At 37.6% G+C, this 128,187-nt stretch overlaps 1 protein-coding gene across 1 annotated transcript; it reads right to left on the bottom strand.

Moving 5' to 3' along the window:
• Positions 1-18,336: 18,336 nt before the first annotated feature.
• Positions 18,337-126,374, bottom strand: LOC125224951. The gene is made up of 3 exons (XM_048128470.1): positions 126,056-126,374; positions 57,780-58,225; positions 18,337-18,579 (listed from the first exon to the last, which is right to left on the bottom strand). The coding sequence occupies exons 2-3, from the start codon at positions 58,155-58,157 to the stop codon at positions 18,337-18,339; spliced, it is 621 nt and encodes a 206-aa protein (XP_047984427.1). The 5' UTR covers positions 58,158-58,225; positions 126,056-126,374.
• Positions 126,375-128,187: the final 1,813 nt, after the last annotated feature.

Below are 128,187 nucleotides of genomic sequence, written 5' to 3'. Positions count from 1 at the left end.
AATCGATTACATGCTCCGTTTTTCGTCAATACCTCGTAAACGGTGGCCCACAGCAAAAAATTATGTTAAACAGAAAATATCTACATAAAATTTCCTATAAGAAAGGTTATAGAACTTTTTTCGCTAGGATCAATTTTTTAGTTGGAAAGTATTTTTAAATAGATATTTGGGCCGTTTTTTGTTGATAACTCAAAAACGGTGGCTCACAGCCAAAAATAATGTTAGACAGAATTAATCTACATAATATTTCCTACAAGAAAGGTTCTATACGTTTTTTCGCTAGAATCAATATTTTAGTTGAAAAGTATTTTTAAATACATTTCATGGGCAGTTTTTTGTTAATAACTCGAAATCGGTTGCCCACAGCCAAAAATAATGTTATACAGAATTAATCTACATAATATTTCCCACAAGAAACGTTCTATAACATTTTTCGCTAGAATCAATATTTTAGTTGGAAAGTATTTTTAAATAGATTACATAGGCCGTTTTTTGTTAATAACTCGAAATCGGTGGCTCACAGCCAAAACTAATGTTACACAAAATTAATCTACATAATATTTCATACAAGAAGGGTTCTATAACATTTTTCGCTAGAATCAATATTTTAGTTAGAAATTATTTTTAAATAAATTTCATGGGCCGTTTTTTGTTAATAACTCGAAATCGGTGGCTCACAGCCAAAACTAATGTTACACAGAATTAATCTTCATAATATTTCCTACAAGAAAGGTTCTATAATATTTTTCGCTAGGATCAATATTTTAGTAGGGAAGTATTTTTAAATAGATTTCATGGGCCGTTTTTTGTAAATACCTCGTAAAAGGTGGCCTACAGCTAAATAAAATGTTCACGAGAAAAAAATCTACATAAGATTTCCTACAAGAAAAGTTCTAAGTATACGTTTTTTCGCTAGAATCAATATTTTAGTTGGAAAGTATTTTAAAATGGGCCGCTTTTTGTTGATACTTAACTCAAAAACGGTGGCTCACAGCAAAAAATAACGATATACAGAATTAATCGTCATAATATTTCCTACAAGAAAGGTTCTATAAGATTTTTCGCTAGGATCAATATTTAGTTGGAAAATATTTTTAAATAGATTTCGTTAGCCGTTTTTTGTAAATACCTCGTAAACGGTGGCCCACAGCTAAATAAAATGTTCACGAGAATAAAATCTACATAAAATTTCCTTTAAGAAAGGTTCTATACGTTTTTTCGCTAGGATCAATATTTTAGTTGGAAAGTACATATTTTGAAATAGATTACATGGGCCGCTTTTTGTTAATAACATCAAAAACGGTGCCCCATTACCAGAAATAATATTAAACAGAAATAATCTATATAATATTTGCTACAAGAAACGTTATGTAAGATTTTTCGTTAGGATCAATATTTTAGTAGGACAGTATTTTAAATAGATTACACGAGCCGTTTTTTGCAAATAACTCGAAAACGGTGGTCCACAGCTAAATCAATCTTCAACGGGAATAACAAACATAAAATTTGCTACAATAAAAGTTTTGTACGTTTTTTCGCTAGGATCAATAATATTTAAATAGATTTATTTATTTATTTACACAAAGAAAATTACACAGTATGACAGTATACAAAACTAAAGCACCGTGAATTTTAAATAAACATTACAACAAGTAACACAAAATTAAATATTAAATAAACAGCAAAATCAAAACATGACGCTCGTATAGCCCGGTCTACTGCCACGAACCATATCTGTTTTTTTGATTACATGTTGGAAAAGATGGACTCGCACCACCAAGTAGATGCGATATACTTCGATTTCAAAAAGGCATTCGACTTGGTCGACAATGACGTACTACTGCAGAAATGTGCAGCACTCGGTTTCACCCCAAAGCTCTTGTCGTTTTTTGCTAATTACTTGAAAGATCGTAGCCAATACGTGCAAATGTCGAACTTCCGGTCTAGAGAATATTATACGCGTTCGGGAGTTAGCCAGGGGAGCAACTTGGGTCCGACACAGTTTCTTATTATGGTAAACGACCTTTGCAGTAGTATTGTTGGGGCGCATTTTCTCCTCTTTGCTGACGATCTCAAGTTAATGTTGCCAATAGATAGTTCCTTGGACTGCGACTTTCTCCAGCAGATGGTGGATACAGTGTCACGGTGGAGCGCTAAGAACAAGCTGGAGCTTAACGCTAAGAAATGTAAAGCCATCACATTTACTAGGTCAAAAAACCCGATCACAGCGAGCTACCATCTTTCTGGCGTTCCGCTGGAGCACGTTTCCGCCATCCAAGATCTTGGTATTGGGTTGGATACTAAGCTCAACATGCACGATCACATCATAAGCATTTGCAAGAAGGCTAACAAGACGTTAGATTTTATCATGAGAACAGCCGCACAATTCAGTGACGTGAAAATTGCCCTACTATTGTATAATGCGTATGTCAGAAGCAAATTAGAGTATAATGCGATATAAACGCGTATAAACGCCCATCTGCTCGCAAGAATATCAACATTAGGTGCCACGTCTAAAAACTCATTCACTATTTGCAGTGCACGAACTAGCGGTTACTTGCGGCAAAACACGGTTCGAGCGGCCGCACCGCCAGTAGGGGGTGCCTACATTCACGAAAAGCATATTTCGTCACAGAGAGAACAAATAGACGGACCAGCTGGGATACTAAAACCGGGCAATCTGACTCCCCCTTCAAATTACCATATGCAACAGACATGCACGACATTACGCCTAACTTCTAACGAAAAGAAACCCAACGTCCCCAAAAGGAATTTTGTTGGGTACAAGAATCGGTAATACCCGTACATTTTTTTATAAAAGAAACGCAAAAATGTTTTTTGGACCTTTTCGAGCAGCAGGATGTAGGGCGCTTCATGGGGATTCCAAACGGCTGAGGCTGTCTCAAGCTTACTTCTCACCAGGGTAGTATAAAGAAGCTTTATGTCCCTGGGATTGTCAAATTCTTTGGCGTTGCGGACAACAAACCCAAGCCTGCGGTAACAGTCTGCAGCAAGCATTGTCATGTGCTCATGAAAGTTAAGGTGGGAATCTAAAACATAACCGCACAGTTGTCAATATTGAACTGAAGTTTCAGAAGTTTGTTTACAAGACTCAATTCATAAACCCGATCAATATCACTTTGTAAAGATTGTAAGTCAGAATCTTCCTGGACCCTGTAAATTAGTTTCAGGTCGTCAGCATAGAGTAGGCATTGCGCATGCTTAGGCACCAAGGCAAGATCATTGACCATAACACCAAAGAGCAGAGGACCCAGAATAGAGCCCTGACTGACCCCGGAACGGGTGGGGTAGGCACTCGACACAAAGCATCTGTGCTGCACATATTGCCGTCTATCACGTAGATAACTAGCAAAAAGGCAAAGCAGTTTAGGCGAGAAACCAATGCTGCATAATTTGCTTAAGAGTACGTCGTTATCTACGCGATCAAAGGCTTTTTTTAAATCAAAGTACAGCACGTCCACCTGCATCCTTCTATCTAAGTAGCGCGAAACGGAATCAACCAAGGTTAAGAGGCCTTATTCCTAAAGAAGAGCGTTTTTTGCAAAATGTAACATTTTTCATTCAAAACTATAATGAAACTATACTTAAGTGATTATTAAAAAACTGATAATGTTTCTAAAAGAACATATCTTAAGCTAGTTAATCATAATATAATATTTTAAAATATGTTTTTTTATACTTAAAACAAATCAGTTTTTTCGGTAGACGTTTTCAAATTTCGTAGTGGGATCACTCGTTTAGAATCGTGATTGTGCTGTTAAATATGTTATTTGGGGTAACTCTAAAAATGTGTTAATGGTTAATTATATTTATATATTACTAAAAGTTGTAACAAATAACATGAGGATAATGAAGTGAGTACATGGTCGATTTATTGAATTACATAATCTTAACAAACATATATAATTACAAAAATACACCAATTACACACTTACAAACTAACACAAAACTACATAAACCAAAAAAAAAAAGAAAAAAAAAACCCTACAGTCTACTCATATAGGCCTAGTAACTTTGCGCGAGGCATTGTTCCCAGGACACTGGCCGCATTGCCCCTTTGCAGGGCTAAACTTAACCTTTGGGCAAAGAACGCTCCTGCCCGGAGGTCGCCAGACGAACAAATAAGTTTTACGGACAGCTCTTTTACTATTTTTTTGGTGTCTGACGACCAAGGCCCAAAGGTTTCAACCGCCAATGCCACAAATTCATAGTTGCTTTTCAAAAACGCGTATTTGCGACATTTGGCGGTTTGAGCATCTTCTGCAGCCGCACCTGGCTTTTTGGACGAACGCTGTACGTAGGACGGTGCCAGCGTGTCTACACACGTGACGTCCCATGCCAACGGCCGCCCCAGAAACCATGGCACTAGCGTGCACCCATCAGGTCGCTTACCGTCTGCCGCTGACAGTCCCACTGGCTCTAGAGTTGCCGGTATAGCGGCGGTACCGAGGGCCCTATTTATAAGGTCGTTTAACGCTGCATGTCTAAATCCGCGGCCAGCACTTGCTTGGCAACAGAGCCCATGGCGTCCTAAGGGATTCACTAGCGCCTCACAACGGCTGCAGCGGTGCGGTTCACAGACCCTCAACCCCAGTCTGAGACTTACAGCTATACGCAATGTGGGTGAATCCAAAAGGGTCCCGAGGTTCCGCGATGGCAAAGCGTGAAGCCAATGACTCGACTCTGGTTCAGAAATAGCCAACCACCGCGCTCTTTCACTGGGATCAGTACAACTCTCCAAAAGCGATTTATGAATAGCTTGAACCTTTATAGAGTCCCAAGCCGCTTGGCTGGTCTTTTCCGTTGGCGGGTTCTCGCCCGGGTTTCCGGCTCTCCATGCAGACTCCGCATCCGCCAAGCCTGACACTGCTACATCAGCGGGATTAGTAACGTTAAGGATACCGCCAACGAGGAGCGCAGTGCTGTGCTCTGTATTTGGGGTAATAAATGATCACAAATCACAATCCTATTTGTTATATCCAGCACGGGAAGCATGGTCGCGCGATAGACGAAAAAATATCAGGCCGTCCGGATATCGCACTTACAAATAGTGCGATGGACGGCCTGCTATTTTATCGTCTATCGCGCGACCATGCTCCCCGTGCTGTACGAGGTAATCATAGTTTGACATTTTAATATTTATTTGAAATGGTGGATAAATAACCTTCCGTATCTTCCCAATTTTTTCGATAAAAAGAGGTTTACATTATGTATTTTTCCTGCGATTCCTGCATTTATTGTAACTCTTAAATAATATTATCCTAAACTAGAACTTCTTGTTGACATATAAGAAAAAAATTATACATATAGGACATACCTTTCTGCCGACAGACATTTTTTTAAAGCACCTAAAATTCGAATAAAATACACTGTTGATACGGGCCCGCTCAGTCTGCGCCGAGCGCTCGTAGACAACGGACTTGCGTTCGATCGTCCGGCGCTCCTTGCTTTCGTAAGTAGCTAGATAGTTCCGAGAAATGCTGTATACTGCGACTTAACAAATCTTGATCCCGTGGGTGGCAAACAGGCATACGGTCTTATATATAGCTGCAACCCCACTGATTTCTAACCTCTCCCTATATCTGGAGAACGGCTAAACCGATTTCGACGGTCGAAGTGTCTTTGTATAGAGGGAGCGGGGAGACGTGTGGGAAAAATATGGAATTTGGTCTGCGACTCTTGGTTCAAAAAATGTTGGACGGCCTGGCTAAACGGGGGGAGATATTGGGGGGGTGCTCGACCAAATGTCATAGAAGACCCTGGGTAGTTTTTGAAACCGCCATTTTTTTTTCAAAATGGCCGACTTTTTTTTGTCGATTTTTCAAGTTTATCCTAGAGTACTCAGATTTTGGCCATAGAATCTCTCTAGGGTCTAGAATAAAATGATATAAAAATTTTTTGAAAAATGCTACAAATGTGAAAAAAAATTCCACTTTTTTTGTATGGCAACTTTTAAACCGTAAGAGATAGCCGGGGGGTGCTCGATCAAATGTCATACAGGAGCCCGAGTAGAAAAAAGTTGCATCAAAAAAATTCAAAATGGCCGACTTTTTTTTTCAAGTTGGTCCGAGCGCGCTGAAATTTTGCATGCGGAGAGGTATGGGCCCCTAGAATACAAATGTCAAAATTTTTTTATCGAAAATCCAAGATGGCCGCCGTTATGGCAAAATAAATTTTTCTAGTATTTTCGCGAGCCCGAAGCGCGAGCTCCAGGGTGGGAGGCCGAAGGCCGACCCCACGGAGGGCCGCAGGAACGGAGCTCACCTTTAGGCTCCCACCCGGGCCAAATCCAAGTAATTTCACTGCGGGCATAAAGTGCTCCCATACAATTTCCTTACAAAAGTGTCTTAAACAAGCGTAACCGGCGGGCCGAAGGCCCGACGGTGGAGCTTCGGAGCCGAGCGAAGGCCGAAGGCCGAGCTCCGCGTAGGGCCTAAGGCCCGGAGCGTCCCTGATCGACTCGCCGGCGGTCCGGGAAGTTGGAAAAATACTTTCCAACTAAAATATTGATCCTAGCGAAAAATATTATAGAATCTTTCTTGTAGGAAATATTATGAAGATTAATTCTGTGAAACATTAGTTTTGGCTGTAAGCCACCGATTTCGAGTTATTAACAAAAAACGGCCCATGAAATCTATTCAAAAATACTTTCCAACTAAAATATTGATCCTAGTGAAAAATCTTATAGAACCTTTCTTGTAGAAAATATTATGTAGATTAATTCTGTCTAACATTATTTTTGCCTGTGAGCCACCGTTTTTGAGTTATCAACAAAAAACGGCTCAAATATTTATTTAAAAATACTTTCCAACTAAAAAATTGATCCTAGCGAAAAAAGTTATATAACCTTTCTTATAGGAAATTTTATGTAGATATTTTCTGTTTAACATAATTTTTTGCTGTGGGCCACCGTTTACGAGGTATTGACGAAAAACGGAGCATGTAATCGATTAAAAAAAACTTTCTTACTAAATTATCCGTTTATATATTGATCCTATCGAAAAAACGTACATAACCTTTCTTGTAGGAAATTTTATGTAGATATTTTCTGTTTAACATATTTTTTTGCTGTGGGCCACCGTTTACGAGTTATTTACGAAAAACTAAAAAAATGACTTTCAAGATCGAATGGCAGGGTACGGACCCCACCTCATGTCATGGCATTATTTTTCCATGGCTATTTAGACCCTCATCTTTCACTGGTAAAAATGACAGACTGCCTCAAGAACCTTTTTTGGAATTTTTTTTTTTACCACTTTGTACCGTTCTGGCACGGTGAAGGACCCGGCCAAATGATCTGGCATAAATACTATGCGACTTCTGAGGAACTCTATTTTCACTTTTTAATAATTCCAGGTTGCCTCAAACACCTTTTTTGGGCCTCAAAAAATTAAATCTTTAAAAATTCATAGCTCGATAAAGCCCCACTCCCCAGCTGCCAGACTTGCAGACCTGATGTTGGCTATGATCAGAGAAGCATCTGAGCACCTCTCCAGGTTGCCTCAAGGACCTACTCCAAAATCCTGCCAGCTCTCCGTCTATACGGAAGCCAGGCTGGCTGGCACTGCCAATCACTATTAAATAGTGATTAGGCGTGTGTTACTGTGCCTACGCCTATTTTTAACTGTATAAATAATATAAACAGGAATAAATAAATTTTGTAGCAAAAAATCACTAAAAAGTATTTCCTTTTTTTTTCAAATTGATTTACCGGTGTTCTTTGCTAGGCCAAAAATATAAATACCGAAAGTACCGGTATTTCCCGGGATCAAACCCTACTGTGGTGGCTGTCGTATCACGTTCTCAAAGTCAATTGGTAGCCCTGTTAGCAACCAATAACCCAAAAAACACAAACCGTTTGACAACTCCTCGCTTAAAACATTCATGTTTCGCAACGTTACAACTGTCACATCAGAATGTTAAGTTATGCTAAGTTGAATTTTAATCCAAGGCGTGAGGGTTTAAAGAGTTTTATGCGAATGCAGAGGTGATTTTGTCGGCCATTGGATTAAATGTGAAGGACCGACCCTTCTCTTAGGCTGTTTATTGTTCGATTATTTGCTTGTTTACTCTAGTTCTGTGAGACTCTGTTTATTGGACTATGATGACAAAACGAAAATAGTAACTATTTGAAAGGTTTCTTTATGTGTCTACTTTCTTTCGTGTGTATAGTTCACAAAAAAAAACGCATAAATTTCTTCGCCTACAATTTCTCTGTTTTGCCCGAAGGTTGACTGGTAGATAATGCCTTATAGCATTAAGTCCGCCTTGTGTACAATTGTATTTTCTTTGTGCAATAAAGATTAAATAAATAAATAAATAAACATAAACTGAAATAGATAGGTAAATATGTTTTTGGACGCCATCATAACTAGGTACCATAGTAGTAATATAATAATATAATAGTAGTGTTACTACATAAATAACCTAACAACTAAATTAAAATTTAAAAAAAAAACCCCCGACCGTGACATAGTAGACCGATTTTCATGAAACATGGCTAAGAACACTCCCGAACAAAAAAAAACTAAATCTAAATCGGTTCATCCGCTCGAGAGCTACGATGCCACAGACAGACACACACACAGACAGACAGACAAACAGACAGACAAACACACAGACAAACAACAGTTTTTGCGTCGGGGGTTAAATACAAATTAAAAAAAAATTGATTTGTTCCCTACATGGAATAAACATAATTACCTTATTATAATTTACTACGCACTACACCTCTAGTTTGAATTAGTAACACCAATGAGTAAATTTCTAAATAAATACAAATTCCCCAAAATCTCTCATTATTACGAATATGCAATGATCATTGTGTACCTATTTACTTTTAGTAAATTAAACAATCAGTTTGAAAACCATACAGTAAATTGTAAATTAAAAAAAATTGACACTTATTTGAACAATTACACATCCGAGAAGGTTTTTCTATTTTCACCTATAACATGTCTTTATAATTTTTGTTTTACTACCCCCAACTTTTTCCCCCTTTTTAGGGTTCCGTAGTCAACTAGGAACCCTTATAGTTTCGCCATGTCTGTCTGTCCGTCCGTCCGTCCGTCCGTCCGTCCGCGGATAATCTCAGTAACCGTTAGCACTAGAAAGTTGAAATTTGGTACCAATATGTATATCGATCACGCCGACAAAGTGCAAAAATAAAAAATGGAAAAAAATGTTTTATTAGGGTACCCCCCCCTACATGTAAAGTGGGGGCTGATATTTTTTTTCATTCCAACCCCAATGTGTGATATATTGTTGGATAGGTATTTAAAAATGAATAAGGGTTTACTAACATCGTTTTTTGATAATATTTTCATTTTCGGAAATAATCGCTCCTAAAGGAAAAAAAAGTGCGTCCCCCCCCTCTAACTTTTGAACCATTTGTTTAAAAAATATGAAAAAAAATCACAAAAGTAGAACTTTATAAAGACTTTCTAGGAAAATTGTTTTGAACTTGATAGGTTTAGTAGTTTTTGAGAAAAATAAGGAAAACTACGGAACCCTACACTGAGCGTGGCCCGACCCGCTCTTGGCCGGTTTTATATATTTTTTCCTGACCAGAAACAGGACTATTGAGGGTAAAGGAGGCATAACTCGCTCTCGAAAGCTGTCAACCTGAATTACGTTTATTTTCATTCAAGTTACTTTGTAAATATCTTCATCCTATATTATTACTGGAATTTCAGACTGAAAATAAATTAGTGAAATTCGTTGTATTCTTAGTCAAATTGAAATTGGTCAAATTGGTTTTCCAAAGCACCACAATCCACACGTAATCCTTTCGCGCAAATTATTTATTGATTTTGTGTCGCCATTTCAATAAATTGACACAATAAACCGTAGACATAGAAAAATATATAGATCAGGCAGGCAAGTAAATATGGTCGCGCGATAAACGATAAAACATCGGGCCGTCCCTATCGCACTCATAAATAGTGGGATAGAGAAGAGGCGGCCTGATGTTTTATCATTTATCGCGCGACCATTCTTGCCTGCCAGGCCTATTGCTAAACGACGCAGAAATTCAGTCTGGATCTGTCGCGCCGATACGCAAGAGCGGTAGAGATAGATTGCATTTATGCGGCGTTTGACGTCACAAAAATGCTATTCGGCTACGGTGTCTGGGTGTTAAGCAGGAACAAACTTTTCATCCTTTACACTCTTATAAATCACAAATCATATAGTGACAGAAACTGATATAGCAGCTATTCTACTCGATCACACAACAGCGCTAACGCTTTTTGTCTCCAACTTTAAGAAAATTGTATAAATTTTTGGTTAGCAACTGGCTATCACTTTCTCATACAATAGTAAATGTTGCCATGATGACGTCACACCGAAAGCAAAGGTTTTTACGAAGTTGACACTTAAGTACTAAGCTGACAATATTTAGTGACAATAATAATCATGACGGTATTAAATATCAAACCTGTAGAAACCAGCAATAAAACATACTTTTAGACATAAACATACTTTTAAGACGCTACAGGAGCAAAACTGCTAAAACGGAAAGGGAGTTTTAGTTTTACTTTCAATTTGGGAATTTTAGTTAAATATACTAGTGGTATTAACTAGATTTATCGAAAAAAATTGTGGATTCAGACCAGCCAAGATATTGCGAAAAAAACTTTAAAATCGACGTTCTGCTCTCAACTGTTTCCTCCTTCAAAGCATAATCAATCGTAACGAAATTTGAGAATCTGAATAACAGTGAAATAATCTGTGTCGGACCGTTTAGTTTTTTTTTGGTAACTGTTACCAATTTTAAATACCACACCTTTTTTTGCGCCATAATCAATAAAGTCGTTTTTGGTTGATGAGCTCTAGCATCTTTCAAAATAAGACCGTGTCCGACACAGATGAAAAAAAAAAATCTGTGTTGAAAAAATCATTGCTCTCTCTTCAAAAACCAGGGAAGAAATAGTCGAGAGTGTTTGTATGGACAATCGACCCTTCCTGTATCGTCTTAAACAACATACTTACTCATATAGCTTAAATTATTCATCTGTCAAAAAAAATGTAAATTAATCTGAGCCCGTGCGGAGTTGGGCTAGTTTGTTAGGACGTCGACATGACACTAAATATATATAATTGTTGTATGTATATAAAATGCGTTGTATCTATAGTGATCTAAGCATGACTTCATCACGTTTTTAATTGCAATATATTCTTAAGACAAGTGACATTTGTTCAAACATTTAGATAGATTTAATAAACCTCCTTAGAGTATTATGTAAATATATCCGTGAGACCTACTACAATGTAGATACGAATGTACTCTTATGAACATGATACGTACATACATAAACTCACGCCTGTATTCTTAAATGGGGTAGATAGAGCACATGAAACTGTAAGGTCAGTGCGACTCTTGGCAGATGAGGGGTTAACCCGTTTCTTTCTTTCTGTTTCTGTCAAAAATTGACATAAAATAATTAACATTGACATATTTTTTAAAAGTCCAACGCAATGTAAGGATCCTTATCAAACACAGACGAAGGGTTAAAACTGTGACAGTTGCCTTCTACGCCACCCACGGAAGGAAATGAGGTGGTGAAATTCTTAACCCGTCATTAAAATGGGCGGTAATAAACCAAGAGAAAATGGCAAGCAAGCTCGATTAACTGAGGAATAGATTATATTTAATTACATTGTATGTATATAAGGTCTTAATTTATTAGTTGCAGATATTTTAACACATGATACTTTACATTAAAATAATTAACTTTAAATATAAATTAAGAAATTTTCATGTAACTTTTTTGATTTCATTTTCCTAACAAAAAAATTAATTATAATTTCGTCTAAAAAAAATCATCATGTGCATTATCACATGTCACAATAACACTGTCTGTCATGTCAACAATTGTTTGTTGTAAATGTCGTAAAGGTTCGGCGGGAAAACTGCACATGTCATTGAAGTGGCCAGTTACAGTTAAGTGGTACGTAAAAGAGGTACTAGAATCTGTTCAATGAGTTTTCATTTAATAATCACATAAACAGGGTGTTTTTACGCAGCAAATTTGTTTTTCCGTTTTCTCCAAAAAAACATCGTAAAAGCTATAATGTTTCACGGTTTAATATACTCCAGAGACCGAGTACTATCAGCTGTAAAAATATCTGCATCTAATAAATTAGGACCTTATATATTATGCTTATACTAGGACGAGTAGGTACCTAAGTTTAAAGTAATCTAAAATCTTACTGTACCGTATTGTATTCTGACAAATGCACCTTTACAGCCGGTATGGCTCGCGGAGGTCTCTTTGATTAGTTTTTATATTCATATTAAATTTTTCATTTCATAAATGATACATTACATTTAATTTTTTTGTGATGGTACATACCGGTACCTGTTTTTGTATAAAATTGGTTTATTTTTCTGACAAATAACAAATTAATGAATGAGACGGTATAATAATTTTAGCTGTGCTGGGCAGGAAGTTTCTAGAAAAACGCGCAGAACATAAGGTACGTTCAATAATTTTGATCCGCGTCTGTACAATACCGTACGGTTACGTAATATTAATCACCATTACAAATACGTCGTGATACCCAAGTTAGTTCTCAAATTTCTTAGACAGGCTTAAATATAACTTAGACAAGTTATAATATAACTAAGTTAGGAACTCGATACGAACCCAACTGGCGTTCGCTTTAAATAATTAAGCTAAAATTTTACGTGGCGTGAGTCTTTTAAAGCTAAAACGCTTACATGTATGTAAATTCCATAAAATTTCTAAGTAGCTCCGTAGCCAAAGATATAGAATGAAAGAAGAAAGAAAAGACATTTATTCAGAACAGCACACATACACAGGACAAAATGGTGAAATAAAAAAAAAAACCGGCCAAGTGCGAGTCGGACTCGCGCACCGAGGGTTCCGTACAAACCTGCAAGGTTTACAAAGTTCGTTCATTACGACAATCGAGTCATAACTATGGTATTTTTATTGCAAAATGAAATTCATAATTGCTGTTTCTTTTGATTGCGTTGATGAGATATGATGAAGTTGGAGGGTTGAATGGAGGTTAAGTAAAACTGGTCATTGTGGATGATGTGTGTTGTATTGTCAATAATCAATACAGAAGAGAGAGACAAGTAAAACTAAACATACCTTATATAGTAAATTATTGCTTACATGCTATTTTATGCACATACGTGTGTCACATGTATGTTGCAGGCAGTAACGTTAAGTAACTGTTAAAGTGTTAATTAGGGATATACTACATCTCCCCGTAAAGTTACTCTTCACCCCCACAAAGGAAGAAAAAAAAAATGTGACATACGTGTATGAATTTACATTTTTTTTTAACATATTTATTTTAAAATAACATAAACTTATTTTTATTTCAAATACATCTTAGTGTTATTCTTATGAGTTATATATATCTGATCATTTTTTGAAATCTTAACATTAGGTGACATATCTTCTATAACCTCATAAGGTCCATTATAAATAGAATCTAATTTATTGCCTACTTGATTTTTCAAAAGTACTAAGTCTCCTGGTTTATATTGAACAGAATTCATTTTCTTATCATACATTAATTTTCTACTAAATTTACTAGACATTAAATTATTTCTAGCTTCTGATTGAGCTCTTTGTAACCTATACTTAAATTCTTTAGGATAACTATCATAATTATAGAGTGGGTCGACAGAAGAAATTAAATTATTGGGCAAACGGCAGTGTTTGCCGAAAACTAATTCGAATGGCGTATATTGTGTCTCGGTATGCACGGTGGTGTTATATGAGAAACACCAATAACTTAACCAAGTGCTCCAATCGGTGCGGTTGTTACTACATTGAATCCTGAGATATGCACCTAGATTTTTGTGTGTGTTTTCAAGCGCTCCTATGGTTTCATGGTGATAAGCAGTTGAGTGTAGCTTATTAACACCTAATAATTTACAAATATCGCTAAATACACTAGACATAAATTCGGTACCTTGATCCGTTATAATGTCGCATGGAATGCCATATCTTAAAACGAAATTATTTACAAAAGCTTTACTTACAGATTCAGTGTCTTTTCTTTCTAACGGGTATGCTTCTACGAACTTAGTCAGTTCACACTGAATTGTTAATACGTACTTATAGTTATAATTATCTATTTCTAAAGGTCCAAGTATATCTAAAGAAATTCTTTCGAAAGATGAGCTTGGTGTCGAAGTGATCACCATTGGTTCCTTAATGTACTTATTAGTGTGCTTGTTGTATTGACAATGTGCACATTTCTTAACGTACTCGTATACATCGTGGCTCATTCTTGGCCAGAAGTAGTGTTGCTTTATATTATTAAGCATTCTATTAACCCCCGCGTGTCCACTGGTGGGTAATAGATGAAAATCGTTTAAAATAACTCTTATTTCGTCTTTATCGTATACTTTTGTAACACCTCTTGTTACTAAGATCCTAGGAATATCACATTTATAGCTAGCTAAAAATTCATTTACTTTATGTGCATTTCGATAATTCTTTATAATTATAACTTCACTTATGTTTTGCTCCTTGCAAAATTGTTCTAATTCCCTCGCTAACACGCCTACGGTAGATAACGATCGGGATGTTAGATACATGCACGATTTGCTTGGTACGTACCAAAAATTTCCTTTACTACTCATTATTCCATTTCGACATGTCTTGTAGTTAGAGTTTAGTATTAATTCAATATAATTTTTTGGTGCTTTGATGATTTCCACCACTCTAGGTTGATCAAGCCTATCGTGTGCGGGATCATCTGTCACTAAGCTACCTTGATCACACGTTTGTTGTTGTTCTTGCTGCGCGCGTAACTTCCGTGATTGAGCTCTCGTTATGACTGATACAACGTTTGTCCTAATATTTTTTAAATCATCACTATTCATCGGTAAACGACTCAATGCGTCTGCAGCTGCATTGTTTCGTCCCGGAATGTATTCAATGTCAAAATTAAATTCCTCCAAATATAATCTATATTTGGTTAATCTGCTCGAAGGATCAGTCATTCCGAAAAGATAAATTAAAGGTTTATGGTCTGTGACAATTTTAAACTTTTTCCCATAGAGATATGGTCTAAAATGTCTTGTCGCCCAAACTATAGCTAGCAATTCCAAATCTATTATTGGGTATCGCGTTTCAGCTGGCTTAAGGTTTCGACTTGCATACGCGACTACTTTGCCATTAGAATTAGACAAAACTGCTCCTAAGCCTATCTTTGAAGCATCTGTATGTAAGGTGAACACATTACTTTCAGAAAAATCAGGGTAATCTAGAACTTGTGGACCTGTAAGTATTTCTTTCAATTTTATAAAGGCTGTTTCACACTCTGGGGTCCAATTGAAAACTGCACTTTTCTTAGAAAGTTGATTTAATGGATAAGCGATATTCGCGAAATTTTGAATAAACCGTCTGTAATAACTGGCAAATGCTACGAATCTTTTTACCTCATCTGTATTCGTTGGTCTTGGATATTTATTTAATGCTTCTACTTTTGCTGGATCGGGTGCTACTCCATTTGAAGTAATTTTATGGCCTAAATACATTATGTCTTTTCGCAAAAATTCACATTTTAATGGATTTAACTTAAGATTTGTGCTTCTCAATCGTTCTAACACTCGAATAAGATTATGGTTGTGTGACGTTATGGAGTTTCCTATGACAATGCAATCGTCTAAATATATGAAACATTGTTTGTAATTTAATCCGGACATGGCTATAGTCATAAGTCTAGAGAAAACACTAGGGCTTGTTCGCAGTCCCATGGGACATCGCTTCATTTGATACATCTTATCGGTCGTAAACGCTGTATACTTTCTAGATTCTTTGTCTAAAGCTAGTTGGTAATAACCTTGAGAAAGATCAAGTTTTGAAAAATATATACTACCTGCAAGGGAATCTAAAATTTCTGTTATATTGGGTAGTGGGAACTTATCATCCTGTATCTTATTGTTTAGCTGCCTATAATCAACAACTAACCTCCACTTCTTTTCTCCTAACTTATCACATTTTTTGGGAACTAGCAAAACTGGGCTGGACCACTCAGAGGTGGTCTCCTCTATTATATCGTTATCTAGCATATTTTTAATCTGAGTTTGAAGTTCATTACGTAAAGCATGTGGTATTCTGTATGGCTTTACGTATACCGGACTTGCATTATCTTTTAACTTAATTTTGTGCTGTAGCAAGTTAGTTGTAGTTAGCTTGTCACCGGGCAGATGAAAAACATCTGCGTATTTTGCGCAAATTTGTTCTATGCTTAATTGTTCCTCTTTATTTAAATAAGTCTCTAAATTTAAAAGATCTAATAATGTTTTTACTCTATCAACACTAATTTTCCTTGAATCAAAATTGCAAATATCAAAATGACATAATCTGTGTACATTCAAACTTGATAAATCTAAACTGACTGGCTTATCTGTCGTATTTAATATTCGTACTGGTATTTTACCTTTCTCTGGTCTTGAAATGACACCTGCTACAAAAACGCCTTCTTGCATTTCTTCCGATAGTACTACACAATCATCGGTCAGCTGTGACGCGATGTGAGTCATAATTTCGCAGCGAGGTGGTATGTTTTGAATAAAACTACTTTTAGAATACACGTTCATAGGTATTGAGACAGTTTGACCTTTGTCCTCTAAAAATAATGCATTATGTTTATAACTTATGTCTGCATTGTAACGTAAGAAAAATTTTTCACCTAAAATAGCTTCAGCTGAGCATTGCAAATTCTTAAAAACATGAAACTTTCCTTTGCAAATAAAACCATTAAAGTCTAAATCTAAATAAATGTATCCGTCTGAAATTAAATCTCCACAAACTCCCGTAATAGTAATGCTATCTCCTTGCACTCGTTTAAGGAGATCGGGTTTGTCTTGCAAATATTCATACCTAATAGCACATAGGCCTGCTCCACTGTCGGCCAAAAGTTTTAATTTATGTCCATTACCTACAATACAATTTACCGTACTATAATTATTTTTGTTATAGTTAAATATCGCACTATTCATGTTAGTCACGAAAAAACTGCTTATTTGGTTTTACGTCCTCATTTGCCGATCGTATGTGTTGAGCACGTGAGTGCGCGGGCGCGGGCCGCGGCGGGGTCGCGCGCGCAGGTCGGCGAACGCTGGATGCGCGGTCAGCAAAAGGCTGTGGCCGCGTAGCTCTATTTGCCGGGAAGTGTTGCGAAATACTTGCATTACGGCTATTATTAGAATAATACCGTGTTCTAAATGTATTTCTGTCTGTATTATAACTTTTACTCCTATCGTAACGATTAGAATAATTATTCCGGTTCCCGTTGTTATGATAATTATTACGAGAACGTCCGCGTCGGTAATGTAGGATCTGATCGTCGCGTGGTGACGAGCTATACTCATCAATGGCTGTCCTAATAGCTTCAGGCAAAGATGTAAATTGCCTAGAGGATATTATTGTGCTTAATTTCGGGTCTGAAAGACCATCTGCAAAGCGCTTAATAGCTGACTTTTCGTTCAGTGGCCGCAGTACGTCGTACCTACTGTCGTTACCGTCGGCCTGAGAAATAGTCAAATTGACAAAAAGATCCTCAATTTCAGCTCCGAAAGCTTCTATTGTTCTCCTATCTTGTCTAGCTCTGTACAGCTGAGCCTGAATTGATTCGGACGATTTTTTAGGAAGCAAAAATGTACGCATATCCGAAACGAGAGATTCTACGCTAACGTATGACGTATTTAACCTGAGCTTAGCGCTAGACGAAAGTCTTGTTTTTAAAACAAATTCTATCAATGTCCGCTGAGATTCGGTATTAATAATGGTACTGTACATAAGAATACCATCTATTAACTGTTTAGTTGCATCCTCTTGCCCTGTCATGACGGGCAACAAGGCGATGGCCGTTTTAACATCAAAACTAGGTTTAGCCATTTTTCCGTCTGTTTGGGAATCCGTATCAAAGAATTGTAACGATAACTTAATCCTCTCGTAAGTGTCTTTGACTTCGCCTATAAGTCTATTACCTAATTCTATTTCTGAAGAACTAAATTCATCCTGCCTTTTCTTTAACTGAGACACAATATCCGCAAAATGGTTATATAATTCATTTGATTCCTCTAATTTCCTTCTACCTATTTCTTTCCGTCGCCTCTCTGGACCTAACTTCGAAATATCCTCTTTTAACTTATTTAGTTTATCGCGTAAAGACTGTAATTCTAATAACATAATAAATTTGTCACCTCTATTAATTAATAAAAAAAATACTGCAAAAAGGATCCCTATAAATTGCTAAATAACATGACAAAATAATATAACTAACTTACATAGATAGCGCAATGTACTTCGCTTAGTAGGTCATGTTGAATTGTTGACGCTGCATTCCGCGCTGGCACGGGCGGGCGGTCGGGCTGTCGCGTGACGCTGGCTGGCAACGTGAGTCTTCCATGTGCACGTGACCGATGCTCTGAAGATGATGCGGGCCGGGATAACCCTGGACTCCCTCGAGCTGGGCCGGGATAACCCCCTGGACACCTCTTGATGATGGGCCGGGATAACCCTGGACACCTCTTGATTCGCGAGCCGGGAAACCCTGGACAACGCTCTTCTTTCTTCGTAGACTTATATATAGGACATATTTTCTTCCTTGTTTTCCTTCTTTAGTGCGGTTTTCAACATTGGACGTGTTCTTTCTTCTTATAAATTTTCTTCGACGCCGATCTTCATAAGAGTAATCTTGGATGTGCAGTGCCGGTCTTCATAGTGGTGATATCTTCGTTAGGGTAATCTTGAATCTTCAATCTTGAATTGTTTTTCTGTCTTCATTATTGCGCTCCGTGGTGAAATCCGTTTCCTTGGTTCTACTGGTATGGGTCGCCATGAGATATGATGAAGTTGGAGGGTTGAATGGAGGTTAAGTAAAACTGGTCATTGTGGATGATGTGTGTTGTATTGTCAATAATCAATACAGAAGATCTCTCTCAGAAGATCTCGACAAGTAAAACTAAACATACCTTATATAGTAAATTATTGCTTACATGCTATTTTATGCACATACGTGTGTCACATGTATGTTGCAGGCAGTAACGTTAAGTAACTGTTAAAGTGTTAATTAGGGATATACTACATTGACATAGAAGTTTGATTTTGTTACAGCTTAAAGGTATTATAGACCTGAGTATTTGGTATGAATATCAATTTAATACCTCTACGCGTTTATGAGGAAATGGGTAGTAAGGTTAAAATTATTAAAAAAAAATATATTATGTGATGTAACTAAAAATTTATGGTTTTCGTAATTTTTCCTTTATCTATGCTATAAGACGTTGCTTCGTACCAAATTTCAAGATTCTGAGTTCACGGGAAGCACCCTGTAGGTTTTGATTCCCTTGCAAGTGTCGAAAATTTGCGGCATAAACGGCTGTATCTTTTGATTGCGTTGGCTTAGAAGTTTGATTTTTTCACAGCTTCAAGAGACAGTAGACCTGAGTAATTGATATAACTTTCAGCTTCATACCTCCACGCGTTCCTGAGAAAAAGGGTCTTGACAGACGGACGGACGGACGGACAGACGGACAACAAAGTGATCCTATAAGGGTTCCGTTTTTTCCTTTTGAGGTACGGAACCCTAAAAAGAAACAAATACACAAAAATATCCTAAGAAAATTATATACACACAAACAGAAAATTACACTTGTGTGTCCAGCAATGTGTGCAGTAGGGAAAAGGCTTTGACTCAGCATGTTGTTGCAAGACGCAGGAGACGCGAAATGCAACGCTGTTAGGCCGTTTTCACATTATCCGATCCGATATCGGATGTAGGAAGGATGTAAAATGTAAGATTTATGCGCTTCCAGGTCTTCATTTATGTATTTAATAGATCATTAACGCAAAAATTGCGGATTTAATACAGATGGCACTCTCCTACAACAGCTTTTGTCCGAGGCACCATCGAACTGCCGATATCGGCAGGACGCTTCCGTCATTTTTGGCATGCCGGACCCCCCGCCAGCTGTCGGCCGATAATATTTGTGTGTGTGCGTATACAATGTAGGTATACGTTTGTAGTAGTGTGCGTGATAAAAATGGCGTCTATTAAAGAGCTGTTAATGATTAATTTCTATTGAAAAAAAAAGATTGTAATTCATTGGTCCAAATTGCGGATACAAATTTTTCATCTTTTAGTAGATATAGTTAAATGTAAAATTATTTATTGTACCTGCCACTCTTGAGTATTTTTATGCTCGTTATTTTAATTTTATAATAAAATATTTGAAATAAAGTGCTTATAATTATTAAATACAAAACTTTTTATAAAAAAATTGATACAAAATCATACTCCATTGATTTGGAACAATGCGTTTTATCGGACCGACATCCGACACTATCGGAAGCATTTATCGGATGTAGGATGTCGGTCCTACATCCGATATCGGATCGGATAATGTGAAAACGGCCTTATTCTGCCAAGGCCTGAGGGAGTGACTATTTTTGTTTAAATAAAGTAAACCAAGAAATAATAAATAGTAAAAGTGTAAAAAAGAAGTTAAACATAAATATTGGATATTATTAAGTGATACATGCAAACAAAAGAATAAAATAAATAATACATTATAAGTGGGCAATGATATATAATATATATAAAAGATATTTGACGACCGGTCTGGCGCAGTCAGTAGTGACCCTGCCTGCTGCGCCGCGGTCCCGGGTTCGAATCCCGGTAAGGGCATTTATTTGTGTGATGAGCACAGATATTTGTTCCTGAGTCATGGATGTTTTCTATGTATATAAGTATTTATATATTATATATATCGTTGTCTGAGTACCCACAACACAAGCCTTCTTGAGCTTACCGTGGGCCTCAGTCAATCTGTGTAAGAATGTCCTATAATATTTATTATTATTTATTATTATTATTATATAATATATATAAGATATATAATATTATACGGAGTTATATAGAACTCCGACGGACAAAATCTAAGAAACAAACGTAGTTCAGATCCTGAGGTACGTTTGTTTTTTAGACTTTATCTACTATGCGAAACGCATTTCCCCTTTAAAAAACCGGCCAAGAGCGTGTCGGGCCACGCTCAGTGTAGGGTTCCGTAGTTTTCCGTATTTTTCTCAAAAACTACTGAACCTATTAAGTTCAAAACAATTTTCCTAGAAAGTCTTTATAAAGTTCTACTTTTGTGATTTTTTTCATATTTTTTAAACATATGGTTCAAAAGTTAGAGGGGGGACGCACTTTTTTTCCTTTAGGAGCAATTATTTCCGAAAATATTAATATTATCAAAAAACGATCTTAGTAAACCCTTATTCATTTTTAAATACCTATCCAACAATATATCACACGTTGGGGTTGGAATGAAAAAAAAATATCAGCCCCCACTTCACATGTAGGGGGGGGTACCCTAATAAAACATTTTTTTCCATTTTTTATTTTTGCACTTTGTTGGCGTGATTGATATACATATTGGTACCAAATTTCAGCTTTCTAGTGCTAACGGTTACTGAGATTATCCGCGGACGGACGGACGGACGGACGGACGGACGGACGGACGGACGGACGGACAGACAGACATGGCGAAACTATAAGGGTTCCTAGTTGACTACGGAACCCTAAAAAAAAAGGGTGGGTAAAAACGCTAATGCGGTATCGTAGCGGTAACGGTATGCAAACGGATACCCAGTACGGTAATTACAGATGTAGTAAACTTTTCCTTCGTATTTTTCCGGAAACGTTCGCATTTGCCAGTTCAAACAGTGTCAAATATCAATTGATACGTCTTGTACAGAGACTGACTGAAATAGCGTGACACGTTCGTACGTTTCCGTAACATTACGAAGGAAAAGCTTTTCGCACTACATCTGTATGGTCGTGGCACACGCAACCGAATTAATTGATGATTTTTTTCTGTTAAAAACTGTGACATTTCATTTATCCCTTGTCTTCATCCGTTATGTGTAACAGGATAAAATATTATTTTTAGGGTTCCCTAAATCTTTCTGTCCATCCGCTAATCCTTCTGTCCGGTCCGTCCATTCGTCTGTCAAGAACCTGTATCTCGGGAACGCGTCTAGGTGCTAAGTTATTATATACTATATTTGTTTCTACAGTCTCTTGAAGATGCGACCAAACCTAACTATGTATTAATTGCCAAGTTAACGTAGGGAAATAACTTATGCTCTCCCATGATGCTTTTTAAGACGGAACACGCATCAGCTACCAATTGTACTTAAAATCAAAGTTTGCACAGCAAAGAAGTAATGACTTCACAAACATGCTCGAAGATTTAGAAAAAAGTTTGTTCTGTAGTCTGTTTTGATGTATGTCTTGTGTGATGAGCCGTAAAGGTGGTTTTCCACCGGCAGGGCGTGAATGGGCAGAGCAGAGAGGGAATTTAAATTTGTATGGCGAATTTTCGATTCTCGCCCAGCGCATCTTCAGTGGAAATAGTAAAGATTGACTTGGATGTGCGGGACTTTATTTGAGATATTTGTTAGTGTGAAACTGAACTGTAATTGCTTCCGATTTAAAGTATAAATTAACTCTGATGGTAGTTTTCCACCGGCCGGCCAGACGAGAAGTTGCTTAGCGTGGAGAGGAGTGGATTGACGTGGATGTGCGGGACGTGAATTGAGATATTTGTTAGTGTAAAAATTAATATTTACGGTTAATTTTTACACTAATTCCTATTTTAAGTATAAATTAACTAGAAGGTGGTATTCTACCGGCAGAGCGCGGCGAGACATGGCGAGGCGCGGATTGAGGAGGATGTGACTTGAGTTGAGATATTTGTTAGTGTAAAAATTTACCGTATTGCTTTCAACATAGAGTATCTCTTGAGTATCTTATGAAACCTACAAGCTACGGCAGGCACGCGCGACCTCGCGATTGACATTAATGTCCATCGCGAGCTCGCGCAGGCCCGCGATGGCTATTAATGGCAATTTTTAGTGAAAAAGGGTCCGGGCGATTTCAATTCCCTCCCCGCTCTACCCATTCGCGCCCTGCCGGTGCAGGAAAAGCACTCTGCTGACGCATCCGCTCGGTATACCAAATACATTTCAAAAGGAAACGTGTTAGTTTCATTTTTTTTCCAATATAAAAACAAGTGTAGTTAACGCCGTGAAAATTTATCACTATCGTTATTAAATCATCGCGCTTACTCTCGTTAAGTCGTAACAACCAATTAAAATGCATTGAAATATTTGAAATATGAACTCTTTACTATTAACATCAGGCACAATTACTTGAGTTTTCAAATGGAATTATAAACAATGATTGAGTAGTAGGCCGCATTCACACAGCACGCAAACTCGCTTGCAATTTACATACTTATAGTTACGATGCGGACTGTTGTTAAGGATACATACAATTCAGCATGTCAATAGCTAGATTCGTTGACCGAACAGCCTCGCAAAGCAATGCCTCGCGCGCAAAACGTCTGCTGCGCACACATTTGCCTAGCCCGAACCCTTTTACTCGGCAAGATGGCGGCCCTCAGTCAGCTGGCCCCGTAGCCGAATGGCATTTCTCCGACGCCAAACGAAAGCGATACGCCGCTGGCTCTGTCGCGCCAATACGCAAGCGCGATAGAGATAGATATCTACTAGCGCTTCGTTTCGTGAGCGTTTCGTGAGCGATTGTGCCATTCGGCTAGCCACCCAGCCACGAAACGAAGCGCTAGTAGATATCTATCTCTATCGCGCTTGCGTATTGGCGCGACAGAGCCAGCGGCGTATCGCTTTCGTTTGGCGTCGGAGAAATGCCATTCGGCTACGGGGCCTGTTCAGAAAACTAGATCCGGCTATTCAAATATCGCAATGTAATGAAACTTGCATGCTAGTTCTCGCACCGTGTAAATGAGCCCGCAGTAGGGAAGCGCACACGCATGTTATAGAAAAGTACAATAATCGCATCGTATCACGGCACGGAGCAAAAAAGTCAATTTTATGCATTTGTTATTCTCACCACGTGTCGGTGCATCGCCTCCGGCAATTGAGTGCAAATCATCTTTAATGGCTAAGTATCAATATTTGATTGAGATTACCGGAGTCATGAGTTCAGAATCAAGTAGTTCAAAACTCAGTCCATGATACGTTGGCAACTATTTTGACAGCCTCTCAGGTAAATCTTATTAGCAAAATCTTTTATTAATTTTAGTATCTTAAAAGTATTTAAAGAAGCTTATACTGAAGTCTGTTTGTCTGTGTGTGTGTGTCTGTCTGTGGCATCGTAGCTCCCAAACGGATGAACCGATTTAGGTTTAGTTTTTTTTGTCTGAAAGCTGAGTTAGTCGGGAGTGTTCTTAGCCATGTTTCATGAAAATCGGTCCACTATGTCGCGATCGGGGGTTTTTTCAAAATTTTATCCAGGCTTTATTGTACGTAGATCCAGGTGACGCTAAATTAATGGATTAAATTCCTTTGAAATGCCTGTGAAATTTTACCTTAGTATTAGTATTTAAGTACCCTTTCTGTACATACGAGTAAGTCCTATTATTTATTATACAGGGTGTCCCAGAATAATATTCTATGTAAATATATTCCATAAGACGCCTTTTTTTATTTTAAATTAAAAAAATAACGGGAGGTGGTCAAAGTTAAGATTAATGTTTTTGTGATAGTTAAAGTGAAATCTAATCATTTTTTACTTATCATGAATTAGGTGACAAAATAAGACATCTGGCTTTTAAATTAATTTCATGATTAGACACACACCAAAAAAATAACTTCTAGAGGATTTCAACTCAATGCTAGTACAAAAAAAGATTTAATAAATAAATCTTGTTTTGGAAATTACTCGAAAATGGTAAACAATTTACTGAGCTCATGTTAGGGTGTATGACCTAAAGATTCCGTGGTCCCACTTACACCAGTGGTCCCGAGGCGAGACTCTCGCGCGCATCGGGAATCCGGGGACAGATCCGTTGACCTTGTCACGTGTGTTCTTTAGAAAGTGAACAGACACGGTTGGAATATGCTCTGATTTGTGTAAAGGATTGATATCGAGATAAAACTGACCATCACACCATGGTGTAAAGTTTGGATATATTATATAATAAAATATTACCCCCCCTCCCCCCAATTAGCGTAAGTGGTTAATAAAAATTAACTCGATATCAGTTTTGTGACGACAATTAAGCATAAAATCGGTCTAAAAAATTACTTTTTTCACATTTATATAATTAACACCAAAACTATATTTTTATAGATATTTCTTGCTTAATTGGCGTCACAAAACTGACAGTGAGTTAATTTTTGTTAACAACTTGCGCTAATTGGGCGGGGGGGTCTCACCTTTTGAAAATGCTCACACACCATGCAACCTAAATGGTGGCGCACCGTGCGGTTTCAGAGGAATGAGCTGCAAAGTTATTTCCGAAAAACTACAGTATGGGGTTTTCAAAAAATGAGTGTACGTTTCTAATGGGTCGGCAACGCACATGTAACCCTTTGAGTTGCAGGCGGTATAGGTTACGGTGACCGCTTTCCATCAGGCGAACCGTACCTGTCTGCCACCGATGTGGTATTAAAGAAAAGGTTAATGTTATGATATCATTGCCGGTAACTGTACATAGATAAATAAGAAAAATCTAAGTAGGTCTGTCATCATCATTATCATCATTTTAACGATTAATTGCTCACTGCTGAGCATGGGCCTCCCTTCGTGTACGCCACTTAAGCTAGGAACATACTACGCGGACGTCCGTCGTAAAACGACCGCGACCGCGACCTATCAGTGAGCACGGAACAAAACATCCAGAGAGCCAGATTTCGATCGGACGTCCGTGCGCTCAAGGCCACGTCCGCGTCCGTCGACCGATAGTTTGCACGGTTATGTGTAATGTCATTGTCCAGATTCCCGTCCGCGGTCGATTCACGACGGACGTCCGCGTAGTGTGTTCCTAGCTTTATCCTGGTCCTGGGCTAATCTCATCCAGAAGTGCCCCGCAGTTTTTCGAATGTCGTTCACTCAACGAGCCAACGGATGCCAGGCGCTTCTTACATCCGATAGCGGCCACCATTCGGTCAACATTTTGGTCCACCTGACATCACTCTGCCTGGCAACAAACCAATAGGTATGTATAATACCTAAAATATTTTATTAGTCCATAATAAAATGAATTGATAAGATCATCACGCGCTCAGTGCGCTCACACACTGTTAATTGAATTCGATTTAGATATAATAGTAGATACAGTGAACTTCAAATAAACTAATCTTGTTAATTATTAGTTGTTAACTAAGTTATCCTATTACGTAACTACGTTAGTGTTGCCACTGATTCAATCGTATTAAGTTACAAATGACATTTATAAACGTAATGTGTTTGATTATTGTAATAATTAACGGAAATCTATTACTTAGTAGATACATTTAATATACTATAATATTATTAAGATCAACTGAGGTTATCGCCCTGGTAGAGTAAATGCGCCTTTTCTGTGTATACTACAGTATTTTTTTTTAAATGGGCTTACTCTTGGCCACAGACAAGCGAAAGGCAAACCTTAAAGGATGTATTCTATTCTCACTGGGCGTTAACATACAACTTTGAACCCTTGTATAACAAATAACTATTTCTGGCTCTCCGGAATAGTGTTTGTCCATTATGACACTTAAAATTTCCAGTGTGGAATGACGCTCCATCTAGTGTGAGAGTTATACACTTAGGTACACATGATACACATCTGCCAATAAGGCACAAACGACGTGCTAAATAGATTACCACGTCGTGAGGCGCTAACAAGCTCCTTGTATCACTTGTATTTTTATTATGGCTAATATTTGTTCAAATCACAAGTTTACATATGCGAATAAGACAACTAGGGAACAAATCATGAATATTTTTTGATTTGTTCTTTTTTCAAGTAGTCACACTACTATATATAATCCAGTCTAGTGGTGAAGACTGAAGACGCTAGCCGCGTAAGCTGAAGACCCGGGTTCGATTCCCGGCTCGGCCACCAGTGGGCCTTGTCGTTTTTTCTTTCATGTATAATATCTATTTCAATTTATATACGAATAAGAGTTAAACCAAACTAAGTTAGCAGAGATCAGTGCAGAAGGATCCTGACGCAAGTGGACTAGGCTAGAAGGAGCTATAATAATTATATACTTATAATTTGACGACCGGTCTGGCGTAGTTGGTAGTGACCCTGCCTGCTAAGCCGCGGTCCCGGGTTCGAATCCCGGTAAGGGCATTTATTTGTGTGATGAGCACAGATATTCGTTCCTGAGTCATGGATGTTTTCTATGTATATAAGTATATATTTATCTATATAAGTATGTATATCGTCGCCTAGCACCCATAGTAAAATCGCTGTCAATAGAAATTGTCAACAATGTAAACAAACCATTATATAAAATATCAATATTTAGCACAATTTTATTATTTTAAATGTTGAGAATCATAATGTGATATGAATTGATTAAATAACACATGGATTTAGCCAGTATCTGATGAGTTAGAATGGAAATTAAATACATTTTGACTACAAGGTTTGTTTACATTGTTCACAAGTTCTATTGACGGCGACTCTACAGGCTTTGCTTAGTTTAGGCTAGGTTAATCTGTGTAAGGTGTCCCCCAATATTTATATTTATTCTAAACATCAAACTTCTATGACATTAATATACGCATATTTAGTCCGCCTTATCGAAACCACTGCAAACATATATTTTGGTATGTCTCTTAAACATTCTAAAATAGTGAATACCCCTTAACCCGTCGTCTGTTTCTGTCAAAAAATTGTCATAAAATAATTTACGGCTTACGTTACGATCCTTATCAAACACAGACAAAGGGTTATATTATAAATGACATCAAACTTTCTGAAATGTAACAGTTTTGAATAATTTACGGTTAGTTTCATTAGAAAGAAAGAAAGAAAATAAATTTATTCAGGACGTTAACAAGATTCCTTATGTCTATGATACACATTTTATTTATTAATAGGTATTGATATTAACGTCACTGAAAAGGTCTCCCCTCAGCATTTTGTCAAGTTACATATCAGGTATCTTGACGCTGGTCTTCCGTGGAGACCTTACATTGACCGGGGCATAGACTGTGATTAACGTTTTTCCGTCATAATGATGCATGTAACTGTGTCAAAATATCTGGAGCTCAACAAAAGTATAATACATTATCACGGTCTACATCCCGGTTAATAAAAATTTTGTTTGATATATTATAAGCACATTCTGTAATGTGCTTTTTTTTAATACTTACCTAGTGCCAAATTACAGCATTTTAAAAGTAAAAACAAAGTCTTCTTTGAGCCAAATAGCCTATTGGGACACCCTGTATACGTGCTTGGTAGAACAAAAGCCCAACGTTGCCATGGCAACAGACAACATCCGATAAGACAACAGGGAAATAGTTTCCATGCAAACACTCAGAATGACGGGACATTAAAAAGAATCCCCTTCGACTCGGCATATTTATCTACATTACAACATAGGCCTTATTGCGTAGGCAATACGAGAACAAATATCTAGCCTTCCCTTCACTGCTTTTTAAACTTTGTTCCTAGTTCGATAAAGCTACTTTTCACTGAACTTCTGTCGGTAAGGTTAGTAAAACACCCACACAAGAATAAGCATAGACATAGACATAGAAAAGTAGACGGAAGGTTTCAAGCAGAACTTTATGTCATCCTGTACTCTCTGGAGCTCACCGTATGCTGAAAGCCTACTCTAATCCAGCGGTGGGCATAGTACCGGCCCGCGGGCTATATGCGGCCCGAAAATAGTTAGTTTTACAAGGGGGCAAAGTTGTTGTTTAACCGCACGTGCCAATAGTGGTTCAAAAAGTGGAATCTTGAGCGTTGCGAGGGTTTCAAGGCACGAAGGTTAAACAAACTTTGCCACCGAGTGAAACACAACATTTTCACCACACCAACACGATCAAAATACTGACTTTAAAACGTCAAACTAAATCACGTCCATCAATCTATTCAATATTTATGATTCAAAATCATAATTTATTGGTAAATTCTACCAGTCAGCTTATGACATCAAGTTAATTTTTTTATGAAATTACTTTGCACTCTTGTGGATAAAATGCAACTTTGCTATCTGTTTTCGAATAGCAAAGTAAGCCCTTACCAGTTGGTGTGGTGAAAAGGATTTTATCCGGCCCTCCACCGATCCTTCCAAATAGTGTGTGATGATGCCAGCCGAGCATTGTGATAAAAATGAGATTTTGGTATAAATCTGGCCCTCTTCTAAAACTCCTTCACATGTTGGCCCGCTTTGAATGAAGATTGCGTACCAGGCCCACCACTGCTCTTCCATCTTCAATCGTAAGTACTGTTTTTTCTCCTCAACAATTCATTTGTTTTTAATAGCTCGTGGTAGGCAAAGGCCCTCTGCGACGCCGTTTGGTGTACTATTTCTGGTCAATAAAATTACTCATGAAGGTGTCAAAGTCATCTCGCCATCTCCGTACCTATGGGCTTCATATTTTTTCTGAAAAATATATGAATGTTTGTTCACCAGCTGCACTTCAGCCGTATAAACGTCTTAATGGCAAAGTGGAGCCATGATGACATCCAAATCGTCATTTACAATCGTCATTTATTGGGTTGGTAAGAAAGTAATGAGCGAATCATAACCAATATTGTAATTTTTATTTAATTTATTATTTTAATCATTTATCAAAAATATAACGGCCTTCGTTATCTACTACTTGTCTCCATCGTTCTGGTAAAGAATGAATAGCATCGGCGAAGAAGTTCTTAGGTTTAGATTCAAAAAACTCAGCTATGTACTGTCGTAGATGGGCTTGATCATCGAACTTTTTTTCATTCAAGGCATTGCTTAGCGATCTGAACAATGCGTAATCCGTAGGTGCCAAGTCTGGAGAGTACGGTGGATGAGGTATCACTTTCCAACCTAGCTCATTTAGCTTTAGCCGAGTCACTTTTGCAATGTGTGGGCGAGCATTGTCGTGTAAGAAAAAAACTTTAGCATGCTGTGGACGATTCTGACAGATTTTTTGGTTTAAATTTTCAAGCTGATTACAGTATACTGATGCGGTAACAGTCATTCCACTTGGTAGGAGTTCCCAGTGAATAATACCATGAATATCCCACCAAACGGACAGCATAACTTTTTTCGGGTGAGGCTCTGTTTTTGGTGCCTCTATTCCTTTTTCGTTTGGAGCTAGCCACTGACGTTTGCGTGTGTGATTTATATATAAGACCCATTTTTCATCTACAGTGATAAGATGGTCCAACCAGTTGAATGTCCGGCGAAAAGACAGAAGTTGTATGCAGATATCGGCACGGCGGTTTAGTTGATCTCTATCAAGTTCGTGCGGTATCCAAACACTGTATTTGTAGTTTTTTCCCAACTCGTGTAAATGTGTTTCTATGGTGACATGAGAGCAGCCTAACTCGGTAGCAAGAGTATGACTCGTTAGCCTCGGATCTCCTTAAATTAAGGTTTTTAATTTGGCTACATCAATCTTCACCGGTCGAACAGACTTAGGTTGATCTGATAATGAAAAGTCGCCACTACGAAACCGCTGGAACCATCGTTTCGCCGTGGCCTCAGACACAACTTCAGGAGCAACACGCTGACATATATCGATACCTTTGGGTTCAATTGGCGTAAAGGACAAAATGCAGGTTTTCAGGAGAAGCAAAAAACAACTTTTTTTTTAGAAAAATGTTTATATCTTTTTTGTTTTTTGACCTATATTTGTGACGTATATAGAAAAATATGTAGATTTTTAGTATCCTTAACCTAGTGTAGCAACCGTAGTGATAATCTAAACGGTTTAGAAGTTAGATGGTTGTAAAGGACACGTCAAAATGCTATGAACGTCCTTTACACCCACGATTTTTTTGAACAATTAGAGTTGATAGGGTCGTAAATGACGGTCTTAGATGATTTTTATACAAATTCGGGGCGTAAATGTAACCGGAATGGTACAAATGGCAACTGTTTTTAGCTTAGTTTACAATTGAGAAACTTGAAAAATGTATCAAAACGTAGTTAATGTGGCATAGAATAGCCACAATAGTGTTACAGTGTATATTTATCTACATATTTAGCAAAGACAAAGAACAAGACTATCCAACTAGACTATTAACTAGACTATTTATTAACTAGACTAGACTATTTTATATCCAGTTTTGCAATAAAGAAACAACATTTGCTTAAAAACTATCTAATATTTTGGAAAGTTATTATTTTAGTACTCGCCGCTGTCTCAATAAGTTACGCATTCAGTATATAATTCTAGCAGGGAAACGCTTTCGTAGTTTAAGTAAACATAAAAACACTAATGGTAATCACGTAAACTTTAATCAGCAACTGTGAATAGTAGACTACATTAATACGACAGTAATTTTAAGTCTAAAGTAGAAAGAAGTTCTAAGAATAACTAAAGAGTTAAGTACCTATTTATAAACGCAAGTTAGGATGCGTATACAAACTGTGACCAACTAATAAATAATAGTAACGATAGTCAAGACTACCTACTATGTTGATTCATATTTTTGATGATTTTAAAACAGAAGATTGTTATTTAGTCTAAAACCTGTTAAATAAGAATAATCTTAATTATGAGTTCAATCCTAGAAATATTATAGTCAATGCTTTAAGTACCTGGGTACATAGCCAAGTCACCAAACGCTAACGCTCATTCGCTAGCGAAACGCACCTGTTATTGTCGCACTAAATGTTAGTATAGTCTACTGTTAAAGTTTACTGCCGGCGTAGCTGAATGGCAATCGTCGACGCCAGACGCCGACAAAAATGCAGTCTGGTGCAATACGCAAGAGCGATAAAGATATATAGCTACGAAATAGATATTATCGTGAGCGTTTGTGCATTTGGGTACGTACGCTGATTACCATAGTGTTTTTTTTTATTACCTACATCTCGCCGCAGTATAATGATACTACGAAAGCGTTTCCCTGCTAGAATTAAAGGCTGAATGCGTAACCCACTGACTATTCAGACAGCGGCGAATACTAAAAAAATAACTTTGAATTTGTTGCCAAAGTATTAGATAGTTTTTAAGCAAATATTGTTTCTTTATTACAAAACTGGATATAAAATAGTCTTGTTCTTTTTTGTTGCTAAGATAGCTTAGATAAATAATATACTGAATTAAACTAGTACTACGTACTAGTAAGTACGTTTTGATACATTTTTCCAGTTTTTAATTGTAAACTTAGCTCAACATTTGTAGTACCATTTCGGTTACAATTACGCCCCAACTTTGTATAAAAATCATCTAAGACTGTCATTTACGACCCTATCAAATCATGGGTGTAAAGGACGTTATAGCATTTTGACGTGTCCTTTACAACCATCTATCTTCTAAATCGTTTAGTTTATCACTACGGTTGCTACACTAGGTTAAAGATACTCGTAATCTGCATATTTTTCTTATACACGTCACAAATATAGGTCAAAAAAACAAAAAAAGTGGGTTTATCTTTCTCTTGGAAACCTGCATTATATGTCCTTTACGACAATTGAACCCAAAGATATCGATTACAGTTGCGGATAAAATATTTTTAGTGCTGGTCGTAAAGGACGAAGAACAAAAAAAACTTGTCCTTTACGCCCAACTTTACCACACTACTATAGAAAGTGATCCTTAAAAAGTAAGGGCTTAAAGGGCAACAATATATATCAAGGTGACTTACGATTATATTTTTATTTGTAGATTTCCTTTACGACACAAATAATAATTTATAATTAATGACTTGATATTTACGCCCCTTCAGAAAAGCTATTTTTGCAAGTCCATAGTAGAAAATCTTGGTCGTAAAGGCAACTTTTTAAGAGATATCGAAATTTTAACTACACAGATCGATAGCGCTTGAAATTCTGAACAAAACTGTATATATAACTCATTTTCGCCAAAATGTCCTTTACGCCAATTGAACCCAGAGGTATCGATATTACGCACTGCTTCGGCGGCTGAATGGCCAGACTGAAATTCATATAGTAAGCAATGCCTTACATGCACTTTTAATTCGTCCATTTTCTTCCTTATATTAGCTCGGCGACAGCTAGTGAATGACTGACGAGAAACTGTGCGACTCGCCCTTTATATACTTTCGACCATAGAAGATACTAGAACTCTCTCAAAAATTTTATGTGGAATTCAATCGATCGCTCATTACTTTCTTACCAACCCAATATAAGAACAAGGTGTACAGTGACACCATCTGAACTGAACTAAAGAAGTTTAATATTTGATATGTTGCTTAGTTCGTTTGCCGGGAGTGTGTTGAATAAAATATTGTCGCAGCTAACCTGCTTATGCTGAATGTAATGGCATTCTAGATTTATAAAATCTGTTTACTTACTTGCTTTCTTTTTATTATATTTACGGTGATAAAAATACTCGTTGCGTGACAAAAAGATTGGAATGAAAACCCGACTAATGAAATATAAAAGGGTTATGAGTTTATCCCTAAAATAACTATATCTTGGAGACTTTGCCGCGGCAAGAAATTGATAAATCATCGAGTATAAACTGTATAAAGGCGTAGAAGCGTTATAACGGAAACATTTCTGTACCAAACTTGGCCGTTTATACGCTATAAACGCCACGATTTTTCAATGGAACATACACCATTTTGCTTCTAGTAGAAAGAACACAAAATAACCGTTTAAAATATCATAAGCGCCAAAGTTTTGCAAATAACATACCTACATCGTTTTGCCAACAATACAACAATAATTCTGTAAGCGCCACAGTTTTCAATGCAACATACAAACATTTTAAAATGCGTTGAACAAACCAAATGTAATTCTGAAAAAGTCATGCGCGCCACAATCAATGTATCAAAAACGAGTATAACCAAACTATCCGTGGTGATAAAAAAAAACGTCATAAGCTCCGGTATTTTCAGTAACACATACGTCTTTTTGTGTCTACAGAGATTGTGCGCGGCCGCAAATGGGATTAATAAATAAAGAGCTCTCGATCCAATGCGCTTGTGAGTTTTCCGACGGCGTTTGTTTCAGTATTTCATAACAGGTGCAAGCGTTGATTTCCATTAATAAGGCTTTGTGTATTTTCACAATAAATAGAAAGCTATAGAAAAAAATAAAAAAATGAAAAACCCCCGACCGCGACATAGTAGACCGATTTACATGAAACATGGCTAAGAACACTCCCGACTAACTCGGCTTTCAGACAAAAAAACTAAATCGAAATCGGTTCATCCGTTCGGGAGCTACGATGCCACAGACAGACACACACACAGACAGACAGACAAACAGACAGGCAGACAGACAGACAAACAGACGGAGAGATACGTCAAACTTATAACACCCCGTCGTTTTTGCGTCGGGGGTTAAAAATACATTAAGTACGTTCTTAGTAAGAAGGCAAGAGTTGAGAGAGAGAAGAAAATTTGCGAATCAGATCCAACTTTCTCCCCCTCTGATTCAATGTGACATTTTTTAGCCCGTCACTTAACTTTTCTCACGGGTTCAAAGTTTTGGAACAGTTTGTGGCATTTCTTAGGCCGTCAGTCCGTCACTATTGACACGGATAGATCAGTATTGTTCGAATAAGACATTGATTAGAATCACACCAAGATTTCGCAGTAATTTTGACAGCTCTGTCGGGGATGTGGGATGTGTTATTTTAAACTTTCAAGTTAATGCTATGGAAATCACTGTTAACTAAGAGAAACTAAGCTAAGTGCATGACTAACTATTTTCATAGCCCTACAATGTTGAGTTAACGTTACCGTTTCATCCACAGAGAACCTCCTATAGAGTGGCAATCTTGTATATTTTGTTCGCGATACGAGTCACCAGTGTTTGGGGTGCGAGGAGCGGGCGGGGAATGTGTTAAGCGCGCTGTGATTGGCCGTTTCAAGGACGGCGGGCAGTCGCGCCAGATGAAAAGGGACAGAAGTATGACTGTCCCTCTACTGACGCGTAAGTGGCCAATGTAAGTTGACCTATGCCGGCTCTGAATAAATTATAAATATGACTTATTTGTGGAATGTAATGCCGTCTGTTTTTAAATTTGAGCTTCTTGTTACCTTTCCACACCATTTCACACTACAGGTGGACATCTTTAAGGCATCAAAATACCATTTTCCAATTTTTTAGTGCGAAAAACACGCGCTGCTTTCGGGTCTGTTACTTGGTCGATACTGATCGGGCACGGCGAGCGCCCGCGCTTATATCAGTGCAAATACTAGGAAGGCTGGCGACCGCGAGTCGTCTTGTAATGGAAGTTTGATGATAAAAATAACATTCGCAATAGCAAGGCTGTCAAATTCGCCGACAGCTTGACTTAGTATGATCCCAAACACACCTATTAATAAGAGTTTTTAATGATTCACGGTTAGTTTCATTAGACTTATAATCCCGTGATTTCAGAGGTCGTCGTTATCGAAATCGATGTGGAGGACTTTACACCGTGTTTTTATTGAATACCGTTAACTTTAAGGGAAGGTTCATTGGGTCAAATGCAATTAATTTCTCTTAGAAACTAGCTTCCTAACTCTTACGGTTATCGAATTATTAAAAAAATAAATTTAATTACTAAGCACGTGTGTGGTATTGACCGAGATATTATTACCTGTTTGATTTTTATCGAGCTCTCGATATTTCGACACAGTTACATGCAGCATCCGATCATCATGATCATCCCGGTCAATATAAATCACATCTATTAAAACTGGATCGGAGTCGTAACCTCCAGCCTACGTTTACCGTCAACGCCACATGCCCATTACCCACGATACTACCGTCGAATCGACATGTCCAGTTACAGACCGCGCATGCGCGACCTTGCCATTGTTCCGGTGCGCGCGCAGTAATAGCTGCCATTGTCAATTCGTCATTTATTGTTTTTTTTTTTTTTCAATGAAAGCCGGTTTTTTTCCGCGAGCCGTTTCTCTAGGAACGGGTTTCGAACTTTCGAGTTTTGCTTTTCCTGTTATTTCCGTAGTAGCGCTTCGTTTTATGGGACAGGTGGCAAACGAGCAGAAGAGTCACCTGATAGTAAGCGACTACCGCCGCCCATGGTCCCGGTGTTTTCGGTGAACACCAGAAGGGTTAGAGGTGCGTTACCAACCTTTAAAATTAGATTGTGAGTATGCTCTTCTTCAAGGGGCTCTTTTCCATCCATCAGATGTCTGAACCTCTCTCATGAATTTTTGACGTTTATGAAAATCACAGAAAATTAATGTAATTTTTGGTTCGTAAAAGTAGCCGTTTTGGGTTTGCAGTTCCTTTCTCCATACAATCAACGTAATATTTCGTGATTGAACGAAATTTTAAACATCAAAAACTCAAGAGAAGTTTCGTAGGGATACTGACGATGAGAGAGGATTCCTTTCCTAAGAGTATAACAAGTGACGTTCCTTGCCTAAAAGGAGCCCTACTCTATGTTCCATCCGGAGTATAGACAAGTTTCAATTTAAGATGAAACCGTCCTTATCTCTCTTGAAGACCCCTTTTGTTTTGGAAAGCCACATATGATTAGGAGCCACAGGACCGTGTCAGGCACGGATAGCCTGCAGGCGACACAGCCGGCATACATCGTTTCGGCAACATGGCGTATCATGCACGGAACGTACGACACCTGCATCTTAGCGAATAGCCGGGCTATGATTACGTAGTCAATCAATTGGAACTGTAGAACTACGTCATAGTGTCGTTATAAAATAGATTGTAAGGAATCTCTTACTGCTTCTCATTTTGACATGGTTGTAGAGTGGCCTAGGGTTCCAATTGGTTGACGTACAATATTTACAATATGTCGTGTCTTAGCTTGACACTAAAAGTTACACCCATAGTAAAAGAGCAAAAGAGAATCGTGTATCGCGGTGTGGATATGATGCTGAGGGATTAAAGTCATAAGACAAGAAATATATTACGAATGAATGTGGAAGGAATAAACGGGAAAGAGATACCTAAAAAAAGGTGGATGGACTGTGTGAGAGAGACGGCGATAGAGGCAAGGAAGAGGATGTCATAATGTACCCAACCTAAATTAATGGAATTTTGAACAAAGTTTTATAGACTTCGTAACTATACTGAGAATTTAGAGATGTTTAATATTATAAGGAATCCTAATAAGTATGGCGAGCTCCATTCATTGCTATCTTAAATTTCATATTTTTTAATTGAATCTAGAGGTTGCTGCTTTACCTTTAAAGGGAAACTATGTCATCAAAAGAAATATCAAACCATACATTATGCCTTAAAGGTCACTTATGAGTCTTATGACGCATTTATCAACCTTTTAGGGCTCTGGTAGGTATAATTACTGACATACTGATTTGAGATCTAGTGATAGTAAAAACTAGAGACATTTGACTCTCCAAGAACACGACTTGTTTATTTCAAGCTTCTCGTAGACATTCATACATACTACATATACATACTAATATTATAAATGGGAAAGTGTGTGTGTGTCTGTTTGTTTGTCCGTCTTTCACGGCACAACGGAGCGACAAATTGACGTGATTTTTTAAGTGGAGATAATTGAAGGGATGGAGAGTGACATAGGCTACTTTTTGTCTCTTTCTGACGCGAGCGAAGCCGCGGGCAATAGCCAGTACATACATATAATCACGCCTGTATCCCATAAAGGGGTAGGCAGAGCACATGAACTACTAAGTTTCAGTGCCACTCTTGCCAAAAAGGGGTTGGAAGAAATTCAAATTGTGACCTTGCAGTGACAGGTTGCCAGCCTCTCGCCTACGCCACAATTTAACCCATAGCCCACAGTCGACTTCTACGACACCCACGGGAAGAAAGGGTGGTGGGTGGTGAATTTCTCGTAAACAAAAAAGTACTATCTTTAGACATTCCTTTCTGATATGACCGATCGATATCGTACCTCAGCCCGAATATTTACTGTATTTTTAAGTTCAAATTGGGCCGCCAAATCGTCCAGAGGACACTCAGGGTCAAGTACACAGCAGCAAATATAAAATTTGCGCGGTTTCCGCGCGAGCCTGCGCATTTCAGCGGCCTTGTGACGTCACGTCCGGCGGGCCGCTCATCACCCATCATTACACAATTATGAACTTGCCGCGGGTTTTTTTTTTCATTTTCGCGGTTGGTATACGTACTTTGCAATGTATATTAGTTTAAAATTTATAGAAATGTTAAAACGAGGAAAAAATATATTACGCCACAATTTACAGGTAACTGTTTCTTATTTGATTTAAAAATGGCGAAGTGATCTGTCCTGTTACCATTGTGTTATACCTTAGCTCAGGAGCTAAGATATAACACAATATACTGTCACATAAGATTTATCAACTGAAGTTTTAGACCAAATTTTCTGCATTTATGTAAAATTCCTTTTTGGAAATATCCGTAAATTACATATACATCCGTACTCTTATCTTGTAACTTCTATAAGACTCACTTGCACCAACTACTTAACTCAACTCAGGTTTAGTGGGCTGCTATCTGTCAAATTCCATATAAAATGGTGGGTTAACCCTCCATTTTCGTTGGTACAAGTGGCCCTTAGTAAGTTATGCAACTTATTAATACGTATTCAATGAACAGCAGAGTTATAAAAAACTAAATATACCATAAAAACTCACTTTTCTAAACTAGCAACTATGCAAAGTCACGATACACAGTCCACGTCAAACTAATATTTATATTTTTTGCCCGAGATGAACTTTATGAATGAATGAATGAATGAATTACTTTATTGCGATAAACATGGTATACATTAGGTGGTACATTATTATTTTTGAGTAGCAATACATGTTTAGCCACAAATGGCATGCAAAATTATATCTTAACCTATAGTAAAATTAAAATTAAATAAATAAATATTAGGCCATTTTTATAAATAGAAAATGTCTATTGACAAAAGGCATGCAAAAATACTACTAGTCAGTCATTTAAATTTACATTTCATTACCATCAATAAATAAGTTGAAAATAATACATTAAAATAAAAGTTATAACCACAATATCCTAGGGTCCAGAGCACTAAAATTAATTATTTAAAAAATCTTTTATTGAATAGAATGTCTTTTCTAATAGCCACTGGAATAGTGTCGTTTTAAATTCATTTAATGTCAGAGTTTAGTTTGACTGACTTACTTTTGAGGTAACCTCTAATTCACCCGATCAAACCGCAATGACAGTTGCAAATACACCGTCTAAATGAGTTCTTATGTTAGAGGAGTTAAGTCCATACTTGTAAACATGTTTGATGTAGACTGCAGAATATGAAGTCGTGATCAGCTGAGCTCGATCGACACGTTTAGTTTAAACTATGTTAAGACTTTGTTCCAAACCGGACCTTTGTAATCGCGTGAAACATACATATATAAAGTTAAAGTACTGCATATACTATGTTCGAAATATGGTGGAATTAAAAGCGGTTCTCCCTTTAAATAATGGCTAAGCTAACGTCGCGACACGAACTAGGTATAATTATGATATTGATAATGAAAATACTGTATCTTTTGACAATGACATGATCGATCCATATATTTTGTTTGTCATAGACAGATTGGCGATTGACTCTAGTCACCCCAGACGCAAAGGTAATAGCTATCCATACATGTACGGATTTGTCCGCCGGGCAAGCTTCGAATCTGATCCGCGATTAGCCATACACGTACGGATTGGTCCACCGGGCAAGGCTCGGATTAGATACGCGGCTTGCCCAGCGGACAAATCCTTGCTATTAACTAAGGTGCGATCCGGCGGGCACGTCCGCGCTATACATACACATCACGCGCGGGCTGCAGACGGATCTGCCCAGCCCGTGCCCGAACTGCCCGATCCGTTTGTTTTGAGCTCGGGCAGCAGACGGGTACCCGGCGGGCAAATCCGTGTCTATTTCCAGCCACACACGGACAGATGTGCCCGCCGGGCAGATCCGTACGTGTATGGCTAGCTAATACAGAGTCTAAGATGGAGCTCACCGATTCGGTAATAGTCTAATAACTCTTGCTTTAAAAAGACCGAGGTCGTATTTTTCAGGGAACACCTAGTGGGAGCGCATTCCATTCCTTTGCAGTCCGCATCACAAAAGATGAGGCATATCGTTTTGTTGGGTCATATTTTCTTATAATTATCTGATGCTTTATTTCGTGCATGGTAACAATATTTTATTTTAGGTAAAGGCAAGTTCTCCATTAAGTAAATAATTATTTTGGTGTTTTTAAGTCATCTTCATACAGTAGTTAGTTTAACTTTAAACTAAAGTGTGCGCTGGACAAAGTATCAATAGATCAACGGAAGGGTAAGCTTGAGAGTGAAACTTTGAGTCTTACCCATTAAATATGAAAAGCTTTAGTGACGTTTCGTAACTTCGCCCCACTTACTGAACTGGGCTCGAACTTCGAATAGAGAATAGTTTAATAGTGAAGCAGGTTAGTTTTAGCTGTCCGTTAAATCTCAGATAAGTATAAAATACAAGCAATAATAGGCCAAACATTAAAAAAACCGGCCAAGAGCGTGTCGGGTCACGCTCAGTGTAGTTTTCCGTATTTTTCTCAAAAACTACTGAACCTATCAAGTTCAAAATAACTTTCCTAGAAAGTCTTTATAAAGTTCTACTTTTGTGATTTTTTTCATATTTTTTAAACATATGGTTCAAAAGTTAGAGGGGGGTGACGCACTTTTTTTTCCTTTAGGAGCGATTATTTCCGAAAATATTAATATTATCAAAAAATGATCTTAGTAAACCCTTATTCATTTTTAAAATACCTATCCAACAATGTATCACACGTTGGGGTTGGAATGAAAAAAAATATCAGCCCCCACTTTACATGTAGGGGGGGTACCCTAATTAAACATTTTTTTCCATTTTTTATTTTTGCACTTTGTTGGCGTGATTGATATACATATTGGTACCAATAAGGAAAAAGGTAGAAGGGAGAAGACCAGTTGAAGTAATAAATATTTTTTGTAGAAAAATAAAGCGGCATATGCAATTGAATTATCGTGCAATTTTTGGTTTGACAAAACAACAGATCTAAGATTTTAGTATCGCGAGGAATTTATCCGGCCCTACACCGGTCTTTCAAAATAGTGTGTGATATGGCCAGCAGCGCTGTAATAATAACCTAACTACAAAATTAACATTATGAAAAAATCCTCGACATAGTGGACCGATTTTCATGATACATGGCTGAGAACACTCCCGACTAACTCAGCTTTCAGACAAAAAAACTAAATCAAAATCAGTTCATCCGTTCGGGAGCTACAATGCCACAGACAGACACACACCCAGACAGACAGACAGACACGTCAAACTTATAATACCCCGTCGTTTTTGGTGTTTTAGCCGAATGGCATTTCTACGACGCGAAACGAAAACGAAACGCCGCGAAAGCTAGTCTGGCTCTGTCGCGCCGATACGCAAGAGCGATAGAGATAGATATCTACGAGCGTTTCGTTTCGTGAGCGTTTCGTGAGCGTTTGTGCCATTCGGCTACGCACCCTGGGCCGCCTTTAAAATTCCTTCAAATTTTGGCCCCGTACGAAAAGTTTACCGACCATTTTGCGGTTGTTTGTTTGTTTACCTAGTAGTTATAGAAGGATGAAGTAATTTCAGAGTTCAATTGAGTAGTTCATGTTCACGAAAATTTAAAAGGTAGCGTTCAACAAAATGATTATTATGTCGACTATAAAACTATTCACGTTATCCGGAAGCGATAGCTACAAAATGATAAAACACTCTACTGCGTAACAGTTCAAGGTCATCTTTTGTTTGTTTACTTAACAACAATGCCGACTTTGGCATTTAACATTCGACTAAAAGCGATATAAAAACGAAATCAATTTTAACGCTCCGTAGCTCTAATGGAAACCAAATTATTTATAACGATTTGATAATTTTATCAGATGCATCAAGCTGTCAAAAAAAAAAAGTTCTTATCGGTATTGAACAAAATGTTCTTTGACTTTGTTTACTATTTAATAGATGTAGATAAATAAAGAGTTATATTTTCTAAAATTATTTATGTTTCTATTGTAGCGTATTGCCTAATATGAGCGTGCACCAAGCGCGGATCCAGCTTCGTGCCCAGGGGGGGGTCACGTGGTAAAGGCCCGGGGCCCCAGGGGGAGGTCACGTGGTCTATTTGTATGGCCAACTTAGGCTCCAGCAGGCCTAGCACATGATGGCCGCGGGAGTATGTCGCCGCGAGATAGATGACACGTCTTTGTCTAATTGTATTAATGACATAAGGACAGGTAGTCTATCTCGCGGCGACATACTCCCGCGGCCATCATGTGCTAGGCCTACAGGGGGGGGGTCATGACCCCCATGACCCCCCACTCAGGCCTTACACTAAATAGCATATACTATCATGAAATAGTCTACCGTTGCTTGTCCCGTACACACGCGAATTTTCAGAAAATATGCTGGTATGCAAGGCTCAATATGGTATCTTTCTTCCCACAGGCATATTTGCAAAATCTGTTAGAAAACTGCGCAAAAACTCAGTTCCCCATGTTGACTACGAACAAACACCGTAATTGAATTACCGGCGACCTAGTGAAACGTGACCTTGCTGTAATCTCGGTGAATACACTGCACTTGCGGGCTTTCCCCAAATTGGCGAATATAAATACGTTTGATGTCACGTTACATCATGTATTATAAAGTTTTACATTATGTTATATTATGACCTACGTCATATAATAAAAAAAAATTAACAACCCTGAACGGTGGGCCAAAATGGTCACCGAGTGGGACCCACGGAACACTACCTCGTGCCGTAGCCGAATGGCATTTCTGCGACGCGAAACGAAAACGAAACGCCGCGAAAAGTAGTCTCTACGCAAGAGCGACAGAGATAGATATCTACGAGCGTTTCATTTCGTGAGCGTTTGTGCCATTCGGCTACGTACCGAAAACGTACGAAACGCCGCAGAAATGTAGTCTGGCTCTGTCGCGCTAATTTGCGTATTGCGATAGAGATTTGCGTATAGCGATATAGATATAGCTACGAAAGATATATTATCGTGAGCGTTTCGTGAGAGTTTGTGCATTCGGTTACGCCCAACGTTAGTAACTTATTAAGAATCTGTGACTAACGGCAGAGGGTGCGGCCGGGGTTCAGGCAGACCAAGAAAGAGATGGATGGATGACTTGGACTCATTCTACCCGGGAAGGCAGGGTAACAGAAATAACAAGGTTGAGTAGAAGCGAGGGGAAGCCTTTGCCAAGTTTGCCAACCAGGACACTAGACAAGGCTAGCAAAGAAAGATTTTTAAAATGCATAATACGAACGGCCAACAAGTAAAAAATAGTACAAGTGAGAAAAAGAGGGAGTTCTAAACGAGTGGCGATAAATTCAAACAAGACCAATTTAAATAGATAAGAGTTACGAATTTCCTCTTTGCACGTGTATCGTTCGATGTTGTTCAATACATATGGCCCTTAAGATTCCACCTTACAAGAAATGTATTTAAGAAAAGAATGAAGTATTTTGCAAACTAGCGCGGTAAAAAACACCATAATTCTGTATATCGTCACTACTTTAAAAAATCTCGTATCTCACGCTGTTCCTCAAAGTTAAAACGCAGTAAGTCTACATGCATTCCATACATACTTACTACAATTTTCTTTTCATTGACAGACGAAGATACAAGTTTTTTAGGGTTCCGTAGTCAACTAGGAACCCTTATAGTTTCGCCATGTCTGTCTGTCCGTCCGTCCGTCCGTCCGTCCGTCCGTCCGTCCGCGGATAATCTCAGTAACGGTTAGCACTAGAAAGCTGAAATTTGGTACCAATATGTACATCAATCACACCGACAAAGTGCAAAAATAAAAAATGGAAAAAAATGTTTTATTAGGGTACCCCCCCTACATGTAAAGTGGGGGCTGATATTTTTTTTCATTCCAACCCCAACGTATGATATATTCTTGGATAGGTATTTAAAAATGAATAAGGGTTTACTAAGATCATATTTTGATATTATTAATATTTTCGGAAATAATCGCTCCTAAAGGAAAAAAAAAGTGCGTCCCCCCTCTAACTTTTGAACCATATGTTTAAAAAATATGAAAAAAATCACAAAAGTAGAACTTTATAAATACTTTCTAGGAAAATTGTTTTGAACTTGATAGGTCCAGTAGTTTTTGAGAAAAATACGGAAAACTACGGAACCCTACACTGAGCGTGGCCCGACACGCTCTTGGCCGGTTTTTAAAAGTAGTGACGATATGCATATGCACTGACAAATGAGGGATACCCAAAACAAACACTTTTGTAAACTTAGTTTCAAAATGGCCGAACACAAGCACTGTTATGCCTACGGCCGCGTTGCAATACTCTGGAAAATTAGGCACAAACTCCAGGTACAGAATAACAAACCAGCGAGAGCATTGCAAACAACCCGTGTTTACATTGGCCAGTCGCAAATTAGATCAGCTTGGCCTTTTCGATTAAACTGAAGCACAATGTACTGAAGGGGGTTTTTCTATCCGTATGTACGACTACGTTTGAACCCTGATCAGAACAATATGACTAGGTACGTATGTTGCGAAATTTGCTTAGAACTATTTTCTTCAATACTATACTGAACGCTCTCTTGACAATGGCCACAATATATTTCTTGTTAGGCTTTACTAATCTCTTTTTAATGTGGAGTCGCAGAAAAGAAGGCGATTCATCGGATGCTAACTTTTTTGGCCTTTTAATTACTTTAAATAGAATTAGGTACCTAAAATAGAATAAGTTTACTTGTTTTGTTAGTGGATCTTGATAAATTAGAGTAAACTGATTTAAACCGGCTTTAGTAGATTATATTATGATTGTATTATTATACAAGATTTGCGCAAAAATTATAAATATAATGTATATAACAGGTAGTTATGTAACTAAGTTGAATATGTAAATTTTATCATGTGCTAAGTAATAAAATTAACAGTGCATTATTCAACCAAATAGTCATAAAACAGTGTTGCATTCCAGTTTTATAACTGAACTGTAAACTATAAAATCTAGTCTAGAATTAATCAGATTTGGAATTTTAGATTGCGAAAATTAAAAATAAATCGGTCATTTAAAAAAACACAAACTACAAAAGAAACGTTTGAAAGTTGTGTTCTAAAGGTCGCAGATTTGAGTCTTTCCGGAGGGATATTGGGATTTGAACATTTTCTGACTTTTAAATGTGAGGCATAAAGTTCATTATGTCAGTGATTGTTTTGACATGAAGTAAGTTCGAATTCGATGACTACATCGCTGACAGCGTTTTCAGTGGCCAAAGTAAAAAAAATATGCACACATTTTTCATCGAAAATACGAAGTCATCATACGCTTTTAATACCCAAAATCTATAAATAAACATTGTTTTTTTATGTCAAATACTACAGAAGACTATTGTTCCAAATTCGATATTAGTCTAGTAGCCTATTGTTTACACTTAATGGTATTTCTGTGGCCTCAGTAAGCTGTGTCCACGCAACGCGACGAACCTGGGACAAATTGCATTGTACGGCACCCAAATTTCGCTGATTACTACTAGTGTACACACAGCCTATACTTTGCTTTGTATTTGGACTTTATCACACTGGGATACGATCTAGAATTGAATAAATTTGCAGGTGGCTGTTATGACTGTTTGTGTAGCTCTGTTGCGTGTAGTGTAACTATGGTTTAGGGTGAAATTTGCTTGCGTTAGATGCAGTCCAATGCAGTGTGAAATGCGATCAACTGACACCGTGTTTAATTAAGTAATCCTGTGTACAACATGAAGGTGTATTTTGATTGTTAATTAAACTTTGAATGTTGATATAAGTATATGTATTTTGATAACGATATGATCTACTTTTGGATGAGATTAGCCCAGGACCGGGATAAGTGGCGTACACATAGGGAGGCCTATGCTCAGCAGTGGCCGAAATGATGATGAAGATCTACGTATCAGTGTCAAAAGTGATACGTCTACGTACAGAAACATTTTTTACATTACGCAACTATGTGAACAAATCAAATTATTTTAACAAATATTTTGATTTCAAAGACGCCTAGTCTTACAAAGATGACATATAGAAGAGAAATTTCGACGGCTTCCGCTGTGGCGAGGTGGCCTAGGGGTGATGGCGTTTGGCCCGGATTGCTAAAAGACGCCGGTTCGAATCCGGCCTTCACCACTGGTGGTGCTCGTCATTTTTTCTTTAATATATGACATCTTATTTCGATTTTTAATTTTTTACATTGTTAAGTTTTGGATATTTACATTAATAGATTTTCATTTAAGTATGTACATTAATGGAAGGGTTTCTTAAAGGTGTTCAGTGACCCCTTAAGGAATTTGTAGCATGGCTATCAGAGGTCCACGATGGGCCACTCTTCGAGAGGATACGCGTCTCGACTGAACTATCCAGGCCCCGTAGCCGAATGGCATTTCTACGCCGCAACGAAACGCCGCGAAAGGTAGTCTGGCTCTGTCGCGCCAATACGCAAGAGCGATAGAGATAGATATCTACGAGCGTTTCGTTTAGTGAGCGTTTCGTGAGCGTTTATGTGCCATTCGGCTACGCACCCTGATGCCGGATTATGATCTGTACCTATTTGAATTTTAAATTGTGCGTATAAAAGTTAAAATGCACCGCAATCACAAATGAAATTCCTACCATTTTAAAACTAGGCAAACAGACATTAGAGCCTATTGCGCCTCAACTTCAGCTATTGCGCATTATTACCGTCAAGTTACGCCTAATCAGCCATCGGAAATATGTGCAAACGAAGAAAACGAATCTTCGTCAAGGTTAAATAACCGAGTACTTATGCCTATACTTAATTACTGCCGCTTCGTCACTAGCTCGCAACTTCTCTTTATAGAACGCCGTAAGTCTTATACACAAACAAGGTATTACCTACTATAAAACTGTAATAACACAGTCGTCTTTTGTTTAAAGTGTTGTTGGTGGTTGTGGTGGTACTAATGTAGAAAAGAAGCCGTAGAGTAGTCGAATCTATGTGCGTTGAGAATCGATTGGATAGGATGTCGACCAAGGGCGCTGTCGTTTCTAGGCACAGGAATGCAGCGATATGCGAGAAAAGTTGGCATGAACAACGGAAAGAAATTGATTAGCGATTGTGAAAGTCTTTGTTTTTATCACTTTTGATACGTAGGTGCTATGTTTATTTAAAATTAAGGTGTTGCAGGGAAAATGGAAACTGCAATTTTATGTTACTGTTCTACAGATGTAGTGCGAAGATATTTTCCTTCGTATTCTTAATGCGTTTTCACATTATCCGATCCGATATCAGATGTCGGACCGATATCCCATACATTCCAGGCGCCATCTTGGATTTTTTCCATTGAAATCCTTCCGACATCCAATATCGGATCGGATAATGTGAAAACGGACTTACGGAAACGTAGGAACGTGTCATGCTATTTCAGTCAGTTACAGTGTTTAAAGTAGCATGACAAATATGAACGTTTCGAAGGAAAATCTTTACTACATCTGTTATAGGTACAGCACAAATCGCGCCAAAAGTATTTGACCTGACCTCGAACAATTGAATTACATATTGAGAAAACCACCAAATAAAATCAAAATCCACAATATTAAGAAAAAAGTATAATGACATTTTCGCCGGCTATTAACAAAGTATTTTTATTTTTATTTTGATTACCTCGGATTTCTGCATAGTAACGCCTGGTTCCATCGATAAAAAAATTGAATGGAAATTGATTTGCAATTTACTCTTTAATTCAGAGAGATTTTTTTTTAACGTTGGGGAAATGCATTTACGCATGCCATCCGGTCCAGGGGACCAGGGGCGATGACGGACTAACCAGAATAAGACTACCGTCTAAAACCACCAACGAATTCCGTCTCCGCCTTCTGTGGAGTGTCGCAGGGTCACTGTAAGCATTCCACCACGTACAGTAGCAATAAAAATACCTAGCAACAGGGCACCTATTTATAAATGACATGTAAAGGTTCACGCATGTGGTTCAGTTTTTCGTCACTCGTAGATATAGAGTTTTCACCATGTAGTTTTAGCTTAGAGCAATGGTGACTAAAGTACGGCCTGCGGGCTATGTCCGGCCCGCGAAAGGATTCTATGCTGCCCGCCTCCGGTCCTTCAAAATAGTGTGGTGTGATATGGCCAGCACTGTAATAAACATGCATTTTGGCGTATACGTGCTATACATGCCTGCGTATAATATACATGCCTGCCTCTAAATTACAATTTTGGACCCCAGTGAAAAAAGTTTTTCACCACTGGTTTAGAGTATTGTACCTATAATATAACCTGTTTTTATTAAATTCCGTTAACTTTAGGGGAAGATTCTTTAGTTCAAATCCAATCAATTTCTCTAAGAAACTAGCTTTTTAACTCTTACGGTTATCGAATTATTAAAAAAAAAATTAATTACTGAACACGTGTGTGGCATCCCTTACCACTTCCTAATGCTATTTGTTTTGACATGTGCCGTCAAACACTTGACACTAACTTGAATGTTATTCTTAAGGGTCTCTCACACTAATTAATCCATTTATTATGTGAAACGAAAAAAAAAAATTTTTTTAGATTTTAACAAAAAGCGATATACAGGGTTCCTGATGATGAACTTAACTGCGTGTCGAATTTAACGGAAAACAAAAAAAACACGGTGTAACCACAATTTCATTCGTAGTGTATCTTTAGACGTCCGTTACCTCATTAAGTAATCACTTTTACTGCACAAGGTGTACCATCAAATGTTCAATCTAATAAAGCACTTCCTCTCGGCGGCCAATTATTAAATTTGCAGGTGAGTGACGCAGCGGAGCCGAAACGAAGACAGTCCGGCCATTCGAGTTACACAAGCGATTTTACCAACATAGTCCAAGTCAAAAGCAAAAGCGAATTGCTGGAATAATATTGTCTTCGGTTACCGCGATAGTTACTCATGAAATACCTAAAACTAATGAAATAAAGCTAATAAATCTGTTTCCATAGTTTTATTTTACGAATTGTTGAAGTCTTTTTTTTCTATATTAGTAATTGTTGGGAGTCAAAGAGGATGTCTGAAGAATGAATAATATATCATATAGTCATATTTATCTCAATTCACTTCAATTACTTATGCTATGTGACAATAAATTATTAAATTAGCAGGTAAGTGACGCAGCGGTTCCCAAACGAAGGCAGTCGAGCATTCGAGTTGCACAAAGACAATATTACGTTACGAGACAAAAGTACATTTTATGGTGTGACGATTAATTATTTCATTAGCATCCGAAAAGAGTCGAATGATTTGATTTAAATGCATGTTAGTCGTATTCAAAATCACTTTACCTATGTGGCAATAATTTCTTTAAATTTTCAATTGGCCGCTTCAAAAATTTACTTGTGTACTTAGATATTAAACTCTTTGGTTTTAGGCAAATCACTCATCGTTTAGACCACATACGACTGTTTAAGCAATACCTAATTGATATTGCAGTTAAGATTTAAAAGCATGAGTGTATGCGGCAGTAGCTAAATCATTTAAAAATTGAGATTAATGACGAGAAAAGTAATGATTTACATAAGATAACCATTAGATATATTTCCTCAAGACATGACGATTGATGGTATTTGAAGTTGATTTTTTATTAGTGAATTGCGTAGCTGAAGTGACAATCGTTACGTGGCGATCAAATTGCAGTCTGACTCTGTCGCCCCACTACAGAATAGCAGCGGTAAGAAGAGCTAGAGAAACGCTTACGAAGAGTAAGCAATTGTGACGTTGGCGTACCCTGAGGAAAGAGAATGTAGATAAGATAATAAGAAAACCAACGCCTATGTTATTATATATAATTCGCCTATATATAATTCAGTAACTTTGATAAAATAATACTGCCGGTGAGTAAATATGGTTACCAGAGCTCAACGAGCGTCGAGCGTGGGGCGTATTACGCTGTGGCTTGCGTGGGCGACAGTCGCGCGATGGTCGCGCGACGGCGATGCGACGCATACGAAATCAAACCTTATCGATATGGAAGTATGAGACGCGACGGCGACGGTCGCCCACGCAAGACACGGCGTTAGTCTGCAAGGCGCATATAGCATTTCTGTATTAGTAATATTATTCCAAAGTTATAGTGAAAAAAGAACTCCGACAAAAAATAAGGATACCATTTATGTAGACAGAAAAATCTTCCATATATTTATTTAAGATATCTTAGTCTAAAGTGCAAAAACCACTAGAGTGCCACTGCAGCACTGAGATTCACTTCCGGAAGATATTAAATTCTACTTTCAGGATAGCTTCTTAGTATTCTATGGCTTTCATACCGAGAAAACTAACTAAGAACCTAGTACATTTCGTCGAAGCAAAGAGTCATTCGTTTTCATTTGTCAAATAGTGGCTATATTTTATACTGTACTTTTAGGTTTTTTAAAAAGCGTAAACAATTAATTTGTAAATTTTCGGGTAGTTACAAAACATTTGTTGGCTAACCAACCAAATTAAGTTAAGTTTTTAAAATTCAATGGCCTCAGTCCATTGGTGGGACTATTTTGCCAGTGTCAAGGTGATATAAGCTAATTGTTATTGATTTTGGTACGGTAAGTACTACAGTGTTCGGTAGTTGGCACTTGTAAATTGATAGCTAGATTTTACAAGGGCACGTGGACTATCGGCCGTTGACGACAAAAAAGTGGCTAAACGCGCGTTACGAGATTAATTCTTCATCAGCTTCTCACTAAAACATTAGTTTACTGCATAATAAGCCAACGATATTACACTTTAAACAACATTAATGAGCAAAAGAAGGCGAAATTATTCACGACACGACACCGCTAAGATGGCGTTCGAACCGGAAGTCCAACCAACAAAATTACAGAACCAAGCGGATCTGTCACAGAGAGACCTGTTTCTACCCTCTTTATTCGGTCGTGTCATCTTTTCATTCACTCTCAAATAGCTAGGTAGAATTTGTTCATTACATTTATTTAAATACCTAAATATACAAAAATCAAAATCAAAATCAAAATAATTTATTCAGCAAATAGGCCACAGGGGCACTTTTACACGTCACATGTACATAGGTATTTAAAAAAATATTTAAAATTGAGTTGAAATTACAATTGATACTATTATATACTAATTCTAAGTTCTAACTAAAGTTAACTCTGTACAATTAATTAGAGATGTAGAAGGTCTCTAAATGTCGAATTACAACCAAGAACTACACTAAATTTTAATATAAAAAGTACAAATACAAAAAAAAAGTCTAAAATTACTTTAGAGGTGCAAATGACTCTAAATGTCACAACTAAAAATAAAATGTATATCTACTTAATCTAATTCTCCTTAGAGATGTATATGGTCTCCATGAGTCAAAATCATATATTTAAAATATTCACTAAAAGAAAGGAAACAAACGACAACCGAACAAAGTGTCCTAATTTAATAAAAATTAGAATTAAAGTTACTAAGTTATAACAGCCCCAGTAAGCTTAAACAGACCGGTCTTCACAGACGGCACCCGTTCACGAGTATGACGCGTATCTCAGCCATCGCCTCCCTCAACCTTTATTCGGGAAGGTGGCGACCCGATCAACGACGCCACCGCAGCAAAGACTTTTAAGTGTGCATGACATGTTCAAGCTGCCAGGCTAAATTAAATATTCAAATAATAAAACATAGCTGTAAGACACTATATTCTGTGCTCGTATGTTACAAAGGAAGGAAATATAGATTTATACAATAAAATTAAAGTAAGATAAACATTAAACATTAAACACATAATCTTGGAGATGTATAAGGTCTCCAAGTGTCCACAACTAAACTTAAATAAAAACAATATAATCAGACGAGAATATGTTCTCATACGTCAATTGAACACTAGTATGCTTAATTACACAATGCAGAGAAAATGAAAAAATATATACGACTTCATTCATCTATTGACAAGCAACCACCTTAAAGGCATCCCTATCATCTATAAAATCCTTCACAGTACAGACTCATTAAGTCATCATTCTCCTTGCGTTGTCCCGGCATTCTGCATTCGTCACTGCTCATGGAAGATTGGGGTCCGCTTTGACAACTAATCACGAGATTTGGGGCTAAAATGCAGACTACAGTACAAATATCGAAATAAGTACAATTAGGGTTGTAAATAGAAAAAAAACCAAATGTTTTTTTTTCAGAATTATGAAAAAAAACATAAAAAAAAAACCGAGCACCCTGGTTTTTTTTCTAAATATGGTTTTTTTTCAGATGAACAAATAATACGATAATAACGGTTTTTCGTGAGTTATAACGTGTTTCAATAACAATAACGTACATTTTAATTCAATTAACATTCAGTATACAAACGTTTATTGGGGAATCCCCGATGCTGCGATTGCTGCGTGTAGCGTGGAGAGGCGGTGGTGTTGCCAACAATAAATAGTGATAACTACCAACTACAGATTTCGTAAATGTTACTTTTATAAGACCAGAAATTAAAGTTATTTGATTAAATTCGTTTAATAGTTAACATTAAGTCTAAAAAACCGTATAAAAGTATTAACTACTTTGCAAATATTGAGATTTCGTACTTTAGAAAAAAAACATACTCCAGAAAAAAAACTGGTTTTTTTCACGGTTTTTTTTCAGAAAATCGTTTTTTTTGCAACCCTAAGTACAATACATAATATAAAAATAAGCTCTAAAGTTTAGAAAGTCGAAGAAAAACAAAGTTTTACGATTTAAGTATAGTGCCCAGAACGGCATAATGTTGTATTGTTTAGAAAGTAATGACCCAAGAAATTTGCAAAAAGTCATCAGTAGAACGGTCGTTAAGTTTACATAACTGTTAAAAAGTTGCGGTCATGACTACGACTTTCAATTTAACAAATCTAGACTGGGGGGCAATTGTAACTAATCCATTTTATCCATTGTAACACTATGATGTTGAGTTCTCCATGTATCCACTGGGGGGTTACCATGACGTACTAAAGACGTTCAGTTTAGGTTGAGAGAAAGGGACACAGCTATAGCAGTTACATAGCTCCGTCCCTCTCTCTCAACCTAAACTGAACGGCTTTAGCACGTCATGGTAACCCCCCAGAACACTGAACTGAGTTGGTGCAAAGAAAATGCAGATATAAAACACATTTTTTCGAGTGCGAGTCTTTTTCGTAACAGAGGTTATTTCTTGTCAGTGTGATTAGTGACATTGCAGAAGAAAGTTCGTTAAGTGTTCCCCGCCGCGTTCAAGATTTATTATCTAATCCCGTATTTTTTATCCCGTTTATTTTAAACACTGTAGAAACAATTTAGTTTAAATGTATATTTGCCTATAGTTCTATTTTTCTGTTTATTGTATTTGTCACTTTTGTGATTGTTAACTTTAAGAATACGACTGAAGGACTTGTATCCATGGTCATGAAATAAATTTAAAAAAAACCGTTTAACGCTGTCAGGTAGAAGTCGTATTAAAAGTTCCACTTCAATAAATTCAATAATACAGTAAGTACATAAAGTCTCATAGTTTTATGTACAGTCAAAGTTACTGAGGTAGCGGTTTGCTTGGTACACTTTCGAGAGATGAGCCGAAGGCGTCAGAGTCTTGTTAGCATCAATTTAGAAAAGTTATTCAGGATGTCAGTTACTTTTGCTGCGTTTTCCACTATTGTTTTTTTAATACTGCGTCGGTGGCAAACAAGCATACGGTCCGCCTGATAGAAAGCGGTCATCGTAACCTGCAACTCAAGAAGAAACTTGTACACTCCCTTTTGCTATGGTTCGGGTGGCCGACGACTCGAAGGACAATAGACGGAACAAATTTAGTTCCGTAGGTCCTTCCGTCACCAGCACACCGCACCCTCGTTGAACTCTGGCAGCCTTACTCACCGGCAGGAACACAACACTATGAGTAGGGTCTAGTGCTATATGGCTGCGGTCTTATGTAAGGCGGAGGTACTTCCCCAGTTAGGCTCTACTCTAGATTCGAGCGAAATGCTGATTGTAGGTACCTATTTATTGGTTGAAGTTTAAGTAACAGGCTAGCAAATTCTTTCAGTTAGAACAAAGTTGTATGCGAAAAATATCGTATTATGCTTCCATTACCATACACCGAATTCTCGGGCTTGTCAGTTGCTCTATCAGTTAAAAAAACATTTCATAGGTATTTTATTACGAGCTCAAACTTTAATTTGCTCCCAAGTCGGGGCTTCCCTTGGTAATCAAATCTTATAAGTTAAAGGCAAACTTTTCAGTTCTTTGAGAACCTAAGTTTAAGTACGATGACATCGTTCCTATCCATTTATCGTATATGTACTTTGTTAAATTTACCTAAAGCGACTTACCCCCTTAAATTACTTAATTCATAAACGTTTAATAAATTTGACAAGCCGATAAAAATAGTTTGTTTCTTTCTAGCATATGAATACGTCGGAAAGGGACAAACGATTATTATGGCTTGTCAACTTTAGTGAACGTTTATAAGGGGGTTATGAAATGAATATTACCCCAGATTCAATATAAACACGAGGTTTAACAGAATTTTTATTTTGTCTTAAAACTTTAAGTGCTTGTTACCACTTAGTAATTTTTACCTTTACTGTTTTTTCTGTTTTTCTTTTTTAAGTAAGAAGTTATGATATTATTTTAATTGATACCTAAGACTGAACCATCTCCTCCACGGGACAGGCATCTGCCTAGTGTGGAGGTCAGCTTAATTGTATACATGACTGTATTTTCTTGGAAATAAACAAATTTTATTTTATTTTTATTATTTAATTGGGGAAAATGTCGTAAAAGTCCAGAAAAGTTGGCAAAACATTTAATCACGTCAAATGAAATCTTCCGTGAAAAGATGGAATTATTTTTGGACAACTGAAGAACTCTCAATTTTGTCGAGTTGGCATAAAATTGGAGTGCTGTTATTACGCGCTTGTTATAGCTGTTATTTTTTGTAGGTTACTTCGTCATATATCGATAATATTTGGTGATTAGATCCTCTATGTACAGTCACCGGCATAAAAAAGTGATGATTTCTGTACCTTGTCGTTTTTAATCATTTGACAACTTCGTATGACATTTTTGTTTTTTATCATGCAGAAACGTCTGCGAGCGATATTAAATATTTTTAAATTAAAGGAAAAATGGAAAAATTCACACCTCCGGCAGGACTCGAACCTGCGACCTTTGGTCTTGCCGAGGCCATCGCGCTTCCAACTGCGCCACAGAGGCCTGCTGGATGTGTGCGAATTTATCCATGCCTTCCCTCAATTCTCAACCGCTTTTTGACATTTTAAACAAGATGTTAATGTAACAAGGTACAGAAATCATCACTTATTTATGTCGGTGACTGTACAATTAGTATGTATAATTAAAAATAAGTACCCGGGCGACCGAGTTTCGCTCGGAGTTAGAAAACTCGGAAATTCGCATTTTCTGAGACCAAAGACTAAACTATTAGAACGATTTTTCACCTCTGGAAACCCCCACATAACAAATTTCAGCGATATACAAGAATTGCTCGTTTGAAGATATAGGATAGTTTGTTTCATTTTGTTGTTGACCATAAAAACACTTTGACAGGCTTTTTAATCCATACTAATATTATAGGTGGGAAAGTGTGTGTCTGTTTGTTTGTCTGTCTTTCACGGCAAAACGGAGCGACGAATTGACGTGATTTTTCAAGTGGAGATAGTTGGAGGGATGGAAAGTGACACAGGGTACTTTTTGTCTCTTTCTAACGTAAGCGAAGCCGCGGGCAATAGCTAGTTTCATATAAAGATACAAACCAATCCGTAATTCTGGTAAGCGACAAAGTGGAACGTTTTGCCAACTGCGGACACACATTATTTGCAATCGACAAAACGCCCCACATAATATGTGTCCGCCTATCCTAAATATTATTTAGGACAATTTGACCGAAGATGAAATTCTCTCTCTGTTACATTATAAATTCGAAGAGTATTGAATGTTATAATTCACGGTTATTTTGATTAGACATACCGACCGTGATTACCTTTTTAATTTTTTACAGTGCAGTGCAGTTACATGCATCATGATCACGGAAAACTGTCGGATGTCAAAGTCGCTCGACACAAATCAAAAAAGGTAATCCCAGCCACTATAAGTCTCACAAAATTCGAAATTCAAATAACTAAAGCTCCTTTTTGCAGCCAATATATCCGTTTGAGGTAACTTTTCCTCAATGTAGGTTCATTAGAGAAAGGCGGGCACTTACTGTTTTGTAACGAAGCTGCGTTGCGTAACATTTTGTTCTAATAAATACCTTTCTAACTTTATAAGAGGTGGATGTATGTTTTGTGATTAATTGAACGTCTGAAGATACCCTTATGACATTAGACCTATAGCCATGGATCACGTGTCATTGTCAACACTGACAAAATCGCTAAAATCTACGTAATACATACGAATAAATAGATAGGGACATAAATATAAAATTATAAGACTTCATCCAAGTGTTCAACCACTGCTCGGGATGCTGTGCAGTGGTTGCAAACGCCCAATGGGGCGTCAAGTCCAGTAGATCGTCTGGGCTACCCGAGTATGCGCGAAGTGGGCACCGCAGTATGATGTACTCCATGGTCTGGGCTTCAGTGCCGCAGTCGCATAGCGCGGAGTCTTTCCATCCCCACTTATGCCGGAAGAACTTGGAGGTTGTCTTATAATTTTTTTTCCTCTATTTATATACATCGCCATACGATAAAGAAATAAATAATATAAATACAAAATCAATTCGCAAAGACCAGTAAAAAATATTTTAAAGTGCATCTTCCGCATTATATAACAAGTAAGTTTATAATTCAAGCTAGCAATCTACTAAACAGAATATGAACGATTCCTACGGACTTGTGCAGACTTTTGTGAGAGGATACGTAGCCCAATGGAGCGGACTTGGCATTATGACATAATGTATCTCTAACGATCATGTGCTGTAATGTTACTAATGTTGTAATGCTATCATTTAATTACGTCACTTCATGTTCTTTAGTATGTTCATCTTTTACGACGATTGAAGATGGGTAAGACTAAATATGTTTTTGATTTTGCTGGCTATCTTACGAAAGTGTTTTAAATTGGTCAACCTATTAGGGGAAAATGTCCAATAAATGCATCTCCTATACAATACATGTATAAATAAGTAGGTACTTGTGAAAATTAGTCAAAAATATTTAATGACGATGAGTTTTGTACGTACCTACATATACCTAAAACCTAATTGAATGGCATATTAGGCATGTAAATTCGTGAATGACATGATCCATATCACTCATAGTAGGTAATTGATGATTTCTGCAGTGCTACAGATGTAGTGGAAAGGATTTTTCTTTAGTATACCTACGAACGTGTCATGCTATTTCAGACAATTCATGCAGTCAGTCTCAGTACAAGACGACTGACTCTGTCTGAACTAGAATGACAAATACGAACGTTTCGTAAAAATACGTAGAAAAACTAACAATTGCAACATAAAAATTTCTCATGAAATAAAACTATGGAAACGGATTAAATCGCGTATAATGAATTTATATGATAAAATTTTTTGAGTATTGTATAACTAGCTTTATTAATAGTGTGTGAACCTGCCTTAGAAATCTATATTATTTATGGTCATGGTTCGTTAATATTTCTTGTAAGTGGGTAGTTTTTGCACATTTTAATTTTTCCTCAGTCACCCGTTGACCACGAACGCTGTAAAGAGTTCGAAACGTCGGGATGTATTTTAAATTCATTATACGCGATTTAATCCGTTTCCATAGTTTTATTTCATGAGTAACTATCGCGGTAACCGAAGACAATATTATAAAAATTCCTGTAAATTGCTATCTCGTGTAAAACAAATGCACTCACCTGAGCAACAGCATCCATCGCCATCTTCTCAATATCCACGCTGTAGAAATTCAGCTGCGGCACATGTCGACGACGCGGCCGAATGTCGTCGTAATACGCGACGACGTCGTTCACCGACACGACGGGGCAGTCGTCCGCAGTCGAACAACCACTCGACACCCCGTCCACCCCGCTGTCGCTATCCCCTTCCCCTCCGAACCCCTCCTTCGAATCCCTCCGCTCCCCGTAACTCTTCTCTGACCCCTCCTGATACCCCGATTCGTTCATGTCATCCGGGGTTACAATTTCGGGGATCTTTAATGAGTCGAACTCGTACCCGTCCTCGTCGGTCATGTCGGGTATGTCGGTTAGGTCGTTGTCGGTCATTATGTCGGACATTTTCACTGCTGTGTCGTGCACTGTCCACTACATACTGTTTTGCAACACTGTTTTGCACTATGGGCGCCCTGTGAACAAAAATCTGTGTTAGTTCGATTTGTGAATGTGTCATAAGTTATTGTCAGTTGGCAATAAGGAGTTCCTGTCATAAGAATGCAATAAAAATAAGCCTTATCGGCAAATGACAATATGGTACAGTTTTGATTCAAATGTCGCAAATATAGGTCACATGTGCAGTAAACACGATTGTTGCCAACGGTGACTAGTCAGCTTTTCAACTTTGCTTTGCTTTGTTAATTTATTGTATAGCGACGTATAGAACCGTGGTTTGTTCTAAAAACTGTGTAATAGGTATCAGTCGGCTGGTGAAAATTTCTGCTAGGCAACACTGAGCAAAAGAAAAACAACCTTTACATTAGGTACTTTACTAAGTAATCAATTTTGGGCAAGCTGGTGGGAATCGGCTTATATGAATCAGCCGCTGATAGGTATAAAAACGTATATATTTAAAAGTGATCATTTCGGTAGAGGTAGGTACAGATGCAGTGTGAAAAGCTTTTCCTTCGCATTTTTCCGGAAATGTTCGAATTTTTCAGGCTAGTTCAGACAGTGACAATAAGTCTTCTACTGAGACTGGCTGAAATACGAGTAGCATGACAAGATCGTACGTTTCGTCAAAATTTTACGAAGGAAAATCTTTTCGCACTACATCTAAAGAGTTTACTCCTACGCACAACTTGATGCTCGTACAAAATAGGCTTAGGGTTGCAAAAAAACGGTTTTTTTCTGGCTTGAAAAAAAACAGTTTTTTTTCTGGAGTATGTTTTTTTTCTAAAGTACGAAATCTCAAAATTTGCAAAGTAGTTAATACTTTTATACGGTTTTTTTAGACTTAATGTTAACTATTAAACGAATTTAATCAAATAACTTTAATTTCTGGTCTTATATAAGTAACATTTACGAAATCTGTAGTTGGTAGTTATCACTATTTACTGTTGGCAAGACCACCGCCTCTCCACGCTACACGCAGCATCGGGGATTCCCCAATAAACGTTTGTATACTGAATGTTAATTGTTTTAAAATGTACGTTATTGTCATTGAAACACGTTACAACTCACGAAAAACCGTTATTGTCGTATTATTTGTTCATCTGAAAAAAAAACATATTTAGAAAAAAAACTATGGTGCTCGGTTTTTTTTCATGTTTTTTTTTCATAATTCTGAAAAAAAACATTTGGTTTTTTTTTCTATTTACAACCCTAAATAGGCTACTAGACTCATATCGAATTTGGCACAATAAATGATTGTGTTCTGTAGTATTTGACATAAAAAAACGATATTTGTAGATTTTGGGTATTAAAAATGTATGATGACTACGAATTTTTAATCGAAAATGTGTGTAATTTTTTATTTATTTTGGCCACCGAAAACGCTGTCAGCGATGTAGTGACGTCAGTCATCGAATTCGATCCTTACTGCATGTCAAAACAATCACTGACATATTGAACTTTATGCCTTCATACATAAAAAGTCAGAAAATGTTGTTTTCGAATAGAATGACCTGATGCACAGGTAATCAATGGATTAACATGACATTACGTGAAAGTATACTTTGAAAATATTTTTTGCTGGTTTTAAGTCATAATAAAAAATGGTAATATTTTATTTCGGTTAATTGGACAATACTTAACAATAGAAAGTGTGAACGTGCGTTCCGTGAGAATGCGCGCCACCCTGATTAGGCCGCGAATTCGCGGCCGCCAGCATGTACTTGTAGCGCGGCGATAGAATCGTAGAGTGAGCCGCCCCTGGTCAATCCTCAACATTTATACCAAGTGTATGATTCAATTAAATAATCATTCATTCGCCCGCCTACGTTTGAAACAAAAAATGTTACCCTTTCAAAAAAAAAACCTTTTACTAATAAAACAAACGACGAACAGCCAGCCTAATCCCGAGGCGCCATTTAAAAAATACTGGCTGTACGTAACGCGTTGGCCTAACATAAAATTGAGATTAAAAAAGTTGGAGCACACGGCAATGGACACCGGGACGGGAGGCCATGTTTTTTCATTTGTTTTTCAATTGAGTTGTCCACAGATACCTATTATTGCGAGTATGTGAAACCTAAACGCTAGTAAACTTTTGTAGTATCGTACAAGAAATATTTCATGAAAATTAGGGAAAAGAGTACAATAAATTAATTCTTTTGGCAAAATATTTTGATTTAAAAAAATACTTATGCATTACTAGATGATCGGGCCTAACCTAATTTACCTACATCACCTTTTAAAATGGATATTAAATAATTACTCCAAAATATAAGCAATTAAAGAATATACCACAAATAATACGATTATTTACAAAATACAGTCTGCAACTATAAATAATTTCATATACAAAACCCCTTAGATCTCATATTACATCATTACCACAAAGGAAAAACGCCCCAGTCTTGCCACAGATAAGAAACCATTCACTAACATGAGACGCGACACTCCTGGCGCAACAGGCGATGGCGCCGCCGCTCGAAATGGGTCAGGGTCATGCCAAGCAACAAGTGCCAGTTTTCATGCCGATGTATTACCGGCCTTGGGATGCGGGGGCTGGAATTAAATTGCCTTATTGGGGGGTTGCGGTGGAAAATTCGAGAGTACGGCCCGATAATGGGAAGTTCAGTATTTGTCGGGATACATTATAATTTAATTCTTAGAGTAATAAGAATTACTTAGTAATAATGAATGTTTATGTTTCTGACGTGTAATGTATAAATGTGCAATATCAATAAATATGAATATGAATATGAATATAGGCATGTTGTTGGAACGATGAAACTATCTAGTCATATTGTTATTATGTCATCATCGAATCTTTTGTATTTCTGCGTACTTTCTAAAACAACAGAGGTACTCAATGTGGTGTTATAAAAGCCATTATAACAAATCAAGCTTTCGTAATTACTATGTGCAGTACCTAATTCATTCGAATTATAAACGATGTATCAAGCTTAACCAGCTTGTAAGTATGTGTTAATTTTGTTTAATAAAATTAGAATACCGAAGGAATATTTTCTCTTGATAGCAAATTAAATAGATCCATATATCCATTTGTTAGGTTTAAAAAATAAACATAAATTGATTTCTAAATACGCTTTTAAATAAAAGCGACACTTAGCGAACAATTAAGACATTTTTCTCTGCGTTCCATTAACTGTATACATTCGCTGCAATGATGGCATATAACATCGTTAACCGCACGCATTAATATGTATGTATATGGAAAATTAAATAAACACTAGTACGTTTTATATGAATCAAGCAACATTGCGTTTCGCGTTCAACAAAACAAATAAATTAACACATTGACTCGGCGCGACAATGCGCCACCTTTCTCAATATCCCATTAACATCAAAGGGCCGTATGGCTCACATTTTACTCCCTTGGTACGTAGCCAAATGCACAAACGCTTACGATAATATCGTTATCGCAGCCAGCTATCTCTATCGCTCTTCCGTATTGGCGCGACAGAGCCAGACTGCGTTTCTATCGTCATCTAGCGTCAACGATTGTCACTTCGGCTAGGCCAGCTGGCGATATGCCAGCGAGTTCGTTGTCATTTCGACAACAATCGTCTAATTCTAGACCATACCCGTAACGGCTGATTGACGGAGCAGGCGATTATCGACTTTAGTGTAGGAAGGTACCCACCTAGTGTTAGAACTGAGGAGTCATGTGCGCCGCATACCAAAATTGTTTGGCAGCCTGCCACTTCTCGGTGCATTGCAGGTGACACAGCTCTTCAGATCAAAGTTTGATATATTAACTGTGTGATCGATAAACCCAAATCACAAAAAATATGACGCAAAACAAACATGAGTTTTTCAGCTTTGTTTCGGTAAGTATCGGTAAAACCTGACATGTTATACGATCAATAAAATTGTTTTATCATATGTACCTGTTACTATTTCCAGGAAAATAATAAAAGTACAATGATAGCCATAGGTTAACAAACTGGTCGCTATTCATTCGCGAGATCGTGTCGTGATTAGTTGAGATCACAAGTATGTAATTTAATTTTACGTGATAAATTACAGAAGAATGTGTGTGCCGTGTCCATCCTAAAGCGTACATAGGTTTCTGAAATTCCGAAATAAATTCGTCTTTATTGCATCCGGAGCTACATGACTATTTTCTTTTTAGGCATGGAATGACACAATACATTTAACATGTTCATTCGTTCACCTAATTTTATAGTTCATTTTCAATCAGTGTCTACAGAAGATACAATAAAATATGTAATAAAATAAAACTAATAAATACCGACTAACCACGGCAACCCTGGCATTGGCGTGTCTAAAACGCGATGTTCAAGGTTATTTGGAGTCACTTGTTGCATCCATTCATTCACTCCGTTCATTTCATTCATTTTGTTCAACTCCTTCGTTTTGTGTCCATGAATTCATCTGTCAATTGCAGGGGTGTTTTTAGGGTTGTAACTTCTTGGTGCTTTACATTGCATTTAATTTACCCTTGTAAATATTTCATGGCTATTTGTTTGGATAATTCACTGACGCAGTGCTCAAAATAATAATATTCTATATACTCTATTATTGTTTTAGATTATTTGAAATTATAGACATGAAAATATTGGGAATGGAAGACTTAAGTAAGTATTAACTTTTTTACTTACGTAATATGTTTGAAATATCTTTACGAGTACATAGGTTCACTTCGGTACAAACTATTTTGCAAGTATGCGTTAGCTTCGGGGTACTTTATTATGATTCGGCGAAGTTGTGTTCAAATGTATGGGAAATTAAAAAAAAATTAAATCCTTCTACCTTAGGGTATGGTGCTTTGCGCACACTAGCGTACCCTACCGTCCACATATCTTGGGTTTAGTACATAACTAATTGGAATAGGTATTACCTACATACGAAAACAGACGCCATTACAAAAAACTGAACTAAACGCCAGTCAACGAAAAATAGTACGATTAATGCTAATAACTAACATGTGTGCACGGATTTTAGCTGCCTATGTCTACATGCGTCAATTAATGGAAGAAAGGATTTTTTTTTTAATTTATTACATGACCATGGATACAAGTCCTTCAGCCGTATAAGAAAGGAATGACACGACAATGTTGCCACTTTTTGATTTTTACTCTTTTTGCCCAGCTGTAAGTAAGTAAGTATGTAAGTAAGTAAGTAAATATTCTTTATTGCACCATTTTACATGTTATAAATGAGAATACCTATCCATTTTATGTCGGAATCTATCCGTAATTACTCCAAATGGCTGAATAGTGTCTCGGTTGCTGATTGGCTGATTGTGGAAGCAGCTAATCGGTTCGGACATAGGTCAGAGGTCGCAGAGGTTAGCCAGGAATCGTTTAGTGTACCTACAGCAAAATCAATAGGCGTCTAATATGACGTAAATATACCGGTGATATTAGGAGGTAGGTAGCTGCTGATAGTATAATTAACATTTTATGTAAAGGACATTTTTTTTAATTTTCATGAAGAACGTTTTTTGGGCATTGTGATAGTGATTGCCCCCCAAAACGCCAAGATACCAAGACACACCCAATTAGTCAGTACAAAAAACCGTTGAATGCAAGTTTAGAATCGGAGATCACCTACATGTCTGTCTTATTCTGCTATGACAGATAATTATATTTTACTTAAACCGTTTTTACAATGCAGTTGATAAAGTAATTCGTAACTTACGAAAACAAAGAAAACAAATAATATGTAAAAATATTTATAACTAGCTTTTGCCCGCGGCTTCACTCGCGTTAAATTCGAAAATTGCGGAATGCTCCATATAAACTTCCACCCCCCATTTTAGGGAAGAGGGGTGTTAGAAAGAGACAAAAAGTAGCCTATGTCACTCTCCATCCCTTCAACTATCTGCACTTAAAAAATCACGTCCAGTCATCGCTCCGTTTTGCCTTGAAACACGAACAAACAAACAGCCACACACACACTTTTCCATTTATAAAATTAGTATTAGTATGTATTTCAGGAAACGTAAAGAATCCCTATTAAAACACAGCTCAGTACGTAATTGGTTTGAGAACTTGGTCCCCTGACGAGCTTTGGAACGCTTATTTGTGGCATTTTTTGCCTAAAGATCCCTTAGGAAGTCTGTACGATATGGACTATTATGTCAGAATGTCTGTTCCGATTTCGGATAAAAAGGAAATTATTACATTTGATCCCTAAGGACCGTATAAACATGGAACGCTTCATTAAAAGCACGATCAAAATATATACACGACTTTATTGCTTAGGCGGTAAGGCTGAGGATACATGTTTTTGGCAATTTGTCCGCATCTTTATGACGTTGACTGTACCGAGCAACACGAGCTCTCGATTAAGATGATCCTGATCCCTTTTGATATTGTTTGTAAAAAATTGTTTTGTAAAAAAAATTACCTAGCAACATCACCATCGCTAAGCGTTTCGTCAATGGCGATGACTTAAATGAGGCGCGTACCTTACTACGCGCAGTCTAAGCACAGAATATATAATAGTACAAGTACAGAAGGCCCACTGCTTTGATGTTCACGAAATGCCGCCTTTTTAAATGCCTACAAAATTCTAACAAAGAAACGAGCCGCACGTGCGCAGCGTCGGAGGATAGGGTTGCCTATGGTTTAAAACGCATTAATTCTCAGATAAATAGTTATACTATATATTCAAGTCTTGGGTACTTTCTAGGTATATATACAGTAATTACAGTATTTTTATTTTTGTTACAGCCTTCAGCATCACAAGCCTTATTGAACTTTTCCGTGGGACTTAATCAATAAGATCAGTGTAAGATTGTCCTATTTTATTCATGATGTCTATTTAACTAAGCATTATTAGCCATTCCACACGTGGACATCGCATATGAACCTTGAAAATAACTCGCTACGTAATGTAACAATAGAAAGTGCGAACGTGCGTTCCGTGAGAACGCGCGCCACCCCTGATCAGGCCGCGAACTCGCGGCCGCCGGCATGTACTTGTAGCGCGGCGATAGAATCGCGGAGTGAGCCGCCCCTGGTCTAAGCTCGTGTAGGTGAACGCGTACCATGCCTGAGTGAGATATGACAGATCGACTGGTCGCCTTTTTGACAGGCGTCAATCTGTGAGGTAACAGAGAGCGGGTAGTGGCGCGACAGGACCAGGTGCCGTAGCCGAATGACATTTCTGCGACGCGAAATGAAAACGAAACGCCGCGAAAGTTTGTCTGGCTTTGTGGCGCGAGATAGATATCTATTTACGAGCGTTTCGTGAGTGTTTGTGCCATTCGGCTACGTACCCACGCTGCGTTTCGATTGAATAGCGTCAACGTTTGTCAATTTGGCTAGGCCGGCATCAGCAGGGCTCTTCATTATTCAGATGAGTTAAAAGGTATCGATGATTGACGAGAAGCCACTTGGGGCAAGAATGCTATTAAAGGGACTTCCTCTAAATAAGTGCCTATCTATCGTGCGTATCTATCATGACGACCGGTCTGGCGTAGTTGGTAGGGACCCTGCCTGCTAAGCCGAGGTCCTGGGTTCGAATCCCGGTAAGGGCATTTATTTGTATGATGAGATATTTGTTCATGAGTCATGGATGATTTCTATGTATATAAGTATTTCTATAATATTTATTTATTTTTATGTTAGTTGTCAAAGCGGACCCCAGGCTCCTATGAGCCGTGGCTAATGCCATAACGCAAGGAGGATGATGATTTTTATGTTATATATATCGTTGTCTGAGTACCCACATCACAAGCCTTCTTGAGCTTACCGTGGGACTCAGTCAATCAGTGTAATATATATGTATTTATTTATCTAAAACCTGCTGTTATTTACTTCCGTTAACTTCACGGGAGGGTTATTACAATAATTGAAGTGAATCTTCTTGCGATTTCCAACTGACAACGCGTAACACTTTGCGTGAAATGCCGCTCACTGAGCGCATATTCTGTCAGCGCGTAACTTTCTTTCTCAACGCGACTCACTCATTCCATTCACTTATTCACTCAGTCACTGACAGAATACCGAAGAGTGAATGAAGTAGCTTTATTTGACGTTCATATGCGCATTGTAAATATGCCAACTTGAAAAATAAATATTTCATATAATCGATGGAATCAGGCGTTACTTTGCGGAAATCCATGTTAATCGTAAACTAGAACTTTCCTTTGCTAATCCGCAAATAGATAACGTGCAAGTCAATCAGTGCTAACCTGTTATAATTACTTGCGTATTTTTTACATGCAATTAATTTTCCCACCCTCCCACCGCAAAAATAAATACGCAAATAAATATAACAACCCACCACCAAAAATCAGTCAGTTGCGGGACTTCGGACCGTCAACATCAGCTCCTGAGGATGCCTCGTAGAGAGGCGAAACACGTGTCGAGTTTTGTATTTTTGGTGGTGGGTTGTTATATTTATTTGCGTATTTATTTTTGCGGTGGGAGGGTGGGAAAATTAATTGCATGTAAAAAATACGCAAGTAATTATAACAGGTTAGCACTGATTGACTTGCACGTTATCTATTCGCGGATTAGCAAAGGAAAGTTCTAGTTTACGATTAAATATTTCATTTTCATTTTTTTTGCCCAGAATGGTTTTGAATGGTGGAATGGTTGGTTGGAATGTGTGTACGTGTTTTACATTTAGATCAAGTGCAAAATGAGTTAATGTTTGTTTTTTTAATAATTTGAGCAAATAGCAAAGTAAAATATGTAAAACAGTAAAAAATGGTCGCAAAAACGGCTCGCACCAATGAGTTTTTCGGTATTTATGTGCGAAATGTCATTTAATATTTGCCTGTCGCTTTTCGGTGAAGGAAAACATCGTAAGGAAACCGGACTAATTCCAATAAGGTCTAGTTTACTCTTAGGGTTGGAAGGTCAGACGGCAGTCGCTTTCGTAAAAACTAGTGCCTACGCCAAATCTTGGGATTAGTTGTCAAAGCGGACCCCAGGCTCCCATGAGCCGTGGCAAATGCCGGGATAACGCAAGGAGGATGATGTTACAAAGTTTCACTTCTTCCGCGCGATGGGATTCCGTTCACTGTTTTTTTTCTATCTTAGAAACAACTCAAGTGAACCACAAGTTTTATTATTTCCTAATACTTAGGAATTATTTATTTCAGACATTTGCCTTCGTACACTTGACACTAGGGAATGCAATCTCGTTCTCGCGAGATCTCTTTTGTACGAGATCTCGGTCATTTTTAGCGAGATTGATCTCGGCCGAAAAATGGACGAGATCTCGCGAGATCAACGAGATTGAACTCAAGCATAAAAAGTCTTATTCGAAGCTCGCGAAATGACTAGACATGTTTCGTTCCCAAGTTGTAAATGATTTATATGAACTATATCATTTAACTGAACTCGCCAACTCGTTAACTCAGTAGACAACACACTAGAGATTCAACTCGCTTATTTCGCTCAATAATTTACCTATCTCAGTTCGGAATGACGAATGACAGATTCAGACCGTTTCTAAATAATTCGAAGGGTGTCAAGCCAGGGCTATTTGCGTGATTCGCCATTATGGTATTACACTTACGGCTGTGTGTATATAACCATCTATTTTGCGAATTTTCGTGCACAGAGTTTTGTTGTATGTCGAGAGAGCAGAAGCCTACAACAACCTCACTACGGCTGTCGTTTGTTAGGCAACCAATAACAATTTCTATTTTACACTCACAATTTCTATTTTGTCACACTACTATATATTATAATATAGCGGGTAGTGACCCTGACTGCTATGCCGCGGTCTCGGATTCCAATCCCGGTAAGGGCCATTTATTTGTGTGATGAACACAGATATTTGTTCCTGAGTCATGAATGTTCTCTATGTATTTAGTACTTGTATATTATGTATACCGTTGTCTGAGTACCCACAACACAAGCTTTCTTGAGCTTACCGTGGGACTAAGTCAATCTGTGAAAAAATAATATTTATTTAATAATATTTATGTATATGTATCTGTTTTTCTTTCTCTTTTTTATTTTCTTATTTAACTCTCGGGTTTAAGAAGATTGCTATATTGTATTGGTAGTGTAATATTATTATGTAATTTATTAGTAGTCAACTAGTCATAATTAATTGAGTATAGTTAATGTTTTTATGTGGGTCTATTTAATGATGGTAGGGATAACCTTGACTTTTATAATGTTAAATTTTTATCCTTTCACCAATAAAGGCATACGTTGCGGAATTTTTATGTAGTCTATACTGTGTACTTCTTCGCGGTTGGCATGGCAACGAATTCGAATTTGGCACGCTTCTACTCATTCGTGAATTATTTTATTTTATTTTCTTACATAATAATGTATAATTCAAACTTTAAAAAATATATTGTGAGTTGTGAGGTATATAATTTATGTTAAACATTGTAAAATACATCAAACAAATATGAAAAAATAGTCAAGATAAATATTTGTTTCATAATAGCAATCATTCTTATTATTGTTATCCTTATTCATTGCATATTGTGATTATTTACAAGAATAAACCCACAAACCGGCCAATCTCGCGAGATCTCGAAATTGGCGAGATCTCGCGAGATTGGTTTCATGAATTCCCGAGATCTCGCCTGGGCCGCAATCTCGACGAGATTGCATTCCCTACTTGACACTAACTGTTTAATTAAAATTCCATCTCTCTTCTCCTTCCGGCTCCGGCATAACAATTCATTCTTTAATTTCTTTATGTTATATACGGATCACGTAACAATTTTACATAAATATGGAAAAAGGAAGTTCCCTTCTGGAATAATATTCAGGCCTATACGGTCGAATTCATAAATATCTACACAAGCCAGCATGACAAAAATATATTTACACATCTAAGACAATGATAATTTAAAAGGTAGCGTATTAATCTGAACCCCTCGTATGCTTAGACGAATTTTAATCTATTGTTTTCTTCAAGGTCACTATTTCAATGATCAAAATTGACAGGCCTCAATATGAGGGGTAAAATAGAGTAGAGATTAAAAAGTGGCAACATCGTGGTGTCGTCCCGTTTTCTCACACATATTGATTTGAAAGGGATGACACTACAAATACTACAATGTTGCCACATTTTGGTCGGACTGTATATTTGGAATAATGCTTCGTAAAGATGTCTGTGCACTCGACTGTACCTACATGCTACGCGTGAATGAATGAATGAATAAAATACATTTCCATTCCTTTTGCCTCTAATATTGATAGGTAATATCGGAGGCGTTTCACGCTCTCTGAAGCTTCCGGTCGGTACGACGTTCCATAGGAATCTACAGGCAATTCAAACTTAGGCCGTTTTCACATTATCCGATCCGATATCGGGTGTCGGACCGACATCCTACACCCGATAAACGCTTCCGATAATGTCGGATGTCGGTCCGATAAAACGCATTGTTCCAAATCAATGAAGTATGATTTTGTATCAAAAATATTTTTAAAAAGTTTTATATTTAATAAATTATAAGCACTAAATTTCAAATATTTTATTGTAAAATTAAAATAACGAGCATAAAAATACTCAAGTGTGGGCAGGTAAAATAAATAATTTTACATTTAACTATATCTACTAAAACATGAAAAAATTAGTATCCGCAATTCGGACCGATGAATTACAATCTTTTTTTTTTCAACAAAAACTCATCATTAACAGCTGTTTAATAGACGCCATTTTTGTCACGCACACTACTACAAACGTATACCTACATTATATACGCACACATACAAATATTATCGGCCGACAGCTGGCGGGGGGCCCGGCATGCCAAAAATGTCGGAAGCGTCCTGCCGATATCGGCAGTTCGATGGTGCCTCGGACAAAAACTGTTGTAGGAAAGTGCCATCTGCATTAAATCCGCAATTTTTGCGTTTTATATCGTTTTTTAGTAATAATGATCTATCAAATACATAAATAAAGACCTGGAAGCGCATAAATCTTACATTTTACATCCTTCCTACATCCGATATCGGATCGGATAATGTGAAAACGGCCTTCACTGACATAACGATATCTGAAAGATAACACTTAGTTATGTTGCGTCTCGCTTAATCAGTTTAATCCATATTAATATTATAAATGTAAAAGTGTGTGTCTGTTTGTTTGTCCGTCTTTCACGGCAAAACAGAGCGACGAATTGACATGATTTTTTATGTGGATATAGTTGATGGGATGGAGAGTGACATAGGCTACTTTTTGTCTCTTTCTAACGCGAGCAAAGCTGCGGGCAAAAACTAGTTTGAGTATAATTTTGACATCAATAGATGTACCTTTATGTGAAGTAAGTTGTTTACATTTTTGGCCAATTTAACTGACGCTAAATGCAGGAGAAATGCAAAACAAAGTGACGCTTGGAATAAATACGAAACGCTTAAATTCATCGGAACACTCACACTATAAAAGCCAATTGTGTTTTATGACTTTTACTAGCTTTTGCTTTCGCTCGCGTTAGAAAGAGACAAAAAGTAGTCTATGTCACTCTCCATCCCTTCAACTATCTCCACTAAAATCACGACAATTTGTCGCTCCGTTTTGCCGTGAAGGACGGACAACAAACAGGCACACACACTTTCCCATTTATAATATTAGTATACTTAAATATAAATATAAAATAATATACTGTGTCCCCCAGTAAACCCCCTTACACAGATAAACCTATGTATGGATTGTTACTTTTTAACCCCCGACGCAAAAACGAAGGGGTGTTATAAGTTTGACGTGTCTGTCTGTCTGTCTGTCTGTCTGTTTGTCTGTCTGTGTGTGTGTCTGTCTGTGGCATCGTAGCTCCCGAACGGATGAACCGATTTTGATTTAGTTTTTTTTGTCTGAAAGCTGAGTTAGTCGGGAGTGTTCTTAGCCATGTTTCATGAAAATCGGTCCACTATGTCACGGTCGGGGGTTTATTCAAAATTTTAATTTTGTGGTTAGGTTATTAATTATTATAAGTATCAATCGATATCGATACCATAAAAATTGATCGATCAATCGTCGATCAATTGTTAGTCCTAGTTGCTGTAAACAGCTTACATATATTATTTGTATAGTATTGTATTAAATTGTATCCTCACCACTTTTACTTCTAAATTTCAGGCCATGCCGTCCAGAATTCCGGATTGATAGTGACTAGGCGCCTTTAGAGAAGCAATCATATAAAATATACTTACACTTATTTTGTTCAAAAAGTAATACATATTTTTCTATCAATAAAAAATATTGCCTGTGTGGTGACGGGTTAAGAATTTCACCACCCCCTTTCTTCCCGTGAGTGTCGTAGAAGGCGACTGTGGGATATGGGTTAAATTGTGGCGTAGGCGAGAGGCTGGCAACCTGTCACTGCAATGCCACAGTTTCGTTTTCTTTTAACCCCTTATTTGCCAAGAGTGGCCCTGAAGCTTTAGTAGTTTCGTGTGCTCTGCCTACCCCTTTATGGGATACAGGCGTGATAGTATGTATGTATGTATGTAAAAAATATTATGAACCTAAAACACTGATGAAGCAAGTAATTCAATTGTAAGCAAAATAAATAGGCAAGCGGTCGGCATCGGCAAGTCAGCTCCTTCATGCAATTATGTCTCTGCTGACTCTAAGTCTAGGTACATTATTATTTCTTCTGTGACTATACTTAGACTAATCACTTCATTTTGCGATGTGTGGTTCTAGGAACTGGCACGTGTGAACTGTACAGGTATTTGTAACTACAGTTTCTAAGTTAATATATGATGTTTAAAGGATTGCAGACTAGAGTAGTTGTGCCTCTGCCTAATCCCCAAGTATACAGTTAGCAACAAATATATGAATACAGCTAATGTGCCAAAATATGTATACACATGACAGAGCCGAAGAACTGGCGGTCTGTTAATGTCCGGGTAACTGATAGTCCGTAGGCGCCTTAACTATATTTAACTATATTTTTTGTCGAAATATTGTAAATGAAATAAAATGCAACTAATTTTGATGAACGTAAGTAATATTTGTAATATATAATCTTAGTACGTAGTAGTAATCGTGGTACGACTTGAAGGCTATAACAAAAATCAATGGGGTCCAACAAAAGCGGACCCGGCCCGGGACCGCGGTAAACCTTGGCGGCGATATGACCTTGTCGCCTTTGACAGGAACTCATGGGACACGAGACACGAGGCAACTGAGGCAAGGTATATATTATACGTATTATGCAATCTATTAAAATTGTAATTAAACTAAAAAACTCCATTCTAAATTATTGCCACGTTTAAGCATTTTACGTTACAGTAAAAATGTGACAGTTTCAGAAAATGGCGCCCATTTTTTTCTGCAGGAAGGAGGGATCCGAGGGATGCTTAGGCAACTCCTGATTAATACATAAAAAAAATATTCTCAATTATACTATTTATGGACGCAAGTTACGTACAGCAGGGTATATTACTGTGTACCTTTAAAGTAACTTGGAAACAAACGGTCTTGTTATCTTCAGCTTCACTAATACCCTTAAACAAACATTTCTTGTACATTTATTTATTAACGTGTATTTATATGTAGGTGCATATACTATTATGTAAGTATACCTACCGGTGAACTCTGAAACAGCTCTAATGGTTATCGGAAAAATTATGTGGGGTTTTCAGGGCTGACAAATCGATCTAGATTAGAAACGCGAATTCTGAAGTATTGGGTTGGTAAGAAAGTAATGAGCGAATCATAACCAATAATGTAATTTTTATTTAATTTATTCTTTTAATCATTTATCAAAAATATAACGGCCTTCGTTATCTACTACTTGTCTCCATCGTTCTGGTAAAGAATGAATAGCATCGGCGAAGAAGTTTTTAGGTTTAGATTCAAAAAACTCAGCTATGTACTGTCGTAGATGGGCTTGATCATCGAACTTTTTTTCATTCAAGGCATTGCTTAGCGATCTGAACAATGCGTAATCCGTAGGTGCCAAGTCTGGAGAGTACGGTGGATGAGGTATCACTTTCCAACCTAGCTCCAATAGCTTTAGCCGAGTCACTTTTGCAATGTGTGGGCGAGCATTGTCGTGTAAGAAAAAACTTTAGCATGCTGTGGACGATTCTGACAGATTTTTTGGTTTAAATTTTCAAGCTGATTACAGTATACTGATGCGGTAACAGTCATTCCACTTGGTAGGAGTTCCCAGTGAATAATACCATGAATATCCCACCAAACGGACAGCATAACTTTTTTCGGGTGAGACTCTGTTTTTGGTGCCTCTATTCCTCTTTCGTTTGGAGCTAGCCACTGACGTTTGCGTGTGTGATTTATATATAAGACCCATTTTTCATCTCCAGTGATATTCATATTCATATTCATCTTTATTAGTATTAAGCATACGTTGTCAACAATATTACAGCTATATACATATGTCATCATTATTACTCTTAAAATACTGGATTAGAGAATAAAAACAATTAATTACATGAATATCAAACAATGATCAAAAATTTCATTTTTTTTTTAATTAATATTATTCAGTCATAAATTCAGTCACGGAATAATAGGCCTTCTGGACTAAAAAACCTTTTAATTTCGAAACAAAGCCGAAGTAGCTTGGGGCATTTTTTATTAGTGTTGGAATTTTGTTATATAATTTCGGTCCCAATACATGTAGGCAGTTACCAGTTTTTTTAACCTGTGTTTAGGAATTTCCAGGTCGTGCTCCCTTTGTTCCTGAAAGCGTTTACTGGTCCAGTTTCTTTTAGGGAACTGATCTAGACTCTGCCTTACGAGCTTGGCTACCTCCAATATGAACAGAGAAGGTAATGTGAGTATTCGGAGGTTCACAAATAGCTGTCGGGCTGGCGTGTCAGGGGCGACTCGCGCCATTTTCCTTATGATTTTTTTCTGTATAAGGAATGGCCTGTCCCTGTCAGCGGCCATCCCCCATAAGTCCACTCCGTATGTCAGTGCCGAATTACAGTAGGCATGATAGGCTATCATCAGATTTTCGTTTGACAGGATTGGCATGAGGCGTGATATTATGTAGTATGCCGTATTGAGTTTCGTGCATGTCCTGTCTATCTGCTCTTGCCATTGCAATCCGGAATCCAGAGTTAGACCCAGGAATTTAGCATGTCTTACAAAGGGAACAGATGCATTTTGTACAAGTACTGAGTTCGTGTTGTCAATCGCGTCCCGACTTTGCCTCAAGTTAAATTCTGTTACAGAAGTTTTCTGAAGATTTAAAATCATTCCGTTGGCGGCGAACCACTCAGAAAGGCGTAGAATGATATGCTGGACATTTATTATTAATTGTTCAGCACTATCTGCATTCACTATGGCACAAATGTCATCCGCATACATTACAAAATCCACAATCGATGATTCAAAGGGAAGGTCATTCATTAAAATGAGGAATATGTTATTTCCTACATTCGATCCCTGAGGTACTGCCCTGTCGCCTAAAGGGTCAAGACAAGATTTTTGGTCATTTACTTCCGTGGCCTGCTCCCTGTCACCCAAGAACGACATAATAACTTCAAGGGCAACGCCGCGAATGCCATAATGGTCGAGCTTGCTTGCGATGAGATTGTGATCGACCAAATCGAAAGCGCGAGACAAATCAAAGAAAACAGCAGCTACGCGCTTCCTATTTTCCAAATTGTCCAGAACTGTTCGGATCAACAGCCTAGCGGCGCCCGTTGTGGATTTTCCAATTTGGTAGGCATACTGCTGCTTACAGAGCGAGTTGTTCATCGTTAGGAATTGTATTAGTCGATAGCACAATCCCATCTCAAACATCTTAGAAAAAGCTGGAACAATGGATATAGGCCTGTAACTAGTTTGCTCTTTTTTTGAACCCTTTCCCTTATATACAGGTGTTACCTTGATCTTTTTCAGAGAAACGGGATAGCAACCATTACAAGCTGATTCATTAAATAAATGGCACAATGCATGCAGTAGGTTAACCGGAAGGCATCGTAGTACGTATGTTGGCAAACCATAGAAGTCTTTCGTACCTTTGGGTTTAATTTTTTTAATTATTGCCGTGAGTTCCCCCACTGTGAATGGCGCAAAGAACATAGTATTGACAACGCGTGGGACGTTCATTCGCACATAGTACATTGCCTTTTGAATATCAGGCCTTTGCGGTGTGTCGCGTACAACAGATAGATAGTAGGCGTTGAGCGAGTCAGCAAGCTGAACGTTTGAACCGTCCGGTCCAAACGTTCAGCTTGCTGACTCGCTCGATAAGATGGTCCAACCAGTTGAATGTGCGGCGAAAAGACAGAAGTTGTATGCAGATATCGGCACGGCGGTTTAGTTGATCTCTATCAAGTTCGTGCGGTATCCAAACACTGTATTTGTAGTTTTTTCCCAACTCGTGTAAATGTGTTTCTATGGTGACATGAGAGCAGCCTAACTCGGTAGCAAGAGTACGACTCGTTAGCCTCGGATCTCCTTCAATTAAGGTTTTTAATTTGTCTACATCAATCTTCACCGGTCGACCAGACTTAGGTTGATCTGATAATGAAAAGTCGCCACTACGAAACCGCTGGAACCATCGTTTCGCCGTGGCCTCAGACACAACTTCAGGAGCAACACGCTGACGTATATTACGCACTGCTTCGGCGGCTGAATGGCCAGACTGAAATTCATATAGTAAGCAATGCCTTACATGCACTTTTAATTCGTCCATTTTCTTCCTTATATTAGCTCGGCGACAGCTAGTGAATGACTGACGAGAAACTGTGCGACTCGCCCTTTATATACTTTCGACCATAGAAGATTCTAGAACTCTCTCAAAAATTTTATGTGGAATTCAATCGATCGCTCATTACTTTCTTACCAACCCAATAGTTTTCATGCGATTTTCTTTCGCATTAACACTTTCGCTACCAAGAACCCGACTGTCGGGTACACCGCTCGTAGAAGCGTAGCCGATTACATGGGTTTCCCCGTATGTAGCGAAAATGTCGTAGCGCCGCGTAGAGCCCGGTTTCGAAAGTGTTAATATATGCAAAATACGTTATATATTTGTATGGTATATCATGTAAAAACACGATATAAGTAAGGTGCATTATGCATTATGGTAATTCCGAATGACAGAAATGCTCGGATAATTCCGAAAGGGGAATCTTGATATGATGGAAGTAATGACGATTTTTATGCGACTTTCGTAATTAGACGACTATCGGAATTACCCTAATGCACCTTATAATAAAATAGATCTCTTCATATACAACAGTTAAGTATGTTGTAAATATAGTGAGTTATCGCAGATAATAAGCCACATCAGCTTGACGAGATAATACGCGAACGTCGCATTTTTACCTAACCGTCCACCGGCCATTAATACCGCCATTATTGTTTGTGATGCGTCATCATACGTTTGTGTTTCAATAGGACATGAAGAGATACTGATTTTAACGTTTAGTCTACTGGTTAATATGACTGTACTGATTTAAGTATATACTTAAACTCACGCCTCGCCTGGATTCACAAAACGCAGCCGTCAACGTCAAGAGACACATAAAATTAAGTAAATACTCAGACGGGAAAGCATGGTGGCGCGTCGGTTTGACCTTTTCGCACGTTATGTAAGTACGAGACTGGCGCGATAGGCTTATATCGACCTAATGTGCTCCCTTAGGTTTCAGTACCAATCTAGATTATACCCATTATACCTCTGCCAGCACACTATCCTCCTCGCGCTGCCGCGATGTTGCCCTCTCCGGCCTCACACTGCCCTACTAGCGCGATTAATCTACTAAGTTGTTGCCGGCCCTTTGACTCGCGCCAAAAAACCGACAAAATAGGGAACGATGGGCATGACGAGGAGCATGACGAGCGGTATGACGAGTACGGCTACACTATGCCTCTGCCTACTTCCCTCGCTACTTCCCACGCCTCTCGTGGAGTGTGTAGCAGAGGTATTTAGCAATTAAGGCGTTGAAAGAAAATGAAATTGTGATATTGCAGTGACAGATAGCTAGTTCATGGCCCACAGGGCCGACGACAGGGGGTGGTGAAATTCTTAACCCTGTTTCTTAAGAGGATAGTTCGACAGTGCCAAATAACTGACAGATCGTTGATATAAGGCAAACTGATAGCATGGATTATTTAAGTAGGATTTACATACTTCATACTAAAAATCGTACCTCGATTTTTTCTGGTTAAAGACATTTATTAACTCAAAAGAAATAATTACATTTCACTTAATGAGTAAAGGTATTTTACAAATGTAGTGAGCGCCTACATGCATAGGTACATAATACGTTGAAATAAATAATTAAACAAAGTTATTACTTAAATAAAACTAACTACCTATTCTACCAAACAATAGAATATTTCTCAAAACATATATATCACATAAACATGTTTTTTTTTTCTCTTTTGGAAAAAAAAAAGATATGTGTGTGGTAGGTAGGTGAATTTATATTAATATTTTACGCGGCGGCACGGCACCGGGTGATTTTTTAGCGCCACCTATTAAATACTATCATAACTACACTGATGCCTACATTTTTTTTTTAATTCAAATTGTGTATTGACGTGATATTACGTTTAAAAAAAAAGAAATATGTCACTTGTTCTTATAAAAAATAAAAATATTTGGGGAAAATAATTATGATTTTGGCCACTTCCAGGCTGCGAACAGCGCCATCTAGTTTTAAGCCTAAAAGGCCCATACATTTCAGAGGCACGCTTTTTTGTATGGGCTTTGTCAGTCCAGTAGGTATTAAATGGTTCTTGATGATATTAAAAAAAAATAGAACACGGTACAAATAGAGCACGGTCTTAATAAGACACAGTTCTAGAGTGGCGTAGAATTCAAATTGGTTGACAGTTTAATATGAAAACTAGCCAGTGTTTTAACTATAACACGATATTTTAATTCTAGTCACGACAGCAGGAAATTAGGTTTAAAGCTTTTAGATATTATGCAAATTGAAAACTACTTTTCTCAACCCCTTCTGTCGCTACTGTTTTCATTCGAAAAGGTTACCTTCTATTTTGGATGAATTTGTATTTAAATTGTGTTTCCAAAATGTTCGCTTGGTGCGCTGTTCAAAATCCTAAAAAGTGAGGCTCACCGAAACGCTTAGAAAATCAAAGATGGCGTCCTTAATACATAAAAATTAAATAAATAAATAAATATTGGGGACACCTTACACAGATCAACTTAGCCCCACACTAAGCAAAGCTTGTACTCCATAGTACTCCATAGTAGTAGTAGTAGTAGTAGTAGTAGTAGTAGTAGTAGTAGTAGTAGTAGTAGTATCTAAGTATGTATACCGTCGCTTAGCACCCATGTGCTAAGCGACGGTATACATACTTAGATAGATAAATACATACTTATATACATAGAAAACATCCATGACTAAGGAACAAATATCTGTGCTCATCACACAAATAAATGCCCTTACCGGGATTCGAACCCAGAACCGCGGCTTAGCAGGCAGGGTCACTACCGACCGAGCCAGACCGGTCGTCATAAATCCGATATCGGATCGGATAATATGAGAATGCACTTCGTTACGTCACATTTTCGAATATTACACACAAAAGTTAGCACATTATAGTAGGTACTTATAGCACAGTATAATAAAGAGTACTATCGTACAGTATGGCCACTCCCGCTCCCCGCTGAAAGTGCCGCCCACCCCTCTCGGTTACCTCACAGTTACCGCCTCTCAAAAACGCGAACAGTCGAGCTGTCATATGTCACTCATACAAGCATAGTACGCGTTCACCTACACGAACTTAGAATGTGTGTTAGGAACGCGCCTCTTTCATATATTTGATCGCCAGTGTCCGGGGTGTGCTTATAGTTTACAATATTGTCTTCGGTTACCGCGATAGTTACTCATGAAATAAAACTATTATAGTTCACGTAAGTATTTGCGCGGTCGATATCTTAATGTATTTTCTTAAGAGGAGGCTAATGCAATGCGAAATTATGATTTTTATTTAATTCTCAATAAAAAGTGCTAAGAGAAAAATCACAAAAAAAACTGGACTATATTTGCAAAGGCAGACTAACCAAAATCTTAAAAATTTTAAGTTAGCTTGATAGACAGATTAGACAGCAATAATGAAGATTTTCATTCAGTAGTATAAAGTAGTAAATATAGTAAATAGGTATGTATGTTGTATCTTGGTATATAGGTATATATGACTTTTGTCAGGAGGGCGCTGTTGTATGCGGTGACAGTTCAATTTAGTATGAAGTTATTAACTATATTTATCGAAAAAAAATTGTCCATTCAGAACAACTCGGTTAAAAGATATTGCGAATATTCTATATCGGATCGGATAATGTTAAAACGCACTAACATTCGCAGCAACGTCCTTCGCAATTTTGACCTGACAATGGCTGACATTCTCCGCAGTCCGTATCTTTTACTTCCTATTAATTTCCTTGTTTTACAAAACACCGTACCTCTCATTTCTTATAAATTTCCTGTCTTTACACCGCCCCTTAACGCCAGTCTAAGTTAAATTTGTTACGCAAGTCGAACAAATTCGATAAGACGCTGTAACTTCTTAATTAGTAAAGTGCAAGTTTCTGTTACAAAGTAAGAATCTTGTAAACAGGATTGTGCAACGTCGCATCGTTAGATACAATGCTGGAATGTTAGGTTTTATAACTAGACACACCCCGATTCAAATATCAACTTTATATTAGACAAGCGTCATTCTTACTTCTGCTCCTAATAATGTTATAAAGCACGGTCAGCTTCTTGCGCCCGGTTTCTCTCACCACGACTTAGTATTTGCATCTTATAATATCAAACCGGGAAAGTGTAAACCTGCCGTTATATACTTGCGTAATTTCGCTAAAGTCGACTCTGATGCGTTGCTCCGCGACGCCGCGGCAATCGATTGGTCCCCAGTGTTCAATACTACTAGTACTGAAACGAAAGTATCTCTTTTTAATGCTGCAATACTAGATATTTTTAACAAGCATGCGCCTTTGCACAGGGTTCGAGTCAAGCGGCCTCCGGCGCCGTGGATAACTGAAGGTGTACGCATGGCCATGCGAAAAAGAGACCGTGCTTTTAAAAATTTTAAGCGTAACCGGACTGACGGAAACTGGACACTTTATAAAACTGCCCGAAATAGGTGTAACCAACTGGTGCGTTCAGCAAAGCGGCAGTTTATCCATAAAAATGTAACTTCATCTTCCATGGCTGACACCTGGAAGTTTATAAAGTCTCTCGGTCTGGGAAAACCTGTTAGTCACCTTGATAGTACTTCTTTCCCACTTTCGGACCTTAACAGGCATTTCTCGTCTGCCCTCTCCGTTGATGACAATGTCAAAATTAACACTCTCTTCGAAGTTTTGGCTCTACCTTCAGTTGGCACTGTCCCTTTCTCCTTTTCACTTACTAGCCAATCGGAGGTCAGGGCTATCATCAAGTCGATTCAGTCTAAGGCAGTTGGTTGTGATGATATCAGTCGGCATATGATAGTATCTGTTCTTGACTGTGTGCTTCCTATGCTGACTGATATCATCAACTCATCGCTTTCTAGTGGAGAATTTCCATCCATCTGGCGCAGAGCGTTCGTCATACCTCTTCCAAAAATAAATAGCCCATCTTTAGTTAGCCATTTCCGGCCAATCTCCATACTCCCATTTCTGTCGAAGATTGCTGAAGCCGTTGCTCACAAGCAGTTGTCAAATTTCATTTTTACACACGATCTGCTCAGCCCCTTTCAGTCAGGTTTTCGGCGGGGCCATAGCACCTGTACTGCGTTGCTCAAGGTGACCGAGGACATCAGGCGTGGCATGGAGAACCAAATGGTCACTGTACTTATCCTAGTAGATTTTTCTAACGCTTTTAACACCGTCGATCACCAGATTCTCCTTGCCCTTCTTGAACATCTCAACGTGACGTCTAGTGCCCTTAAGTGGTTTTCGACCTATCTCTGCGGGCGTCAGCAAGCGGTACGGGTGGATCGCACTCTGTCGGAATGGTGTGACCTGGCCACGGGAGTGCCTCAAGGAGGTATCCTCTCACCACTGCTCTTCTCCATCTTCATCAATTTCATTACTCCGGACTTTCGCTGCTCGCACCATCTCTACGCTGACGACCTGCAACTCTATGACCACTGTAGCATTACTGATCTACCTGCTACTATTGACAAATTAAACCTCGATCTTTTGCACATCCAGCGATGGTCTGAGAAGTTCGGTTTGTTTGTCAATCCATCCAAGTGTCAGGCCATAATAATAGGTAGCGAGCGCCAGCTCTCGAAAATAGAAGTTACACGCCCCGTTTATTTTAACGGTACTCCCATACCATACAGCCGGAGCGTAAAAGACTTGGGCGTGTATCTGGACAGTACCTTGAGTTGGAAAACACAGGTAGCTGAAATATGCCGTAAAGTTACTGGATCACTACATGCCCTTAATAGACTTAAGCACTTCTTACCCATCAAAACAAAAATACTGTTAGTGCAGACATTGATTCTACCCATAATTGACTACGGCGATGTGTGTTATCCCGACTTAACTGTAGAGCTCTTGAACAAGTTAGATCGTTTACTTAACAACTGCATTCGTTTCATTTTCTGTCTTCGTAAATACGACCATGTATCATCTTTCCGTGTTAAACTTGGCTGGTTCCCTATACGTGTACGTCGCAACATTCGCATGCTCTGCACGCTCTTTTCTATCATTAAAGATCCTCAATCTCCAGAATATCTTAAATCCTTCTTCAACTACTACGGTGTTTCTCGGATTCGCCAACTGCGCTCTTCTGGCAACCTTTCCTTGTCAATACCATCTCACCGAACAGGTTTTATGTCCAATTCTTTCTCCGTTCAGGTGTCTCGTCTTTGGAATAGTCTCCCAGTCAAACTTAGACAATGTCCGAATAGATTTGCATTTAAAAAATCCCTGATTAAGTACTTTGCTGGTAGAATGACAAATCCTTAGTATTTCATTTTTGTAAGTTTCATCTGATGTCATATGTATGTATGTATTTTTTTATGTATTTAAATATATTGTATGTATGTATATTATTATCTGTGTGTAAGTATGTTTATTCTTTTATATATTACATATAGGTTAGCTTAATAATATTGTGCAAATAACTTAACTATTTTGTTCTTAATATAATTTAATGTTGCACCGCCTACAATTTCTCTGTTTTGCCCGAAGGTTGACTGGTAGAGAATGCCTTATAGCATTAAGTCCGCCTTGTGTACAATTGTATTTTCTTTGTGCAATAAAGATTAAATAAATAAATAAATAAGCGACCTTCGCGCCGGCTTAGCACGTAAGTACGGGTGTAAATGTACCTATTACTTTTACTATACCTTTCTCTTTAATCTATCTATTTAAAAAAACACATTTGAACACGGGACAACGGAAAGCTACTTTATTTTATACTATTTACTAGCTTTTGCCTGCGGCTTCGCTCGCGTTAATTTCGAAAATTACGGAACGCTCCATACAAACTTCCACTCCCCTTATTAGAAAAGTGGAGGGCAAAAAGTAGCCTATGACACTCTCCATCTCTTCATCTATCCCCACTTAAAAAATCACGTCAGTTCGTCTCCTCGTTTTGCCGTGAAAGACGGACAAACAAACAGATACACATACTTTCCCATTTATAATATTAGTATGGACGTCACGCACTAGTCGTCCATGAAACTTCCCGTACAATACAAAATTGCAAATGCGAACCCTCAGTCGACAGACGGTTTGATGCAACCTACGAGTGACCGCCAATGATGATGTACTATTTATTATCCATACCAATCATTTAAGCAGATGCACTTTAAATGTGAATCTTGTCCTCTAAAATAAAATAACTTCAAATTTTGGCCCCGATGGAAAAAGTTTTCCCATCACTGGTATCGTTGAAGCATACATGATGATATCGGTTTTGAAGTAGCCTCAGCGCGACAAGTCAACACATTTTTTTTCTAATTAGCTTCTGCGTTGTTATTCATAATCTTGCTGATCACAAATCCAAAAATAAACTCATAAAATTAAGTGATACTCAAATAAAACCGACTGCAGAATATACCTCTAATTTATATAATGCGTCGTCAATTCGTCATCGCACAAAAGAACTGACATGCTCAATTGCTCACTTCGTCGTATCATGAGACCAGATTTTTTCAAAGGTTGATATTTATGTACATAATTATACCGTAAGAAAATGCAAGTGTCATAGCCGCAAGATAACAATCTCAAAGCCCAGCCCATATTCCAAACTTTTTACCAACCTCACCTACATACCGAATCAATTTAAAACTGAACCGAACATATTAAAACAAGTAATAAATCAAACGTAGACAAAGTTAGACAAGGAAAGCTACTCCTATATAAGGTAACCGAGTGTGGAGCGAAACAAAATATACCAGTGTGTCTAGCCAATGTCTAAATCGCTTACACTTCGCAAGCTAGCTCTCCTTATCGCTCTTGTAGTGGCGTAAGAGAGCCAGACTGCGTTTTGATCGCCAAGTAGCGTCAACTGTCACTTCGGCTAGACACGCAGCACCGGAAAATCGCGTTTCCACCTTAAATATGATATAATAAAGCTTGATTCAGTTAGACACGGCCAATTCGAGCATACGATAGTGGCGTGAACACTAGTCAGCCTTGGAACACTCACTTTTGTATACCATTTATTTATTGTGAATGCCGATTTGTAGAACAGGCCCACACCTGCGTTCCACTCCGCACTTAAACCTCACACATAAGTGTGTGTTTACTTTGTCATAGCACGATTTTCTGTATGTGGAACACGGCTGATTGACATTTTAAATTCTTGTTAATTATAATGCTAGTCAACTCTTTTGTTTTACGATATTTGGATTTTTATAACATTGATTTATGTGGAAAAATCTGAGCGTGTATTGATTTTTAATAATGTTCGATCGATAAAAGTTTAATACGCGTTACTTTGTAAATTTTGTACAGCCGTTTATGACTGATTGTCGTAAATACAAGTTCAATATAGTTTGATTACACTTGATAAAGGATTTATTTTCTTATTAATTATTTATATGTCATACTAAATTGAATTAATATTAGATAATATTTGTATTTTTTCTGTTCTGTATTTTATAAGCCAGGTCTTTTTAAGAGTGTTTGCATGCGTATAATATTTTATATGCACCCTTGTCATATATATGAATGACTGTATGTGTTCTAAATAAATAAAACAAAATAAATAATAATAACAAATAAGCTTAATCTTAAGTGAATCTTGAGAGATTACATGAGTAGTACGTCATAGTTATTAAATGAAAAGCAAGTAAAGCAACATATAAATATATCTCATCAAAAAAGACATAGACCGTCATAGTCATTTATTAAAAAGCAGCTAATAAGCAACATATATTATATTATATATCTTATCAAAAAAGACAGACCGTTGCTGCTGAGCACCTTCAGCTTAATTACAACAAAACGCTTTTCAAATCCAATTAAAAACTCGTCAAGTACTGAAACTTTCCCAAACCTCAAATGCAGACTAACGACAATGCAAAAACTTTGAAGGGAATTTTCTGCCTGTCAATGTCAATCCGCCGCCCAAAATTGCTTTTCTTGCTCACGTTTTACTAACAAACTCATATCATAAAATAATCCAAGAAAAACACAGTTTCGTAATTATAACAATTTCTTTATAAATTTTAAAGATGAGCTGAAATAACAAAAATACGAAGGGAAAGTTTTTCTCAATATATTCTGTATGATGAGTTTTGATTGACTCGCAACACAGTTAGTTTCATTAGGCTTTAACATATATATGTAATATGTATTGACCGGGATATCATCATGCACTACTTTAAAATAAAATAAAAACTTGAATTTTCGTCTGTCAATGAAAAGAAAATTGTAGTAAGTATGTATGGAATGCATATAGACTTACTGCGTTTTAACTTTGAGGAACTGCATTCGTTTTATCTTCTGCCTCCGTAAATACGACCATATCTCGTCTTTCCGCTCTAAACTTGGTTGGTTTCCTATACGTATACGTCGCAATATTCGCATGCTTTGTACCCTTTTCTCTGTTATTAATGATCCTCAGTCTCCTGTCTATCTTAACACTTTCGCTACCAAGAACCCGACTGTCGGGCACACCGCTCGTAGAAGCGTAGCCGATTACATGGGTTTCCCCGTATGTAGCGAAAATGTCGTAGCGCCGCGTAGAGCCCGGTTTCGAAAGTGTTAAATCTTTCTTCCAGTACTATGGTATCTCTCGTGTTCGTCAACTTCGCTCTTCTGGCAATCTTTCTCTGTCTATACCATCCCACCGTACTGGCTACATGTCCAATTCCTTTTCTGTTCAAGCTGCGCGTCTGTGGAATAGTCTCCCTGTCAAAATTAGACAGTCTCCGAATAGGTTTACTTTTAAAAAATCCCTCAACACATTTTTTGCTGGCAATTCAGAAAATTCGTAGTATGTCTGTTTTGTACACCTCATCGGATTGTATGTATTATATATACTTATATGTATGTAATTTTATGTATTAGTATTAATATCACGTATATGTGTATGTTTATTCCTCTGTATTATTTTTTGTTGCATGCATTGTGTCCTTAAAAGTAGGTACCTAATTATAGTTCTTTTGTTTTTGTAATTTTGCACCGCCTACAACTTCTCTGCTTTGCCTAAAGGTTGACTGGTAGAGAATGCCTTATGGCATTAAGTTCACCTATTGTACATTGTGTTTCTTTGTTTAATAAAGATTAAATAAATAAATAAATAAATAAACAGCGTGAGATACGAGATTTTTAAAAAGTAGTGACGATATAGACCATTTTACCTTTTTGATTATTGTCGAGCTCCGACATTTCGACCCAGTTAATGTCATTCCCGTGATTGTAGATAACTGCTACGTCGAAATATAGCCAATATCGGGAGCTTGACAAAACTTATAAAGGTGATCACGGTCTTATATCCCGCTTAATACAAGTCTAAGGACACATTAATGTCTATACCTAGATATTTTTCTGGTACGAACGTCAAGTTGTAAGTGATTGACAAAATAAAAACATCGACAATCCTTTTATCGATAAATAGATAATAATTTCCAAAATCTGGAATAACCATGTAAGAAATTATGTAAACTATTAAAATATGGTTTGTTTTATTATTTTTTACCATTTTTCTTCAAACGTGTGACTTTTGTACAAAACATTAATGTTATCTATACTAATATTATAAATGGGAAAGTGTAAGTGGGGATAGTCGAAGGCATGGAGAGTGATATAGGCTACTTTTTGTCTCTTTCTAACGCGAGCAAAGCCGTGGGCAAAAGTTAGTATACATATAAATTCAAGCCTAAAAGGGGTAGGCAGAGCACATGAAACTACTCAAGATTCAGTGCCACGGCAATCATTAATGACATAATTAATGACATATCATAATGTAAGTTATCGATGAACTAAATATTGTAATGGAGTCATTAGTGTCACTTCGTTCGTACCAGAAAAATATCTAGGTATAATGATGTCTAATTCGACATTTTTGTGTAAATACTGTAAATAGCTAATTCCAAGACTATTTTCAACAAATAAATAAATGACACAACAAATAAAATAGTCGTCACTATGAATAATCTAAATAAACTCGTTTTATATTAGTCGCTTAATATTTAACCTGCATATCAATTTTATATGCCTGGATATGAATGTCATTGGAATAACAGTGAAATAATTTTTAATATTTATGTTTGAGAACGAAACGGAATCGATTAAAAATATTAAAATGATTTATGATTTTGCCTACAAAAGATTACCAGATGCCAATTAGGATAACATAATATATATATATATATATATATGTTATCCTACAAACGTATCAGTAAATCACAAATATTAGTTATTGGTTTTTCCAGACAAACAAACAGACAGTGTCTGTGTCTGTACACGTCAAACTTATAACACCCCGTCGTTTTGCGTCGGGGGTTAATGAGAAAATATATTTAATGTATGCATGTGATTACTTAGGTTAGCAAAAGATATTTGTACGCCAGTCTGTAGGCACAATGTGGAGATCTGTAGAAGTTACATATTGTAAATAGTTTTAAGACCATTTTTGTAAACCCACTATTGACAAATAAATTCATTCATTCATTCATTCATTCAAAAAATCAAAATGAACGATGGGCCATCTTAGGTGGGCATAGGTGGTAGGTACCTATATTTAGACCTAAATTATATCCATTAGGTCAAATAAAATATCGTTTTTAGGTCACGCCCACAACCAAGATAAATACATAAAAGTCACAGATAGATAAGTAATCACAAGGTATTTGTTTATTTTCCTCCCTTTACGGATCCTCTGTATTTTCCTTGTTTACTTAAAGATATTGAGGGCTATTTATACCGAAAATGAAAATTTGTCTCTTTTATAGATTAGAATCGCGATTTATTTGTACATAACTTGGGAGGCATTATCTCTGATCTTTATTTTTATTTGAGAGCCTTGTCACATTCATTCTCTTATTTTATTGTGCTTTTCAACGAGAATGATGTAAAATGACTAAGAGTACGAGCAACTGTTTCCATTTTGCACTTTCGATGAATTGCGTTATTTTAAATGTTTGACGACCGGTCTGCCGCAGTCGGTAGTGAGCCTGCCTGCTACGCCACGGTCCCGGGTTCGAATCCCGGTAAGGGCATTTATTTGTGTGATGAGCAGAGATATTTGTTCCTGAGTCATGGATGTTGTATTTTATATTATATATATCGTTGTCTGAGTACCCACAACACAAGCCTTCTTGAGCTTACCGTGGGCCTCAGTCAATTTCTGTGTAAGAATATTCTATAATATTTATTTATTTATTCCGAAAGATATAAAGGGTCTCCCCAAACTGTCGACCAAAGATACTCGTTAGTAAATTGTTAATAATACTCGCGATACTGATAATTAAGCGTCTTCATATTAACGAGCAATTTTAATCGTTAGAACCGATTCGGCGTCTATATAGATTTGGGGGAAACCCTAACCCCCTTATTCATAAATGTACACTAAAGTTATCAAGCCGATAAAGTTCGTTTGTCCCTTTCTACCACACCAATACGTCGAAATGGGACAAACGAACTTTATCGGCTTGATAGCTTTTTAGTGAACGTTTATGTTATGAATAAGAGGGTAAGTCATTTTAGAGCTTTGCATGGGTGTTCATTCAAGGGTATACATATATACCAAGTCGAAAAATCATACAATAAATTAAAGAAAACTAAAACTAATGCAACACTAGTCCAACCAACAACAGATTAAAGGAATCGAATGAAACCTAATATTTACGAGTACTCGAATCGATTAAAATCGGTTAGTGTGTGGCGCGCGATTGCGTCAGCAGTGAAAGTGACCGTCTAGCGGGCCCGTTGGCCCTTTGTGCCACTTGTTCGCTCTAGCGGCCGACAAAAAAGGGACGGAGAAAAACAAACCGAAGGAACTTTTTTTTTTGTTTGTTTGTTTAACAGTTTCCGTTTTACAATTTACAATTAACCGATAGAAGTCCATAATACAACGGAGGAAAAGTACAGTCAAAGAATTTAATTATTGACCCATTTCGTAGCACAGTGAGTGCGTTTTCACAATATCTGATCCAGTAAACACAGGCCAGGCAAAATTACTCATTATAAGGAAACAGAAAGAAATGAAGTGCATATTACCTAGTTCGGCCCGTCGGCCATTTTTTGCTGTAAGGTACAGAGGGGAAAATATCGACGGAGAGGCCATTGGAACTGATCCATTTTTTCCATGTTCTACAATGTTTGCACTATTAAATAGAGTGTCTACCCGTGGAACTCAATAGTGTACCTATGTGTGTGTGTGTAACTATGTTTTATAAAGGAATAAATGAATGAATGAATGAGTGTAATAATGGAAAAAAGGATCAGAAGTTACAATTTCCCCCAGTCGATATTTGGCCCGCTATACCTCAAGATTTTTTTTAATATGCAGACATTAGACGTCGGTACGAACTCTACATTATCCCAAGTTTCATCCTTGAGAAAATGAGAAAGGTCTGGTGGCTCTGGGCTCTTAGTCTATTACTACTAGTATTAAATCGAAACCTTACTGTAAATACATCAAGGTTCACTAATTACCATACATCGGGGTTTTGGGAGCGGGAATGATTTGCACTAGCCCAAAAAGGGTGAAAACGATGAACAACAGTACATTACTATAACTTTTCTAGGTACATTTGGAGCCAGATACATAGTTTATCTATATTTCAGTAATTCAACTTACTATAAACAGAGTTATAAATATACGAATTCATTCCCGCTCCCAAAACCCCGATGTATGCTAATTACCAGTTAAATATTACAGTGAAAAGGCTTCACGTGGCCACTTATTGAAAAACTTTGTTTTAGTTCGTCGAATCGATTATCAATCGAATCAAATCGGAAATGCGCGCGTTAAATGTGTTTAAGGCCCGATTAGCGCTTGTTTTTCATTCAGATTAAACAAAACTAGTAGGTAATATGCTGAAAGTATTTTTCAAAATTGCTGAATTCCGGAAAAGTTCACAGTATTTTTGCCACTTTTTTATTGACAGTTTCGATTTCTAAAAGTCAGTTGCACTAAATCGTCCCGTCCGTTTGTAGCCATTTTGTCTGGAAATTTCCATAGACTTCTGCTTCGTAACATCGACGCGCCTGTTAACTGTGGTTGATGCAACAGGCCTTAAGATACTTGCAATAGGTAGGTACAATGATTGACGGAAATAAAACAGTGTCGTCAACAGTTCAGTTGTCAATAATTCCACAGAACAGAATCTTTTTTCGTGGAAACTTGCAAGAGCATTTTCCACGCACTATAACTTGAGCAGTTTCATGTCTGAGCACATGCTAACAAAAAAAAAATCAGCGCTGCAGCCCCGTGCTGGAGCACAATGCTGAGCTTGAGCCTTTTTGCTGACACACAAATTCACACAATCATGTTCTGGTTTTTGTTTATGTTGATGTGTGTTTGCAAATAAAATATATTTCTTTTCTTTTCTAACCCTTTTTGGAATACATGGCGTGAATTTATGTAGGTATATGTATGCATGTCATGATGACTAAATGTTAGTTCCTATAAAGATAAATGTAGCTAATGCAATGGATTACGCGTAATGCAACGACCAGGCAAACATAAGCGATAAGAGGTGGCATTTGCGAGGCTTTCGACCAACGGCTATCACTGCTGTCAGAATGCGGAACATTGACTATGTCGTGAGAACGTTTGCGAACTATACATGTGACATTTTCAGTCAAAAAGTACAGTCGAGTACAAAAAGGTGTATCCACTTTTTCACCTTATTACAATGCAAAAAGGTGAAAAAGTGGATACATCTCTTTGTAGTCGACTGTACCTACTTTTGTCGGTTGGCGATAAGATCGATTTAGTACCGAAGTTTTAATGTAAATAGTGCCCGTAATAATACGACAGAAACAACAAACAACAATAAATAATAGCGACAACCGACAATAAGTAGCCCTTTGATTAAAAATGACAGATACCGAAATTAAAATGATACATATATACAGATATAAAAATTACACCCCGTGTGTGTATGTGTAATTTTGTATTAAGCGCTGTTGGCCGCGGGCGACTTTCAATCCAGAGGTCGCGGGTTCGAACCCCGGCTCGAACCAATGATTTTTTCGGAACTTACGTGCAAAATGTCATTTTATATTTTCCAGTCGCTTTTCGGTGAAAGAAAACATTGTGAGGAAACCGGACTAATTCCAATAAGGCCTAGTTACCCTTTGGGTTAGAAGATCAGATGCCAGTCGGTTTCGTAAAACTAGTGCCTACGCCAAATCTTGGGATTAGTTGTCATAGCAGACCCCAGGCTCCCATGATAGCGGTAAATGCCGGGATAACGTAAGGAGGATCATGATGAAATGTATGTGTATATCGATATTATAGAAATTTTGGCGTAGCAAAGGGTTGTTTAGGTACCTTATCTTTCAGAAGTAAGTTCTGATAGGAGATCGTAACAAATATTTAAGATGTCAACACTGAAGACGTTTATGTTATGAATAAGAGGGTAAGTCATTTTAGAGCTTTGCATGGGTGTTCATTCAAGGGTATACATATATACCAAGTCGAAAAATCATACAATAAATTAAAGAAAACTAAAACTAATGCAACACTAGTCCAACCAACAACAGATTAAAGGAATCGAATGAAACCTAATATTTACGAGTACTCGAATCGATTAAAATCGGTTAGTGTGTGGCGCGCGATTGCGTCAGCAGTGAAAGTGACCGTCTAGCGGGCCCGTTGGCCCTTTGTGCCACTTGTTCGCTCTAGCGGCCGACAAAAAAGGGACGGAGAAAAACAAACCGAAGGAACTTTTTTTTTGTTTGTTTGTTTAACAGTTTCCGTTTTACAATTTACAATTAACCGATAGAAGTCCATAATACAACGGAGGAAAAGTACAGTCAAAGAATTTAATTATTGACCCATTTCGTAGCACAGTGAGTGCGTTTTCACAATATCTGATCCAGTAAACACAGGCCAGGCAAAATTACTCATTATAAGGAAACAGAAAGAAATGAAGTGCATATTACCTAGTTCGGCCCGTCGGCCATTTTTTGCTGTAAGGTACAGAGGGGAAAATATCGACGGAGAGGCCATTGGAACTGATCCATTTTTTCCATGTTCTACAATGTTTGCACTATTAAATAGAGTGTCTACCCGTGGAACTCAATAGTGTACCTATGTGTGTGTGTGTAACTATGTTTTATAAAGGAATAAATGAATGAATGAATGAGTGTAATAATGGAAAAAAGGATCAGAAGTTACAATTTCCCCCAGTCGATATTTGGCCCGCTATACCTCAAGATTTTTTTTTAATATGCAGACATTAGACGTCGGTACGAACTCTACATTATCCCAAGTTTCATCCTTGAGAAAATGAGAAAGGTCTGGTGGCTCTGGGCTCTTAGTCTATTACTACTAGTATTAAATCGAAACCTTACTGTAAATACATCAAGGTTCACTAATTACCATACATCGGGGTTTTGGGAGCGGGAATGATTTGCACTAGCCCAAAAAGGGTGAAAACGATGAACAACAGTACATTACTATAACTTTTCTAGGTACATTTGGAGCCAGATACATAGTTTATCTATATTTCAGTAATTCAACTTACTATAAACAGAGTTATAAATATACGAATTCATTCCCGCTCCCAAAACCCCGATGTATGCTAATTACCAGTTAAATATTACAGTGAAAAGGCTTCACGTGGCCACTTATTGAAAAACTTTGTTTTAGTTCGTCGAATCGATTATCAATCGAATCAAATCGGAAAAATGCGCGCGTTAAATGTGTTTAAGGCCCGATTAGCGCTTGTTTTTCATTCAGATTAAACAAAACTAGTAGGTAATATGCTGAAAGTATTTTTCAAAATTGCTGAATTCCGGAAAAGTTCACAGTATTTTTGCCACTTTTTTATTGACAGTTTCGATTTCTAAAAGTCAGTTGCACTAAATCGTCCCGTCCGTTTGTAGCCATTTTGTCTGGAAATTTCCATAGACTTCTGCTTCGTAACATCGACGCGCCTGTTAACTGTGGTTGATGCAACAGGCCTTAAGATACTTGCAATAGGTAGGTACAATGATTGACGGAAATAAAACAGTGTCGTCAACAGTTCAGTTGTCAATAATTCCACAGAACAGAATCTTTTTTCGTGGAAACTTGCAAGAGCATTTTCCACGCACTATAACTTGAGCAGTTTCATGTCTGAGCACATGCTAACAAAAAAAAAATCAGCGCTGCAGCCCCGTGCTGGAGCACAATGCTGAGCTTGAGCCTTTTTGCTGACACACAAATTCACACAATCATGTTCTGGTTTTTGTTTATGTTGATGTGTGTTTGCAAATAAAATATATTTCTTTTCTTTTCTAACCCTTTTTGGAATACATGGCGTGAATTTATGTAGGTATATGTATGCATGTCATGATGACTAAATGTTAGTTCCTATAAAGATAAATGTAGCTAATGCAATGGATTACGCGTAATGCAACGACCAGGCAAACATAAGCGATAAGAGGTGGCATTTGCGAGGCTTTCGACCAACGGCTATCACTGCTGTCAGAATGCGGAACATTGACTATGTCGTGAGAACGTTTGCGAACTATACATGTGACATTTTCAGTCAAAAAGTACAGTCGAGTACAAAAAGGTGTATCCACTTTTTCACCTTATTACAATGCAAAAAGGTGAAAAAGTGGATACATCTCTTTGTAGTCGACTGTACCTACTTTTGTCGGTTGGCGATAAGATCGATTTAGTACCGAAGTTTTAATGTAAATAGTGCCCGTAATAATACGACAGAAACAACAAACAACAATAAATAATAGCGACAACCGACAATAAGTAGCCCTTTGATTAAAAATGACAGATACCGAAATTAAAATGATACATATATACAGATATAAAAATTACACCCCGTGTGTGTATGTGTAATTTTGTATTAAGCGCTGTTGGCCGCGGGCGACTTTCAATCCAGAGGTCGCGGGTTCGAACCCCGGCTCGAACCAATGATTTTTTCGGAACTTACGTGCAAAATGTCATTTTATATTTTCCAGTCGCTTTTCGGTGAAAGAAAACATTGTGAGGAAACCGGACTAATTCCAATAAGGCCTAGTTACCCTTTGGGTTAGAAGATCAGATGCCAGTCGGTTTCGTAAAACTAGTGCCTACGCCAAATCTTGGGATTAGTTGTCATAGCAGACCCCAGGCTCCCATGATAGCGGTAAATGCCGGGATAACGTAAGGAGGATCATGATGAAATGTATGTGTATATCGATATTATAGAAATTTTGGCGTAGCAAAGGGTTGTTTAGGTACCTTATCTTTCAGAAGTAAGTTCTGATAGGAGATCGTAACAAATATTTAAGATGTCAACACTGAAGACGAGAAAAACCGTCTTTCTTGAAGAACATTCTGACTCGAATTTTCTCAAGTTGATGGTAAATAGACACTTTAACTATTCTGCACAGTCACCCGCCATTGGAAAATAAGATTGAGGTCAAAAGCTCTCGTAATTCACATTAAAAATAAACCTTTAAGGTTTAGTACAAATTCAAACCGCACCAGCATTACTGCCGCAGATTTGCGACGCAATTCTACTGACTTAAGTATGTCAAGAATGCTGGCGATGACAAATGTCAATAATGCTAGCGACAACAATAATTTTGATAATGGCGGCAGCAGGTATGGGTAGTGTTAGTGCAAGTTCAGACACAGCGGAAACCGCGCGGATGCAAACCAACTGCGCGGATGCAAACCGTGCGGATCAACCGCGCGGATCTTATTTCAATGGCATAGTACTGGAACGTTCACACTACAACCGCGCGGTGTAGTGTGAACGGTCTAGAACTATGCTATTAAAATTAAAATTTTGAAAAAACCCCCGACCGCGACCTAGTGGACCGATTTTCATGAAACATGGCTAAGAACACTCCCGACTAACTCAGCTTTCAGACAAAAAGCTAAATCAAAATCGGTTCATCCGTTCGAGAGCTACGATGCCACAGACAGACACACACACAGACAGACAGACAGACAAACAGACAGACAGACAGACATACACACAGACAGACACGTCAAACTTATAACACCCCTTCGTTTTTGCGTCGGGGGTTAAAAGTAAGATCCGCGCGGTTGATCCACGCGGTTTGCATCCGCGCGGTTTCCGCTGTGTCTGAACTAGGGCTTAATGTGAATGCCGTTTCGCTTGGTGTGGTGGGGCATAGGGCAACGGATGTCATCTGTCTAAATAAAAAAGAGTCAAACTCGGGAACGGAACCTACCTCTACTTTACAGAAAACCTCAACAACGAAACTGCAGTGCGTAAGGGCCACTAAGGGCTGGCAACGCGCATGTAACACGTCATTGTCGCAGGCCTAATATATACCTAGCCCACGCCACGTATCATCAGACGAGGCGCTCTTGTTTGCCATGTTTGAAATTGATCGTCTGGTAAATCAACAAAGAATACTCAAGCTAATGTCACAGTAAATACAATAAAGAGTTAGTATCCTACAGTATGGTCACTTCCGCTCCCTGCTGAAAGTGTCACCCACCCCCTCTCAGTGTCCTCACAGTTACGACCTGTCAAAAACGCGACCAGTCGACCTGTCATATTTCACTCAACAAGCCTAGTACGCGTTCACCTACACGAGCTTAGACTGTGTGCTAGGAACGCACCTCTTTCGCTCCGCGCACACGGATGCAACAGTTGCACGGCGACATTTTTTGTCTCTGTCGTGCGTCCAAGGAGTGACGACAGAGACAAAAAATGTCACCGTGCAACTGTTGCATCCGTGTGCGCGGGCCCTTTCATATATTTGATCGCCAGTGTCCGAGGTGTGCTAATGTCACATCAAGATCATAATGTATGTAAAACTGGAATGCACCAGGTACATGCGCGGATCCAGCGGGGGGGTCATTGGAGCCTAAGTTGGCCATACAAATAGACCACGTGACTCCCCCTGGGGCCCCGGGCCTTTACCACGTGACCCCCCCCTGGGCACGAAGCTGGATCCGCGCTTGACCGCGCTGGATCCGCGCTTAATAAAGTCGCTACATAAGTACTGCAAGTACCTACTTGCAGTACTTATGTAGCGACTTTATTAACCACAAGCCGCAGTTTCCCAATTCCGATACAAGTGTTTAGTTTCACTCCCACGGCGACTTTACTTCGGTACGAACTTGTTGAATCTACAGCAAAAGTAAGTTTATGTATGAAATATTGTCTTCGGTTACCGCGATAGTTACTCATGAAATAAAACTATGGAAATTGATTATTTACAATTCATGCCGACGTATCGAACACTTTACTGTAAAGGTCGACTGTTCGCATTTTTGACAGGCGGTAACTGTGAGGTAACCGAGAGGGGGTGGGGCACATTCAGCGGAGAGCGGGAGTGGCCATACTGGTGGCGTAGGACTAGGAACGTGCTTTCTTAATTCATACATTTGATCGCCATAGTCCGGGGTGTGGTATAAGTAAATAGTAGGTACTGTCCCTTAGCTAATCGATTGGCGACGCGCGTTATCGATACGATCGACTCGTGCATCGAGTTGGCTTAATTATTTTAGGAAATTCGCTTCGCGTTAGCAAAGTGCCGTTAACTTACTTAAATAGTTTTAAATATGTGTGTGTTGGTGACAATGAGCTGATGATGTTAAATTGCTTATGCGGAGAAAAGGAATTTATTAAGTAATTTTCACGTCTTTTTTTTCAAGTATTAAAATAAATGAATGATAGATTTTTCATACAAAGTACTTTCTTTCAATTTCATCCCTTAATATACTTAGACAAAATGTGAAATATTTATCAGTTTGAGTTTTCATTCAAATTATATGAAAAACAGATCTCATACAAATTTTGAAGTGCTTTAAACTCATTTGATACCAATTCTTAATTCAAAATTCTGATATACTTCCCGTGTAAAAGTACGGACAAAATGCACGCCAGTTAAAATATCTGACGAGCAATAAACTTTCGAGTTTACCTCCTACTTAGTTTCATAATTAAGTGATTTGCCCAAGTTTAAAATACGTTAGCACTATTTTCTGGCGGTTACCAAACCGACATAATTCTCGAACTAAATGAGCTCTTTTCATTGACTTTTATATTACTTAGTAAGGACGTGGCACACTGGCATTAAAAATGCATGCACAAATGCGAGCCAAGCGTGCCGTCTTCACGAGCCACGAGTAATCAACTAAGTAATCACGTTGCAGTGTTCCACCGAGGTGCACCAAAGAAAATGTTTACTCGATTTCATATCAATCACCTTATCCTTACTTTCGAAATCTTCGGCTCTTTCTTAATTGCTGAACAATTAAAAGTCAATTAAATTGTGCCCGTATTCGGAGCGAAAAATTCGCAAATACTTCTCAATAGGGTCGTTAAATCATTAGCTGGAGATGCTTTCAGTTCTTGAGCGCCGTTCATTTATAACGTAATAAGATTTAGGGTTAGAGGGAGAAGGGTAGAGAGGGAGTCTAGTTAGCCTAGTAGTAGCGGAGTTTAGGTCAACAAACTTGTGATCTGAGGCTATCTTATTTACTGGCCAAGGAATGTAGGTATACTATTTTTCTGTTTAACTGACTTGAGCTGGGAAGGTAACTTCGTTTAGCGCAGCGGCCTGAAGGCGGGCAGCGGCTTGACGCTTTCCGACCGGAGAACAGAATAGGTATTACTAGTAGGAATGTATTTTCAATACACAGTTTAAGTTACAGTGAGTGTACCTATCCTAAAAAAAAAAAAAAAAAAAAATATTGGGGGACACCTTACACACATCAACTTAGCCCCAAACTAAGCAAAGCTTGAACTATGGGTGCTAGGCGACGATATATACATACTCATATAGATAAATGCATACTCACATACATAGAAAACATCCATGACTCAGGAACAAATATCTATGTTCATCACACAAATAAATGCCCTTACCGGGATTCGAACCATGGACCATGGCTTAGCAGGCAGGGCCATTACACTATCAACTACACCAGACCGGTCGCCTATAACGGAAATCAACCGTTCAGCGTATATACCTAGTCCAGTTTCTCTATCAATGAACTGTATCATATACCATACTGTGTCATATACCAATTTTTAATGACAGAAGTTGCTTGACAGACTATATATAGTAGTAATACTATACTATATGTATTTTCAATACATGGTTCAAGTAGAGATCGTCACAAAGAAGCCTTGTAGCGTCCTTAACGGAAGCCCGTGAAGCTGCTCTAATGACCCACGTCTGTCCGGCTAGTTGTAATTACACGTTTTATTCCACTATACGAGACTAGAATAAATCCATACTTAATATACATACATACATACAACCACACCGGTATCCCATAAAGGGGTAAGCAGAGTACTGAACTACTTAAGTTTCAGTGCCACTCTTGACAAAAAGGGGTTGAAAGAAAACAAAATTGTGACATTTCATTGACAGGTTGCCAGCCTCTCGCCTACGCCACAATTTAACCCACATTTATTATCATTTATGTATTATAGTAAGGCGGCGGAATTGAAAAAAGTCGTCTAGTTTTGAAGTTGATGTGACTGGAGAGTATACTGCTGACAAGTGGTATCGTTGTGATCGGTAGACTTTACTGAGTACGAAATAATGACTTGTCGCTTTCTCAGACTGTGGGGGGGTTAACTATGACGTCACAAAGATCGCGGTCCCGGGTTTCAATTTTTTGCCAATTTGTCTAGAACCCCTTATCCAATTTTGAAAAATGAGGTGTGGATTGAAAGCGTATAACATGCTGATTAAGATTTATTATATGTGAAAAGTATAGTTTTGTTAGTTATTTTTTAATTAATAATAATGCAAAAAATCCTTTTTTTTTTACTCTCTTTTTTGATTTTTGTGACTCAAAAAGGCAATGAAAACGGCCACTTAGCTAAAAAATATGTTATATAAATCATTTAACTACATTATTAAGCTATCTGTTGCTTTTTAAATTTCTACGATCGGATAATAAATAAGCAAACTACAACCAACATACCTGTAGGCGGGGAGTACCGCTTGACACGCGTTCCCATACATTCGGCGTCTACCAAATTACACCTCGCGCAAAATTCGTTTCAAGCAGATATACCTCTAATCTTATTCATTGTAACCTATCAATATTGGTATCATTTGAAAGTACAATTAAAGTACTTTAAGAAACAATGTCAATCATTTTCTTAAAATCAATAATCGTCAGTCTGCGGTGGTTACAAAGGAAAAAAGTGGGTATGCAATTTGACTGGTTTCCTAGGTTTGATACCCTAGACGAGTTTAAAAGGGGAGGTAAAGGTGACATATGGGTTGTTCTCTGGCCTAAAAGCTATACAGAGGGTCAGGGGAGAAAAAACTAGGGTTTAAGTTTAGTTTTAAGTTATTTTTTCTTTTATTTGTTGATTTTATTGTGTTTAATTTTTTTGTAATTTTATCAAGGATACACGTTGGTTTCTTTTGCTGAAAATTCCCTTTTTTATGAAAAATGTTATGAATTTCATGGCATTTTCCGATAGAGACTAAAATTAACTTTCAAATAAGGCCACATAGTCATACTGATACATAGTCATACCCTTAATATTATATAAGTAAAAGTATGACTATGTGGCCTACTGATACATAGTCAACCCAACTGAGGGGGGACTGAAATCTTCTCGAGGCTGAGGCGTAGGGTTAGAGCCGGCGTAGCTTTATTTGACGTTCATATGCGCATTGTAATATGCCTACTTGAAAAATAAATATTTCATTTTCATTTCATTTTCATTTTCATACCCTTAATATTATATAAGTAAAAGTATGACTATGTGGCCTTATTTGAAAGTTAATTTTAGTCTCTATCGGAAAAAGCCATAAAATTCATAACATTTCTCATAAAAAAGGCAACTTTTAGCAAAAGAAACCAACGTGTATCCTTGATAAAATTACAAAAAAATTAAACACAATAAAATCAACAAATAAAGGAAAAAATAACTTAAAACTAAACTTAAACCCTAGTTTTTTCTCCCCACGACGACGGACGGGTAGTCTATCTCGCGGCGACATACTCCCGCGGCCATCATGTGCTAGGCCTACTGACCCTCTGTGTAGCTTTTAGGCCAGAGAAAAACCCATATGTCACCTTTAAAACTCGTCTAGGGTATCAAACCTAGGAAACCAGTCAAATTGCATACCCACTTTTTTCCTTTGTAACCACCACAGACTGGCGATTATTGATTTAAAAAAAATGATTGACATTGTTTTTTAAAGTACTTTTATTGTGCTTTCAAATGATATAAATATTAATAGGTTACGATGAATAAGATTAGAGGTATATCTGCTTGAAACGAATTTTGCGCGAGGTGTAATTTGGTAGACGCCGAATGTATGGGAACGCGTGTCAAGCGGTACTCCCCGCCTACAGGTATGTGGTTGTAGTTTGCTCATTTATTATCCGATCGTAGAAATTCAAAAAGCAACAGATAGCTTAATAATGTAGTTAAATGATTTATATAACATATTTTTTAGCTAAGTGGCCGTCTTCATTGCCTTTTTGAGTCACAAATTTCAAAAAAGAGAGTAAAAAAAAAGTATATTTTGCATTATTATTAATTAAAAAATAACTAACAAAACTATACTTTTCACATATAATAAATCTTAATCAGCATGTTATACGCTTTCAATCGACACCTCATTTTTCAAAATTGGATAAGGGGTTCTAGACAAATTGGCAAAAAATTGAAACCCGGGACCGCGATCTTTGTGACGTCATAGTTAACCCCCCCACAGTCTGAGAATGCGACAAGTCATTATTTCGTACTCAGTAAAGTCTACCGATCACAACGATACCACTTGTCAGCAGTATACTCTCCAGTCACATCAACTTTTTCCGAGACCCTCTCGCCGCTCTATACATCCCACAGTCGACTTCTAAGGGCCACTTGCACCAACGAAAATAGAGGGTTAATCCGAGGGTAAACCCACCATTTTATACGGAATTTGACAGGCGACATCCCACTAACCCTGAGTTAAGTGATTGGTGCAAGTGGGCCTGAGGAAAGTGTGAATGTCATGAGAAAAGGAAGAGCCATGAAATGTAAAGGACTTATTGCGTTCTACAATACTTTCCCACAGACCCTCTATTAAGGGCTTCCTCATTGATGTACAGTTAAAACTTGAAAGGTTGGGTTTGTCAGATATGGAAAAGAAAGGAATTAGAACATCACGAAAAGAATTTTATGTAAACTTCCTGTGCCTCTTAATTGAAACGAGTACTAGACTAGACTATACCAACTATACGTACTAAACAATAATGAGCCATTTTTTCAAAGTTGTCCACCCCACTTTTTTTGCAACATGGGTATTTTTTACGCGATTCATACTCAGAATCGCGAGGCATTTCAATCCTGATGGGAGAAAAAAATTGTCCCAAGATTTCCATACATTTTTCAAACCTTCTATTCCGTTACCACTGTACAAAATGTATGAAAAACTGGTAACGGAATTGGAAAGAACCTTGGGACACTTTTTTTCTCCTACTAAGACTGACAGAGCTCGCAATTCTGAGTGGAAAACACATAAATTTCCAAATCCAAAAAAAAAAGTGGGATGGACAACTTTGGAACTCTAAGCCACCGTCTAAGTAAACCATTTTGCATCTGGGAACTTTTGAGTCACTTCTGTATGGGAACAGTAAATGTTGCAAATAAAAAAATGTTCTATTTCGACTCTATTTTGCCAGGCAGTAGACATCTGTTTCTTGCATTTTCATGTCAAATTAAATATGATTAAAGAATGTCGTTCAATGAGAACATACCTATTATCTGCGAATGGCAACGCCTAGTTCTAACCACTTTTAATGTAGACTAGTCTTAGTTTTATTAACTAAGAAAACGAGTTGGCTTGTCTGACCTTGTTTCACATGTTTAACATAATTATAAGGTATTTATATGTCCAGCTTTGTAGGTGACCGATAACAACGTTTTGACATTATAACGTGTTACATGGTCTATTCGAACCTTCACTAATATGTGAGTGGATTTAGTAAAACGTCCCACTTTGTCGGTTACCATTAAAGCGAGATTTACTTGTATCTTTATATGAGAAAACTTTCAAATCGGCTTTATAACAATCGACAAAGTGGGACGTTTTCCCGTGCACACTCACATATCAAGGTATATCTAAAGGATATCATTCAAATATCGTGCCCGTAACAAAAGTCAGAGACTCCCGTTAATGATTCCGGCTCGCGTTGCTACATAGCAATTATTGGGCTACCAAGCCTAATATACATATGAAAGAAAGAAATTTTTGTTAAAATCTTGGACAAATACATCTTTATTGACCGCTGCGCTAAAGGAAGTTACCGCTTCCCCGCTCCTTAGCCAATGAGAAAGCCTCAGATCATGAGATCACATGTTAGAAATGTTGTCAAATGCAAAGAAACGTTAAATCGTAAGTACCAACAATCTTTGCACGCGCGACCACAGATAAGATATTACTTCATTTTTGCCAACCCTAAATAATCGAAAGGGCGGTTCCCTTTCGATTATTTCTTCGGTTTTGTATGAAGTGTCCTTTCTGTGTAATTCAATACATAAACAAATAAATAATTGATGTATACATCCCACTGCTGGGCACAGGCATGTATGAGAGGGCTCGGGTTGTAGAAAGGCCTTTACGGTGTGGCACGTGAGTTATAAAAAGAACCGTAAATGCGGGGCGTATGGAAAAACGTAAAAAATTGGTATTTAGATACGTACAGGTTCAAACTTGAATGTGGATTAATATGTTATCTTAATTAAAATCTATTAGAACTGGGTAGAGCTAAAAACATAATACATTTTATATTTAAAGTTATATCCAATTAGGCTATGTAAAATTTTCACCTCTAGTTCCTTTTTTGTAAATTAAATTAAAATGAATTGATATTATTATAATTACCTATTTATTATTATTATTTTTTTAGATGATTACTTTGACATTATTAAATTATTAGATTGAATTGATTGCATGAGATAACCCTGTTTGACTGTTATTGTTTTGATATTTGATTGTGATATTTTAATTAAGTAGTGTAACTATATTATTAATATATTTGTATGCCAATAGGCACGACATAGTGATACTGAAAACAATTATTGAACATCTTGTAACTTACCTATGTTGAACAAATAAATCTTTGAAATCTTTGAAATCCTTTCTTCGCTACTTTAAGTGTAATGTAACATTATACACGTATACCCTATTATATTTTACGTACCCTAGTATAGTTATATATGACAACTCTATCTGCATGTATGTGTTGTGGATTTATTGTCATAAATAAAATTGTAATGAAGAATATAAGTAGGTATCCATTGTCATTGTCAAGTTTGTAAAAAGTTAGAATAATATATGTAATGTACCTACCCTGACAGCAGTTTGGAAAATATATTCCACCACACTAGCTTATAAAGACCAAATTTTATCATGAGTAAACTGGGAAGGATATTGCGATACATATTATGCACAAGAGTGGTAAAGGAATTAGATGCAAATTTTGAGTCGTTTCCTCATGTTGACCGGTGGAATTGACGATTAAGCGGAGGTGTTGAACGGTAAATATTTAATAGCGTTCAATGTAAGTTGGTTAATTGAACATTTTAGACAAATACTTCCTTCATTTTTGTAAATTATCTCATTTGCCAAATATAATTGTATCTGACGCGCTCATACCTATCCCACACTTCGGACAATGGCGATCAAAATATTTGTATGGAAGAGGCGCGATCCTACGCACACAGTCCAAGCACGTGGGTTTGACTGGTCGCGTTTTTGACAGACGGTAACGTTTTTGCGTCGGGGGTTAAAAAGAACAGCGTCCTAACACGGTTACTTAATAGAAACCCAAAACTGAGTCATGGCTGTTTTCTATGTATATATCATCATCATCATCATATCAGCCCTTTATCGCCCACTGCTGAGCATAGGCCTCTCTTCTAGTACGCCACTTGTCCCGGTCCTGAGCTAGTCTCATCCAGTTGTGGCCCGCAATTTTCCGGATGTCGTCCACCCAACGAGCCAACGGATGCCAAGCGCTTCTTACATCTGTGAGCGGCCACCATTCTGTTAACATTTTAGTCCATCTGCCATCACTCTGCCTAGCAACATGTCCCGCCCAACTCCATTTTAGTTATATATATATGTATGTATTTATCTATTTAAGTATGGTTTAGTATAGGTTTTTTTTTACTGTATTTATTTTATTGTGAGATAGTTAATAAATGATTTCGGTGATTTGATGTTGAAATAAATTATTTTTAAGTATGTATATCGTCGCTTAGCACCCATAGTACAAGCTTGGCTTAGTTTGGGGCTAAGTTGGTCTGTGTAAGGGGTCCGCAATATTTATATATATATTTTTTTTTAACTAAACTCTGTCAAACACGTCTGTCAGTAAATAATAAAGAACAAAGAAAACTATAAGTATCCTTTTCTTTAGTACCCTAAAGAAAAGGATGCATATAGTTTTCTTTGTTCTTATTTACTGACATACTTTCTCTGTGATGTTTACGCTATCCACTGGTAACTTGTTTTAAAAACGTCCATAACTCGTAGTAGCTTAGTTTCCTACATGTATCTCACAAAATTGAACGGTGAATAAAAACACAGAATATTTACATAAGTAAATATTTCGGTATACTCTTGGGTCGACACTTTAGTTTTTCGTCACGTTCCTAAATTTGTCCGATTCTGTTTTCGTCAGCCATTCTTTATTCGTCACGATCATCGATGGTCTTTCTCAACTACGGTCAATTTCGTTGTTCATCTTTATCCGTCTCGTTCTTTACTCGTCATAATCTTCTTTCGGCATGTTCGCTGTTAAATCTATGTTTTTCGTGGTTTTTCGTAGTCTTACCAACTTAGATAATGACCAAACACGAAATGATCAAAAAAGATTGAGTTGAAATAAGGAAAAGGCCAACAACTCATTAGAATCGGAACTAGAATTTAGGAACGTGACGAAAAACGAACCAGCCAAGAGTATACCAGTATTTAAAGCTAATCTCTCATTTTATACGAATTTATTTTCTCCATTTCATTTGCCTTACGCCCAGTCTTAATGGTTCTGTGAACCAGTTAAGGAGAAATCAAATTTACTATTTATATTTAAATAAAATAAAGATACATTAAGCAAGGGACCTTTTCTAAGAAAAATATTTTATGATTAATAACTTTCAAAGGTAACAAAACTAAGGCAAAAAATTGTGCTTAAATAATACATTTCTTAAGAACCTAATGCTTCATTAATAAAATATTTGTTTACTTATAAATTATAATCCGTTTATTATTATATATACCTATAGGCCAGTATAGTAAGAAATGTCTCAGAAGGTAATAATTGTCGGCCGAGGTGAAGCCGAGGTCAATATTACTAACATGTGATCTGAGGTAGCTGGGAAACGATATCGGTATCTTCGTTTAGCGCAGCGGCCAATAAGGATGTATTTGACCAATATTCTAACAAAAATTCCTTATTTTATTAGCAGATAAAGCATAAGAACACTTTTGGAATATCACGCCATTTTTAACACGACGCAAAAACGACGGGGTGCTATAAGTTTGACGTGTCTGTCTGTCTGTATATCTGTCTGTCTGTTTGTGTGTGTGTCTGTCTGTGGCATCGTAGCTCCCGAACGGATGAACCGATTTAGATTTAGTTTTTTTAGTTTGAAAGCTGAATTAGTCGGGAGTGTTCTTAGCCATTTTTTTTTCATGAAAATCCGTCCACTATGTCGCAGTCGGGGGTTTTTCAGAATGTTTTTTTTTTATCGTTGTTCTTCAACATCTCAACATATTATGTATTTATATATTCATCTACAGTCAATCCAATACGCCCATTTGACATGTCGACATGTCGTCAGCATGTTTTAAACGTACCAACATTATACAAAACAAACATCTGTCTGAATAAAATTTACAACATAATGAACTAATGTAATGTCAAATTGTATTGTAACCTAATTATATTAACACGAGGCATTTATCGACATAAAAACAGACGATTCGCTGAAAATAATTGTGTATGTATCAAAAACTACCATACGTTATGTTACCTTCCTAATCTATGTTTACACAGAGGGTCAAACAAGTTTGTCACTAGAAAAACGCGCGAAATTCAAATTACTATGAGACTAAATATAAGCATTCTTCTATACATTTTTAAATTTTGCCGCCTTTTGCCAAACATAGCTGGACAGACTTTAATTAACAGTGCGAGTTTTCAAAAAGAGAACGCCTTTTAAGACGATAGGTAGGTACAGGAGGAGTCAACACTAAGAGAAATTTGCATTGTGAATTTAACAAGTTCGACTTGTTGCGGTTTATCCGTTTGAATCAGCCAAACGTATGTTTAAAACAATATGTGTCAGGTTGTTTTTATAAAATCCACTTGTTGATTCAAATATATTGCCGATTCAAATGACAAGTAGCTTGTTGTTTGAACCAAAGAGCACGTAGGCGCTATTTTAACGAAAAAACTTGTTGAACGAACATGAAAACTGGTTGTATTTTTTCTCAGTGAATTCTCCATACAAACGCTCTCGACTATTTTCTTCCTAGTTTTTGGAGATAGAGCAATGATTTTTTCAACACGGATTATTTTTTTTTTATCTGTGTTGGACCGTTTTGATTTTTATGATATTCTAATTTTTAAAGACGCTAGAGCCCATCAAAATTTTCCAAAAACGAGGTGGTATTCAAAATTGGTGACAATTAGACAAAAAAAATAAACGGTCTCAGCTTCTCAAATTTCGTTCCGATTGATTAAGTTTTGAAGGAGGAAACAATCGAGAGCGGAACCTCGATTTTAAAGATTTTTTTGAAATATCTTTTAACTGTGTTGTTCTTAATGGACAATTTCTTTTCGATAAATCTAGTTAATAACACTTGTACATTTAACTAATTAATATTCCCAAGATGAAACGGCTCGTTTCCATTTTAGCATTTTCGCTCCTGTATCCTCTTAAACAGTGCGAATGTTCAAAAAGAGAACGACATTTAAATATGACATCATAGTGCATTGTATCTGTGGTAACAAGTTTTTAGGGTTCCGTAGCCAACTAGGAACCCTTATAGTTTCGCCATGTCTGTCTGTCCGTCCGTCCGTCCGTCCGTCCGTCCGTCCGTCCGTCCGTCCGTCCGTCCGTCCGTCCGTCCGCGGATAATCTCAGTAACCGTAAGCACTAGAAAGCTGAAATTTGGTACCAATATGTATATCAATCACGCCAACAAAGTGCAAAAATACAAAATGGAAAAAAATGTTTTATTAGGGTACCCCCCTACATGTAAAGTGGGGGCTGATTTTTTTTTCATTTCAACCCCAACGTGTGATATATTGTTGGATAGGTATTTAAAAATGAATAAGGGTTTACTAAGATCGTTTTTTGATAATATTAATATCTTCGGAAATAATCGCTCCTAAAGGAAAAAAAGTGCGTCCCCCCCCCCTCTAACTTTTGAACCATATGTTTAAAAAATATGAAAAAAATCACAAAAGTAGAACTTTATAAAGACTTTCTAGGATAATTGTTTTGAACTTGATAGGTTCAGTAGTTTTTGAGAAAAATACGAAAAACTACGGAACCCTACACTGAGCGTGGCCCGACACGCTCTTGGCCGGTTTTTTTATGATGCTGGCAGGCAGAATCATAAAAAGGAAAACAATGATGGATTTAGTCTGGGACACTGAACGATTGTTCTTGTTCGTAGTGTTTTCATCTTGTAGGCTTATCATTATAATTGAGAACATGCGTGAAAAAATGTATTATGTCTATTGATTAAATATTTAACATATTGTTTAGTTACAACAATGTGAAATCGGTTCTGAAATATTTTTCATCCACTATATTTTTTTGCTTTTATAAATTATAAATTGTATTATTGCGTAAATGTAGGTACCTATATTAAAACCAGTTATGATTTGTATTATCTTCATAATGGGCTTAAGGCCGTTTTCACATTATCCGATCCGATATCGGATGTCGGAAGGATTTCAATAGAAAAAATCCAAGATGGCGCCTGTAATGTATGGGATATCGGTCCGACATCCGATATCGGATCGGATAATGTGAAAACGCACTAAAAGAATATTACCTATAATTATTTCTGTCGTACTAATAATGTTGTAGGTAGGTATAAAAAAGATGACCTTGACGCATTTTACAACGACTGACGGGAGCGTACATCAAACTGTGATGACTGGAAGAAGACAAGGGCGGCCTTTGACCAGCAATGGGCCACATATACAATAGGTACAGTAGTGAGACACATATTTAAAAATTAAGCCACTTTTTTACACAAACTTGCCATTCAATATGATTGTGACACGGATTTCGTCGCCTTCGGAATCAGTGCGGCTCGATTAGCTGATAATAGCTAATTACTAACATAGTTTCCTTACCAACAGCCCGATTCTGATCTAACGACAATTAGTTATAGTTTTTATCTTGTTTTGATACGACTTGTATCACCATAGTGACAATTTTCGCCCAACAGTGACACTTTACCGTTCATTGCCTGTTCAACAAAAAAATATTGATGTTGAGTAATAATGTTACTTATCAACCCAGAAACAGGCACAGAATTGGCACTGTGGTGAAATAGGCCAGTTGTGACTCCGCTGATTGGTGTTTACATGCGAAATGAAGTGAAAATCGTGCGAAGATACGTGCCTGTTACCAGACCACCGTGAAGTTGGTATCAAAACCAATTCAGCCCCATAACTTATATTGTTCAAGAATCGGCCTGAAAGTGTATAATCTAACCATGACTAAAAGAAAATTATGTATTTAAATGCCCATTATATTGTAAGGTACATCGGGTCAAATCCCGACTGGGGGATAATTGTAACTTATTCCTTTTTTCCATTATCACACTATTAAATTGAGTTAAACATGTATCCACTGAACACGCGAGCCATGTATAACCCGGCCACTCTATTTAATAATGCAAACATTGTTAAACATGAAAAAAATGGATCAGTAGCATTTGTCCAGTCGAAGTTGCCCCGCTGTACCTTATTAAAAAAACGTTGTCTAAATTGTACAAAACGCATTTGGGATTTAAGTTGCATATTTATAAATGAAATTTGAAACATTCACGGTTATTTTCATTAGACTTTAGGGATATTGACCGGGATTACCTTTTTGATTTTTATCCAGCTCCCGATATTTCTCTAGTTTAATTTATTAAATGATAATTATATTTTCACTACCTAAACATACATATGTACAAAAACAAGCTAACACAGAAGAAATATGGATAAAACGACCTTGACATTTTCGCTTGGCTGAGTTTTTTTTTTGCCCATTCGTTGCACCTCGCATTGATACATTAATAATACATAAATGCAGTATTATAATTAGGATTTCTTGGCGTGTTACAAAGTACTAAATTCCAATTTTCCAATTAACTAGATGTACAAATTAGTGTGAGTTATTATGCTACAAATTTTAAGGTTAATTGTTTGTAAGTAATTACGTTATTTCAACTAATTTCATCGACTGCTAAAATTAAATCTCCATTGAAAATTAACGAAAAAAATGCACCTTCCACTATTATTTCATTTCCTATGTCTGACGGAGCGCGGCTATCTAGGATACATCCATACTAATATTATAAATGGGAAAGTGTGTGTGTCTGTTTGTTTGTCCGTCTTTCACGGCAAAACAGAGCGACGAATTGACGTGATTTTTTAAGTGGAGATAGTTGAAGGGACGGAGAGTGATATAGGCTACTTTTTGTCTTTTTCTAACGTGAGCGAAGTCGCGGGCAAAAGCTAGTATCCTATAACACTACTTATTGGATTAATAATTATGTCAAAAGAGGAGGATACCTAGCTACTTAACGATTGAACAAAGATTATATCGACACAAAATTTTAAATTTTAAAAGAAACCCATTTCCATGAAAGCGTCTTACTCCATTCATCGATTTATCATAAAATCTTTTTTTTTTTTATACTACGTCGGTGGCAAACAAGTAAACGGCCCGCCTGATGTAAAGCGGTCACCGTAACCTATGGACGCCTGCAACTCAAACAGTGTCACATGCGCGTTGCCACCCCATTAGAAACTTGTACATTCCCTTTTGCTGTGTTAAGTACACAGCAAACAGGAGTGTACAAGTTCCAAGGAGGGTTCGGGTTGCCGACGACTCAAAGGACAATAAACGGAACAAGTTAGTTCCGTAAGTCCTCCCGTCATCAGCACACCGCACCCTCGTTGAGCTCTGGCAGCCTTACTCACCGACAGGAACACAACACTATGAGTAGGGTCTAGTGCTATTTGGCTGCGGTCTTCTGTAAGGCGGAGGTACTACCCCAGTTGGGCTCTGCTCTAGATTCGAGCGAGACGATCAATCTCTAATCTAATCTCATTGTTAGAATTTCATCGTTCCAAGGTCGCCCCCGCCCGTCGAAGGACCAAATGAATATTTGACAATCAATCAGGCGATATATCGACATAATTTATTCTGGGAACGAAGGCCATACACATACATATACCAAAGACATATATATCTCCGTATAGACAGATAAAGTCTAAGAAAAAAACGTACCTCAGTACCATACAGAAAAAGGTATACGGTGACCTACATGGCATTACACCTTTGGGGTACGTTCAGCTAGATGGCTCTAATATTAATATTTGACATTTTAACACATATCAACCTAAGAATATGAGCCAAATTGTCGAAACTGAGGTTTAAAAGTTTTAAGCTTGTTTCGAGAGATGGCAGTCTATGCGCTGTGATTACACATTTTACTTTGACAGTACCTCTCTATAATACTTGATCCTCTTTGCATATATATGTCGCAGTAAGATAGATAAAGCCGTTATATAGTTATAACCCTAGGAATATAATTATACGTCGTAACATAGTTAAACGAAAGCGATTAATTGCTATCTTACTAGGAATATAACTATAATACTAAACTAGTTTAGTCATATAGTTATATGACTGGATTCAGTTTAGTGAAATGATTGTAGGCAGGAGTGCGGCGGTGCGGCGGAGGTATAGTTATAACCCTAGGGATATAATTATATGCCGTAACATAGCTAAACGAAAGCGATTCCTTACCATCTTACTAGGAATATAATTATAATACGTTACTAGTTTAGTTATATAATTATATCACTGGATTAAACTTAGTCTAGGGATATAATTATAATACGTCTCTAGTTAAGTAATATAGTTATATAACTGGATTAAGTTCAGTAGTATAATTGTAGCAGTGTAGTGCGGCCACTGTTACGTTTTAACTAATATAGCTTGGATTCGTTTGTTTAGTAACCAAACCTCGTGTACTATGTTCGGATCGATACAAAATAAACTTTGTTCTAACGTCAGTGACGGTGTTGTTATTCCAAATCGTCCCGCTATACGTATTATAAAACACTGATTTAAACTTTCACGATTTTTACACATATTTAAAATTGCAAACGGGACTTAATACATAGTAATACGCGATTAAGTCCCATTTGCAATTTTAAATACCGTATTATAATTATATTCCTAGTAAGATGGTTCTGAATCGCTCCCTTATATCCCTAGGGTTATAACTATACCTCCGCCGCACCGCTGCACTCCTGCCTACAATCATTTCACTAAACTGAATCCAGTCATATAACTATATAACTAAACTAGTAACGTATTATAGTTATATTCCTAGTAAGATAGCAATTAATCGCTTTCGTTTAACTATGTTACGACGTATAATTATATTCCTAGGGTTATAACTATATAACGGCTTTATCTATCTTACTGCGACATATATATACTTAATGTACTTATGTGTTGTGGTTTGTGGTTTTAACTAGCGTTCAGGAGCAAATTAGCAATTTACTGGGAAAATAAGGTATTTGTACTAAAATTGTTATTTATGGTCGCCGTATACGCCTTTGAGACAGGAAATTTCAACCCCTGAGTTTGCACATTATCCGATCCGATATCGGATGTCGGACCGATATCCCATACATTACAGGTGCCATCTTGGATTTTTCCATTGAAATCTGTCCGACATCCGACATCGGATCGGATAATGTGAAGATGGCCTAACTGTCGTGACCGAGACTCGGTGGCCTAACCCTGCTGGTGGAGACATCCGCCGCGAATGCAGATGGCGCTGCTTCGATTTAAGCAGCCGTGGGGTAGGAGTCCAGTTTTTCATATAACGAGTAATTATAGTTTATTTTAACAAATTTTTGAAGTGAATAATAAACCGAGTACAATTTGAACTTTCTGTTAGGAACATTGTGTTAATTATTAATTCACACTAAACCATGTATGGAAAAGTGTGCTATTGGCCCTATCTAAGCTACCCATAACCAAACAGGATCGATTATTATAGAGAGTTACTGTCAAAGTAAAATGTGTAATCACAGTACATACACTGCCATCTCTCGACACAAACTTAAAACTTTTGAACCTCAGTTTTGATAATTGGGCCCATATTGTTAGCTTGATACTCGTATGTGCTAAAATGTCAAATATTAATATTAGCGCCATCTAGCCGAGCGTTCCCCGAACGTAACGCCATCTAGGCCACCGTACCTTTTTCTCTATGGCTTTGAGGTATGTTTTTTTCATAGACTTTATCCGTCTATACGGAGTTACATATGTCTTTGCCATAACTTTGCTGATAATTTGGTCAACCTCATATTAATATGTCTCGATAGTTAGGTACATACTATAAATAAAACTTAAATAACCTTCATCAATTACATTCCAAAATAGTACAAAGGCTAATCTCTTTCTAATAAATCTAATAATACACTTGTAGCCAAACAGCCCCGGCCTTCATCAATCCTCTATAATAAGGTAATGGCGCCTATTAACGTGGTACTTCAGGAAGATTTCAAAAAATGATTCCAAAAAATTACTTCAGGAAGCGTATCAAAGCTCGTTAACGACCACAAATATTTTTTTTATGGAAGAGTATTTATTGAACTATTAGTTTTGAAGAGTTTTTGGATCATTTTAGTTTATTATATGTCATAAAATAATTATTGAAGCCAGAATACCTAAATTTTCTATTACCGTGGTAATGAACAGGCTGCGGTTCTATTAACGCGAATTGAGATTTCATTACCGAGGGTATGAATGACAGTGTTTTTCTGCCATCGGTAAATAGAAACCCATCTCAAAATTCGAAACTTAATACCGACGGTTGAATATACAAATTACGACAAATACATATACCTATACTATCTTCCTTTATGAATACCCACAGAAGACTCAGTTTCATCTCAGAAATCTGTACTTACGGTACTCTAAATGTCATATTTTGATACAAGACTAATATGTCGCTCGGTAATAGATACTTCTTTAGGAACCTATTACCGACCCAAACAAATATTGCATGGATCGGTAATAGATTCTTATACATTCCATTACCGAGGGTTATCCGATCGTACCATCGGTGATAGGCATAAATTGGAGTATAATAAAATCTAATTCCGACCAATAAAAACAATGTCATACAGATGTATTTTCATTACAAATCAAAATAAAATATTGCAACTTTATATTAAAACCAAGTTTACATAACTGGTAAGTAAACATCAGACTTTATCTCAATATTTAAAAAAAATTACAAATTAACGGTTTTCATAGAAACTACGAAATCAGTAATGAAGTTTTTGCTTAAAATTAAGGTTTTGTTGAATATTTTTCATACCACGTAAATAGTTCTTTGATAGCGTGAATAGATCAAGATTGAAACAACTTTAAGACATTATATAACTGATCACAAATACTTAAAATAAAGCATAAAGAACTAATATCACTACTTTAACCATTACTGTGGTATACCACAGTAATAGAATCTACTCACGAAATGGCGCCTTTCACCGCGGTCTTTTAATTTCTACTTTAAACACATTTCCAGGCTAAACAATACGTAAAAAGTACTCAGAAGTCATGTAGAAAACTATAAACAATAATTTAAAATGCATAACTTTCACCTATTTACCACAATTATTACGTAAACTACTAAATGAGATTGGAGTTCACTTAGGTTTAGCGTCACGCGTCAGTATGACACAACCTCTTTTTGCGGCCCCGTGTCAAAAACTGTCAAATAGCGAGTGTCTTCTTTCATTCACACTCTCTAGCGCCTGTATGTGCGTTAGTCAACTAAACAGGCTTCCTTTGTGTGAGTAACTTTATTTAGGAAATTGGTCGGTTTGCCTATAAAATGCGTATTTGCAAATGCGGCGGTAATGGACGTCGATTTCGATACCCGCGTTGATAGCCGCCGTTACCTTAATTTCATCAGGCAATCCCTATCGCACTTACAAATAGTGCGATAGGGACGGCCTGTTGTTTTATCATTTATCGCGCAACCATGCCCGCCTGAAATATATACTCTGTCAAAAAGTCTGTCAGTAAATAAGGACAAAGAAAATTATAGGTTTCCTTTTCTATAGCACCCTGAAGAAAAGGATGTATATAGTTTTCTTTGTTCTTATTTACTAACAGACTTGTTTGACAGAGTATACATATTTTAGTAGATATCTTTTATAGTGTTTTTCCGCACTATTTCGCAAAATCTACTGATAAACGTCCTACAATACAGGTATTACTACTACTTCACTGGCTCAGCGACCCAAAAAGGATCTTGGCCTCCGACACAAGAGATCGCCACTCTGCCCTATCCTGCGCCACTTCACGCCAGTTTGCACGATACAGGTGCAAAGAGGAAATTCATAACTCGAGTTGATAATTTCTCGTCACTCGTTTCGTCTCGTTTTAATGTTTACTAACTCTAAGTATTCTCAAGAGTCCCCTGTGATTTTCATATTTCTGACAATTAGACAAAGTACCTCTATATTAATTTTTACCTATTCTAAGTTAAATAGTAACTGTTATCGACATTATATTTATTATTACTTGTATCTTTCTCATATTATTACTTTGGTCGAAGACAAATTTTTCGTCTTAAAAGACTGGCATCCAATCTCCAGACACTTACTTATAAGGTATGATGGATATTATATTTGTGCTTCAATGTTTTAATTTTATATTCGTATAAGCGCCCAGGACTGTGCACATTATAGAAATGATTCTGGATAAAGCCTCTTTCACAAGATTACGAATCTCTTAAGTACTAAAGAGTCAGTCGACTCACAAAGAAACATTCAGTTTGTGAAACGGCTGGAAATCTGATCGGTAGGTTTGCCAAAATAAATAAAAACTGTCGACATTTTTAGAAAATATTGCTATCTTTGCTAAAAGGCAAACAAACACACTTTTGTTGCCACTGGTGGGAGCAGGCAGGCAATCATAGTCGCGCAATAAATGATATAACATCAGTCAGGCCTTCCCTTTCGCACTATTTGTAAGTGCGGTAAGGAAGGCCTGATATTTTATCCATGCTATCGGTGCAGGCGACAAATCGTGATGAGTGGCTGAAGAAAGGGAAGGCTTTTGCTCAGTAGCAAATAGCAATGGGACACAAAATATGGTAAAAAACAAAGACGAATCACAGAATGATGGTAAACAATGAAGGTCTAGAGAGTTTACAAGTCCGTCACCGGTCTTAAAGTTCTTCAAGGTTTGAAGATGGTATATCTGTGTACAGATGTAGTGCGAAAAGGGTTTCCTTCGGAAACGTTCGTATTTGTCATGCTAGTTCAGTCAGTGTCAGTACATCTTGTACTGACACTGACTGAAATAGCATGACACGTTCGTACGTTTCCCTAACAATACGAAGGCAAATCTTTTCGCACTACATCTGTATGAATTAACGCAGGCGACAGTTTATTCCAAAGTGTATAAATAGAAATGTGAGTTGGTAAATTTGCATCCTCTTGTCACTTACAATATATAAAGCAAAATCGCCCCCCGAGCATGTATCCCTATATTTATATACCGGGATTAACTCAAAAATCATAATTATTTTCATGCGGTTTTCAATCCATTAAGTGTTTGATTACGAAGGAAAGTTTTGAGAGCAAACCCACCCCACTCCGTACGGGTATAACTTCATGAATATTCAGATAAAGTATTTTTTCGTGAGGTCGAAAATTGCAACACCGAAATACCAATAGTATAACAATTTTAGCAACGAAAACTTACTAGCTTTTCACTGAGAGAAATTTGCATTGTGAATTTAACAAGTTCGACTTGTTGCGGTTTATCCGTTTGAATCAGCCAAACGTATGTTTAAAATAATATGTGTCAGGTTGTTTTTATAAAATCGACTTGTTGATTCAAATATATTGCCGATTCAAATGACAAGTAGCTTGTTGTTTGAACCAAAGAGCACGTAGGCGCTATTTTAACCAAAAAACTTGTTGAACGAACATGAAAACTGTAGGCCTAGCACATGATGGCCGCGGGAGTATGTCGCCGCGAGATAGACTACCCGTCCTTATGTCATTAATACAGTTAGAAGAAGACGTGGCATCTATCTCGCGGCGACATACTCCCGCGGCCATCATGTGCTAGGCCTACTGGTTGTATTTTCTCTCAGTGTTACTTTGGTTAGTTTCATGAACTGCCAGATTGCCAGAGCGTACATCAGAATAACAGCGCCCTCTTGACAATAGTCATATATTTTTGGTCAGGCTTTAATCATGTATTTAAAAAAAAATGAGAGCATAAGCGGTGCTCTAAAACCTAAACGCACATTGGCAACTATTCTAAATAACGACTGACATTGTAACCTGCTCCAACTAGTGGTAAGAAGTGTCACGTAGGGTTAGTTATAGTTATTAATACATTACAAACAGACCGGGTCTCGTAATAGACCGGTTAAACAACTATCCTAGTTGCCACCCGTTCGGTCGGTTGCTATTTTACTTTCGTGCCTTCGGGAACCTTCGAGAACCTTCGAGATTGTTCGGGATCATACCCGTAGAAGATGGAACTGTTTATTGTGCGTATGACTTCACTTCATATCATGAGAATAAGAGACAGTGAAAAAAGTAAGTTTTATACTTATATCTACGCAAATTTCAGGTGGCCACAAAGGTAAATCAGCATAATAATATATAATTATGCTTCCTATATAAATGATGGATCCGCAAAAGGCTTTGTAAATGTAAATTACCACACCGAATATTATAAAATACAACAACCAACCAACTTGGGCATTAAGAACATTGAATAATAGCCAAAAATCGCGGGAACTTTATAGCTAAAAGCAGAAAAAAGCTTCCTGGAAAAATACTAAAAGATTTGATCAACAGTCTTATCCAACATAGATAAGAGGAAATTTTGCTGTTAGTACATTTTACTCGTCAATGTATTCAATAAAATATAAGCCCCTTGACCTCTGGACTACGCACCACGTTTTTCCTAGAATAGACCAAATCCTTGAAAGCTTTCGTTTTGCAACTTAGAACGGTTTCACACTACCACAGAAGATATAATAGTAGCACTACATCCGATCGGAATCCGTGACAATAAGATTCGTCATAGCAGCAGAACTACTTTTAGTTGCATCGAATTGGCATGAAATTTTTTTTGACCCAAAATGTTTCCTAAGCGAGGTCTATCGGTTACCGAGTCACTATATTCTTTGAAATTGACAAATAAAGTACAACAGTTGGCGACTGCACTATTGCAGCAAGGCTAACACATGATTGGCGCAACATAGATCACGTGTCTTTTTCTTATTGTACATAGGGTAGACTATGTCTCTCGCCTATGCTAGCCCTGCAGTTGACGACCGCATGTCACCTTTGCCCTTTACAGTACAGGTGCTGGGAAACCCAATACTGCAATAAGTTCAAAGCAATTGTCTACAAATTAGATAACTGAGCACAAACAGAGTTATTTACTTAACTCGGCGCAAGCTGAATTTGATTGTGTTTAAACTGCCCAAGTTCTAACCGTGTTTCAACCGCTTACAGAATATAAGTGTAGGCCGGCGATCGTTATTTTGGTGTGTACTGTTTTGACGGTAGACATATTATAGTATTTTATGCAACTGGTGGTTAAAAGAGGTCAAAAAAGGTGAGTGGCGTGGGTAACAATTTGAGGCGAAGCCGAAAATTGTTAATAAAGACGCCACGAGCATTTTTTGACTCAGTTAAACACCGTTGCATACAATACTTTTTCTACGACCAAGCACTTATTTTGAAAGAAAATTATAAATCAACAAATACCTACTTTCAGTCATCTTAGTTATCTAGTGGACCGCCTACCATTTTGAATATGCAGTTTCAGTGCAAACATGAAAATAAAACTGTCTATGGTATGGTTCTTTGAAGCCTGGCCACTAAGACGAATCGAGCCGAGTTGAATCGAGTTCTCATACATTTGAATGCGATTCGACGCGTCGCCAATGAACGCAGCAGAAAACGAAGGAGTCTCGACTCTGCGAATTGGTTTGTTAAGTTGGTAGCAATGTATTTATTGAACTGTAACAGCTATATCGTGCTACTTCTACTAAATGTTTTCAGGGTATAGACTAGATAGACTTGTCCTGACATCTTTTATGTAGGGTTTTTAAGTTCTATGCACGACCTTGTAACTCACGAATAACAGTACGGGAGTAGAAAAAATGAATAAATAAATAGGTAGGATATTCGTTGTGTCAGATAGTCGAAGGACAAACTGTCTAGAAATAGAAGCCCCGTTGAGGGCTCCCTCGACTAAGCCAGGGAAGAAGACAATGATTATCACGTCACGTTTCACTGCAAGTATAATATACTTAGGATGAGATGATTCCATGAGCTGGTGCACATTAGCGCCGTCTACCTACATAGACGTCGCTATACGGCCCGCCGGCCATATTTGGCCCGCGAAAGGATTTTTCCCGGCTCTCCATCTGATGGAGTCAGTCCTTCAAAAAAGTGTGTGATATGGACAGCCTTCCTCAAAAATTACTTCAAATTTTGGACCCCAATGAATAAAGTTGATCCACCCCTGAGATAAAGCAAGCACGTAAAAAGTCTTAAGGGATTCTTTAGGTCCTATAAGTCATATTGCAACAGGTTGGACCTTGAGATAGAGTGGTCATATATTATGGTTTCCACCATCCGTACTCAACTTATTACTATCTTTTTCTACTCCCGTACTGTTATTCGTGAGTTACAAGGTGCATAGAACTTTAAAACCCTACATAAAAGATGTCAGGACAAGTCTATCTAGTCTATACCCTGAAAACATTTAGTAGCAGTAGCACGATATAGCTGTTACAGTTCAGTAAATACATTGCTACCAACTTAACAAACCAATTCGCAGAGTCGAGACTCCTTCGTTTTCTGCTGGGTTCATTGGCGACGCGTCGAATCGCATTCAAATGTATGAATGAGAACTCGATTCAACTCGGCTCGATTCGTCTTAGTGGCCAGGCTTCAAAGAACCATACCATAGACAGTTTTATTTTCATGTTTGCACTCAAACTGCATATTCAAAATGGTAGGCGGTCCACCTAGATAACTAAGATGACTGAAAGTAGGTATTTGTTGAATTTATAATTTTCTTTCAAAATAAGTGCTTGGTCGTAGAAAAAGTATTGTATGCAACGGTGTTTAACTGAGTCAAAAAATGCTCGTGGCGTCTTTATTAACAATTTTCGGCTTCGCCTCAAATTGTTACCCACGCCACTCACCTTTTTTGACCTCTTTTAACCACCAGTTGCATAAAATACTATTACCACCCAGGCGAAATAGGTACTCCAATTTACCCTCATTCTCTAAACCACAGTAATACTTGGCCCTTATATTACTTGATAATTTTCCGTCTACAAATTGAAATGGATATGGGCCGAATAATTGGAAAACTTAGCGCTAGAGGCGTGTGACCATTGTTGTATCCACTTAACACATTGTCTGTCTCACTATGAGTCTATGACACAAGCCGAATTGTCGCTGGTTCACATAATATAGACGTCACTTTTAATTTAATTTTAATTATAGATAACTATATTGTATTATAATGAACGGTATGAAAGAGGCTTTAGCAAAAACTAATTAAAATATTGTCTGTTAAATACCATATTTAGGCGCCAAAATTATATTTTATTTTCCTATGTCGAGCGCCTTTTAATATATAGCAATCTAAAAAAACACTCATCGCACCCAAATATGATTGTAGTATCGTAGTGTCAAATTAAACCTTCATTTGACATTTGTGAGTTCTAAATGTCAATGTCATCTATCTAATTGCTACTGGCAGGTTCACAGCGCAATTCCGAATTTAAAAAGAAAACATAAACGACATCTAATGGAATTTACATAATGTCTAACTTGTCGGTGTCAGCTGTCTGAAAATATTTAATAAATTGGGATAGATTTATGCATAAAATTACCTGCAATAGCAAATACGAACAAAGTAACAAAAATTAATGTGATATCCCGATTTCTAGCACTATTTTTTTGGAGATTCGATGTAAACTAATGACGTTATGAATATAAGATTTATTTACACTGTCAATAAAATTGTAGTGATGGTGACTTGTTGGATCCCTGGTTAAATTGTCTATAGGTACTAGCTGCCATTATCAAAAATATATACTGCGATCTTTGCGAGCTTATTTGCTGCGAATTTACTGCGAATTTATTTATTTAGAATTATTACAATTAGGTGACAAAAACGCGGCGAATTTTTTTTTCTGCAAAATAAGAATTATAATGAAATAGTCCTAAGAATAGTTCGACGCCCATGGTCAGTATAACATACCATAACTGCTGTAGTACAGTCAACAACACAGCTGTGAGTACAGACAAAGTGCCAGAAGTACCTATGTATAGACACCTTAATGTTTTTAGGGTTCCGTAGTCAACTAGGAACCCTTATAGTTTCGCCATGTCTGTCTGTCCGTCCGTCCGTCCGTCCGTCCGTCCGTCCGTCCGTCCGTCCGTCCGTCCGTCCGTCCGTCCGTCCGCGGATAATCTCAGTAACCGTCAGCACTAGAAAGCTAAAATTTGGTACCAATATGTATATCAATCACGCCAACAAAGTACAAAAATAAAAAATGGAAAAAAATGTTTTATTAGGGTACCCCCCCTACATGTAAAGTGGGGGCTGATATTTTATTTCATTCTAACCCCAACGTGTGATACATTGTTGGATAGGTATTGAAATATGAATAAGGGTTTTCTAAGATCGTTTTTTGATAATATTAATATTTTCGGAAATAATCGCTCCTAAAGGAAAAAAAAGTGCGTCCCCCCCCCTCTAACTTTTGAACCATATGTTTAAAAAATATGAAAAAAATCATAAATGTAGAACTTTATAAAGACTTTATAGGAAAATTGTTTTGAACTTGATAGGTTCAGTAGTTTTTGAGAAAAATACGGAAAACTACGGAACCCTACACTGAGCGTGGCCCGACACGCTCTTGTTTTTTATGGGATAGAAGGCAAACGAGCAGACAGGTCGCCTGATGGTAAGCGATCACCGCCGCCCATGGACACCCGAAACACCAGAGGTGTTGGAAGTGCGTTGCCGGCCTTTAAGATGGGTGTACGCTCTTTTCTTGAAGATTTGAAGGTCGTATCGGTCCGGAAATACCGCAGGCGACAATTCATTCCACAGTTTAGCTGTGCGGGGCAGGAAGTTTCTGGAGAAACGCACAGTTGAGGACTGCCAGCCATCTAAATACAGGCAATAAAGTTATGTATACATGTTTGGCACTTAGTCTGTATTGTGGTCTGTATTCACAGCCGTGTTGTTGACTGTACAACTTGCAAGTGCAGTGAGTTGTGCAAATGCAGGTTACACTATACATGTATTTAAGTAGATATAGTATGATATACCTATACCTACTGACCCTGCGCGTCAAATTATTGCAAGTCAGACTTGCGTACCGACATTGCAACTTTATTTAGAAGAACACGTACTTGTTTTTTGTAATTTTTTGTGTTTTTATATGTGGTCGGTCATATAATGTTTATGTCATCATACCAAGTTTAAAATTACATTTATCCATTAAAATTTATATTACGTCGGTCTAAAAATTAACGACATTCTGCTGAGCGCGGGACCTTCATAGAGAGTTAGTTTGTTTTCATTTAATTTTATAAGCTAATATTATTAGAGGTTAATAAATGTAAATATCCACTATTCTCCTTTTATTTGTTAAAATTTCAACGACCTATAAATGTATAACGGTATCCACGGAAGGTACGAACGTAACCTAAATATCTGTATAAAATAGTACATTGAGAGGCTGGCAACCTGTCACTGCAATGCCACAGTTTCGTTTTCTTTTAAGCCCTTATTTGCCAGGAGTGGCCCTGAAGCTTTAGTAGTTTCATGTGCTCTGTCTACCCCTTTATGGGATACAGGCGTGATTGTATGTATGTATGATTGTATGTAATAGTACATTTCTTGATTATGATTTGTTATAGAGATGGCTTAATAAACTACATTTTTAAAGCTTTTCGAAACACCCCACATAAGTACTTTTAGATGCCAGACAACCTTCAAATAAGTGTTCGTTCAACCGGATGCAGGATGTTACACAATCACCTGTTTTGCTAAAACAAGAATTCAAAATATCAATAGAATAATACATATGTAGGTACTTATATGTAATTTTTTTTTTAATTTTTCTATCTGCAATAATTGTATTCATCTAAGTACCTATAGTTTAGGTCTGAGTTGACTAGTAGAGAATGTCACTCAGGATTAAGTCCGCCATGCCCATAGTACATATAGAATAAAATAAAAATATAATTTACCTACTCGGGTTCTCACAAATCCGTACGCAATAACAACCGAAGTGAAAATAAAAATCGTGTTGATGGTTGGAACAAAAGTATAGCAGCGCTCGAATGACGCTCGCTTTTCATTGACAAGAGCCCATTTTTGGGCGCAGGACATTGCTGTGATAAAAACACCTGAGGTAAAGTCCCGTAGACTAATTGTATACTTAAATTTTACAATTTCTGACAGGCAATTTTTACAATTTCTGACAGGCAATTTCAAATTAGACACAGTACATCATTACACCAACTTGGCAATTGTGCCAGTGACTGGGTTTCCCACAATGTAGGTAGTACTACTAGTAGGTAGTTACTTAGTTACTAATTAATTACTTGACTATTTCTGTCTACTTTATTACTTTTATTAGTGACGTGACTCGTACGGCAGCAATATACCAACACATCTTGTCAGTCAAATCATCATTATTTTTTACATTTATGTGTAACTTCTGTCAAAGATAGTATCTCTCTGTCAAAGATAGTATCTCTCTGCCAAATTCGAACAATGTATGTATCTTATGAGCCACAGACATCTTATCTTATCTTAAATCTGCGGGGGCCCTTACGGATACACTTCGACCCATCGGGATCTTTTGTGCAATTACCCCCTACGATCCTAAGATCTTTCAGCTATTCAGGAGCTTCTCGACCATCTCCACGTATCGGATGATGAGGCTCATGGGTAGCTCTCTGAAGTCCTTCGGTGCCAGGTAGCCTGCTCCAAAGCCACAGACATCAGTCGGACTATGTGTAAAATAAGATTACATTAACAAATTATACGTTAATAATCAACAAAACTCTCACTAAACATTCTGTATATTTTTTACATGTAAAATGCTGAAATGGTGCAATAATAGTACATTACATCAGAGGCCGGGAAAATGAGGATTTCCGGCCAAGTGGGTATATACGGCCGAGCGAGCGTGCGAGCGAGGCCGGATAGGGATACGAGGCCGGGAATCCGTTTTCACGCCGAGGCATGTATAGTGCTTTTCTCAAACATACAATGAAATAAAAAATGATGTCGAAATTAAAAAAAAAAGTTACTTTGCATATTATGAAATCCCTTTACAGTCCTCTCGAGTTGTTGCGCCCAAAAAGCGATACTTCCCAGCCCATTTTAAGGAACGTAAAGACAATATTTCATTGCATGTTTGAGAAATAGTTATTTGTTATACAAGGGGGCAAAGTTGTATTTTAACGCCGAGTGTGGAATTGAAAAACGAGTAAGTGAAAGGATTCTATAGTTGAACCACGAGCGAAGCGAGTGGTTCGAGAATAGAATCCTGAACTTGCGAGTTTTTTAACACACGAGAAGTAAAATACATTTGCACCCGAGTGTAACACAAAACTTTTCCCCTCACTATAGCGAGGAAACTACAACGCAAAAAATGCGTTTATCACTGCTTCCAGTAGTTCCACAGGTGGTAAATCATCTTTATTACCCGATTCACCTACTTTTATCAATTTTAAAGCAGTTAATTTGATTTTATTCAAGGTCAAATTACTTTACCCACTAGTGGATAAAATGCGTTTTTACCCGCTGGTATTAAAGGACAAAACGCGTGTTTCCGAGCTAGTGAGGGGAAAAGAATATTTACTTACTTAAAACTCTATTATCTATATAAATACTGTTGAATCTAAAACTACATATATAGAAACGTAACATCCCAAATATCAGCTTCATAACTTTATCGGAAATATAAAAAAAAACACTATTTTGCGTGACACTTCATAAATCAGCATTTTTCTGGAATATCCCTTCATGACATGGCATATTGTCTTTACTTTTCTTGATCGGTAAGTAATAAATAATAGTACCTAGGTATATTGCGAAGCGCCAATGTTTCGTATCAGCAATGGTCTGCTATTCTGTACATTTTTAAAAGAAGACATAAAAGAATTACCTTCATGATGCACAAGGACGTGGCTTTTTGCACGATCAATTAGGCAGATCGTTAAAGTAATGTAAAACGTTCAACGAGATCAGTTCACGTTTTTGCGTATATGAGATAAAGCGAAAATGACAGGCTAAGGTCGGCGGCGATTTTCCTGGTGCCTTCGTGGAAAACTACGCGTTTCCATGTAGGCTTCGTAACGTAAGAGCGTACTTGAGTGTTTCCAAACACCTACGTTTGAGAGGCGCCAGTATCCATACTAATATCCATACTAATATTATAAATGGGAAAGTGTGTGTTTTTTTTATACCACGTCGGTGGCAAACAGGTATACGGCCCGCCTGATGGAGAGCGGTCACCATAACCTATGGACGCCTGCAAGTCAAGGGGTGTCACATGCGCGTTGCCGACCCATTAGAAACTTGTACACTCCTTTTTTGAAGAACCCCATACTGTAGTTCATCGGAAATACCTCGACAGGTAGGTGTCTGTTTTGTTTGTCCGTCTTTCACGGCAAACCGGAGCGAGAGCGACGAAATGACGTGATTTTTCAAGTAGAGATAGTTGAAGGGGTGGAGAGTAACATAGGCTACGTTTTGTCTCTTTATAACCCCCCACTTCCCTAAAATGGGGGGTGGAAATTTGTATGGAGCATTCCATAATTTTCGAATGTAACGCGAGCGAAGCCGCGGGAAAAAGCTAGTTTCATGTAGATGTGTCTAAACAACATATATCATAATATTTATTACATTGCTTTATGTAATGAGTTAATGACATGTTACGTGCACCTGCACCTAGCCTATAAATCTTTGGTCTCCCCTCGGGTTAAGTACCTATATGTTTTTTTAGAGAACTGTCAGCGTTTGAAAGGAAATACTTACTGACTATAAAAAATGCAAATTTATTTAAATTTATGAGTGCATCTCTTAAATTTGCACCAATTTTAGTAAAGTGTTTGACAGAATCAAGTTGAATCTAATTTATGTACCTTCACTAATACATGCGAGTTTAATAATCCAGAATAATAGTTTGTTTCGTTATGTGCTTGTAATTTGCTTGCAATGTCCATTAATTTTCCTGCCAGAGATAACTTTATTGTTCTTGTTACCTAATTGATACTTATAGCCTCATCCGAATTTAAGTATACATCCAAAATTAGCTCCGAATAAGAGTCAATGCCAAAACTGAATTTTTTTTTTCGGACAAAAACACCTAACACTGACGTATCCGATCCAAATTTTATCTAGAGCTAATTTACCCCAAGTCTTAATATCAAATCAGACCTTGTGATCTTATGACATCTCTCCTGCCTTGTCTAATTGTGTTTCCGGAAAGTTGGAAATCTTGAACGCTAAGTCAGCTTTGAATAAACGTAGATAGATCTAGGTACGGAATACCTGTCTAAGTAGGTACGAATGGTTGTGCGGGTAATTTGATGTCTGCAATAAATTCCATTCGGTTAAGTTGTAGATAGTCATCTTCTATCTAAAATCTAAGACATTGATTTGTTCGTTATTTCAAAACCTAGTCTTGTTTTTAGACCAACGAAGAGGTCCATCTATAAAGGTACATTCAAAACGTGGGTGTTGATTGAAACGCTCAAGCATTTATCAATTTAATGCGATGAAATATGATTGATAAGAAAATTGTCAAAGAATGTTAGTTTTTCAAGTGCTGTCCGCAATGTTCTTCGGCAAGTATGCGAGCTCGATCAAGCCGAGATCGAATGAAAACATCGCGGAGCCGCGCATGATAATGAACTCACGAGAGCGTTCCATTCGAAAGCCCAACCACGAAACAGTTTACTTTTAATTATTTCGTGAAATCTATGTACGTTACGTGGATCCTCTAGAGGGTAGTTGCGCAAATACGCTAAGGCTCCGCTGGATCGCCGGTTCCAATTACAGTTCGGGCCGCGCAACAAGTGCAGCGGCAGTAAACAAAGCAAAGCAAAGTGGAATACTCGAGACGGAGGCAGCGATCGTGAAAACTGGGCCGAACATGTGTGCCGCGGCCGTGGCCGGCTTCCACTCACTTTTCAATTAATAAACAACCAAACTGCAGATGACACCGCACGAGCACGGGGTCGTCGCTCCGGCGGCACTTGGTAGGCGCACTGTTTCGTTGCGAGCGACGAGCGGACCGCGCGGCTCTCGGCGCGAGACTGCCGCCTCTCCTCACCGCGGCGAACGGCAAATTCGCAACCACAGATACACAGATAGGCACGTAACGTAACTTAACTCCATATTTTATAGTTTCGTAACCGTGTTACTCGATTACTGTGGCCGTTCGAGTCTAATCGATGCGGTGGTGTCACGACTTAGGGAGCCTCGGAAAGCTTGACGGGTGCTGAGCAGGCCGTATCGCAGGTTATGAATATTCAGTTCTGGCGAAACGAAAAGTCGATACTTTGCTTTGGCGCGGACCCTTGGTTTTTAAACGCGTTATCACTCCGACTATCACTCGGTTGTTAGGTAAGGTATTTAAGTGGGTTGATGGACGGCTCGACTTGCCGTAATGTTGGAAACTGCGCCGGTACAGTCGGTGGCCTATATCGTGGCACACGCGGCTAATGTACGTGAAACGTCGAACGAAGCGATTTCTTAACACGGACTGCTAAAAAGTGGAATGCGCACTGCACTATCCATCCATAGATATTTTCTAAACACAGATTTTTTTATGATACAGGCAGCAAACGAGCAGACGAGCTACCTGATGGGAAGCAGTTATCGCCGCCCATGGCCATAAGCATCCTCAGGGGAGCCACTTAATCGTTGTCAAACTTTGAGAACCCTAAATACTTACCTACTTCTTGAAGAACCCCATGTCATAGCGCAAGGGGAATACCTCAGAAGATAGCTCATTCCACATCAACTTGCACGCCCTTGGACAAAAACGAGCGAGAGGCCCGTTTGTTCTTGGCTTGTTATTGTAAACTTATTCCAAATCCCATTACTTCCAAGACGATTTGTAGTAGAAATGATAATTTCTTTGATGTTAGCCATGATGAAGTTCGATTACAATACATATTTATTTGGGCCGTGTGGTACCGGCATCAGAAAAAAATAACAACACCCCATCTCGTTCCATACATGAGTATCGTATAAGGCGACTAAAGGAGCACTGAGCAAGGCTCGCCCGTATCACAGTATAATTAAGAGTACAGTATGGCCACTCCCGCTCCCCGCTGAAAGTGTCGCCCACCCCGTCTCGATTACCTCACAGTTACCCAAAAACACAAACTGTCGACCTGTGATATCTCACTCATACAAGCATGGTACGCGTTCACCTACACGAGCTTAGAATGTGTGCTAGGAACGCGCCTCTTTCATATATTTGATCGCCAGTGTCCGAGATGTGCCCGTATCCTTTGCGGGGTCCTTGCTCAAGAGACCTGTGCACGCCGCCAACGGCGCTAACGCACAAAAAAACATATATTTAGAACCCAACATACGTATAACAACAATCCTGTTCAGTCAATCTGCGGATAGCAGAAGGGTAAATGGAGTGTTTTGTCCGATTTTGTCACAATACTGAAATATTATACTATTATTAGACGACAATACAATACAATACAAATTCTCTTTATCGCACACCTCAATACAGGAAACAATATAGTAAGTATACACAACAACTTAAGAGGTAAAACAAGAGGCGGTCTTATCGCTAAAGAGCGACGACCGGTCTGGCTCAGTCGGTAGTGACACTGCCTAAGCCGCGGTCCTGGGTTCGAATCCCGGTAAGGGCATTTATTTGCGTGATGAGCACAGATATTTGTTCCTGAGTCATGGATGTTTTCAATGTATATAAGTATGTATTTATCTATCTAAGTATGTATATCGTAGCTTAGCACCCATAGTACAAGCTTTGCTTAGTTTGGGGCTAAGTTGATCTGTGTAAGGTGTCCCCAATATTTATTTATTTATTTATTATGTATACCTGTATTGTTGCCCAGTACCTATAAAA

This window comes from Leguminivora glycinivorella, chromosome 3 (genome assembly GCF_023078275.1).
Source record: "Leguminivora glycinivorella isolate SPB_JAAS2020 chromosome 3, LegGlyc_1.1, whole genome shotgun sequence".
In the NCBI taxonomy this organism is placed as follows: domain Eukaryota; kingdom Metazoa; phylum Arthropoda; class Insecta; order Lepidoptera; family Tortricidae; genus Leguminivora; species Leguminivora glycinivorella.
The sequence above is the reverse complement of the archived record's forward strand: the minus strand, read 5'-3'. Positions and strand labels throughout refer to the sequence as shown.

Bases quoted from the DNA above. Each gene is read 5' to 3' on its own strand.
- LOC125224951 (XM_048128470.1), bottom strand. From the start codon at position 58,157: ATGTCCGACATAATGACCGACAACGACCTAACCGACATACCCGACATG. The intron at 18,580-57,779 runs GTGAGTGCATTT...AGCGTTGTCCAG, and splicing joins CGATGGATGCTGTTGCTCAG to GGTTTCCCGGCTCGCGAATC.